This window comes from Homalodisca vitripennis, chromosome 1 (genome assembly GCF_021130785.1).
Source record: "Homalodisca vitripennis isolate AUS2020 chromosome 1, UT_GWSS_2.1, whole genome shotgun sequence".
Taxonomy (NCBI): domain Eukaryota; kingdom Metazoa; phylum Arthropoda; class Insecta; order Hemiptera; family Cicadellidae; genus Homalodisca; species Homalodisca vitripennis.
In genome coordinates this window covers 28,774,759-28,918,937 of record NC_060207.1, presented here as the reverse complement: position 1 = coordinate 28,918,937, position 144,179 = coordinate 28,774,759, and the positions used below count along the sequence as shown (strand labels likewise).

The 144,179-nt window shown below is 33.0% G+C and overlaps 5 protein-coding genes across 5 annotated transcripts in view; 3 read left to right on the top strand and 2 right to left on the bottom strand.

The window, feature by feature from the left end:
* Positions 1–33,053, top strand: part of LOC124358911 (kinetochore protein NDC80 homolog) — a 40,436-nt gene extending 7,383 nt beyond the window's left edge. Inside the window, exons 4-15 of the mRNA XM_046811166.1 lie at positions 1,289–1,409; positions 7,771–7,990; positions 9,168–9,337; positions 9,860–9,956; positions 11,557–11,675; positions 12,770–12,902; positions 15,971–16,176; positions 17,946–18,167; positions 23,864–23,968; positions 24,096–24,206; positions 28,111–28,213; positions 30,935–33,053. Of these exons, the coding sequence (XP_046667122.1) occupies positions 1,289–1,409; positions 7,771–7,990; positions 9,168–9,337; positions 9,860–9,956; positions 11,557–11,675; positions 12,770–12,902; positions 15,971–16,176; positions 17,946–18,167; positions 23,864–23,968; positions 24,096–24,176 (1,474 nt within the window). The 3' untranslated portion in view covers positions 24,177–24,206; positions 28,111–28,213; positions 30,935–33,053. The remainder of the gene's footprint in view (positions 1–1,288; positions 1,410–7,770; positions 7,991–9,167; positions 9,338–9,859; positions 9,957–11,556; positions 11,676–12,769; positions 12,903–15,970; positions 16,177–17,945; positions 18,168–23,863; positions 23,969–24,095; positions 24,207–28,110; positions 28,214–30,934) is intronic.
* Positions 33,054–71,902: 38,849 nt separating this feature from the next.
* LOC124358903 (GDP-mannose 4,6 dehydratase) lies at positions 71,903–96,188 on the bottom strand. Its single transcript, XM_046811157.1, has 7 exons — positions 95,875–96,188; positions 90,086–90,328; positions 83,185–83,377; positions 82,591–82,823; positions 81,352–81,567; positions 72,811–72,879; positions 71,903–72,130 (listed from the first exon to the last, which is right to left on the bottom strand). The coding sequence occupies exons 1-7, from the start codon at positions 95,926–95,928 to the stop codon at positions 72,068–72,070; spliced, it is 1,071 nt and encodes a 356-aa protein (XP_046667113.1). The 5' UTR covers positions 95,929–96,188; the 3' UTR covers positions 71,903–72,067.
* Positions 96,189–97,731: 1,543 nt separating this feature from the next.
* Positions 97,732–108,612, top strand: LOC124358895. Its single transcript, XM_046811147.1, has 3 exons — positions 97,732–98,539; positions 105,124–105,218; positions 108,357–108,612. The coding sequence occupies exons 1-3, from the start codon at positions 98,498–98,500 to the stop codon at positions 108,526–108,528; spliced, it is 309 nt and encodes a 102-aa protein (XP_046667103.1). The 5' UTR covers positions 97,732–98,497; the 3' UTR covers positions 108,529–108,612.
* Positions 108,613–112,660: 4,048 nt separating this feature from the next.
* Positions 112,661–122,150, bottom strand: LOC124358888 (BRCA1-associated protein). The gene is made up of 2 exons (XM_046811134.1): positions 120,025–122,150; positions 112,661–113,036 (listed from the first exon to the last, which is right to left on the bottom strand). The coding sequence occupies exon 1, from the start codon at positions 121,727–121,729 to the stop codon at positions 120,095–120,097; it is 1,635 nt and encodes a 544-aa protein (XP_046667090.1). The 5' UTR covers positions 121,730–122,150; the 3' UTR covers positions 112,661–113,036; positions 120,025–120,094.
* A 4,452-nt stretch (positions 122,151–126,602) lies between these two features.
* Positions 126,603–141,071, top strand: LOC124358882 (probable small nuclear ribonucleoprotein Sm D1). The gene is made up of 4 exons (XM_046811121.1): positions 126,603–126,764; positions 137,459–137,535; positions 138,692–138,889; positions 140,658–141,071. The coding sequence occupies exons 1-4, from the start codon at positions 126,751–126,753 to the stop codon at positions 140,738–140,740; spliced, it is 372 nt and encodes a 123-aa protein (XP_046667077.1). The 5' UTR covers positions 126,603–126,750; the 3' UTR covers positions 140,741–141,071.
* Positions 141,072–144,179: the final 3,108 nt, after the last annotated feature.

Below are 144,179 nucleotides of genomic sequence, written 5' to 3'. Positions count from 1 at the left end.
CATCGACCCAGTTAACATGTGACTCGTCCTTAATACTAAAAATCATCTTAGGAAAACAAATATCAAATATGTACAAGAAAGTTGAATAAAACTCATCAAACAATTTATCTACGTTTTGTTGTAGATCAATATGGTCTAGGTTTACCAGCCAATTCTGGGTCGTCAGTAAATATTCAAACAGTGCCAAGTTTGATTTATTTATTTTCCTTTTTTCAATTCTCCTCTTTATAATATTATTTGTACCTATGTTCATTTTGAAGGATAAAAAACTATGATCTGATAACAACGGTGGTAAAGTTACAGTACAGTATGAGTTTGATTGTAAATCAGTTATGAAATAATCTAGTTGACTGTTAGTCTTCTCCGTAACTCTTAAAAAAATTTTCAAATTTTTCTTTAACTCATTATATATGGCACAACATTACACAGTAATTTGAATTAAATATTTACATTGCAACAAGAACTATAAGAATTGTACTTAAGTTACATTGGTTAAATTCTATTAAGGACCACTTTTCAGAATTGTAGATTTTAACTGTGTTTGTGTATGAAACAGTGCATTTTGTAAATATATATATGATCAACCAACTACTTACTATTGGTTCAACTCATCACTATAACATCAGAAGCCAGGATAATAATGCATTTTTCCTGTCACATGTTGGAACTGTTCACAAAAAGCCATCATATGCAGGAATTAAGCTCTTTTGTCAATTCCCCAGAAGTATAAAAATGAGAACAATCTTATGAAATTTAAAACCAATGTAAAAGAGTACCTGTTGAATAGACCATTACATTTGTTTGAAGAGTTTTTTGTAACACAATCTGCAGGACTAGCAAAATAATAATTGTGCCATCATCTGTTTAAGTAGTAACTAGACAGAAAATGTGTTTCTTAGTAAGATTATTACTTTTCATTAAATTTGAAAAATACTGTCATCGCTCGTATTCTACCTATGTACTTTTGTTGAATAAAGGATTTTTGATTTATTGATTTATTTATAGTTGTAACAAACAACTGGTTGACTTTCCAAGTTTTAGAACTGTATGCTTAAACATAATGTTTTGTTACTACATTAATTAGCACATTTAATTAACTATAGGACTACCTTGGAATTCAATTATAACACATATTTTATTTTGTGGTGCCTAAGAACTATTCTATTTTAGATCCGATAAGTATTAATTTATGAGTGATAGTACTATTTATTTTACTATCGGTTAGATTTAAAATAAGTACAATTGGTTTATTTATGAAAATTGTGTAATTTGTATTATAAATTTTTAGGAATCAAACTATGAGTACGGATTCCAATCGGAGAATGAGTAGTTTCGGTGGAACAAAGAATGCTCGTAAGGATCCCAGGCCAATCAGTGAAAAGGCCTTCCAGCAAATGGCACAAGCTAGGGTTAGTTTTATTATTTTTACGTTTATATTTTTGTTTTACTTAATACAATAATCTAAGCATATCTTTGGAAAACAGTCGTTGTTGTATAACCCTATATCTGCTGGTCACTTATTCAAGTGCAAAACAAGTATAACACAGAGTTGCAATGCTTTATTAACAAAAATTATTGCTTCTATTCTGTATCTTGATTTACAGTGTTATTTGTCCTAACTAAAGAGCTTTTATAACATTTTTAGACACCTTTCTCTATTTATTTATTTATAATTTTATAATTTTATTTATAATTTATTTATAAATTTATACCTTTCTCTATACTTTAAAACAAAATAATAATAAATTTTAATCATAAAAATATAAGTTTAAAACAATTAATAGTAACACAGATTAAAACATTACTTTAAGAAACTGTTTATATATATTTTTGTAATAGTCCATACTATTATTTGCCAAGATTAAAAATTACGGTACAGGTCATATAAAAAAAAGTAATGTTTTAAAAATATGAGTCGTCTTTATATTTTATTTATTTATTCTAACTAAAATCAACAATATCATTCATTCATGTTTGTTTTTTACCTTGAATAAAAAATTACTACTAACAAACCTTTTATTGTGTGCATGTGAAATTTCTTTCTTTAAAATCTATCATTGAAAATGGATAGTTATAAAAAAATTAGAATTTTGGACATTTGCCGTAGATATCTAACCTTCTCCAGATGCTTCAGTGTCAAAAATTAGTTATTGCTCCTCCTATTTCTACTATTGCATGACTGTTAACCTGTTAACTATACTACTCCAGTCACTTATTTTTTAGATTCTAATGAGTGTTGGAATTAATATCCATTTCATATTATTGTAAAGATAATCTCTAGCCAATTGTCAAATATGAGTTAAGTGTAATACCTCAATCCTCCTCTTTTCTATAGAATATACGAGGGTCATCCCGAAATAAGATCCGTTTTGCTGTAACTATTTGAGTAGTGTCTAATCTCAAGCCAGTCCGCAGCCATCCAAATCTAAAATCTCATCAGGTCATTTGGTTGGGAATAGATTGAGACCCATGTACAGTTGGCACATAGTGATTCACTTTTTTCACTATATAAAGGAGTTTTTTATGGTAAGCACTTCAACACTGATGACGAGGTAAAAGAAGCAGTTTAAGATTGGTTATCCTCAAAGGCAGCAGACATTCAAAAGCTTGTAGAACATTACGAAGAATGTTTAAACAAAAATGGAAACTATGTTAAAAAATAAAGAAGATGTCAGGAATCATATAAAACAAGATTTTTAAAAATCTGTTGTTATTTATTTTTTATAACAAATCAAACTTTACTTTCGGGATGACCCTCGTAAATTTCTTTTCAAAACAAATATCTGCTTAGAAACCCTTTGTATCTTATTTGATACTTAATCTAAGAAAAGTAACAACTGAACTAGCAAATGAACTAAACGGAAAATATACTTTACCCAAACTCTGTTGTACCAATAAATACAAAACAAGATGTATTATTTTGCAGTATAGTGTGTTTTGAAAAATGCTAATAACAAAAATTTAGAGAACAAGGTTATAAGCAATTTCTATACAACATAAGTCTTTTTTACAACAAATAAATTTACTTAATATTTAAATTGACTATAGTACAGTGAACAGAACAAATAAGGCTTCCGAAAAAGTATGGTTTTTACCAAAACCTATCTGATAGTTTCATATGTTTTAATATTATTTGAAAACAGGCATTTTGTGCCCAGTATGTTGCAATTTCTATTCACTGGATGTAAATCTAGTATGAGTTGAGCTTTTTAAATTAATTGGATTTATTATTGGATCAGGAAGACACAGAAGGCTCGTCTTACTAAATTAAAGCCAGTTTCAGAACTAAAAAAGTAAAAACTACCCAATAAGACAAACTAGAAAATCAAATTACTTTAGTGTTTCATTACAAGTAAAAAAAGTGTAGAGACCACAAAACACCGGAATTTGATCTAATTACGCCTGACCAGACTATACAGAAGAGTGGGGGAGCTAGACAAAAACCCCGTCACAAAAACTGATCAGCTCTCTTGCGACACAGGGTTTTCGGCCCGATACCTGACCATCATGAACAGATGAGTGGGGGAGCCAGACAAACCCCGTCACAAAAAAACTGATCAGCTCTCTTGCGACACAGGGTTCCAGCCCGATACCTGACCAGCATGCACAAAAGAGTGGGGGAGCCAGACAAACCCCGTCACAAAAAAACTGATCAGCTCTCTTGCGACACAGGGTTCCAGCCCGATACCTGACCAGCATGCACAAAAGAGTGGGGGAGCCAGACAAACCCCGTCACAAAAACTGACGACACTGACCAGGACTCTTGTGACACAGGGTTCCGGCCCGATACCTGACCATCATGAACAGAAGAGAGTGGGGGAGCCAGACAAACCCCGTCACAAAAACTGAAACCACCAGACACTCCAGTACTAAATAGCAATAAGATAGTTGTTGAAGCGCAGGTACATTTTCCAAATGACTATTCACCACCTAGACAAAGTACTTTTTATAGAGTTCATCCAGAAAACATTTTTTAGGCAAACATCCAAAGGCAATTCACAAATTCAAACAAAATACAAAACCAGGAATCTTTGTAAATCCCCCATCACCCTGCAAACAATTAACCTAAAAAATCACTGTTTCTACATCAGAATATCCAAGGACTGAAGAATAAAACTAACAGATTAGTCCACCTTCTTGAAGAAGTACAGCCAAGGATCTTAATACACACAGAACATGGACTTAAAGAAGACATTTTAAAAAATATCAAAATTTCTGGCTACACACTTGCCACCTACTTTAGTAGAAGTAACCATACTAAAGGAGGAGCAGCAATATATGTTGACGAAAACATATTCCACCTGACAGAGACAATCCCTGTTTCAGCATACTGTCAAGAATTAGGAATTAATCTGCGAAACAGCAATGATTAAGCTAACATTGAACAAGAAACCATTATACATTACTGGAATTTATAGACCTCCTTCTGGTAAACCTTCATCAAGCACTGGAGTCTAATATCAGAAATGTTGGAAAAAACAAAGCAGAAAATCACCCCATTCTGTTATTAGGTGACATCAATGTTGACTGCTTAAAGACTGACAACGAAAACAAACAACTTAATAATGTTTTGGCCAGTCACAACATTTATAGATTGAATCTACCTCCTACTAGGATTACATCGAATACAAGGTCTTCAATTGACTGTGTTTGTACAAATCTACCACTTGAAGAGACGTAGAAAGTAAGGTATTTCACAGCGGCCTATCTGACCATCATACTGCACAACTTTGTACGTCACAAATAAGGACTTATCAGGAAAACACCTATTACAGTGGAATGAGCCGAAACTATTCCCAGAATAACCTTAGTATGTTAAAAATGCTTTACTGCTACAAGAAAATTGGGATGAAGTGCACAATGCTTACACTGCAGAAGAAGCATATACTAAAATTTATGTCAATAGTTTTACCAAGGCTCTCAATCAAGCATGTCCATTAAAGAAAATTAGAAGAAAAAGAAGGTGACAAATAAACATTTTGTAGACCATCAGGTAAACTTGCTAAAAGAAAACTTCCTTCAGAAACTTCTAGTATATGAGAAAACAAATAATGAAGAAGATAAACGTAATCTAGCAGGCAAGAAGAATAAGAAATATGGAGGCTGAGAAAATTAAGACAAGAGGCATCAGCCAGTTTCATAAATATAGCAGAAAAGAAAATAAATCTAAAGCCTTGTGGAAGATAATAAAACGATGAAAGACAGACAAAAAATGTAATACAACAAACACTCAAGCTTGAAATTGATGGACATGTAGAAGATAACCCCTATAAAATTGCAAAGCATATGAATCACTTCTTTACCAGCATCGCTGAGAGAACGCGCTGAAAAACAATCCTAAAACCATCCATAGACCCACACACAACCTCGGACACCGGCCATGACTTACATAACTACCAACACGCAAGCCAAATAGAAATACAAAATATTATAAAAAAAATCTCAAACAAAAAACTTCTGCAGCCACCGACAATATCTCCACAAAAATACTTAAACATTGTAAGGAATCACTAACAATCCCCCTCACAAGTATTATTAACAAATCATTGAGTCAAGGTCAATTTCCATCAGCCCTAAAACTTGCAAAAGTTTACCCAAAACATAAAAAAGGGGAGTAAAACCGAAGTTGGCAATTACAGGCCAATATCAATATTGCCAACTTTCTCTAAAATCTTAGAAAAAGTTGTCCTGAGAAGGCTTTTGGACCACTGTGAGAAGTTTAATTTATTAACTGAGGAGACAACATGGTTTCATCAAGGGAAAATCAACCATGACCCCGCCTGACCGATTTTGCTGACTACATAATATTGACAACCTTGAGGAAGGAAAACATGTTATTAGTTTCTTCCTAGACCTGAGTAAAGCATTTGACTGCTTGAGCCATGATCTCATATTACACAAATTAGACAAATTAGGAATTAAGAGCACAGCCAAGATGGTGGTTTAAAAGCTATCTTAAAGACCGAAAAAACAAATAGTAGAAATAAAACAAGCAACAAGTGGAATCACAGCAATAACTAGATCAAGACCTTTACCTATAAATCGAGGAGTGCCCCAGGGGTCTGTTTTGGGACCAGTATTATTTATACTGTTTTACCAATTGACATACCCGAACACCTGGACAAATTTTGTGTACAGTTTCAATGTACGCTGATGATACCACCTTGCTCTTGAGTGGACAAAAAGACAATCTAGATATCAGATCATTCACAACCTTGAACATGGCTTATCAGTACTGCCAACTCAAATGACTTGGTGGTAAATCCAGACAAAACTAGTCAAGTCGCATTTGGGAGAAGATGTGATGAAGTACCAACAATACCCGACGTGGAAAGAAACACCCAAGCTAAATATTTAGGAGTCATTGTTGATGAGGGATTTACCTGGTCACAGCATGTAGACAATCTTCTCTCCAAATTAAATTCCTCCCTTTATATGATCAAACGTACAAAATCTATAAGCGACATATCTACTGCGAAAATTGCCTACCATTCCTTGTTTGAAACTCACATCAGGTATGGCCTAATGATATGGGGAGGAACTTCTGCAAGTAATCTTCAGAAAGTTTTGATTCTACAAAAGAGGGCCGTAAGAACCTTAGCTGAGCTAGGCTACAGAGAAAGTTGTAGAGAAGCCTTCAAAACCCTGAAGATTATGCCAATAGTAAACCTCTACATAAAAGAAGTCATCTTGTATGCTGTTGGACAACCCCTGACGCAGAATAGACACCTACATGACTACAATACTAGAACACGGTACTCGTTACCCAACTACCAGTTCACCATCTCTCCCTATATGAAAAGAAACCCTCCTACATGGGCATGAAGCTGCACAACCTTTCTACCTGAAGAATTGAGATGCCTCACCGGCGAGAAGACTGAAGACTACTCTTACTGACTGGCTAATTAACAATCCTTTTTACTCACTTAACGAGTTTATTGAAAGAAGACAATGAACATTGCCATTTGAAAAGCTTATTTTTGAAATTGTAACAACTGTTTGTGATGATTTTATTTGACGCCATTTTCAATACTTAATGTATTTGAAAATAAAGAATATTTGTATTTGTATTTGTACCATCTCTCTCTTTCATGTTATTTTTCAAAATCTGTTTGTCCCCTTGTTTCTAATCCTATCTTAATTTAATAACATGAGTTTGAAAATTAAAACTTACATAACAATCGTTTTGAAAAATGTAATAGCAAATTGTCACTGTATAAATATGACTATTCAAATTGGTATTTAAAATGATATGCTTATTTAAAATCCCCAATATTTGACTTGTTTTGTTTGGATATTCAGGAACATAACATTGGGAGTGTATCTGATAAAATAATGAATACTCAAGTAATGAAAGGAATACAAACAGAAATCCTTGAATTGATTATTGATGAAACAAAAACAAATCCACTTCCAATAATCATTTGTAGTCGGAAGTAAAAGTCTCATGCTAACATTTGAGTCAGTTAAAGAGAGGAGAAGAATTGGAAATGTATTTGCAATGTCATGATGATAGGTTAGAGTTTCTTTTCAGTTGTCTGTTCAATATATCCTTTTACAAATTCGATATATTTCTCACTTTCTCTATATGTTCCAACTTAGAATTATTAATACTTTTTTTATTTATTGATCTGAGTTATTGCGATATTAGCCGAAAACTTGATTGATCCACTTCCGAATAATCAATAGTTGACTCATCATTATGACAGACAATCCGTACAGACACATTCAAATTGTTAAGCTCTTATTCTATATTAGAGTTATTTTTAGGTGCAGCAATATTTTGACACGTATGGGCTTGAGGTAATTGGCCCTGGAAACAGTATCCGTCGGATGAATACCAAGCTGTTTGTTGACATGATGGACCATATGTTGAAGAAGATTGATTCACGTATAGTTTTAACGAAAACAAACTTCTTGGAAGATCTCCCACTCTTGCTACGTAAATTAGGGTATCGCTCTAAAGTGGACAGGTCTTGGCTCATGACAGGTAAGTGTATGTTGTTAAGGTATTATTTTCAAAGCGCATTGTTTATAATATAGTAGATTTCTAAAGGTATAGCTTACACACATCATATTGCAAGGATTGAACATCACTTAATATAGTTAATTTTCATCTTCTGAAATATTTTAAAAATATTTGCTTTACTTCTATTATGCTTATAAGCATGTTATTTTTGTCTCTTGATGTAATAATAAACTGATAAAACGGAATATTGAAGAACCCAGTAGAACGTAATGAAAGAGTTGCACACACAAGCAGACAGAAATATTGTCATTTAACCCTTTGATCCCAAAATCTATAAAGACCAAGAGGAACCTTTATAGAAGTTTCAAGTCTCAGGGACCTTTCTATCAAGAGTTATTGCACAGAAAAACAGGCAACAACACGAGTTTAAGAAGGCCATGTCGGGTCCTTAATAATACAATTTGTAGGAGTGAAAGGCAAAGTGGAAAATAAATTGAGACATGATATCACCATTATTATACCTGGGCAATCTAAATTTTTCATAATTTCAAAGAGGTTCCTGGATATTGTGGGAATGAAACACAAATGCCATTTAAACTTATGTGTTCCAGATTTTTATAAATGGAGGCATGAAAAGATGAAGTTAAATGACAAAGTGTGATAAAAACTTTTAAATCTACCAAGGCAATATAAGAGGAACAAGCAAAGTTACTTTTACAAATGATATACAGTTATTATGTGCCACTACTAATGATTACACTGAACTCACAAGGAATAATATGATGCTTAGAAATTTGATAGAAATATGTACGAAACAGCCCAGCGTTGTTCCAGCAACTTTTTGGCACCTCGTATTAATATTTCACAAATATTCCAGTATACATAAACAATATTGATACAAATAATAATATTGTATACCATAGCCATTTAATTCTTGTTTAATCCTTCAATTGTTTTACATTGATAACAGTATATGAAATAGTCGCTACTCCGCAGACATTTGTCTGTAACTGTAAAACTTTCAGAATGAACCTCTATTACGTTGATTTTGCTTTGGGGTTAAAACTCATTGTACTTGTTAGTTTTTTATTTTTAATTGATCGTTTCTAAAAGAGATTAATTTAAAAGATTGCATATGAACATATCATACAGTGTGTTTGTAGTTTAATTACATTTTTTGTAAAAATGTTTGTTTCAGTAAACACGTCTCACTCTTGGCAGCATGTGATAGGTGTGCTCTCCTGGCTGGTAGACATCTTGGAGTGTGTAAGCTCTGTAGAACCTTTCGATATGATGATCGGTAATAACTTGAATGATGATGAGCCTAATGAAGAGGAGAATGCAGAAGATTTCCCCATTGATAAAGATGTAAGTTGTTGTTAATGTGTTGAAAATTTACAATACTAAGTTTAGGTTAGCATCACAGTATAGAAAAGAACTGGCAAGAATCATATAAATGGTTTTTAATCATTACATTTACATGTACAATAATTGTTCAATCTTTATACTGTAAATTTGTAAGAAACTTGTGTGTACAAGTTTTGTTTAGTGGTATTTAACGCCTTGTACTACTTATAGCCAACTGTACCACTTTTACGACTATAATAGTCTTCCAGTTTCTTTGTAAAAACTGTCAAATTCTCATCATTTGCTTGCATTGTTGGTTAAAATAAACGGGCATTGGGTTTTTAAATATCTTAAATTTATAATTTTAACTCAGTATTTGCATATATCACATATCTTTAATAATGAAACTAAGTTTTAACTGTATTGCTTTTTAATGTCTAACATAAAATAACGTATTTAACATTTAACTTCATATTTGATTGTTTTAAGCAAACTTGAGTTTATTCACATGAATTGTTTGAAATCCTAACTTTGATGTTTTAGGTTATTCATCATTTGAAAAAATCATATAGGTACAAAGATGATCCCATGGCTGAAGAAATTGTTGATAGAATGGATTCAGAATACATTGACAAGATGAGTGAGTATTATTTGTTTCCATTTTCTCTTGAAGAAATGTTCATTTTTTAAATGAATTGTGTGTAATGTCTGATTAAGTTAAGGGTGTAAAATTGTGCGGTACTCTTTTACAAACTTTTAGAAATAAACTACATTTATCTTTTGATAAAAAGTTGCTTGTATGAATAAAAAACTTATGGTTTATTTTAAAATAAAATCTTTCATCCGTTATAGTGTCCACATTTTTAAAGTTTTTGTAAGATAAAAAATAATGCATATTTTGTCCAAATATCAAAGTTTTACATAAATCTTAAGTCATAATTTAAGTTCGTAAGTCATGTAACTTTTCATGTAATAGTGATTATTTTTCATGTTGATTCGTGTAATTTCAAACCAATTGTATAGTCGAAAGTGTAACAAAATGGCAATATTTTATAACACTGTTACATAAATTTGCCATTTTTTTTGTTATAATAACAGAAAACTTATGTTTCAAGAACAAATATTCACTCCTGAAGATGAGTACAGTATTGTACTGTGTTTGCATGCATGTAATGGTGTTTTGTAATGCTTGATAATAAATAAATACGAGGTCTTAAAAACGTATTGTCTCAGGTCTTATTAATACATAAAATGGTAAATGTCCAGAATCCTAGTATTCTTTCTAATCACCTACTGTCAATATTGAGCTTTAATTGGAATGACCATTGTGTAAAGAATTTACATATATCAGAATAAAATTATAAAAAGTTAATTTTCATACTTAACAAATATTGCTTGATGGTGTACACAAAAAAGGTATATAAGATCTGGTAAATAAGACATGTCAAAGAATTAAATTCTGTACAGAGATATTACAAATTATGGATGAACACTTTCACCTACTTTTTTATAAATTTAAATTTCATCGAACTAATGTTATTTAGTATTTTCAGCATTCCTTTATGTTATAAGTTCCTTACAGTGCATTTTTTAATTTTTTATTTGTTCATTGTCTTTGGTGATTTTATGCTTTATCAATCAAAAACATACACCATAGTTTTTTTAATATGTTAACTGGTTAGGTCAACATACAAATAATGTCTTTTATCTATTTCATTATATGACATGTTGCACCATCTGAAATATTAAAATAAAAACTACAAAATTAAAGGTAATATTATTAAGTGTATGAATTAAAAGATCATAATTAGTATTGTGTTATGTGTAACAGATAAGATTTAAGGAGATCTAATATGTTTCCCTTCTTAATTGTCATTTAACAATTTGAAACTTCAAACCTTTCAAATTATGGGTGGTATAATTTTTCCCACTGTGTTAAGGTTCAGTAGTAACATTAAATGTGATGGACAAATCTTACTAGTTGAAAAAAGTAAGAAAAGAAACACGGTATTTCTCTTTTTTGTAATCCACACTGATTGCATGTAGCAGTTAAAGGATATGATAAAATTACTGTTTTCTCCCTGTAGCAGTCATTGACATAAAGCGTATGTAACAATTGAAGGCTATGATAGAATTACAGTTTTCTCCATGTAGCAGTCACTGACATCAAGTGTATGTAGCAATTGAATGCCATGGTACATTACAATACAATACTCAATTACTGTTTCTCCCTGTTACAGTCACAGACTTCAAGTGTACGGATGAAGACTTTGAAGTGCTAGAAAGAGAAATCGAATTAAAAAGAGAAGAAGTGGATGGAGAAGCTCAGAGAAAAGACGCTCAATTAGAAATGATAGAGGTAATATTTAGTTAGCTTTTTATGGATTACATATTGACATTGGATTGTTATACAGCTAAATATTAGAACCAAAATTTTCTGTGCAATTTCATGATAAGACAAATGCTGTTGCTTATCCATATCAACTTGTTTTCTTCTGTATCAAAAAAGTAAATAATTTTGGATTAAAGAGATTAAAAAAATTACATGTATTATCCAATTTTTAAAGGCATTTACTTACGTTTCTCATTGTGAATACATCAATGTTTAAGATATTTTAAAATTATTAGGGTTAAGTGGTAAAATACTTTTAGTGCAATTTGTTGTTTAAAAACTGTTAGATGTTGCCAACCCCTTTATGTATGAATCCTTTTAGACTCTTTTAATGTAATAAATGCTGCATAAATTACTGTATCATCAAGCCATGTTTCCTTCACAATCCTTCCATTGTCAAAAACCAACTTTATGCAAAGAATTTAAAATACACATGAATAAATCGCTGTAACACTTTTTTAAAGTGTTAAAATTCAATAATGACAACTGTTACTGGATAAATTGATTAAATGCTGTTACCAAAGAATAAAAGTTATTAACTTCTTAACATCATGATCCTAAATTTACAAAGTAGGTAATTTTGGTTTGTTTGTGTTTAAAAAAAAGGAGAGGCCAATCCCCTTTTTAGTCTTATTCTGCCTTTCCTCATGGGTCACTGGCCTGTGTAAGGATCTTATCAAACAGAATAAGGAGGATAGTCGGTACATTACAATGTTGACAGTCTGATAAAAAGTGTAATGGTCACAGACAGGATTTGAACCCACACTATTTCTAACTTAGACTCAAAGTCCGATGCCTTAGACCACTCAGCCACCAGCTCTCCCAATTATATTCAATACAATTTGTTTTTAATTTGTATTTAAATATGTGTAGTTACAGAGTAAGTCAATTTTCCTAATTCGTAGGTATTAGATATGATGAAATCATAAATTAGATTATTAAGGTCTGATCTGAAAAGTTATTTCCTAGAATTTGTAATTTCATATAAAAATATGAGAAAACAATATTTTAAGCTAATATACTTTCTTTGGTAATTAAAATTATAATATGTTCTGTTGCAGAAACTGAAAATAAAACGTGATGCACTGCAAAATGACTGCCAAAATAATGAAGTATTCATTGAGGAATCCAATGTCTTTATCAGAACCACTGAAGCAAAGCTGCTAGCTTTAGAACAAGAGATTACTCTTAAAAGTAAGAACTTATATTATTACATTCTTTTATAAAGATATGGAATATTATTAAAAATGTATTGTTACTATTTTAATTCTAACATTTAACTCACGCTTTGGTTTTATTGTTAATTTTAGATTACAAGAGATCAATTTTTATTTACCTGGCTTCACTTACTGTGGGTCACAAATACTTCCAATTATTTCTATAGACAACTGTATTTTTAAGAAAATGTATTTTTCCAACTCATTTCTTTCTATACTCCTTCATCTCCTTACTCCCGTTATAATTACATAAAGGCATTCCCCTTATCCTTCAATCCACTTTGATCAGCCATTGTTTGTTTAGGATATCAAATTAATTGTCCTCAACTAATTTTGATTATTTAGTTTTGATTTGATTGTTTTTTTTTTTTTTTTTTTTTTTTTTTTTTAGTTTAGTTCCTTTTTTGTGACTATTTAAACTTATTGAAGAGTTAAAATTCAAGGAAACAGTTTGATAATAATAAATGGAAAATTTATACAATACATTAAGCAAAGCATGAGCAAAGTGTGTGCGAACCTACCACCGAGTAAAATAAACTGTTAAAATAGGGTATTGAATGACCAGACAGACGGATCTATGTCTTTTACTTTTAGTCTCTAAAATCAATAGAGTTCTTCCTTTGGAGTAAGAAGAACCTATGTACCAAGTTTAACATCTTTAAGACCTTTCCAACAAGTATTATTGTCCAGGCAGACTGACATGAACAGTCCTTTGACCTTTTACCCAAAAAATCAATAGGGTTCTTCCTTGGACAAAACAGACGAACCCATGCACAAAGTTTCAAGTCTCTAGGATCTTTTATCAAATGTCGTTATACAGATGGGCAGGTGAACAGACATACAGAGTGTCCCAAAATCTGTAGTGATCTTTTTAGACATGTACAAGTTTGAAATCTCTAGAACCTTCCTATCGAGAGTTATCACACAGACAGATGGACAATGACACAATATCAAGAAGATCCTGTTGGATCCTTAACCCACCAAGTGTTAATTACATTCACTTGTAGTGATACATGTTTTTAGCGGTTTCGCAAGCATATGTTTAAAGTTAATAATCAGTAACAAAGTATAAAGTAACATTTTATATATATACTGTATATATATAGTGTAAAGCTACAGAATAATAGTTACAAATACTTATTGTTGCTTGTTGAAAAAAACGTTAACTGTTTTTAGAGACATATTTTTACTTTTTCATATTTATCATTGCATAACACATCACTAAACTTATTTAAATAAATATTTAAAATTATGCTAAATAAGGACAAATTTATTAAAAATAAAAAATAAATACAACTTACACATTTAATTTTAAGAAAGAAAAGGCACAGAAACAAACATTTTATTGTTTTTACACACTTACAAATCCTTAAAATATGGTATAAAGTCAAACATTTACTTCAACAGGTGAGTGTTATAGCACCCAAAATTATTCTTGTTGTTATTTTAGATATTTTTGACTTGTGTTATGGTTAAAAAAGCTTAAAATATTAAATAAAACACTAAAGGGGAATCTAAACTAGTTTAGTTAACAACAAAAATCTATTAAATAGTGAATCCCGTTAGAAACAACGATTCCCACTGACGATGAGCTTAGACAAAATAATCTATAATCTAGTGACACCATGTAGGAAAAAGTCAAGACGTCATGTGAAAAAATTAATAGTGCCATTTTTCTAGTTTATTAACGTATAAAATACATTGAAAAATATCATCATTAATGGAGGTTATGTTGTTTGCCGTAAATGTTCAAACAGCGAGATGTTGGCACTGCTAAGTGGCTTGCTAGCATTGTGTGGCACGATGCCAGCGCTTTGAATTTGCAAACACATTGCTGTTATCCATGTCTTCCAATTGTGTTATTTGTAGCCTTTTTCAAAGGGCATCTCAAACATTTTATAGTCTTTGGAAGATAACACCATTTTCTGTACCATTTCCAAATCATTGACTGTCTTAAGTTCCAAGAGCCAATGAATCATAGTTTTTTGAGCAGATCACAGGATTTTAGTTAGGATCTCACAAACTAAGTTTCGCGCAACCCCATTTTCCACCACCACTTTGTAGCCACCATCTTGGAACGGTAATAGATAGCTACATCTGTTTTGCACCAAGATGTTTTTTTTTTATTATTCCCTTTCCAACAATATGTCACATGTAGGGGGTTGCCATTTGAAATTTATGATTTGGGTGCTCCAGGGAGCCGCTGTCCAACATTTTTTGATATGCCAAAAGATAGGTCTCATTAACTTACAAAGATCCCAAAATGTTATTTCAATTATTGTCTATTGTCTATTGGTCAAACTATATAGAAATGACAGCGGTGTCCAGTGAATTAAGGATGATCCTCTATGTGCAAAATTACATGTTATTTATTTCAGCAGTTTTAATCTTTAATCAAGAGTGGTTTCCTGAAATCAGAGAGCACTGTTATTCAGTGATCACCGTAAGTCAACAAGAATTCTAAAATTGTATAGTATTTTTAGCTGTGTAAATCTTAGGAACCACTACTTTTCAGTTAGATGTTTCAGGAAATAACTAAGTATGATTGTATTTATTGTGTAATGGCTTACAATTGAACAATCCTAGAGTGTTAGGTTCCTAATCTAAAAGGCTAACAAATTGTAAACATTAATCAACATTGTGAGTAAACAATCTAAGAAAGTAAAAGAAAATTTGAAATATTTTAAGTACATATTCATACATTCACCTACTTACTACTTCTGCATAACAAATTTAATCTAAATAAAATTCTTTCTTTTTACTAAGGAGTCTCCATAAGAATAATTCCAGTTAAAAAAACTGTATATGTGCCCATCACAATACTCTCTGATATATTATAAAAAAATAGCTGAAGTGATAATCTAAGAATCAATTCAGTAATTTCTTTACAGAGCTAGCTAAAATCACTGTACTTTACACTCAACACTTCTCTCTTTCTCCTGCTTTCTGTAACAACAAATTGTATCTGCAGATTACTAATTAAAAACGTAATTGATCCCCACTAGCTTTAATGTTTTTTTTAATGAATTGCAATGTGTATTTTAGGAACATTTGTATCCAAAAAACAAGAAGAACTGTTTAAGCTCCAAGAAAAGGTCAGCAACCAGCAAATATCTGTCCATGAAAAAGACAAAATTGCCAAAGAAAAACATGATTTACAAAGAATGATAATATTCTATGAAAATGGTATTCGTGAATATGAAAACTCTGTATTTGCGGTGGATTTGAAATCTGCAGAGACACAGAGAAAGGTAGGTGTCTTTCTATATTTCAGCAAATGAATAACATTTGCACAGGTAAATATTTAAACCTTTACACCTTACACTCATCAACCTAATTACAAAATCAAAGTCTTTAGCATACAGTAAAAGTACTTATAATGTAATATTATGGAGCCTTTTGATATTTTACAAACGAAAATAGACATTACATCAGGCACATATTATTTCAGTGTTCATGTTTAGGAGGATCAGAGGTTAAGCAAAATTTTGACTGGATCTTATACCAGGTTTTGTGCTTGTAAGAGCATTTCTGGTTTGGATATTAATTACGTTTACTTCCAGCCCTTGTAATGGTGTGTACTTGTAAGGTATTTCTACTACCGTAGTTTAGTGTGTCTTGTTATCCAGATGAAGAAAATATGTATATGACTGAGAAGCTTACTTCGGTAAAAAAATGTCTACTTAGTTCAGGTTGCCATGTTACCTTAATCAAGGGGAAAAAATATAATATATATATATAGGTCTCGGAAACCTATTCCGGTCAAAAAGAGTCTACTTCCGGGCCTTTAAATATCACTTCCTCTACTGTACTTACAGTGTCACATTTTATTTTGGAATATTACATGAAAATATATACATATGCAGGTATCGAAACTTACTTTGGTAAACAACGTTTACTTTTAGCCTTTGATTATAGAGTTCTAGTCTAAAATATTTCCATTATCATAGTAGAGTTTACCTTGTTGTGAAGAAAAAATACATACATACGTAGGAAGGACTGAGAAGCCTACTTCGGTTAAAATGCTCCTAATTCCAACCACTTAAATTCACTAATGGTGTCACAGTTTAGTTTGCATTATTGCCCCGACTGTAGATGGGGGAAATCCTTATTAAGTTCATGCAACATTCCAAAATTATTATGTATAAGGTTTTATGCTATAGAAGTCTTGTTGCTTTTTGGACTGTAGTCTGTGAAAGAATGTATCATTGAGGCAAGTTACTGTTCATTTCTGTTTTTCCTTAAGCCACTGTTAAAATTCTGTATCACAATGTCAACGAAGCTACTAGTTTAGAGTACCTTATGTGAAAACATTCATAGCCTAGTTCACTTAAGGTTGGTTTTATATAACTGTTTAAATAGCATTTACAATGCATGAGATGTTTTGAATTTATTACTGGTAAAATCTGAGGTAAAATTTAGATATTAAGTTTTTATTTTCTATCTGCATTACATTACTGATCGGTCCTATATACTTAATATTTTATAAAATTTAATTGTTAACAAATATTCCAAAATATTCCAGGTAACTCTTATAATTTTTTTCTTCATACAAACCTTCCTTGGGTTTCAGTGAATATTTTACAAAAAGAAATAGCCGAATTGGTCCAGCCGTTCTCAAGATTAGCACTTAGCAACTCATTTGGTGATTCATTTTTATTTATAAGACGATGCAACATTTCATAATAATTGTTTATGGTAGGTTTTGCATTATAGAAGTTTTGTTGTTCTTCTGGCTTTAGTTAGGAAAGAATGGCTCATTGAGGTATGCTAGTGTTCATTCCTGTGCTTTTCTTAAGCCACTGTAAAAGTGTTTCATCATAATGTCATGGAATCCAACCAATTTTTAGTACTTTATGTGCAAACATTCACAGCACATTCCCATATCTGAAAAGACCTAAGGGGAGGAATTATATTTTATATAATGTTATATGTAAAAGAGTGGATACTGATAATTATTTTTCACCACTGCTGATTTCTAGCTTATAAATCAATTGTATGAATGTATTCTTTTTTGCAGTTGGAAAAGTCAATTGTAGAATACAACAAGATTGTTGCAGAAAAAATTATTGTAGAACCTCGGTTAAAGAATGTTGAAGTTAAATTTACTTTATTGAGTGAAAAAAATAGTCAAGAAATGGATATTATAGATGGAAATTTGAAGACTCTGAAGGAAGAATATAAGAACTCGATATTTGAATTGAAATCGAAGAAAGAAGAATTAGAAAATATACTTTGGCAGGTAAGCAAGCCATAGTCTGCCAACGTAAAGGGTTACAAATTTTACTAATTTGGAAAAATAAGGGAATTTAATAAATAAAATCCAGCACCATATAAGAGAGTTTAACTTATGTAGTAAGCTATTCTTGGCAAAATGTATAACACTTAGTTACAAAGTGTAACAACCTCTAAATAAATTCTGATTTACATTCTATGTTGTGTAATATAAAATAAGTATTGTGGGTCCCTACTTAAAGGATTTCAAACTAATTATATATCTCCAAAGTAATATTTACTTGTAAATTTTGTTACCTGCCATGAGATAAAGGCAGATTTTCGTCACAGTTCACATATAACACTGATCTCTGCTTTTGCAAAAAACTGACAAGGAATATCTGAAGTTGGTTCCAATTTGCTTTTTCTTTACGTATACAAATTTTCCTTTAGTCAAAGTGGAAAACATCTTTGTTTATATTGCACATTCCATACAATGAATAGTGTCACAATACATAAATATTACACAATTTTATAAGATATAATTTTAATCTATTAACAATTTTAAAATTAATACAAAAATAAAATAAAAAATAATAGAATATTAATGAGCTTAATTAATATTTTGCTAAATTTATCATTAACATATAATTTAGTTGTAATCTTCATGATTATAAAACTCCACCAAAAAATGAAAAGCTTTTTGTATCAAAAACTCTTTCAACATTGATCTAAATTTTTTAGTTCCTTGAACAGCCTGAATTTTTTTGGAATCAATTTTTAAAAACCACCAGTATGTGAAGCTTTTTATTAATGTTATGTTGAGTAAAAGATAGTTATTTTCATTTCGCTTATTATAAATATGTATGTCATGGTTAGTTTGAAAATGTCATTTGTTAGTTCTTATATAGATTACACACTTCAGTATGTACATACTATTTACTGTAAAAAACTGCAATGCAGTAAAATGGGTTGTTACAAATTCTTTGTTTTTTCAAATATAAAATTGCCCTTGAACCTTTCTTTTGACACATTACAATTTTGTTTTAATTTTGAATGGATCTATCGCAATGTACTGAAATTCCGTAAGATACAAACAATTTAATATGAGTATGGAAAACAGCTTTAAGTATTGACACATTACATAAAACAGATAATCTTTTTAAAGCATATATTCCAGAATTACATTTCCCTCCAATACATTCAATTTAAAAATCCCAACTCAAATTATTATCTATGTAAAGGCCTAAAAATGTTGTCTGTTCTTTTTTCTCTATGATTTCATCATTAATACAAATTTGAAAATTGGAATTCCTCCTACTTGTAGGACTCACAGCATCTAGAAGCTGTGCTCATAGCAATCATCCTCATGACAAAATCGTCAGAAGATTCTTTGCATTTTTGCTAAATGGCATAGGACCCCAAAAAACTACCTTAATTTTAAAATATGTATATTTTATGTGTGGGCTTATGCTATATTTGTGGACTTATAAACATGATAACTACCATAATATTTAGCTGTTTCAAACTAAACTTGGTAGAGAAATACTACTTCCCTTGGATGGGTTCTATCTGGTCTTAACCATTTAAAAATTGAAGATATCCGGCATTCACTTTGTGTTCAATATTTTTACTCAACTATTTTGTAAAAATAAATTGGAGTCATTTAAATTTATTGTTATTCTTACACTTTTTTTAATATCTTCTAAGTTTTCAAGATGGCAGTTGTTTCAAATTTTGTAAACGAATAGTTATATCTCAGTTATTAACCCTTTGAGTGCCAAGACCATATATTGAGTTATGGAACTTTTTGCAACATATGTTATATTCAGGGGTATGTCTAAAAATGCCAGACCGGAAATCCCAGTTGTGTAGCAACTTAGTAAAACATTTTTTTAACAGGATTATTTCCATTAGAAACTTATCATGCTGTAGATCAAAAATGCTTGGTTTTAATTGGGCTATACTTTTATTAGTAAATTTTCTTACAGTTTATTTCTTATATATATATATATTATTTTTAAACACAAAACAAAAAAATTTTCTTTTTTAAACATTTTTTTAAAGTTTTATTGCAGTTTTTACAAATAAAAAAAAAACATTTTTACTATGGAAAACACTTTCTTTTCTAAGGGAATATTACTAATAAAAAATGTGCAAAATTTCATAGTGTTATGTTCAAAACCGGGACAAAAAAAAAATTTTTTTTTTAGACCAAAAACAGTTTGGAAAAAAATACACACATAGCCTCATCATATACATTTGTGTGTGGGTCTAAAAGAAAACTTATAAAATTTACTCACCACATACAATATTTCTTATGCTCAAGAATGAAAGAATGAAATTTCAGTTCAAAATCTTCACTAAATGTTTATATACAATTATTTATATACACTATACACAACAGTTTGTCTTCACTTCACTTGCATTTGTGCTTTGGGAAGCAGGTGCCATGACAGCCTTCCCCACAGTTTGTGCAAACTGTTCTAGAACCTCTTCCTTCCTCTTTTGAAATCAGGCCCCCTCATTTGTACATACAAAACAAGTCTTTTCTTTTTTTCCGGGCAATTTTTCTAATCCAATTTTTCTTTTGTCACCCTCTACGTTTACAGTTTTACCTTGCTGTACTACCCATTCATCAGAAATACTTTCAATGATTTGCACAGTATACTGGTATCTAGAAAGAGGTTTCCTGTTGTTTTGGACACAATTTTCCCTATATATAATGTTAGGAATTTATTACCATTCTTGCAAAAAGATTAAAAACAACCTTTTTTCCAATACTTAACTGTTCGTCTTTCGTCAAAGGTAAGAATAGAGCATCATGTCGAATGTGTCTATCCCACCCATGTGCTTATTGTAATCTAGTATGATGGATGGTTTGTTTTCAACTGTTACCCTGCCATGCCTCCTTTTGGTATGTACAATATCTTTTATCTCAGCTTTTGAGGACAGCAAAACAACTGGTTTTTTTTGTGATGCTTGTTGTCTATAGGCCAGTGTCACTATGTTTCCTTGATGGTAGTACTTCTTCTGGCCAACTTGAAACTTTTCTTTGATTCCATCAGGCAAGCCTTTTTTATTCTTCCTTACTGTGCCAGTAAAAAAGGTTTTTTCCTCATACAATTTTTTGACCAGCGGAATACTAGAAAAAAAAATTGTCTGTAAAAACATGAAACCCTTTCTGTAAATAATTACAAGCACGAAGAAGAGAAGTGACAACCGAATAGCCAAGACCATATTTTTTTAACCTCATCAATGGAGATGTGTTTCTTCTTACCCTGATAGCAAAATAAGCTCATGCAGTAATTAGATACAGAGTCACACAACACCCATAACTTTATTCCCCACCTATGGTGGTGCTTATTGGGGAGGTATTGTGTGATTCCGGTTTGACTTTTCGTCCCAATTAGAGATTCGTCGACTGACAACTGTTCATGGGCTGTATAAAAGAATTTAAATAGCCTATTACAGTGCTCAATTAAGGGTTTGAACTTTTGAGTGGGGTCGTAACCTGGTTGGTTGGCTTTAGCTTAGGTAGTTTTTCATTGTCAACAATGTGAAAGAAACTAAGCAAAATTTGAAATCTATTTCGTGTGAACATCTTACTAAACCATGGAGTTGCTTGTGAGTCACTAGTTGACCAATAAGAGGGGATAGTTGGTTTCCTAATCAGGCCCATATTTAAAACAGCAGCAATAAAAGCCTTTATTTCCAAAATGTTCACGGGGATCCAGCTGTGCCTACGACTACCAGGTGAGTCATTGTCTGCAAAAGACGAAATTGTCTGGTTAGCATACCTGTTGGTTTCAACAACAAACATAGTCAAAAGTGTTTTCTGTAAAAAATAGTGTAAAATAGTCAATGGGCTTAGAGTCAACAGGTGGGCAATGTCTAGGTCCTGGAGATTCAACATAAGAAAAAATCATGAGTGAAGTTACTGCGGCTCTCTTCGTTTATACTAAGCCAAATATCATTGTCTGTAGGCCCGTCGGCATCATCACCCGATTCAGAGGAACTGGATAACACACTCCTATCAATGATTCTACTTACGTTAGGTCTAGGCCTAACCTCTGTGTTTCCTGACGTACTAGGCCTAGGTCTAGAAACATCAAAGTCACTCTCTGAGGATTGACCTCTATGTACATTTTTTGTGGCTCATACAATGGATCAGCATCACTATCATCACTAAATAAATCACTAAGATCGTCTTCTGAGGTTAGTAAATTACCATCAGATACATCACCATCAAGTTCTCTGTCAACCTCACTTGATCTAAGGTTCTCAGGATCCATTATTCAGCCATTTGAAAACTACTTAAGTGTTTTATACACACTAATAATAAACACTACACGCACAATTCAAACGATTGTAGCACAAAACGTAATAATTACGCTATTAGAATTCAAGCAACAATGTTTCAAAAGAAAACAACACACTAGCACGCGGTTCTGCATTCGTCGTCTGCCACGCTACTCAGCTATCAGCTGTCGGCAGCGCTGTGATGGCCATTGTTTTTTTTTTTTTAGATTCTCTTCTGGATTGGATTTTTTTTTCCAAACACCACAGAAAATTAAAGGCATATTATTGGAAATACAATTTATTACGTCGAAACATAAAAATACCGAAAAATATAAACAAAGGATCTTAAAATAATTGGTGGCGAAGATTCGTCACCATGGCATTTCTCGCATATACAACTGGTGGCGAAAAGTCGTCACCGTGGCATTTCTCTGCATTTATCATTGGTGACGAAATTTCGTCACCGTGGCACTCAAAGGGTTAAGCACCATATAGCAAGGTAAGGTAAGGGCATACAAAGTTTTGAAAAGTATACAATAACACAGTAGAAATACATTATTTGTCTGAATGTATAACTTTCAAATTCTTGGTATGCAGAAAGGCTGTACATACAAACACTTTAGATAAGGTCATTAGTTAGTATAAACCAAAATAAAATTTAAAAATGGCAACCATTCACAATTTTGCAATTATTTTATAATATTTACAATGTATATTGTATTTATTGTTAAATATTAACAACAAATACAATTTTGAATCTTGACTCTCTGCCTTTATTGAATAAAAATGGAACACAATCAATTAAAGGGTATGAGTACTTTTGATTTTATTTCACTATTATTGAATTAATTGTGGTTAAAAACTTATTTATTTGTACGTAGAAAATTTGTTTACTTGGAACTAAGAAAGAACTGTATACTGAATAATATTGGGTTGAATTATTATATAACAATATTTTCTTTCCTTATGTCAAAAAAATTATATTATAATATGACTATAATTTAATAGATCAAAAGGGTAAAAATGACGGTATATTTTTATTTTCCTCACAGTCTAGTGTTTTATAGTGATGATTTTATTTTTAATTTAGTAACACCGTAGACTTGGTTTTAAAGAGCTAAGTAAAACTTTAAATGAATTAGTACAAATTTCTATTTAAACCAATGTTAATTGTTAATGCACTCAAATCTTCAGCCAGTTATCTTCAATGGTTTGTAAGTTTTTTAATTAGACTAGGAACATCATGAAAAGTGCTACCCACAATAAAAATTCACAATTTCTTAATTTCGAATGTTTTTCACTTATAGATAGGACTGTAGGCATGTATTATTTTAGTCAATAAGTAATAATGTTGATGATTAATCTTATATCAGTTAGACTCATTTGTTGACATTATAAATAAAATTTGGTTATTTATTGTAGGTCAAGCAGGATCAGAAAGAAACAAAAGAGGAAATAGCTAAGGAATGTGCATTCATAGAAGGAATAGAGTGTGATATAGAGAAACAAGAGGAGTCGATTAATAAGGTATGTGCAACTAAATGTTAAAGGTTTTGTTTTTTAAAATTGGAGTTTCAAATTAAATAATGTAGTAATGAAATAAAATTAGGTGCAGCTATTTTATCTTTGTAATAAATCATAATTTTGTTCACAGGAGTCTCAAAAATTAAAAGAAGAGCTGAGCCGTTATCAGAAAATGATCAAAGAGATATTGGAGGAAATTTTTACACTTTGATCAAGCTAAACTTGAGGCAAAGAAACAAGAGTAAGTTTATTGTTTTATTGGCAACACCAAGTATTTTAGGTTTATATTTATTAATTCCATCATTCTAACTGATTCTTTTGGGCATATAATCCACAGTACTTGAATCAATTCTCATTGTTTATTATTAGAGAGAAGGAAGTTCTTTCTTTAGAAGGTCTCCTTTCACAAATACATATCACTGTCCCAAGTTTGTATCCGTATCTCCTTTATATTTTCGTTATAGCATTCCTTTCTGATGTCATGCTTCTGCATCCTTTTTAACATCTCTTTAATTTGTACATACATTACCGAATAACTTTAGTGTAAGATACTTAATAAAGTATCCTTTAACATTCCTTTCTGACGTCATGCTTCTACATCCTTTTTAACTTCTTTTTGATTGGTATATAGTATTGTAGAGATCCACAAGTTTCACAAAATCACTTTACATATTTTTTTAATTAGGTTAACTGTTCTTAATTATCTAGTTTAAACACTAATTAATTATATTTTTAGGGTAGAGACACAGAAGAATACTTTCTCAAAGCACTTTAAACATGGTTTATTATTAACAGTTAAATAAAGTGGATTTCAAAGGCATAATCCTTGTACTTGTTAGATATTTAGATTTAATTTCACAAAAGCTTACACAACCACTTTTGTTTTAAAAGTTTTCTCAAGAAATGGTTTCTACTTTCAAATAAAATAAATTAAATTCAAGATTACTTCTTTTTTTTACAAATAAAATCAAACTAAAAATTTAACTTTCTTATTACATACAATTTTAAATTTAATTAAAAATTAAATTTACTTTTCTCTATTAATAAACAAAGCTAAATAAATTCTTTGTACCACTTGTGTCAAACAACCCGTTACTGTTGGTACAGACTCAAAGTTAAAACTGTAATTATTTTACTATGTTTTTCCCAAAAATATTTATTAAAATCTTTATATCTTTATGTATAAAAATTATTCTGACTGTTGTATACTAAATGGTTATTACCAGTAACTTTTATTAAAATTGAAGACTTTACTCTGAACTATACTTGCAATAACATTTTCTCTTGAAAAATTGTGTTAATTATTAACATGTATGATGAGATAGTGTAAAATTATAAAAATTACAAAAATTCTTATCAAGAATATTTAAATACCGAAATGTTTTTGAAAGTATGAAATTTTTTTGAAGAAAATGTTAATGAAGATAATTTATTATTATTATTATTTGGAATATTCTTAAAGCAATGCTATATAATAAGATATATATAGATTGAATTGCCAGTGTTGTAAAGCCATTGTACAAATGGCTAAAAATACATTCATAGTAATTTTGCGCTAAAGTTCAAAAATTACTAAAAAAGTCAACATTTTTTAAGTAAAGCCCCTAAAACTATATATATTTTGGGCAAGGATAAAATTGTGCTTCTTTTGTACATTTTGGATTTTTTATAAATCTTTCAAACATTATGATAAGATAATAGAAAGTTATAAGATATTAAAAAAAAGTCATATCAAGCGCATTCAAACATAAAAATCTTATTCGAAAATAAGAAAATATTAATGAATATAATTTATTATTACTATTTGGAATATTCTGAGAACAATGGAATATAATAAGTTGTATATTTGAAGAATTTTGAGAAGCATATAACAGTTTAATGTAATTTTTACAAACGGCTAAAAAAGGGTGCCAGTACAGGAGCATACACCACCAGTTCGAGGGTTATCTAATGATTAATCTAACAAAGAAATATTTTCCAATATTTTGCTACCAAATAATGCACTAGTTAATCAAACTGTATCTTTTCTGCAAAATATATCTAATATTTTATAATGACATGGATTGGCCATATTACGCTAGAATAATTTGATAGCAAAAGAACAACATGGTAGCATGAAATATATTAATCAACTGTCTACGCAATATACTATGTCAACCATTGAGTAGTACAGTCGATATATTATTCTATGTGTTCAGTTAATAGTCTATAGACAATGAGTTTAAGTAGAGATTCCCTAACATTAATGCCTTGCAGCTAGCTCCCTTAATTTATACATTAATTTCACCAGTACCTTTTACAAAGTCCTGAAAGAGATCTTTAGGTAAACCTTTACATAATAGAATATGATCTATAAATTTAATTTAAGTCGTATATGAGGTATGGCTATTAAATAACGGGACTGATATTGCAAAAAAATTTATTTTCATTTTAAACATAATTACTTATTATCACCTTCAATATACACCCCTTCTCTATCCCTGCAACGCTCCATGCGAATTTTCCATTGTTGGAAACAATGCTGAAAGTCATCTTCTGTCAACTCTTTCAGGAGTCTTGCCGCTTTTTCTTGAACAGCTTCTACGGATTCAAATCTCGTACCTTTTAATGCAGATTTCACCTTAGGGAAAAGATAAAAGTCGCATGGTGCTAGGTCTGGCGAGTAAGGTGGATGTTCTAACACTGGGATGCTGTACTTGGTCAGGAACCGCTTGACAGATAACGCGGAATGAGCTGGCGCATTGTCTTGGTGCAAAATCCATGATTTGTCCTTCCACATTTCGGGTCGTTTTTTTCTTACTCTTTCACGTAGTTTATTAAGTACCTCAAGATAGTAATGTTGATTAATTGTTTGACCTTCAGGAACCCAGTGAAGGTACACAATCCCACGAATGTCGAAAAAAAAATCATCATTGCTTTAAATTTTGACTTGCTCATTCTTGCTTTTTTGGCTCTCGGTGAAGTTGAGGTCTTCCAATGCATGGATTGGCGCTTTGTTTCCAGATCATAAGTAAAAAATCACGATTCATCACATGTTATTATTCTTTCCAATAAATTTGGGTCATTTTCAATGGCATTCAAAGTGTCAGTACAAACATTTTTACGAGCTGCTTGTTGATCAATCGTAAAAATTTTTGGTACCATTCTTGCACACACTTTTCGCATGTTCAAATTATCATGTAAAATTTGCCGTACACATTCTTTATCAATGCCTACAGATTCAGCAACTGCACGAATGCTTAATCGTCGGTCAGACCGAATCAAATTAGCAACTTTTTCGACATTGTCTTCCGTTTTTGATGTTGAAGGACGACCTGGCTGCGAATCACCTTCCACGTCTTGTCGACCATCTTGAAAACGCTTAAAACCATTCAAAAACACGAGTCCGCGATAAACATTCACTGACATACACTTCTTTTAGTAAATTATAGGTTTCGGTAGCGGTTTTTCCAAGTTTAACGTGAAATTAATTAACAATTCGTTGCTCTATTATTACGCTAACCATTTTTCTGGCAAAACAAAATAACAACACTTACATAAATGAAGGTTATGACACAACGATGTTGTTTACAGAAACGAGACTAACTGCATTCTGAAGAGGAAGTCTCAAACTACACAGTTGTTGGTCATTGTTGGTTGGCGCATGCGCACTCGTTCCACTGCAGCGTCAGTCCCGTTATTTAATAGCCATACCTCATATAGTCACATTTGAAAGGCTTTAATGTTACTAATAAAACATGTGATTTAATCATAAGATTAATAAATTATTCTTATTTCTTCTGTATAAGTGAGACAGTCATGGCATCTTTTGTGAAGCTTGGTGGTACTTCTAGGTGCATTGGCACTCTCAGATATTAGTCATTCTATATTTGCTACTGATATATAAGATACACAATACAAATGCATTGTCGAAGAAATACAATTGTGAGGATCTTGAGACTTTAAACTTCTATTTGCACATATATAATCAAAATACGTTAGTGTTTGCTGACTTTATTCGTGAGCCAAAGTCATAAAAATGAAAAATGTTTAACGATAACCAGTTGATACAGAAATTTCATCATTGTGTGTTGGAAGGTGTAATTAATTTGGCTTTTAACTATGATTATCACAAATTTATTGAGTGCTATCTTTTGGTGTTTTAGACTGAAGAAGATTGAACATGACTGGGAATTGGTTCAAAAAAGAACGAAATATCTCCTCGAAAAGCATATGGAAATAACAATGGAAGCATTCAATAAAGTCCAGGTAGGACATTACAGATTAATATACCCTACATAGATCTTTATTTAAATACAATCACCAAAGCATAGGATTTGAATGACTCTTTTCACCTAAAAGTCCAAATTACTGTGGTTTTTGCTAATTTATGTACAATTCTTTTAAATAATACATAGTAACTACTGCTAGTGTGTTTTTACATAATTACGTTGTTTCAGTATCAATGAATATTCAATATACAATGTTGTCATACGTAAACATAATAAAAACTTGTGACATTTAATAGAGTATAAACATTATCACAACATGAATAAACATTTTGTTCTCAGCAACTTTTTGAGTAAAGCAGTTTATTCTAAAATAATTTACCTGGCATATAATAATATGTAATAAAAATAAATTTCCAGATAAAGCCAAAAGTTTTTGAGTGTTATCTATCATAATTATATAGTGTTTTGTTGTTTTTTTTTTTTAGAAAAACAAGTCATATTTTTAAAAAACGCATTAATTGTGTGAACAGTTTTAATTTGATTACAATACATCTGAACTTTTTATCAAGTTTAAAATAAATTATGTAAAGAGTAACATTTTCTAAGTTATATTTTAATTTAAAATATCTCTATCTTTATATATCGAGAATGGTTTAGATTCACAATTTGGTCCACTGGAAAATGTTTTTTTAATTAATTTTTCATTTGTAAGTAACAGTTTTTGATTTTGGAGTGTTTTACATTGGATCCGGCAGACTGCACTATGACACATAATACAAAGTGAACTGATACTTAACAGCTGTTAACACTTTCAGCTGAAGTTCATCAAAGAGGCAGAAACAGTTGTTTTCAGTAGTGTAATGCAGATTGCATAGAAGAAGTTATTGCCTAATATCAAATTTAGATTGCACCAATAATCAAAAAACTATCTAATGCAATGAAAATACTATTAAACGCTGTTATGAAAACCACCTCACTGTACAAAGCCGTGAATGTTTGCTTATAAGGTAATCGAATTTGGTTAGATAGAAGGTAAATGAAAACAGCTGAAAGAAGACGCTTTTATGATCGAAATTGGTTTTCGTTGATACATTTTCTTGATCTGAGCACAAGGCGAACTCCACAATAATACTGGCATTATCTTAAGACACAAAATTAATTTTAACAGAACGAATTGATGATTCTTTATAACCTAATTAGTTTATTGAGATTCATCCATATAAATTAATTTTACTGAATAACTTATCAACATCTAGCAAAAAGAAATATGGTACATACAGTACCTTCATAATGCGCCCAAGAGGCTCACGAAGGAACGACTATCAATTATCTCAGGAATGTGTAGAATGTGATAGAAAAGAATACGTGAATATAGTGTATTGTTTTTCAACAGGAAATTGCGTGTGAAGCCGCGGGCAACTGCTAGTTATTAATAACTATACTACATAGTTATTATAAAGTATGTTACTAAAATAGATATATGTGAGAGAGCATAGTAGCTTAGGGTTTCTTTGTATTGGCCTAGGTATATTATTAATATTTATTATAAAATGCCAAGATCACTGATAAAACTCTTTTTATAATGTTGAGTTCTTGCTTTATAATGACAGTTATAGCACTAAATCACTTATTTATCATCTATGGGCATCTCTGGAACCAGCAACGCTTTGTGAATCCTGTGGTATATAAATCGTGTTGATTGTGTTGACATGCATATTATAATAACTCTAAAACTGGTTGTGTTCCACATTAACTCACTTTCAGGCGATGCCACTACTGAAATAGTAACATAGCCTGATTATCAGGTGATCGCCAGTATGAGAGGTACTAATATAAGGTAGATTTTGTGTACAAAACAATATCTCATCTAAGTTCTTTGGCCAGTTTAGTAAATCATTTTATTCCATTATGGGGGCTATTTAATCTTTTGGTAAATTCATAACTCCGTCATTTAAGAACCTAGAGAATTATGTGTCATTATTTTGTATAAAAAATCAATCGGTTTTTGAGGTATTGATTACATGTAATCCCATCGACAAAAACTATAATATTTCAGTTGTCACAAAATCTACCTACTTCTTCCGACTGAATCAGATGGACTATTTTTTATCCCATTTGGCAAGTCATTGCAGATGTTGGATTATATATTGTAGACTGGTCAAAATAATTTATTTTGTGAGCCAAGGTTTTATTAAATATTTCAAAATTTTTTCTTATTATTATTGACACTGGGTAAATGAATAAGTTTCTTTTAATGTACTATACTCTATAAAATAGGATTTACGCGAGTTTTTTAATATTTTCCAATAAATATACTGCATTTTCTTTGCTATTAAAAAAAAGTTTTGTGCAGTTTTGTGGTTAGACTTTCCACTGTTAATTAGTCCATAACTCAACGCAGGTTCAAAATAGCCGAGCCATATTTAATGTAACAAATTATAATAATAATAAATGTTAGGTTAGTTATCCATCTCTAAGGAAGAGATCAGCATGCAAATCTCAAATTGTAGTATTACTGATTTATTTTATCACTAAACAATGAATGGTAAGTATCAAAATATTCCTGTTAACTTCACATTTTTTATTTTAATGAACTCATAAAATTTCCTGTCATTTTTATTAAATGTAATAATAAATGGCAATTTAGTAATAGTTTTAAATTATTTCATACATTTTAAACTATAAAAATAGTTTGTTGTTCTAATTTTGAATAAATATTTTCCACTATGTTACTAACATAAGGTTATCTTTGTTTCAGGTAGTTGTAAAGAAATTTGCCAAGGTTGCAAATGAGTTTTCGAAGGAACACTTGGAGCAATAAACATTTTCTTTCATTCTTTAATATGTAAATATTGTGCTTTTAATGGTACTATTGTGGCTATATATCAATTTAATATGTGTTACTAACTTATTGTATTGAATTTTATCGCTTTTGTTGTTGCTTTAATTTTACTCCTTATGTTTGGTATAAAAATGTTTATATGTTAAGTTTTGCACTAATAATAATTTAGTACGAATCAACTTCTTTCCACAGTATAGAACTAAGACCATGACACTGTATCTAAGAGGTTGTTTTCATTTCTGGAGAGATCAGTTCCAATTTGCTCAGTATGTTTTAACTTTTTGTCTCAAACTCAAAGTTTATAACATTTTCCACTTAAATAACACTAACTGAAATGCTTTGGTATTAAAATAACCTGACCAAATGTAACTTACTGCCAAAATGTAAACTCACAATAAACTTACTTTTTCAGTAATAAAAGCTAGAGATATCAGATAATTAGATTGTTTTTTTTTATATATATATATTTATTCAACAAAGAGAAGTAATTATGTGACAAGACTTAATTTTTCCACTTTTACTACAATTAACTAAACTGTAACTTACACGGCTTAGCATCAACATCAACTTAAAAGTCTACATATAAAAATGTGTAAGATTTAAAACAACTAAGTAAGAAAGTAACAGAAGAATCAAACAAAATTAAGTTTATCAATATGGTTTCTATTGTAATGATACATTTTCAAACATATGAAATATGTTCCATTTATTTTGTAACCATTTCTCTTACTAAATGACGCTGAAAACCATTATGAAAATAAAAATTGATGAGATTATATTGAAGTGACAAGGTAAGCTGAGGTGATTTTATAAATCAGGCTGAGAGCCAAGATTTCTAGGGGTCCAGGTGGCCTCTTAAGCTTCATTTCACATTCCGCCTAATGCAACATTCCCATTCATAAAACAGCTGCACTGACACATGGGTGGGGACAGTCCCGCTCTCTTAAAACGCCACCTGGATGCCTAGCAATCCATTAACTTTGTGGTTCTTGTTTTCCTTACTGTGACTCGCGTTAGTCGGAAATCTGTCATGCTTCCTTTCAGCTGAGTATTTAATCTCAAGTTGTTTTTGTTGCCACAACAACTGGTACAACAAATGAAAAGCGACAGCCGAGCTTTAGTAGATCAGCTGGTCGGGGAGCAGTCCACCATTTGGTAATGTCTTATTCCTCTACCGCATTGAATTAACCATACCTATGTTTTGTTTATAGCAGGGCCGTGCGCAGAATTTTATTTAGGGGGGGTTCTATACTTATTTTATGAAATAAAAAAGAAGAAACTTAAATAAGTAATAGATTAAAAATTAATACGTATGGAAAATGAGTTTATTATAAAATTGTAAAACTACATACTTTTAATACATTTGTAACTCATTCTTTAAACAAAGTAAAAACTTTTTCAAATAAAAACATATGTGGTCTACTCTTTCAATAAGTTGATGCGTCGAGGTACAGAAAAAAATTCATCTAATACTGAGTTCACATCTACTTCAATGTCTCGATGAATGTTCAGTGATGCCAATCCGTTCAATCGATTTTCACTCATGGTAGAACGCAAATAATTTTTCAACCTGCGTAATGTTGAGAAAGAGCGTTCGTTTGTCGGATATATGGAAACAATATGATATATCCCAATCTTCAAGGGGGGGGGTTTGAACCCCCAAAACCCCCCCCCCATGCGCACGGGCCTGGTTTATAGTGTTTTCATTATTTAATGGGCTAAAAAGTTGAAAAATTGTAAAAATCAAGTGAGACTTTTTATGTAAGTATTTATTCTGTATATTCATGAAATCATATTATATTTATGAAATATTACTGATAATAATTATTTTTTTGTGTGATCTACACAAAACAGATCTTCCACAAGGACTTTCTTCTAATCTCTGTTATCTATGGGCAGTTTTGTACTGTGTTACTCTCATTTAAATGATTTTAATCCCAAAATGTACATAACACTAGGATTTAAGATCATTTGTAATTTTTTATTGTACATTTGAAATATATTTATAATAAAAAGATGGTACTCAATTTTAAAATCTGTTTATTTATTCTTTGTGTTATTTTATATACAAGGTTTTGAAGTAGTTTTATATTACCAACATGTTGGTGAGTTGAGAATAAAATACATCTAAAAGTTATATGTATTCAAGAGTTGGGTATCCAATATATATCTCTCTTGCTTATTCTTATTGATCAAGGTACCACTGAAATTGTTATATTTTACACTATCAAAATTTACATTAATTTTCTTAGTCAATGGTACAGTAATATAAGCATCTTGTAACACCTTAACTGCGGTTCTATATCGACTGGAGACCGACCACTCGTACTATGCTTTTGTGCTGTAAGGGGGATGCTGCAGACAACGTGTTAAAAAGATTTTTTATGACATTTCAGTACATGTTTTGCAGTTTTTGCCCTGATATGCATTTTAACATGTCAATATAATTTATTTTTATGTTTGTCATCATTGTGTATCTCAATATTTTATTTTCTTATGAAAAATTGGAAAGTATAAAATAATATAATATATTAAACTTACAAACTTTGAATTGTGAAAAATAATTATTTTTAAAAATCTAATAAAACTGTTGATGTTTGATTGATTGGATAAATTTATAACAATATTAAACATTTTAAAGGATTTTTTTTTCTTTAAATGATTCTCATAATAAGGAAACAATTAGATGTGTATGTGTGTTAGTTTTAAATGACATGTCTAAAAAAAGAAAATTATAAAACAATAATGAACAAAATTAACTGGTATTTGAAGATATCTCACATCCCCACAAATTTTATTTTCATGTGGTGCTTATGCTAAGTAATAAATTCAAGATATAAAACAAATGGAAACCCATGGAGGACCAAACATTTTAGTTGAAGCATACTCCCATGTAAACCCATGATGTTCCAAATATTGCTCACATTTTGTTAGCCCAAAAATATTGTCAAGGCTTCGAGTTCAAATGCAGATTTGTTCCCTTCAAGCTTGCCATGTGCATAAGGCTACCAATGTACTCTTCGCCAAGAGTGGCTGCAAGTTCTGTGCTTGGTGAATCTTTTTGAAGACCATAAAGCCCTTAGAAATACAATAATTTAAGAATGTATTGGAACAGAAGAAACTACTTTAAAGTTTGAAAGATGCATTGCTGATTAGGATCCATATAAAACTTGATATCTTTCCTTTTCAAAATTTTGAACAGTTAACGTCTCCAAGAACGGTTTAATAAATTTTGATTAACATGCTAAAAATTGTCATTTTCCAAAAACTCCAGGGATGTATCTTACATTCTGGGCATTGGAAGTTTTTAATTGACCCGATGCAATAACTAGAGAGAGAAATTAGGTGATGATAAAAACGTCTCCAACAAATCAAATGGTGTCTAAAGCAATTGTAATTTTTTCCGGGGGTGCAAAGTGTCAGTGTTTCCATATCCCCACACATCTGCCAAGTCAGTATATCCTCAGGGGCGGACTAGGAGGATGCGACCGCCTTCCCTCCATAACATCACAAGTGGCTACTCTACCAGGACTCGTAGAACTCGGAAATTATAAAATGATTTTTTTCTGTCTCAAGCAGCTTTTGAAGTTAATTAATCTAATATATGAAAATCAACAATGTATGGGTGATGATATCACTAAATTGTAAAGAGTTTGTCGACAGAACATGTTGCTGCAGAGTGTGGTGCGATTGGTGATGTGTTCATGAGTGTCACCTGAGACCAGTTAATCCAAGGTTGTCTCCTGTATTGTAGTTGAGTTTATGTTAGTTAGTCCTATCCCCTATGTTACATCACATATTCAGAGCATATTACTACAATCTAGCAAACTAGCTGTGACCTTTATCACAGCCTTTCTTGAATTTATTTTATAGCTGCAGCATGAGAATGGCACAGCTTATAAAATGGTCGATTTAGAAGCCATTAGCTGTCTTCAGTTCCTTTCCTCTTTTGGACAGCAGGTAGGGTGGTAACAGGTTGTAGAGCTTCATTGCCATGTATGAAGGTTTCCGCTCGTATAGCTTTAGGCGATGTGCTGGGAGGTTGTAGAGTGCAGCATTTCTGGTATTGTAGGGGTATACATCAGTGTTTCTTTGAAGACTCTCCCCATCAGCATTATACACATCTTAACTACATAACTTCTTGAATGTAAAGTGAAATAATAGTGAGAATCTTCAGAGATTTGAAAGCATCTTTACAGCTTTCAAGAGGTTGGAGGCCAGCCAATGTCCGAATACATTTATTTTGTATGATAAGTATTCATTGAAGATTTGTAGCTGAAGTTCCACTCTAAGCAGGTAGACCATATCGGAGGTGGGATTCGAAAAGAGAGAATTGTGTTATTTTTGCTGTTTCTAGGCTACTGAGGGAAATTATCTGTATTATAGCAAAGTGACCAGTGTTGAGTTTTTTGCTGAGGTTGTCAACATGATTAATCCAATTTAGGTCTGAATCTATTGTTATTCCAAGGAATATGAACTGAGCAACAAGAGTGACACCAGGGATAGCTGGAACTTTTGGACTTTAGCTCTCCCTTCTAAGGTGATCAGGTTATCTTTGATGGGTTTACTACAACATTGTTTCCTTAGCAGTATTAGATAGCCATGTTAAGTGCAATGTAGGTTGTTGACATTTAGTTTACATTCTGTCTTGTTTCAAGATGTTCACATTGTTTGTTTCTGAGGGTTCTAGTTTAGTAGCAGTGATGGGTGACCTTCTCGTCAAGGTGGGTGCCGATGCTTCTGTAATGGGATTTGGTAGTACGCAATTTGTGTCTGAACTTTGTTCTTCATGATTATTTCTTGAGTTGGAAATTCATAGGAGATTTTCTACCCTGTGCAGTTCTGTCTGGGAGAAACAATTTGTTTCAGTTATCCAGGTGCTGAGTGTGTCATTTCGGTCTAGTGTTTTGTAAAGCAGAGATTTAGTGTGTCTTGATATAGCCACTAGGCAGTGAGGTTTTGAACTGTAAATTTCTTTTGCCTTATCTGACAAAAGTACAACAGCTATGTGATCTGCTTGACTCCCTTGGAATTCATGTATTATAACAGATGAGATTCCAGTTTTCTGTAGTTCTACTTTTTCCGTTTGCTTAAAAACTAGCACCTTGTATTTCACTTTGTCAATGTGCAGATTTTTTAGTTCCTCAATACTTTGTATTTGAAGATTATGTCCGACATTGATGTTGATTGAAGTTGAGTGAGTGAGTGAGTGTAGCTATTTTGGTGGTCATGTTAGTTTACTTCAAAAGGTTTCTTCCTGTTTATATATGGGATCTGGTTGACATCTCCAACCAGGATGTGTTGTTAATATTCTACTCCTATAAGATATAATTTTAAAACTAGTCTAAAATTTAATATTTAAGAATCGATAATTGATAATTAACTGTGCTCTCATTTTGTGGAAGGCATTAGTCGTTACTGGACCCAATTTATTTCACAGATCATTAATACTTTGTTGGCTGGCCGCAAAAATATCTTTACATTTTTACTCGCTGCGCAGCTTTTCACCATGTTACAGATGATGTGTGAACAATGAAGGTCTGTGGAGTAATTCACACTGGTCGAAACTTGGCTTGAGTCACTTCACAGCATTTGAAACAAGGTACACGGCGATATGTGTCAATCATCTGAATTACATTTCAACACAATTGTTAGGAGCTTTTCTAATGTATTCACCTATTGGTGCCAACAAATGGTAATGTGTTGTTGTGCTCATTTAATTTTGCTGTAGTTATAAAATTTGATTTCTCAATATGGTACAGTCCCAGACATCCAGATTGAAGGCGTATTCATTCAAAAGAAATGTAGCACTGCTTCTGCTGTTTATAAACCTTTTTCCTCCACTCAAAAATATGTGCACTGATAAAAATTAAACATTACGTTCAAGCTATGGTGCCATTCAACCATCTTATTGTATCACACTGTTGAAGTCATTCAAGCAAATTTTAAAAAACAAGGTACACGGCGATATGTTCAAATTAATTTTGAAAAACATTTTTTAACACAATTGTTAGGAGCTTTTCCCAATGAAATTTACCTATTGGTGCCAAAAAAATGGGAATGGGGTTTTTTTGTGCCCCATTTAATTTTGCTGTTGTTATAAAATTTGATTTTCAATTGGGACAGTCCTGGGGGGGGGGTGGGGGGGGGGGGGGGTGGGGGGGGGGGGGGGTGGGGGGGGGGGGGGGTGGGGGGGGGGGGGGGTGGGGGGGGGGGGGGGTGGGGGGGGGCGATTTCAATTCGATATTATAAAAGGAGGATGCAGAATTTAAATATTAAGAGTATAGAGATTGCGGATGAAAACGTATACCAAAATTCAAAACTAGATGTTCAGAAATTAACTTTTATTTTACGATTTCATGTTAAAATTTTAATGGTAATATAAAGAAATTTAATGGTAGTTTACTTTTAAGAATGTTCATGAATTCCATACTTTATGAACACACTGTATAAATAGTTGCAAAGTAATAAATTATGCAGATACGGTGTTCTTAAACCCAGTTAAATAATATATTTAATATTATACAAATATAAACAATTTATTGGACGTCTGAAAATCTAAGTTTATGTAATGACAAAAATACAATACATAAACACCTTAAAAATAGTGTCGACAATAAATGTATATAAAAATATTATGAAAATGACTTATTAAAAATAAAAAGCATTAAATTAAAACTTAAATTCTTTGGAGAAGCTAATTTGAGCTGTAGATAAAAATATTTACGAGTAGTTTCTGAATATATTGTGTTTTAGTGGTAGTATAACCAAATGCTTATCCTTTTATTTCCTTACAAGTATCAATCACTTCTTGAGACATAAATGTACATAACTACTTCTTTTAATCAATATTATTATTGTGTTCATTCTAGGTTTTAGTCATTTGTAGGTCAAAGTGCAATAAATGTTTTTAAACATTAAAATTAAATAAACATTTTCAAAGGTGCGTAGTTATTGAGAGTATTCTGTATTTACTACGTATGTAAAGTTTCAAAATCAGAGTATGGTATTGTATAAGCATTTAAAATTGAAACATTGTTCCAAGTGTGTACACCAGTATAGTATGATAAGGGAGACACCTATTCGTATTTTGCAGTTATTTTAACGCTAATAACCCCCGCTAATTATCCCATTATTATATACTAGAACTAGTGGAATATTTCACAACTTATAAAAATAATATTCTGGGACTAGTATTCGAACCCGCGTCTCCGGAGCGGTAAATTGAGTCATATTAATCCAACAACAAGCAGGAGCAAACCTAATTTAGTTTACAAATATGAACTTGCCAAACAGATTAAATTTTGTTTCGGCATGGAATTACTTAAGTAAAGTTTCTAAAATGTGGTATAATGATCATCAAGCTATTTGTAGAGAACGGGTTTACCTTCAGCTAGAGGTGTTAGTGTGGACACGAGATGAGTCTGGTTGCTCTCCTACGCACGAGTACCACTGGAGTCATGAATGGACTACAGAATACAGAGGTGTGGGGGAGGGTCTATCTGGTAGACAGGATGTGCTGAGCCAGGGAGGCGCTGCGCCCAGCGCCGTGCTGATAGCTGGGTAGCTGGCTTCTGTCTGCCACAACAGATGTAGGCAGGCTGACGCCATTGATAACAATGAAATAAGAGCAGTTCGTGTCTACCTCTCTCACTCTGGTATTCAGCTGATTGGAAGTGGATTGTAGCCGGTCATGTTTGATTCTTCAGGGGAGTGCTCACTGAGGAGTATGAAACATTTTTAGTAAAAAGGGGAGATTTGGGGATCCTTTTTCAGGAAAACCAACTTATACCGCCTTTTCACATCATCTGTAATTTTTTTAACAAATAATTAAGCTACAAACCTAAGGCATAAGGACCAAATGTAAAAATATTATCCTGTTACAAGGTCAATCGCACGCCAAACTTTGGGTCAGCATGAAAGGCTACGCGTTCACCCAACAGTAGACAACACTCTGACACGGTGTGTAGATCGACTTCCAATGATACAATGTTTACTATTTTAAAATTCAACATTCACATCAAATGTCAACCCTGAAAGTTTTCTCTCGAAGGTTATCGTGTATACAGACAGAAACAAACAAAGACAGAAATATGCTATCGTTATGAACTCGTAGGAGGAGTCTCCGCTAAATGTTCAGAGAATTCATCTTCGTAGTGACAAATTTTCAGTATATGAAGACGTTTTAAGGGCACACGCCTATATTTTACAATTAGTAAAATCTGTTTTAGCACGTCCTTGTACGTTTTCTATGTACAAGCAGACACAAACGTGTTGACCTGCGCCTGCAAGACTATGCAAATAAATAAAAACAGCTTCCGTAGGAATATATATAAATAAACATATATATATATATATATATATACATATATATATATATATATATATATATACATTCTATTATATGGTATATAGAACTCAATATACATAGTAAATACATCAGTGTTTACTATGTCGAATATTGCATACTATACCACTGTTATCTAGTTTTTGAGCATTTTCGAAATCTCAAGACTACGTCTTAGCGAAGTTTGTTTAAAATTGATAATGTATTTCTATTTAACAGACAGACAAGAAAGTGAATCAATAGACACTTTTGTCTTTTGAACTACAATACATGAGATCTAAGATCCGTCCATCCCATTTCTTATCAGTAATCTCAATCAACATAACACAACAAAAACAGTATTTACCATTTAGCTCGGTTAAAAGTGACTTTGCAGATTAAGCATATGTTCATACGTTTTATAAAAACAACAACCAATTCAATAAAATAACTCCATAAAATCGTAATTCTTAAGGCCTGCCTCTTCTACCTATTAATACACCGGCGACGCTGCACGGCTGCACTTACATCGCGAGCTACGTAACAGACTTAGTCCTTCCCCCTCTACATAGTTTGCAACAATTGCTTACTTTCATTTAGTTAGGGATGTATACACCGGCGACGCTGCACGGCTGCACTTACATCGCGAGCTACGTAACAGACGTAGTCCTTCCCCCTCTACATAGTTTGCAACAATTGCTTACTTTCATTTAGTTAGGGATGTATACACCGGCGACGCTGCACGGCTGCACTTACATCGCGAGCTACGTAACAGACGTAGTCCTTCCCCCTCTACATAGTTTGCAACAATTGCTTACTTTCATTTAGTTAGGGATGTATACACCGGCGACGCTGCACGGCTGCACTTACATCGCGAGCTACGTAACAGACGTAGTCCTTCCCCCTCTACATAGTTTGCAACAGTTGCTTACTTTCATTTGGTTAGGGATTTATACACCGGCGACGCTGCACGGCTGCACTTACATCGCGAGCTACGTAACAGACGTAGTCCTTCCCCCTCTACATAGTTTTGCAACAATTGCTTACTTTCATTTAGTTAGGGATGTATACACCGGCGACGCTGCACGGCTGCACTTACATCGCGAGCTACGTAACAGACGTAGTCCTTCCCCCTCTACATAGTTTGCAACAGTTGCTTACTTTCATTTAGTTAGGGATGTATACACCGGCGACGCTGCACGGCTGCACTTACATCGCGAGCTACGTAACAGACGTAGTCCTTCCCCCTCTACATAGTTTGCAACAATTGCTTACTTTCATTTAGTTAGGGATGTATACACCGGCGACGCTGCACGGCTGCACTTACATCGCGAGCTACGTAACAGACGTAGTCCTTCCCCCTCTACATAGTTTGCAACAATTGCTTACTTTCATTTAGTTAGGGATGTATACACCGGCGACGCTGCACGGCTGCACTTACATCGCGAGCTACGTAACAGACGTAGTCCTTCCCCCTCTACATAGTTTGCAACAATTGCTTACTTTCATTTAGTTAGGGATGTATACACCGGCGACGCTGCACGGCTGCACTTACATCGCGAGCTACGTAACAGACGTAGTCCTTCCCCCTCTACATAGTTTGCAACAATTGCTTACTTTCATTTGGTTAGGGATTTATACACCGGCGACGCTGCACGGCTGCACTTACATCGCGAGCTACGTAACAGACGTAGTCCTTCCCCCTCTACATAGTTTGCAACAATTGCTTACTTTCATTTAGTTAGGGATGTATACACCGGCGACGCTGCACGGCTGCACTTACATCGCGAGCTACGTAACAGACGTAGTCCTTCCCCCTCTACATAGTTTGCAACAGTTGCTTACTTTCATTTAGTTAGGGATGTATACACCGGCGACGCTGCACGGCTGCACTTACATCGCGAGCTACGTAACAGACGTAGTCCTTCCCCCTCTACATAGTTTGCAACAGTTGCTTACTTTCATTTGGTTAGGGATGTATACATTGGGGCGGTGGACTGTAAACATGTAAAATTCAGTGCCCACCATTTTCAGGTGAGGAAGTCTCAAAATTAGTGTTGGATTAATAGTTCAGACCACTTCATTATGCTATACATGCGATCCGAAATTCATGACCTATGTATTAAAGATAATAATAAAACAGTAAATTAAAACGTAATTTGTGGTTCTATCTAATAAAAACCGGGCACGGAATTATTCTGATAACCTTAACAGTTCTGGAAAGACCTTCTCTAAGATATTAAGTTGAAATACTCACATTAATAATGTGTAATATGGTCGTTCGCCAGATCAACCATAGCGCAATTACACTCTTAGTAAATCTCATCGATACTCACAAATACCCTTATCTTTTCCTATTTTTTTACTACGGTGAATAACCCCGATGTGACAATATAGGCTCAAGCGTGGCGCATATACATTCTCAGTCCATTGCATCGATACTTACAAACTCCCTTATTCTTCCCATTTTGACTATGATGAATAAGCCTGATGTGGCAATATAGTTTCTAGCGTGGCGCATATACATTCTCAGTACATTGCATCGATACTTACAAACTCCCTTATTCTTCCCATTTTGACTATGATGAATAAGCCTGATGTGGCAATATAGTTTCTAGCGTGGCGCATATAAATTCTCAGTACATTGCATCGATACTTACAAACTCCCTTATTCTTCCCATTTTGACTATGATGAATAAGCCTGATGTGGCAATACAGTTCCTAGCGTGGCGCATATACATTCTCAGTACATTGCATCGATACTTACAAACTCCCTTATTCTTCCCATTTTGACTATGATGAATAAGCCTGATGTGGCAATACAGTTTCTAGCGTGGCGCATATAAATTCTCAGTACATTGCATCGATACTTACAAACTCCCTTATTCTTCCCATTTTGACTATGATGAATAAGCCTGATGTGGCAATATAGTTTCTAGCGTGGCGCATATACATTCTCAGTACATTGCATCGATACTTACAAACTCCCTTATTCTTCCCATTTTGACTATGATGAATAAGCCTGATGTGGCAATATAGTTTCTAGCGTGGCGCATATACATTCTCAGTGCGTTGCATCGATACTTACAAACTCCCTTATTCTTCCCATTTTGACTATGATGAATAAGCCTGATGTGGCAATATAGTTTCTAGCGTGGCGCATATACATTCTCAGTACATTGCATCGATACTTACAAACTCCCTTATTCTTCCCATTTTGACTATGATGAATAAGCCTGATGTGGCAATATAGTTTCTAGCGTGGCGCATATACATTCTCAGTACATTGCATCGATACTTACAAACTCCCTTATTCTTCCCATTTTGACTATGATGAATAAGCCTGAAGTGGCAATATAGTTTCTAGCGTGGCGCATATACATTCTCAGTACATTGCATCGATACTTACAAACTCCCTTATTCTTCCCATTTTGACTATGATGAATAAGCCTGATGTGGCAATATAGTTTCTAGCGTGGCGCATATACATTCTCAGTACGTTGCATCGATACTTACAAACTCCCTTATTCTTCCCATTTTGACTATGATGAATAAGCCTGATGTGGCAATATAGTTTCTAGCGTGGCGCATATACATTCTCAGTACATTGCATCGATACTTACAAACTCCCTTATTCTTCCCATTTTGACTATGATGAATAAGCCTGATGTGGCAATATAGTTTCTAGCGTGGCGCATATACATTCTCAGTACATTGCATCGATACTTACAAACTCCCTTATTCTTCCCATTTTGACTATGATGAATAAGCCTGATGTGGCAATATAGTTTCTAGCGTGGCGCATATACATTCTCAGTACATTGCATCGATACTTACAAACTCCCTTATTCTTCCCATTTTGACTATGATGAATAAGCCTGATGTGGCAATATAGTTTCTAGCGTGGCGCATATACATTCTCAGTACATTGCATCGATACTTACAAACTCCCTTATTCTTCCCATTTTGACTATGATGAATAAGCCTGATGTGGCAATATAGTTTCTAGCGTGGCGCATATACATTCTCAGTACATTGCATCGATACTTACAAACTCCCTTATTCTTCCCATTTTGACTATGATGAATAAGCCTGATGTGGCAATATAGTTTCTAGCGTGGCGCATATACATTCTCAGTGCGTTGCATCGATACTTACAAACTCCCTTATTCTTCCCATTTTGACTATGATGAATAAGCCTGATGTGGCAATATAGTTTCTAGCGTGGCGCATATACATTCTCAGTACATTGCATCGATACTTACAAACTCCCTTATTCTTCCCATTTTGACTATGATGAATAAGCCTGATGTGGCAATATAGTTTCTAGCGTGGCGCATATACATTCTCAGTGCGTTGCATCGATACTTACAAACTCCCTTATTCTTCCCATTTTGACTATGATGAATAAGCCTGATGTGGCAATATAGTTTCTAGCGTGGCGCATATACATTCTCAGTACATTGCATCGATACTTACAAACTCCCTTATTCTTCCCATTTTGACTATGATGAATAAGCCTGATGTGGCAATACAGTTTCTAGCGTGGCGCATATAAATTCTCAGTACATTGCATCGATACTTACAAACTCCCTTATTCTTCCCATTTTGACTATGATGAATAAGCCTGATGTGGCAATATAGTTTCTAGCGTGGCGCATATACATTCTCAGTACATTGCATCGATACTTACAAACTCCCTTATTCTTCCCATTTTGACTATGATGAATAAGCCTGATGTGGCAATATAGTTTCTAGCGTGGCGCATATACATTCTCAGTGCGTTGCATCGATACTTACAAACTCCCTTATTCTTCCCATTTTGACTATGATGAATAAGCCTGATGTGGCAATATAGTTTCTAGCGTGGCGCATATACATTCTCAGTGCGTTGCATCGATACTTACAAACTCCCTTATTCTTCCCATTTTGACTACGATGAATAAGCCTGATGTGGCAATATAGTTTCTAGCGTGGCGCATATACATTCTCAGTGCGTTGCATCGATACTTACAAACTCCCTTATTCTTCCCATTTTGACTATGATGAATAAGCCTGATGTGGCAATATAGTTTCTAGCGTGGCGCATATACATTCTCAGTACATTGCATCGATACTTACAAACTCCCTTATTCTTCCCATTTTGACTATGATGAATAAGCCTGATGTGGCAATACAGTTTCTAGCGTGGCGCATATAAATTCTCAGTACATTGCATCGATACTTACAAACTCCCTTATTCTTCCCATTTTGACTATGATGAATAAGCCTGATGTGGCAATATAGTTTCTAGCGTGGCGCATATACATTCTCAGTACATTGCATCGATACTTACAAACTCACTTATTCTTCCCACTTTGACTATGATGAATAAGCCTGATGTGGCAATATAGTTTCTAGCGTGGCGCATATACATTCTCAGTACATTGCATCGATACTTACAAACTCCCTTATATTTCCCATTTTTGACTATGATGAATAAGCCCGATATGACAATATAGACTAAAGCATGGAGCATATAGCCTACATTCTTAGTGCATCTTAATCATTGTAAGTTATGGTCCTTTATTTTATAGAGTCGGAGTTGATTCAGTATTTGCATCGATACTTACAATCTTCCTTATTCTTCCCATTTTGACTATAATAAATAAGCCTGATTTTACATTTAAGTAACAAAATAACTTACAAAAAATAAAATATGCCAAGCATACAATTTATATGATAATTACGATAACCGCTATCACACTATAAATATTTTACAAATAATCAGAAATTGTATCTTTCTGTTATATTTAACGTATTTTTGTGGTGAATGTTGTAACTGTAAAAGGAGTTAGCCAAATAAATTACATAATCTCACTCCTTATACTGAAATAAAAGCATAAACTCATCTCAAAAAGCTACAAATTAAATTATAATTATAATATAATTAATTAATTATAAAAATTTACATCATTATATTTAATGATATAAATTATTATTTTATTATTGATTATAAAAATATCTGAAAACCGTAGATAACAAGTTTAAGTAAAATAACATTTAACATAGATGCTATGTATGCTTTATATTCATTTCCATAATACATGCATTTAAATTTGTATTGGTTTAAAGCAATACAATAGTTTAAAGAATGTTTTTTTTAATAAACCATTTTTAATGTTACTAATGTTAAAATTTTTAAATGTTGTTAAAATGTAATGTTAAAAACTACGAAAGTCTTTGTTACTGTATAGTATTGATTCTCATTTACTGAAAACAACTCAAAGCATAGTATAACTATGTTCTATTTCTTGTTTGCTTGATTTTTATCTCAATTTTCTTTTTTTACGGAATTTATGTAATTGATGGTACCAAAGGGATTTACGAGTAGAAGAAGCCTTAAGTGCGTTTCGTTAATCAGTATTATACTGTACCGAGAACAGTACTGTAGTATTACAGTACTTGGCACAAACGTTAGAATTAAATTCAGCCTCGCTAATGTTAGCATTAGAATAGGAGAATGTTGGTTTCAATACTAGTTTCAGTCCATCGACTCATTATTTGAATAAATATTTAACAGTAAAAGTCGTTTGATTAAACCATGATAATTTTTGTTTTTTAGTTACAAGTAAGTGCAATTACAATGTTTTAGTCATTTACCCACACATTGTTAACTTTCTCTAATGATTTTTGCAATGTACGTGTAAAAACAAAGAATTTCTCTACAGAATTGAAACACAACTTTACGGACGGTTCGGAAGATAACTTACCGAAATTCCTGGTAGAAATGACGGTATTAAGGAGCGAATAGTAGAAACTTTGGTTTGGTGTTATTTATTCACAATATGTATCTTTGGCGTGTTTATAACGGCCGATAGTGAAATAATCATTAGTGGACTGTTGGGGGGGGGGGGGGTTCGTGACTGAGGGGGGAGGTCCTGCGAGAACTTGGGCGCGTTGTTTGACTAGACAACAAACACTTCTCTTGGGAGAGTTTGCGATGAGTAGTGCGAGTCAACAAGTGCTTTGCGTGTCCAAGTAGTTGGGGGTTGAGACTCATCAATTATAAGTACTGTTACAAGAAACGTTGTATACATTATTGCTAACGAAAGACAACGTTTGACTTAATAAAACAAAGTATTCTTACATATTAGCAATAAGCAGATATGTAGTTTCAAGCAAAACTTAATCAAGGCGAATGCCTAAAAATTGGATGAACGATAAAACAATGAACAATATTTATCGGTTTCAATGTCGATAGGGATAGTAGAGGTAGCGTCTCACACCAGACTTTAACTCACTAAGTTAACTAATTCGAAAGCAACTGTGTGGACACAAGCATGGAAAGAAATATGCTCTTGTAAACTGGAGAGCGAATCTCAACGAACAATGTTTACCTGTTTCAATGTTGATATAGGTAGTGGAGGTAGCGTTTCACACCAGACTTTAACCCACTAAGTTAACTAATTCGAAAGCGACTGTGTGGACAAAAGCATAGAAAGAAATCTGCTCTTGTCGTAAACTGGAGAGCGAATCTCAACGAACAATGTTTACCTGTTTCAATGTCGATAGGGATAGTAGTGGTTCATTCTAAAGTGATTGTATTGACAAAAGCAAAGAAATGATTATGCTTTAACAATAATCTGGTGATTATTTAAATATTCTTCTACTGTCTGGAACCCTTACCTTGTTGGTCACATTGATAGACTTGAGAGCATACAGAACCGCTTCATTCGTTTAAATTGGGCTGCAGCTGGGCTTTGAGTACCGTAATGTGCCGATGACCTTCGAGTTCAGTTTAACTTGGAACCTCTCCATTCAAGACGTATAGTTCATGATCTGCTTTTTTTGAAGAAGTTGATCTGCTGTCATTGATGCACCTGATCTGCTCGAATTGCTGAACTTCCGGGCATCACTCATCTTCGTCACCCCCAGCTGTTTGCAAGGCGGCAGTACACCACACAGTACATGTTTCACAGTGCTTTTCCACGTCTTCAACGCCTGGCAAACAATCTCCTCAGACATCTGGACTTCTTTAATATGAGCTGTGATGCCTTCAAGAGAGAGTTACGACTAGCCTCACATGACTTACATATCGTCTGATAACTTTTTTCCCCATTATTCTTGTTCTGTTGTTAACTGTTGTTGTTGCTCTGTTATTGTTTCTGCTTGTCTTTTGTTACACATTTATAATTACGACTGTGTCTCTTGGTTATATATTTACATTTATTGCTTGCATTTGTTGTTTTTATAGTTTTTTTTCTCTGTTGGTACCTATATATATATATATATATATATATATATATATATATATATTACTTTTGTTATTCATTTACAGTATTTTTCCCATTGTTGTTTACTTTATATAGTTTATTTGCACTGTTATTATTTATCTCTTTATGTATTCATATGTCACGTCTTAGACAGTAACGTGCATGCATTTAAGTTAATTTATTATATACTATCACTAATTTTTATTATAATTTATACATTGTTATTGCATTAATTATACGTTAATTATGCCTAGATTTGATTTAGAGTCCAGTTGCATGTTTAGTTTGCCCCTTTTCTTTAAGTATTATTTAATCATCTATCATAAGTTTATAAATGTAAATTGGTTTTTGACCATTGAAAGGAAATAAATAAATAAATAGATATACTCCGTCAAAAGCTCAGTAAAAGAATATTACATGAGATCTATGCTCCTTCTATCCAACTTTTATTGGTAATACATGTCAACAAATACCTATGGAGCTGACGTTGTAGGTTAAGCTAAGATGCTCTGAATAAAACGAACCAATCCAATAAAATAAGATCGTTACAAGTGTTGATACGTAACTGACAAATATCAGATGTACTGCTTTACTGGCAACTTTTACATTATTCTGCTTTTACTTATTTGTTAATTTTGGAGTTTTCACTTTGCAAACTCGCTACCCATAAGGCTAATGTGACCAGAATAATTTCCTTAAAAGACAAATCGTATATGGGGACTCACAATTGGCCGATGTTTTGGCTTCCATTTAATATGAAAATAGAGGTAGTAGAGATAGAGGTCGCAATCGTGTAGGTCAATTCGTTCGACAGATTTTGTGTGTACAGACAGACAAAAATATGATTTTCGTCCTCGTGGTGGGAGAGGCAAACTTTACTCGTATACGAATACAGTATTTATTTATAGAACAATAATGATTCATCTGTATTACATTTTGTTAATCCTGTTAGCAGAAAGTAACATATAAATAAATTAATTTGTGTTGTTAACTGAAGATTATGTCAGTTTCTTAAGTAACGTCTACTTAACGTAGTATGTGATGTCAAGAATACCCTCAACATTGCCTCTAAAAGGATTACAGTGATACAATGTTCACGTAATCAAATGGATAACCGCTCACTGCGGTCCAGCCCGGCCCACGCGGCACCGCCACAGTTGCCCCAATAGCCAACCGAAGCCGGATAGGCCGAGCCGGGCCGGGCGGGTCGCGGTGGGCGGAGAGTGTGGAGTGGTCCGGGCCGGGCTGGTTGCAGTGGGCGGAGAAGTCCGGAGTGGTCCGGGCCGGGCCGGTCGCAGTGGGCGGAGAGTGTGGAGTGGTCCGGGCCGGGCCGGTTGCAGTGTATGCCGTGCTTTAGACTGCTCGGCCATCGGCACTCTCAAATATCCCAGTATCTTTCTAGTGGCTAGAAAACAGTACAATATATTTAGTAGCGCCACTGATGAATTGTTAAGTCAGCAAAACATTCGTGACTGGCTGACTGATGTCGCATCGTCAACCTGTTGATTGCAGTCTGCAATGATCTCAGTTGAGAAAAACACGTCTTTGATCGCATTTTGTAATAAATAGATTTATGTCCTTGTTTATTTATTTATTTATCAACGGACAACCATTTTTATAAGAATAATACAAATTAATTACGAGACAGGCAGCATAATCGAACAAATTTACAATAAGACATGGTGTGTTAGTTATGACTATGCAATAAATAAAAAAAACAAATCATAAATAACACTAACCAAACTCGAAAACTAATATAACTTGAGTATAATAACAATAACAACAAGATAAAAGAAAACAACGATAAACATTTAAGAATTAACAAGATAAATTTAGAGCAAATAACAGACAACAAGAAATAAAGTAGCAGATCTACTTGAAAAAGTCTATACAGTTACAAGAAATCAGGCAATTAACAATGTACAACCACATTCAGCAGTACAATTTTAGAAACAATTATTAATTCATTAAAAAAGTACAAGACAAATAAGTTCAATTTACAACCAAGCTATTAGAAGAAAAAAATAAATTAAGCATCATTAAGCATGGTGAAGAGAATATTTCTAAAAAAGCTATAGCTACATGCGAAATAGTCCAGATGCTGGCACACCAAATTACCCAAATTATGGACTCTGTTGCTGAAAAAGTTGGCCCGATAATGGGTGTCCACGTGCTTACGGACGAAAAGCTCCCTGGACCTAGTTTGAGCAGTGGGGCATCTGAAGGAGATCAAGGCAAGTACTTCTGGAGCATCCACCAAGTTGTTCAGCAGCTTAAACAGGAATAGGACATCATGGACGCTTCTCCTGGTAGAGAGTGTGTGAAGAGACAGAGACTGGCCAATCGCCAAGATAGGAGCATCCAAGTAAGCAAAACCCAGTCTCACACCAACCATTCTCAAAAAGCCGTCCTGAATTCTCCGGAGCTCTGCCTGGAAAGTAGCTTGACGCGGAGACCACACAGAAGAAGGCCACAGAATAATAAAAAATAATAAAAGGATTATTAAAGCAGCGATCATTTTTGCGCATAGAGTGTCAGATCAATGTATATTAATATCAATGTATTTATTTTTTTATTGTAAATTGTAGCCTGGTAAGTTTGTATATTTATTATTTGTATGTTTAAGTTATTAAGATTAAGATATTGAAATTGTATTATGGATTTGCCGTTGGAAGTGAAAAATAAATAATAAGAGCAGTATTCAAGAGTGGATCTTACGAGAGAGGTATACATTTTGAGTGGCGTAGTGCTAGTCATGCCTCTGGTAGATCGAAAAAGGAAACCAATGCCAATGTTGCCTTAATAATACATGTTACATTTTAAGGCAATTCTAAAGCTATTGTTGAATGTTAATGCAGATAGCCTAGGTATTAAAATGAAAAATGTGTTAGAATATTGAATATTTTATGTCTAACGTGTGTTTTTGATAGTTCATAACATACAAATAACATCGTGTTTTTAAAATGGTTGCTTTAATATTATGTAATTAACAAATAACAGGAGCAGGTATATTGTTAAAACTGCATTTAGCTTTAAACCTTATGCATTCAATATTTATTCAACTGTCATATAATGTTTAATTGGATAGGATATAACGATTTATTTATTTTGAACTACCAGTTACCCACGGCTTCATACCCAATTCTCAAAATCGAAGGACTTCTTAGTGAAAGCATTTATGGTGTAATATGATGGACCCTAAGATATTTTTCAAACAAACGTAGACGTATATAAGGTAGGCCTATGTATTATTTACATATTGCAGGATTTAGGGGGCTGGCATAGCTAAAAATTTAAAAAATACGATTTTTATTTTTTGTTTTACTTTTATTCGATATTATTTTCTGAACAAATTGGTGAAAAAATTATTAAGATATCTTTAATATTAATCGATATAGAGAAAAAAAAACTAAAGTCATGCATACACTTTTTTGTGACCTGCCGCGCGACTAGGTGACGTGGTTTTGCAGATTTCTGGTCTTAACACATAAACTAAACTAAATGTATTAACTTTCTTATAGTACTACTGTTGTATATTTTTGACAGTTCATACTCTTTGGAGTTCTTCTTTTTATGATTTTGAACAACCAGCTGTTCCATTACTGTAACATTGTACTGTTTGTCTGCAGACTACACTGTGTTGTTTACATTTGTGAATTAGGCGATTTGTTGTGAATAGTGTAAAATGGATAGGAAAGGGGTGTACAGAACCAAGAAAAGAAAGTTAACAGGTAATAGATAAACAACTAATACTAGTGATAAAGCAAATGTGCCTAATGTAAGCACCTCAAGTAAAAAACTGAAGCTGAGTAGGCCTAGCACTTTACCCAAATCTAACCTGGACAGTCCAGTTGAATTTTCTAAGGATCCTACTGGCAATAAGATAATTAATTTACAGCTTTTAAGTTTGGGTTTGAAAAACTCAGTAGCTTGTAAAGTGTGTGGAGGTGATTTGTTTTTAACAGAAACTAATATACGTGGGTTAGGATCTAAAATAATTATCCAATGCGAGGAGTGCGAACCCGGTAACATTGGCGAGTTCCATACAAGTAATATACTTGATAAAACTAATCAATCCTATGAGGTAAATAGAAGAATTGTTTACTCTATGAGGTCCATTGGCCAAGGCCTAAATAGTTTGAAAAAAGTTTGTGCAATAATGGATTTACCCGCACCTGTCACGCTGCAACATATAACCTAATCAACAAACAAATCCTTCAAGCTACGAAAACTGCATCTTCTGCAAGTATGCAAGAAGCTGTGATAGAGGAAAAACAGGCAACAGAGACTGAACCAAACACAGATGTTACAGTGTCAGGAGATGGGACTTGGTTAACGCGCGGTCATAAATCTCTAATGGGAGTATGTAGTGTGATCGGAGCAAATTGTAGTAAAGTATTAAATGTTGAAGTGCTATCGTCGTTTTGCCATGGGTGTAATATATGGAAAGGGCCTAAACAAGGAACAGAGTATGAGGATTTTGTAAAAACACACAAGGAAAGTGGGAAATGTAGCAAAAACCATTTTGGTCCTGCTGGTAACATGGAAGTTGAGGGCATGAAGAACATTTTTCACCGTTCACAAAACCGTTACGGTGTTCGGTACACAAATTACATTGGTGATGGTGATACCTCCACTTACCGTAGTTTAGTACTATCCTAAACCCTATTGACCAGATGTTACTATTGTTAAAGAAGAGTGTGTTGGACACATCCAGAAGAGGATGCCAACCAGACTTAGAAAATTAAAAAAAGAAAACTAAGGTAAATTGTTGAGTGACGGTAAGCCAATAGGTGGTAAGAACCGATTAACGGATAGTGCTATCGACCAATTGTCTGTATAATATGGAAATGCCATCAGGGCTAATACAGATGACCTGACTAGAATGAGAATGGCAGTTTGGGCAACTTGGAATCATAAAGCCAGTTCTGACGAACACCCATGGCATCATCTTTGCCCGGTTGGTCCGAATTCTTGGTGCAAATACCAGAAGGCTAAGTCAACCAACACTATTGAGACTTTTAAACATAAAAATACCATCCCATTACCAATAATGGAGTATATAAAACCAATTTTTCTTGATTTGTCTAAACCTGAACTTTTGAAGAGATTCCTCAAGGGTAAGACCCAAAACGCTAACAAATCGTATAACAGCGTTCTTTGGAATATTTGCCCAAAAAGAGGATTTGCTGGCAAGACTGTGGTGGAGATTGCAGCATATGAAGCTGCCTTAGTGTATAATGAAGGCTCATTGGCTAAGTTAAAAGTTCTCCAAAATTTAAATATTGTTCCTGGAAAGCATTGCGAAGTAGCGCTAAGAAAACTTGATGACAGAAGAGTGGTCGATGCAGAAATTAAAGCCAAAAAGGGCACTTTGGAAGCAAGAAGAGATAGAAGGAAACTTAGATTAGAAAACCAAAGTAATTTTGAAGAAAAAGAAGGGCCAACATATGAAGCAGGAGCATTTTAAACTGTAAGTCTAAATTATTTTTTATAACAATATACTTTAACGTTAAATTCCCTCAACTAGCTTTTTAGCTTAAATTTTACAACATATCTCAAAAACTACTTAACCTATCACAATAAACTTTTTAGGGGTTGTTTAGGACAGTATCACCTATGGTATGAACTAAGATTAAAATTGCTGTTGGTGCATTAAAAATATATTTATTGTGGAAATACTAAATTTTATTTTGTAACTTATTTTCCAACAGATTCTTTAAATTATACCGGAGTAATAGTTTTAGTTCATACTGTAGCCCACGCTATAAGGAAGAGAAATGTATGAAACTTACCACCCAAAAGTAATATGTAAAAAGAAGATTTTGTCAACAATATTACCTATTTTTCAAAATTCAAAAATTAATTTTGTATCATATCCATAAAAATAATTGAAATGTTGTCTTGTCTTATATTTCAAAATAGACCTTGTAATGTACTTAATAAACACTACAAATATCATTACTGTAGTTAAATAAATGTGGCCATGGTAAAATTTCTTTTAAATGCTTACGTTTGAGCTATACCAGCCCCCTTTAGGTTTGTTTTGATTTAAACATAAGAAGATTAAAATGTTTATAATCTACATAAATAATACGTTTATTTATACGCGACTTCTAACGAATTTACAAAACTGATAACAGAGTAAAAATAATTATTAATTATGAGGCAAATATCTGTTGCTGGATGAAAACAGTTTCAGTCCAATATCTAACATTCGGAGTTCAATATTCGTACAGCGAGTCAGATTGCAAATCTTAACCGTATTAGTAGAGTTTGCCCCAAATGTCTAAATTTGATTTTGTACATTGCTTCGTAAAAACTTATTTAAATAATGTTATTATTTATGTAGATTATAAACATTTTTATTTTCTTATGTTTTAATCAAAAGAAAGCTAAATTCTTAGCTTAGGTATTTAAAAGGACTTGGAGAAAATATAATACAAATCTTTTTAATGTATAAAAATAGTTTAAAAAACATATGTGATCTTCATACAAATCAAGAAAATGGGTCTAAACATTCCATAAATTAGGCATTTTAAATTAATTGAATGATGATTTTAATCATCCTACACATTTAAATGTAAGCTTGGCTAATTCACGTCTACATCCTATATGGACTTATTTTTATTATGTTTTATTACAGGTTACGTAATGCAATAAAACTGACTCAATCAAATAAGAACGGACAAAACTAATCATTTTGCAGCAAATTGTTCGTTGGTCCGGCAATTAATTATTTGTGGGCGCGTCATCAAGGAGCCTTACAGTGGAAATTTGCATCACCCTCGGTCTGGATTTCAAGGACTCATACGCTCATTCAGGAGCACATGTGTAACATGTTTCGTAAATAGAGCTAGACGGCATCGGATTCCACTGCTGACACAAATAAACACATATCAATGTAGATTACTCGATATGGAGTCGATCTTGGCGCGATATAGAAGCTAATAGGGACATCAATTGCCCGAACTGCGGTTTCTACTTCAAGTATATTATTGTTATTGCACTATATCGTCTATTCTTGTTATTTTCTTCTTGTATCATTTAAAAGTTGATACCGTATTTTTCAGAGTTTACTTCAGTTTGATTGTTTTTTTTTCTAAAATCTGCTTCAAAAACTGTGGTACTTACATGAGATCTTTTTGTTCGTTTTACCTTTTTTGGGCCTGTACATTAAACATACACATATTATAGTTGTACTTTTCATTCTATAATTTTGATAAAATTATGGAGTTTCTGTTTTCTAGTTTAGAAGACATATACACACCGTTTATGTGAAGAATGCATGAACTTTGAAACTAGTGGTAGCAATCTTGAAAGTTTTTTTCTTTATTTTTTTCTCACATTGTAAAATGGTATACCGTTGGAAATAAAATAAATAAATAAATATGGAGATTAGGCTAAACTATGTATCTTCAAAATGCGTAATATCAGCCGTATTTGGAGCCATACATGAATTTTTGATAATTTGTCCTTCTCTTCCCCTTAAACTTGTAAAAAAGTAACCTGCTATACATTGTCCTTTTATGACCCAGTTTATCATTCTATAATTTTTTATCGTACACAGGTTTTTGTAAAATTTTTCAAGCAACCAGTTTAAAACTAGTGGTTTATTTATTTTAAAAATTATATGGGAGAAAACAAATTGTATTAACGTAGAAAAAAGAACATAACCTCCGAATTCCTTTTGAGTCAGCTGAATTCGAAGAATGGTTTACTTTTATCTTTAATTGATTTCCCGAATTTCGCATCTCTAGATTGTCGAGATAATTAATTGTATTTTTCTTCCCCTTAAACATGTAAAAAAAGTAACCTACTATACATTGTTCTTTTATGGCCCAGTTTATAATTATTGTGAAATTTTTGTTCGTACAGTTTTTGTAAAATTTTTCAAACAACCTAGTGATTTATTTATTTTTAGAAATATATTTAATGGAGAAAAAAAAATTATAGTTACGTGGAAAAAAGAACATAACCTTCGAATCCCTTTTGAGTCAGATGAATTCGAAGAATGGTCTACTTTTTCTTTAATTGATTTCCTAAATTTCACATCTCTAGATTGTCAAGATAATGAATGATATCAAAAAGTCGAGCTATATTATTGTGCATACAAAGTATGGCCAAACATGTTTAGTCCATACTTTGACTGTACATTTTGTACGAAGACTGCAAATTCCTGACTGTGCTATGCCGTATTACAATTTACGAGCAGGGTTAGTTGTAAACCATCACTGGCCTGCTGGCAATGAGAGAAAACAAACTCAAACACCAAACACGAATAAATAAATCTTCTCGTGTCTGTCCGAGTCCGCGGTGTGTAAACACTCATTCAGAATTAGTATCATTTGGATAATCCGAAGTTGCAGAAAGGTAAGCAGCCTTTGATGGTGATTTGTTTTGAAACAATAGGTTTACAGTTGTAGTTGGACGAGCAGACGCGTTTCAAATATTGAGGCTGAAGCTGAAGCACTAGAGAACGACTGACTGCAGTAAATCAACTGAACCTGTTTAGGTTACGTTTTATGGCCAGTTCACGGCACAGAGGGTGTCTTTGAGCGGTTGTTTGTTTAGGTTTCGGGTCAGATGCGCGCGCATACTCGGTCGCCTCCAGGCCCAATTGTTTGTTTTACAAACACGCTTTTTATGGTTAACAAATAATTGTTTCTCGGAAAGACGCGGACTACGACTTCCTGTGGTAGATAAAGTGGGCTCGGTTTGTTACCTACTTTCGGAGTCGTGAAGGTAGAATTGGGGAAATGTTTGTCCTTTGTTTTTAACAAAAAATTATATTTTATAAGCGTTTTGTAACCATCAGTAACTAATGCCGTAGGATTCTATCAATAATAAAGACCTCAATGACAAATTAATTTAGTGAAATAAACAACAGAAGCTGAGTTGCACAGCGATGCCGAGTTTATAGGAAGGTGAAGCAGACGCCAAACTCTGACAAGCAATAAATAACTGGATACTTTTCAGGAGTACAAGAAGAAAATCCTTGCTCGTTGTGTGTGTGTGTGTGTGTGTGTGTGTGTGTGTGTGTGTGTGTGTGTGTGTGTGTGTGTGTGTGTGGGCGGGCGCGTGCGTGCGCGCGCGCTAGCAAGTAACTGTCACTTATAACTTGTTACTATTTTACATCAACATTGTCCATGACGACATTCGTACAAGCGTATTTTGATTAAACCGGATGTAGTAAAATAATCTCGAGTTTTCCACCAAAAAATCAATGTAAAGCCTGATACAGTTTTACGCCCTTGGTTTTTAGTAGTAGAGTTATGGAAGATGTCTCATTTTAATGATATAATTAACACGCATCCAAACACTTTTGAGTTTTTTGTAATTTGTATGGACTGTTCAGAAAAAAATCTCAAACTTTGTTGTACTTCATTGTTCAAATATTCAAAAAGTATACTCTTTGGAAACAGGTACAAATCGTTTGGATGCATATTAATTAGATATTGAAAATGAGACATCTTCCTTAACTCTACGTCTAAAGGTAAGGGCGTAAAACTGCAAAAGGGTAACATTGTTCTTACGAGGAAAAACTCAAGATCATTTTAATAAGGCCGGCTCTTAACAACCTTAGGTTTTCTTAAACTCCTCTTAGAATAACAAATAGTGTGTCCCATAAATAGTGTTAATAGTTCGAAGTTAATTTGTAAATTCGTATAAAATAAAATTCCATCAAATTTATAGAAGCCCCTTTAATCTGGTGACTGCGGAGGCGTTATAAGTGTGTCCAACGTATGTGAGGCTCGAGGCAACCAGTCAACAACACTTAACATAACAACTGTGTTCTCGATTTTCCTTCAATGAGACTTTTGATAAGTTTTTAAGTGCGCGAATCCCAAAAAGGTGTGTATTCCTTCAAACTAATAAAACACAGGCTACTTCGTCCACACATTCCAGAATTCCGCACTTTTATGAAAGAACAGAAATGCTCATACAAGACAAATTTTGTATGAACAAAATAATATTATATTAATTATATTATTAAAAATAATATAATATTATACGTAATTGGAGGTAAAGATTAAAAATCAACAATAACTGAATTCGCGATATTTATCGATAAAAAATTTAAAATTTTCAGATTATTGAATTATTATTGTTTGCAATTATGTGGATTAATTATTCAATTTATTTTTATCCTATTAATAAAAACTTTAGGTCGTATTAATTTTATTTCTTTATTTTCCTTCTTCATTAGGAAGTAAACAACCATTTTTATTACAAACAAACGATACAAAACGTATTCAAAGCCGACAGAACAAAATAATTTAAGTCAGCTTGGTACGCAATTTCATTACAACATGGCGGCCTTTTCAGTTTTTCTAATTCACCACTCTCATCACTATTGCTGCTGTGTCAGATAACAACACCCTGTTATCAATAATGCACTGGTTGATAACAAGATGGTTAATTAGTTAACTTAAGAACTATTTGAATTTGGAACTCCCATAATTTAGAACATGACTACCAAATCGCTACCGAGATCCTGCAGCACAGAGTACTTCCTAACAGTAAGATAACACGAATTTAACTAATAAATAACTTATAAATATAAGTAAAAAAAATACAACTTCTTCACTTTCAAAATACAACAATAAACAAAACAAACTTTAAATGAATCGAGCATTACCACAAAAAAAGAAGAATAATTGAGAAATTCGGAAAAAAATTATTGGCCACGTGCATGTTCTGCCACTATGACGGATTAACCGAATTAACGTTTCATGCCGGCGGAGTCACTAGTGCCTTCAAGAACCCAACGATAAACCCGCAGCAACGAGTTTATACACATGCCACATATGACGGATTAGCCGAATTAACGTTTCATGCCGGCGGAGTCACTAGTGCCTTCAAGAACCCAACGATAAATCCGCAGCAACGAGTTTATACACGTACCACTTAAACACATGAACCGGAGACATCCGGAGGGTGCTGCAAGAACCTACAACAGATTGCGGTTGGATCTTTCAGCACGTGAAGGCTGTGGGTAGTAAGGGGAGGTAGTCAATTGGCGGATGCCGTGCCTAATCACATTCTCTTGAAAATATGCGACAGAAATTGAGATCCATTGTCAGAAACCATGATAGCGGGAACTCCAAAGTGTTAGGACAATTGAGTGCGGAGAACTTAGCCATAAGTTGGGCTATAGCGCTCAGCAATGGAATCAGCCAAACAAACTTGGAGAAGGCGTCAACACGTGCAAGCAGGTACACCCAGACTTGCTACGAGGGAAAGTTCCAAGGTAGCTAATGAAGATTTTCTATATAGGTCTTTCTGACACCTCAGATGACAACAATCTTAACTTGGTATTTTTGAGTCGGTTTCCTCAGTGAGCATAGTTGGCAAGACCGCACACATTTCGTTATATCTAGATCCATAGCTTTCCTAATAAACTGGTCCCTAACCTTAGCGATGGTCTTGTGTATACATTAAGTGTCCGTCCATAGTAGAAGTATGAAAATATTGAAGGACCATCGGTATTAGAAGACTGGACAGCACAAATTTGAGTCCATCCCGTTATCTTTACCTCGACATTGAAGAATACCCCTGAACAGAAAGAAGGTAAGGAGAGGGACACCGTTCGGAAGCTCACCCATGACGTTGTCCAACTCGTGATCTTTTAATTTAATTGGTGGGACACTCATCTCAGAAAAGGCCAGTGGAAAATACACGCGCAAGGCACCACATATTGGTTCCATATTGAAAAGATGGTCGTCAGGAACATGGTACATTCCAGAAAGAGTATAAGCAGTAACATTTTGGGTGCCAAGCACTTGTTGCACGGTGAGATTAGGGGAAAATGGTACAACCTAACAACCGATTTTTTTTCGAGCTGACGGGGATACGCGAAGATTCAAGAGAGTGACTGCTTGGTTGTCGGTTTCTCATAAAAATGCTCTGTGTTCTAAAAATCACCTAAATGTTTTATGCCGAACACAGCAATCTTAGTCACAATTATAGTCTATAGTATTATAATTATTGCTGTCTACAGAATTCCTGGATATAACTGTGAAGAATTCTTCCGTTTGATTGGTGGCTGTCTTGATAGAGTTGTTCGGCGGAGTTATAAACTTGTTGTTATTGGAGACTTCAACATAGATCTATTGAGTGATCAGGCATCCAGTAGACATTTCATTCATATCATGAAAATATTTTATCCAAGACATACCATAACTTCTTACACCAACGAGTTCAAGGGTTCAAAGACTGCAGTTGACAATATCTTTACTAACATAGATCACAGCTTGATAAATATCAATGTGGTGATAACTGCGTTATCGGATCATCATGACCAGGAAGCTGTGATCGTCCTCCCAAATTAGACCATACTTTGCCAAAGTTTAGAATAACGCGAAGGATAACGTCCTGCAATATCCAAACGTTCAGGCATTTTCTAAAAAAATTAAACATGGAGTAGTGTGTTTAAACCAGGAGACTTCAATGGTAAATTTAATGAATTTACAAGTCTAATTTCTTAATACTTGGAAGTAACTTTTCCTCTGACAAAGACAAAAATACGCTCTCTTAATTCTTTTGGCAAGATCGTCACGAAGAGTCCCGAGACTCTAGAGACTTAGAATCCTTACAACCCTCCAAATAGGCGTACAGAAAATTAAGACATTCCTATAAAAGTGCAATAAGGAAATCTAAGTCGGGTCAACTCCTGAGTAGGATCTCTGAATCAGCAAATAAGTCAAAAACCATTTGGACTCTCATAAATGACAGCAGCCTTGATTCTGATGGTAATTAAGTTAGGGATCCTATCAGAGTTGCCAATATGTTTAACGATTTCTGCTCGACTATTGGTCAATACCATGACACCGGTGGCGATGTTGCTCTTGGCCTAAGCGAGTCAACACAATCTACTACACTACAATCTGTTACCAAGTCGTTGTTCTTGTCCCCCACCACAGAGCAAGAAGTATTGTGTGTGACCGACCATCTTGTGGAAGAGATGGATTATCGTCTAAGCTTTTCAGGCCGATTCATGATTTCATTTCTTCCCCACTTGCTTATTTGATTAATTTATCTTTTTCTGTCGGTGAATTGCCTAATTCACTAAAACACGCTTTAGTCCACAAGAAAGGAGCGAGGAACGTTTGTAGTAATTCCAGGCCGATTGCGCTGGTTACAACCTTTTCTAAAATATTTGAGAGAATATTTATAGATATACTGTTATCTTTTCTGACGAGGAATGGTGTTCTTTCTCCAAGCCAGTTTGATTTCATAAAAGGAAAATCAACCTCTGACGCAGTTGACTCTGTTACTTCATTTCTGACACAGGCTCTAGACTCGGGCAATTCAGCTATGGGATTGTTTTTCGACTTGACCAAAGCCTTTGATATGGTTAATCACAACATTTTGCTAAAAAGAACTCCACCTACTTGGCATTACACAATCACATTAGACACAATAAGTCCAGCTTCCTTTTTTGGACAGCTATAGCCTCGTCAAAATCAAGTGAGGTAATAAGAGGAGTCCCTCAGGGTTCAGTACTAGGGCCAATCCTGTTCCTCTTGTTTGTGAATGACCTCTCAAACTGCATTACTGGTGCCAATGCCAGAATTTGTCTTTTTGCAGACACACATCCCTTACAGTGAAAGCCACAAATCGCTTAGACCTCATGACTCTGGCTTCTGAAGAAACGCACAAAATATCTCAGTGGTTTCAGCATAACCAGCTCGTAGTAAATAACGATAAAACTTTTTCTGTCAGAAGTTCTCAGGATTTCGAGCATATTACATTCCGTTTGGAGGATGAAGAGATTTCGTCTGGTAACCCGCTAAAGTTTCTAGGCGTTCAAATTGACAATAAATTAAGCTTCCACGATCATATTGAGCTCGTCTGTAAGAAACTAAACTCGGGGATTTTTGTTATAAGAAAGCTATCAAAGTTTGTTGATACCAGAATGACCTTGGCTGCTTACTATGGGCTTATCTACACCTTTCTCACATATGCGGTAGTTATTTGGGATGTGAAAGTGTACGCACAAAATTCGTTTTCAAACTCCAGAAAAAGTCGTTGAGAGCGGTTTTTAGGAAACAGTGTAGAACTTCATGTAAGTCGCTTTTTAGGGAGGCCAAAGTTATAACATTCCCATCGATTTTTATCTTGAACTGCGTGACATTTTTTCACAAAAACCGCTACCTTTTCAAATCTCACAATCCCCGACATGGTCACAATCTACGTCACTCCAATATAATTACCATTACTGCCCATAGAACAAGTTTTTTTTAACATTTATTAGTCAGCGACATTAAACTATATAATGCTCTCCCAGACTCCATGAAAACAAAAACAAGTCCTTTTTGAGAGGGAGGTCAAAGGGCATTTGGTACAGCGGGCTTATTACAGTGTCGGGGACTTTGTCGAGTGCTCCGGTCATACTAGCTTGTATTGAGCTTTATATTAAGACTAGCCAACTGTATAAGCTTTAGTTTATTTTAACATTAATAAAAACGTTAATGCTATTTTAATGAATCTGACTTTGTTTTTATATTTAACATAGTTAGGTTATTCTGAATCACCTAATGTAATTAACTATTACATATTATTGTTGACACTATTTTGCAGTGTTATTCTTGTCTGTCAATAAAGAATTTCTGAGTTCTGAGTACTGTAGGCTAATAATATAAATAGTTTCTCTTCCTCCACAGATTAGATCTACCGCTATATATTTGTGGCAGACGTCTTTCCTGGCATACTCACAGTGCTATTAGTTTGTCTCACTCAGCTTAGACTAGCAGTGACGGTGTTACAAATAATTGGCATTTCTCAGTCAAAATTTAAGTACATTCAACTAAAAAATTAATTATAACGAAATGGCAAACTGAAAACTAAATTAAACTATATGTCAACGTCTCGAAATATTTAGCAGACCGAACCTATAACCAGACTGCCCTTTGTGTAAACAATGAAACTTATAGTACAAAGAGTCCGCCTAGATTAATTGAAATTTATTTACAAAATAATTTTTATTTGTAATTTTGCAATTTGTACAAATTAAATTACAATTTTATTAAATACTCAGAAGGCATTAAAAATTAATGGACTGCTATAGAACTCGAACTAACGGTTATAGTAGCAATGCAAAAAGTCAGCATTGAACTGTTATTACTTGCTATTTGAAAACTAATCATACGGTATTGGTTTATTCCTGAGGAGATGATTAATTATAATACTATCAATATTGTGACATTTAAGTATGAAACAAGTAGAGCTTTGATAAACTGTATTGTATAACAATGTATATACATTAATATAGCGATTAATGATTTAATATAGCGCAGGCTAGATTAACAAGTAAAATATTTAATTTTAATAAGCCACTGTAGCTATTGATGTGGGAATGGGGATTTGGCGTAGGCCATATGATGTAGGGACATTTCTTTATCAAAGCTATATATAATAAAAAGGAACATAAAAATATATAGCAGAAATAATTGTATGATACAATAATCGATATGAAAATATTGCACTTTAATTTAATTTCGACTATATGTCGAATTAAGTTTGACCTTCACTCAACTTATCTATTGCCTGAATAGTTAGAAGTTTTTATACGATCAGTAAAGTACAGCTTAACGCATGTTGAAATCAGTGGCGTAAATTAGGGAGGGCGAGGGAGATATAACCCTGAAAAATTATGCTGTTCGAAAATTAGCATTTAAATGGTTTTCTTAGAATTGGGTCTATCTAATATATTTATATTTGGACTTATTCCAGAACCACCAGTGTGGTGTGGTAGTCAATTCTTCTTAACACCTTCCCCCACAAACTAGTCCTAGGTACGCCACTGGTTCAAATAAAACTGACGTGATAAAAATAAAAAAAGCAAATAAAAATTAAACGTATCTTAGTTTGTACTTAGACGTACTTAGATTGTAGTCTATTTTAACATGATTTGAATACCACACTGAAATAAATTGAAAGTTGAACTGAGACTTTGATTTTCATAACGTCTATACAATTACGTGTAGGCCTACTACGTGGAAATGGCTTATAGTTGCAATATCGGTCCCTACGATTCCTGCAAGAGTTCGAACCACATGTTTATAGCTTAGAATATTGTTTCTGCATTATGTGCATGATCTAGTATAGGTCTCCTTGTCCGCAAATGCCAATGCTCAGGTGATCGCACTTGCAGCAATTCGACGTTAGGTGTTTGAAGTCGCCGCTATTGACATCCGCTTCCTGCCTTGCCCAATATTTGTCTTTCGATTCGCACCAACCTACATGGAATTGTTGGAATTCCAATCCGACAATATCAAACGTTAGCACTTTTGGCGCAATGCTCCATCGTATATATACATTGCTAGAGTATGTTTTGTTTTGTAACTTTATGTTTTATCCCAGAGAACCACTGAGGGACTTGGCTTTCCGAATACAGCTTTACGATCTAAAAATTGACACCAATTACATCATGTCTAAATAGAGACAAGTGTTCATAGTAACTGTAACCGTGTATGAATACAATACAAGTATTTTGCAGTTTTTGGATTCTTTATTTGTTTTGTTTTTTTTTGTGAGGATTGTAACACTTATTCAAAATCTAAAAAAGGACAGTTCTTTGTAGAAGGAATCTCGGGAAACTGAACATAAACTGCGGTGCCACCAATATGTCTCTCTCAGTGGCGTAACTAGGACTTGGCTTGGGGGGACGAATGTGACTGAAGAGCTGGTGGTTTTGGAAAAAGTCTAAATTTGAATACATCAGAGGTTTATTTAAAGGTAAAAATGTAACCGCTATATTTAAAACAATTTGAATTGCTGCTATCCGAATAGTACTTAATTTTTTGAGCTCTTGAGGGTGAGGTTCTATCCCCGACCCTAGTTACACCACTGGCCCCTGGTAGGTGACGGTGAGAGATGATACGCCCAAGAAAACCATTTTAGATGATTTTGCAAGTTTTGTCTTGTTGGGGGTTATTTCCCATGACAGGTTATTCTACAGGTGACAACACAGAGAAAATATTCAATGTCAAATGTTGAATAGGCAAAGTGTTTCTTGTCACACCGTATATCGAATTTTTAAAAATTTTGGTGTTTTTAACGTCATGTTTAAAACACTGCAGGACAGGTGGTTGGTTTATTAAAGGGTAATTATTATAATCTAGATTGTGTCAATTAAGATACCTAACCTGTGGCTTAACAATGTTTTAACAAAATGTTTAAGTAGACAAAAAGTTGAGGAATAAAGTTCTGATTATGTAACTACTGAAAATGTATTAAGCAACCTGAAAATGATACTAAATGAAAACTAATAATCATTTTTGGGCAATGCGTGCACTGACAGATCAGTTCAGATTGGGTCGTTGCAATAGAGTAAAATTAGGTGATAAGCAAACTCTAACTGTCATACCATCAATAATATACCTAACATGGAATTTTGATAATAATTGTTCCAAAACATTTTTAAAAGAAGTAATACAAATCTTGCTCTTCGTTTTGAGCATCATGTGTGCTCATTACCTTTCGCAACTGGACAGCAATAGTAAAATATTTATATTGGTGGTAAGATCTGCCTGCACCTTTGTGTATTGTAGCAATAAAAAGAGAGGACAAGGCAAAATCAGTATATTGAAATTCAAAAGTTATGCGACTGCAAAATGAATTTGTCATTGGCATTCTTTGTTGCTATGTTTATCTGGCTCCGATAAAACTTCTTAACTTTTCTACGATTGTCTATTTTATATGCTCAAGATTAAGTTTACGTTTTTTATAAGTTAAGTCAAGTAATAGCTTAATTTGGTGTAGTAAAGGCGCATACAACATTTAAGCCCTAAGACCGTATTGCTGAGATTTTTCCCTAGTTTATTTTTTAAGAGAAACCTTGTGAAAAGCTAGTTCAAGATAATCCCCAGCAATTGCTTTAGTCCAGTCAGTATTACTTAGCCTACATTTTAGTATTTTAATTGTAACTTATTTGCAGATGAGAAAGAGGTACCAGTTTTGTACAAACTAGTTTGAATTTTAAAAACAAACTACAAAAAACAAACAACTAAAACTACTAAAAAAAAAACTTTAATGTATTGAGAAATTTAGCTGTTAGAGAACTACACCACCTAAGATAAAAAATTAGATCTCCCGCTATAAGAATCTTAAAATTACGATACTTAGGATTGTTGTCAACAAACTCAAGAAGTTGAGATAACATAAATAAAACAATCAACAGAGAAGTCAGGGGTACGATGTACAGATACGGTTAACAAATATAATATAGCTTCAAATAGTTTTGGTTAACAAATACAGTTAATATTTTCAATTTTGAAATGGGGTGTAGAAAAGTCTCCTTTATAATTTCAGCCCCACCATATGAAGATGTCCTGAGTGTACCAGTGTTCCATTCACATAGTAGTACTGTTGTAGATTGGATTTTAATATAGGCTAAATTAATATAGAAAAGTTTCACAAGGCCCATTAAATTCTGAAGCATTCATTATAGTCTTTGGGCTACTTACTTACTTATGTATACTTGTGCAAAATATCATAGCCCAAATAAAGCCTTCAAAGCTGCCAAGAGAGAGGCCAATAAAAACCTGATTCAATTGTAGTAAGAATTTCCACCATAAAAAGAATAGTAGAGATATTCCGTGGTATTACAAGCATAGGAAAAAGATTTTGCCAGTGATGAGGATTTTACATATTAATGATAATCACCTAACATTGGCAGTAGAAGGACACTTTACATTAATCCACATTTCTGCAAGTCTTCAGAAATAGCTAACTTCCCAGCACTACGTTTCTCTTGACTGTTTGGTTATACTCATACAGAGACAACATGTACATGTTAGAAAACGTTTCCTTAAATTTTTGGCTATTATATGGACTTATGAATATGCTATAACTGTGAAGTGTTATATTTTACCAATTTCCAAATTTGTAATAAAAGAGATATTTTCTTCAATAATTTATCACAATTTATATTAACAAGGTGTTAGGCCAGATAACTCTTGAATTATGAAGAAATATTGTACAAATATCATGTATTGTGCAAGCTCTATCATGTATTGTACAAGCTCTATCATGTATTTTACAAGCTTGTAGAATGGATGCCTCAAAGATTAGCCTACCTATTGTTTTCTTCATTTTACAGTTAATCACTACTTTAGTAAATAACACAACATACAAAATGAACTTGGTATAAAGTATGTTTCTGCCTGCATACAAATATATTCAATACAAGGTTACAAAATATTGTTATATTGTGGCTGTGGGTAAAATTAAGTATTTTGGACACAGCATGAATAAATCACTTTTATTTCAAAATGTCAGATATGAACAATGTTGTCTTGAAATATTGTATATTACATAATTAAATCTACTTAAATCTCAATTTTACATAAAACTATTAATGTATAGATATAAAGTAATGTGTAGAAAATAACACACAATAATAAAAATATCCTGAATTAAATAAACACAAACTAATATACATAATAGTAATAATGATACAAACAATATAATATCACAATTCAATTCATTGTTACCAAGTTAAAAAATTATAGACATTAAACTGGAATGCACAAAAGACTATCAAAGTACTGTACACAAACTGTTGATTAGTGCAGCTGGCACAGAAACAGTCCGATGGTGACTGGGGTGACCCCTCCACACCTCGCGCCCAACTCTGTTCCACATCAGTTCTTACCGTAAACAAATATATTTACATTTGATTTCATTATTGGTTTTGCAGACATGTAAATCAAGCAGGCAGTATGTAACCATTGCTAAGTAAAAGGGGGAACAGCTGGTGGTCCGGTTAACACTACCTCCAAAATACCACTGGACTATTTTTGTGTGTGTACAATACACCAAATTAAAGCAATTTGTATTTATGTATATTTTAGAGTAAAAAATTCTATATTTATAAGTTTACATTACTTTTAACCAGAGAATGTACACAGAAGTCTTACTGGACCAACCGTTCACAGCATGATCTGATGGCCAGTACTATTACTAAATTCGATGAGACCTATTGTATTACTAGTGAACTCTGTTGATTGGCCCTAGTTACTAACCTCACTATATCTCTATCTTGGTCTTAATAGTAAAATTTAGAACACCCTGCTTCTATAAACAAGACAAAAATACCTGTTCAATGTGATTTTTATTAAGAATAATAAAATGTTTCCATACTGATAAACTAATATGTAATATAATGTGCTAAAAGAGAAATGTATTACATTTTCAAATTAAAAAATATTAACAATGTTTGTTTGTTTTTGTTTTATCACTCTTATAAATATTTTAAGCAGTATATACCCGTGCAATACAAATTCACAAGAACACTTGTGCTACTGAATTCGCCCTTTGCTACCCCTTAAATAGCTTTACTTGCAAAAACCAAAAACCTACATGGATTATCTTCCTTAAACATAATCACACAGAGTAAAAACTATTTCTTATGTGATAAGAAAAAAATTAAAATACACCATTTAAAAACAAAAATATTAAAATCCTTTCGCTGCCAGGCAGTATACACACTGCCAGCCCAGTTTTAGACGTTTTACACTTACATCAATTCATTATTAATGATCATACAAAGAAATAATATGCTTTGTTGGTTTTCTAAAGATCCTTAGAACTAAAAACAGTAATTTATTAAAATTCTTCTTTGATGTTCGTAAACACGGATTTTCATTGTAAATGCATATATTTCTGAGGTTTGAAAAACCGGACTTTAACACTTTAAGTGAAAGGGATAAGATATACAGAATAATTCACTTAATGGTATAAGCATTAACTCTACACCCTTCACTCATTATTTAAAAACTATCATAAAGTTTATATAATAGTGTGGGTCTCATAACTTCAGGTAAAGCTCTTCAATTTATAAAATCATACTTGCTTAACCATCAACAAAGTGTCTGTATTAATAAAAAATTACATAAAGAGTACATAAACGTTGGCAACAGTGAAATGTGGTGTTCTCCAAGGCTCCAATTTACGACCTTTTCTTTTCTTTTAGATCTATGTTAATAATGTAATGTGAAGCTCATATTATTTTAGACAAGTAACTGTTTTAAACAATGATACTTTTTAAAATTAGACTCACACAATTTATTTGAACTATATAATAATTGATTTAGAATAAATGGGTGTGTTGTGAATGGTTCTCAGACAAATATTGTAACAATAAGGATATATTTGTTCCATGAAAGCAAAAACTTAGTACCAAAATTTACTATAAATTTTTTACAATTCAAATCTTTTTTGTTAAAAATGTAAATTGATACCATCATTATGAGAAATTAATTTAAAAAATAAGTTATTGTTATTTTTAAATGTTCCTCATCAAAGATACAATTGATTAAAAAAACTATAACTATGGTTTTTATCATATTATTTTGCACAGTTGTACAGTATAAAATTTAATTTTGAGAAAAATCTGTTAATATATTAAATTTTTTTTAATAAAAAAAGAACATTATAACTTTGTTACAAAAGAAGGTTGACTTTGTGTCAACATTTACTTATAGAATTGTGACAAATGATTGTTTTAGTTTACATATATTTGTGCGTTATCCTGATATAGGGAATTTTATAAAACAGTTTATTAAGCAATCAACATCAAAATTGTTACAGTAAAACACATAAAAAAACCTCTCAGCCTCAGCACCGACTCACAATTTTAGAAGATACGCTACTTTACTTAAGAAAAGGTTTTATAATAAGCTACGATAAAACATTTTATTTAGTTCAAATGACTTCTAATAGATTAAGTTTATCAATCTGTTAATAAATATTTATATGATAATTTTATTATGTTAGAACTTTAAAGTAAACCTAACCTAACATGAACCTTTTTTTTATTCAACAAGCCTTATTGATTTTTTTGAAATCATGTCTTTGTAGATATTTTGATATTAATTTTGTTCAGCTCTTTCTGTAACTGTTGGCATGCAATTTCAGCAAAGCCTGTTACATGCCATGTGGTATGCCGTACTCCTACCTTGTAATATTAATGATTTTAAATATTACAAATTAAAAGAAATTTTCCATTATTTTGTCAAAGTAAAGTAAGTTTTTATGACAAATAAATTTTGTATTCAACTTTATAGCTAGGTATAAAACATGATATTAAACAAATCAATGTGTAAAATATAAATAAAAACCAAAGCGCCAGCAACTTTACAGTTTAATTTTGAAACATTTTGAAGTAGTGTTTTCAATAAATAGTACAATAATTCAAAAATTTGTTGAATGTAACAATTTTTTCATTTATTTTTTAGATAATAATATATTAATTAGTGACTGAGTACTGTTTGTCAAACAGCTCCAGTGAAGGAGCTGTAAGGGTCAAACTTTCTAAATATCATGTTTCCTTTTCAAAGGCATACAAAAAATCAAGTATGATGAAGAACTATTATACATTTTTAAATATTTTTAGTTAAAAAAAATAGCAGCACTGATCTCAGCAATAAGAAATCATGTCATTTGATAATGATAGCAGATAAACATACATTAAATAAAATTTTATGTCTTGTAATGAAAGATCAAAATCTCTTAATTCCATATAATATATAAGAAAACAAGGTAAATAAGGGTAGGTCTGGTATGTATATCAGTTCACTGCATTTTTTGGGGTTTTAATAATAAATGTGTTCCGTGTTTTAAAACAGCACATAACAAAGTAGTCTTTCTCATAATAGTTAGCTTTGTATTTGACAGCCAGTAATGGTCCCAGCATTTGTATTTCTGGATACCTAATTTGTATTTAATCTAAAAATAATTGAGAAAATAAAAGAGAGCTTCCCACTGTTTACTTTTTATATAACAGCGCGTCTTTTGTTTCGTCATGGTGTAGTCAAATTTTATAAAGTACTATTCCTTCCAAACTGCAACAAAAATATTTTCCCAAAGAACCTTATCATCCAGACTCCAGTATTTAATTCTAGATTCTAAAACTATGACTATTATGCAACATGACAATAGAACATTCTTAGAAATAATGAATTATAGAATTAATAAAAAAGTCAAAAGCTTTACAGGAAACATAAAGCTTGATAGTTTTTACATTATGAGAAACCAATTTTTGTTAAGTAATGTAATTGTTGCTAAGTGAGCCTACCCAAGTGTCCAAAAGCAGTAGCATGATGGTGGCCAGGCTACGCATGCAGGACTGGATAAGAAGACTATACCTGATCTGATTTGCAGTACCTGATATTTCAAAAGGAGAATTAAGTCTATTTTAGAATTGAAAACATTTATTGTAATTCCACAAGGTTTTATTAAAAAGGCCCTTGCTGGTTAAGGCATCATCAGGAAGTAAAAACAGGTTTTCACTTGTAAAATCTTACCACTTCCATGAAGAATATAGTGTAAAAGATTTATCTACTCCAACCTAACTAATTTTTGAATGGTTGCATATATAATAACTAAACGTAATTGGGAATAATCCTACCTTCAAGAGCTACCTCAAAAATGTTTGGTGTACCAAAAACAAGTTTTTTAAAACATTTTATGTTTATTTGAGTTTTTTATATATCTGAATTTTGAATAGGTATATCTCACCTTTTAACCAATAAGCCAGTTTCACTGCATGAATCAGTTGGTAGCAGTATGTAGCATTAACATTAATTGTATGCCATTCATGGAGAAAGATCTGATAATAATGCATTGCTCCACAGACATGTGCATCTCTTGGACATGATGGTACAAACAATCTGTCTCGTCTGGTGTGCCTACCACCCTCCTCCCCGCCACCCGCCATCTTCACATCCCCACCCAACGCACAAGAACATACATTGCGCCACTCAATTCACCTGTGAGTCTAAAAAGGAAAAGCGTGGTAAATATTTTTTTAACCCTAATATTAAAAGTATAAGTTTAAATTGGACCAACTAATAATTATAATCCTAATAAATAAAACACTCAGGAAAAAGTAAACTGTTAAGAGGCAAACATAACCAGCAGCTTGCAACTCAACCTTTGGAAAGATTTTCTTGCCACTTCATAAAACTGAATGTGTTGAGACCAGTACACGATCTTAAAGATTATACTTCTATTGGAACTTGAAAACTCCACCATGGAATTGTTTCAGACTTTGTTCCATGTTTTTATCTTTACAATTCTTGGACATTACACATTCATAGTTTTACAAACATTTAAATATACATTATATATCTAAATTATGTCCAATTCAATTCCGTGCCAATACTCATGTAACCAGTTTGTTTGGGCAATTTCCTAAAGTAACATGAAGAAGTTGCTGTTTTAAAATGTTGACTTGGTGAGGTGGTTCACTTTGAAAAGTTATCACCCAACGTTTTGAATACCCAAAAAAATTACATTAACAAATCTTAGAATTCAATTTAACAAAATTTAAACCTAGAAACACATGCAAATCTGTAATTAAACTTCCTTTTAAAAATAGTTAAATACTTTAAGTTACTTAAAATCCCCTCGTTGAAAAACTGTGCTGCTGGACACATAAAACAAACTATGCTCGTTTTACGCAGTCGGATTCTTCTTCATCAGATCAATATCTGCTTGCATCATATCTCTCACCAGTTCCTAAAAACAAGACAACAATTCTTAATAAGAAATCTATGAGAAAGAGTGTGCTTAAGTGTACATTATTAAACTGTTTACATTACAAGATATCTCATTGTAATATTTTCTTGAAAGAGTATATGTTTTTCAAACTTTTGTATGACATGATTATATGTATAACCCAATTTATTCTTGATAAAGACCACTCATGCCAGTCTAAGATCAAATGATCCTTAGAAAGGATTAGTAATAACGGGAAAGGATAGTGCAGAAATTATGCAACTTGAAGTTGAATTTTTTCCCTTAATCATAATGGGAGAAACAACTATATATGAGAGAAACTGTTTTAGTCTGCCATTTAACACCACTATTCATTCCGAATAGTTTTAAAAACAATACCTTTTTATTAACCAGATATATTCTTTCAAAGATTATAACAACTTATTTTCTGCCTTTAAAGATTTGATATAAAGATAAATACTTTGTAATGAAGAATGATTGAAACTTTATTAGGTAACATCAAGGTCTATAAAACAAAATTTATTATAAGATCGAAAACTTTTAGAGGCATGATAATTGTAAAAATGTGAAGATGAATATACGCAAGGTTTTGCATTGACACCCAGGACTCATCTGATTATGCTGATGATATTGTTAATATCTACATAAAAATCTATAAAATTATAAATTTTATAATTTACCTTAAATGTGACTCGAGGTGCCCATCCAAAAGTTTTTCTTGCTTTACTAGCATCACCAAGCAATAAATCCTGTTGAAATAAATACAAGATTTGTTAAATCACAAAAATACACTATTGTGGCCAGACGGGGACATCTCCCTATCAGTGATTATTAAGTAAACACTTTAAATCTATCTTACATTTTCAAGAAAGGCCCATTTTGAATGTGTGGCTAAATTGTTTATATTATTAATGAATAGACTTAGTATTCCAAAACTTTAAATAAACAAAATGTAAACCTATTAATTTAATACTAAACAGTCAATTACTTGAAAACAAAGTTTGAACACTGATGGTAAAAACAATTTTCACTGTTCTAATTAATTTCATTATAAATATAGCCAAGTCAGTTATAAATCTTAGATTATCTATATATTATGTTACACAAACATAAACTACAATACTCAAATACAGCCAGTGGCATTGGGGAATTTAAAATAAAATGTTTTTTAATCGGAAGAACTCGTCCAGTGCATAAAATGGGTAATCTAACAGCCATAAGTAATATTTATTCAAAAATATTTTTTATTGTACTTTAGGACTAAGGTTAACAAATGGTTGTACACCCTCAGTGCAATAACAGAATGGCTTTCACGAGTTTTGCTTAATCTATTAAAATCAATAGATGCAGCGTTTTTCTTCCTGGTATTGTAGGAGTGTTATATACTGCTAGGCTTTACTAATTACGGTTGTATGCCAATTTTTAAGAATTTATAAATTTGTTAGACTTGAATCTAATAAATAATTAAGGTGAGATCAAAATGTGTATTATTTATGTAAACAATGATCAAGAGTTATTTCATTGTTATATAAACTAAAAAACATAACGCAGTACTTCAGGCAAAAAAAGAAAAACATCCGTTGAGATAGTACCTAATTTAAGCTCAGATCAATCACGTGAGCATATTCTTCATAATCATAAGGTCTGGTCAAAACGATTATTTTAGACTACTATTCTACACCCAATCGTTTTCGCTATTATGTATAATGACTGCTGAAAGTCATTAATTTATCATTTTTACTACAGAATTTGGTCATTATGCATAATAACCAGACATGCACTATGACTAATTAATCACTATAACTGTAACATATATATTTTATTAATATTTTTCATTGTATTCACTGCTTGATGTGAGACAACTTGAGCATTGGTGATTTGGCACTGCTCTTATTTATTTAGTTTGGGTAGAAAACTTTCCTCTGCACTTTAAAAATACATATAAACACTGTTTTTGACCTTATTTTTCAAAATTTTCCACACTTTTTTCATATGGTTTTATTCTACAAAAATTGACCAAATTTATTTGCTTGTGTAATATTATGCATATCAACATTAAATGCTTTGCTAAATGTAATTGAACTGATTATTAATTAATTGGGTTTTAAGTAGGATATTATAAATGTGCATGCAACAATAAGAATGTAAATTATGTTTTCTTATGTAATTTTAAAATCTAATTTTTTGTACGGCTTGATGATTAGTTGACGAGAAACAAGCTACAGCTCTAGTTTTTCAACAGAAAGCAAATACATTATCTGGCACACATTGTTGAGAACATGGTGGATTGGTTGGCATGTTTTGACACAACATTGCCATATTTGTACAGACTGTTACAGACAACTCTGCTTGATTGTAAAACATCTGTTTGTGCATGAACACAACACTTGCTTCGGTCTGACCTTATTTTATTACGGCATATATGTATGAAAATATACTTGCCTTAGTTATGATACAGTGTAACTACACATCATATAAAGTTTTCTTCAAATAAAATCTTCATTTATGTTTTATTGGAGAATATTTAATTGAATATACCTAATAATGTTGAATTTTGGTTAGAAGATTTGGCTGCTCTGACTGTTCTGTCTGCACAGTTTAAGTTCTGTATACTATGTTTGTAATTAATTTATAATTTTTCCTTCAAGATATGAAATAATTTATTCATGAACTTAGTGCAGAACAAGTGTCACAACAAATAAAATATCTGAGCTATATAAAATACAAAAAAGGAATAGTTTTTTCGAATAAAACATTCTTTTACCAAATAGAATATTTGTTTGTGATCTTTTAGATGCATTTTTAAGTTCTTTTCTCAGCTAATTTTATTCAACTGATCTGGAACCAAAAATAAATCAATAACCAGTACTATTCTTTTATAGTTGTTTTATCTGACGTTAACATTACATGATGTGCGGGTATATCCATATAGTGCACCTATGGTATACTGTGCTTCTACGAGTATAGCGCTATTACCAATACTAGTAAAACTTTTAAAAAATATTTGCCTGCTTTTATTTTTTCTGCAGAGAAGCAAAAATAAATTTTAACTTTCGCAAAAACCTAAGTATTATCATGCTAGTTGAATCCAGGCCAAATTTTCTTCAGAGTTTTAAGGACTAAGATTTTAAAACTAATTTGCAGGCCTTTAAGAAGGAGAAAGTCAAGCCCATCTAGATACCAACCTATTTCATTAGTCCCTGTATTCAGGAAAGTATTTGAATCGTGTGTAAAAAAAACAACTTAATAGTTATTTTATTAAGAATATATATTTTGTAATGACAATTTGGTTTCATAGCTTGCAAAATTACAGTTAAAGCGATAGAGGATATTGTGAATCAAGTATTTAAATTTCGGAGGTAAATTATTGTCATCAGCTGTATTAATTGATTTAACCAAAGCATTTGATTGTATTATTCATTACCTCTTAATAGAAACACTTTAGATATGGTACTCAAGACAATGAGCTTAAAATATTGGTATTATATGTAAGGGATAGAAAACAAATGGTTATCCAGTGCAGTGACGAATTTGATCTTAAACAGGTAGAAATTGGTGTACCCCAAGGATCTGTACTTGGTCCTTTACTATATATAATTGCTATTAATGACTGCATTTAATATGCCTTGCTCATCAGTCCCATATGCAGATGATACCACGCTCCTTAACTGTAATAGAAACTTAAATGAATTACTGAAAGAAGAAAAACAAGCTTTAAAAATAGCCTTAGAGTGGTTTGAAGCAAATTTTCTTATACTTAATGACCAAAAGACTGGTTTCAAGTTGTTGGGAATCCATCTTGATAGTAGGTTAAGAACTACCAAGAACACTGTGTTGCTGTCGTTGTTGACTGTCATGAAGAGCATATTTGTAAAAAATTATCATATTTATCTCCTGTGAATTAAGAAATTGTGCGAGGGTTGCAATGTTAATATCAGCATATTACGCTTTCTTCCACTCTCCTATGAGGTATGGAATTACTTTATGGAGTAGCAGTTGCAAAATAATAACTGCTTTTAAATGGCAAAAATGGCTTTAAGAATAATAATATCTCTGATAGGGATTCATGTTTACCTACTTTTAACAAATATAAAATAATGACTATTTTTTAACTTGTATACATTTTTAAGTTTAATTAATGTTAAAGTCACTAAATGAGTTTGCTATCAGTCAACACACTCATAATTAATTATCCTACAAGGAATATATATATATATATATATATATATATATATATATATATATATATATATATATATATACTGGAATAATTGTCAATAAGGTTAGAAAAAAACAAATATAGTCATATTGTAACACAAATGTGATTCTTAATAAGTTGTCAAAATAAGCATAACATGACCCCCTGGAAAAAAATAACAGAAACATGGCTTAAGAATAATGTTTTTATTCTGCGAAATAATTTTTGGCTGGTGCTTATCTAGTACTTTAAGTTACTAGATAAATGATGTAAAATTTTATTTGTTAGTTCTATGTTTGTTATTTTATTATTGTGTTCTATACTTTATAATGTACTTATTTTGTATTGTACAATAATACTTTATATTGTGTTATTTTAATATAAGTTAAATTTTATTGGTTGCTTATTGTTGTTTTAAATTTTAACTAAATTATAACTGTAAGCTTGTTGAATAAAACTGAAAATTATTGTTTTATTAACACTTAGTTTCACCTGTAAGCTTGTTGAATAAACTGAAAATTATTGTTTTATTAACACTTTCCCATAGTTTCACTGAACGATGGCAAATGTCCAGAAAAATCCTGTTTCCTTCACAATCCTTCCACCATCAAAAATAACCTTCAAACAAAAAAACTTTCCCATAGTTTTATAGTAGTTGAGGTAAAAACACAAGAAACATTATTTAGATTCTTTTGGTAAACATTATTTGTAAATATTTATGGACCAAAATAATGAATAAAATATTTGATATAAAGTTTATAACATGTCATCTCCCATTTAAAATTGATAAGTATTTAACGGAAAATTCAACATAATATTTTTATGACATCTACTTGGTGGTACAATTGGTTTCAATAGAATACCGACTTTTTTTTAAGAATAGAATTTTTCTGAAGTTGTTAAACAAAATTCTGGTATCAGCCCTTTAAAACATCTTTTATTAAGACAGGAAAAATATAAATAATTTTATTTGAGGCATGATAGGAATTTGACACATAATTTAGGCCAATCTTACAATCAGGTCCAAAGAAAAATAATTGAAGATATCAATACGAAATTTTTATAAAGTATCTATATAATAGATGACGGAGGAAATAACAAGTTTTAAATTTGTAAAAAAATTTATTCACTTACAAAATGATTTATTAAAACACACACAATTTTCTAAAGTTATATATTATCAAGCATATTTTGAGAGCCCTCTCACAAGTGCCTTCTTGGCTTCATTCAACTCATCCACAATTTGGTAACATGGATTTCTCCTACATGATGGAAAATTATTTTATTACACAAATGATTTTGTTTGTTCCCCACCAATTCAAAGTGTACTGCTTTAGGTTATATTATTTATGAATGTACAAAATTAATTCAAATTAGACAAAATGGATGATAAGGTTCATCTGTATGCAGTCAAGAAAGTGTTGTGCCGATGGTGTGGATTGCCGAGACCAGTCAGCTGGGTCTCCTGTTTAGACCTGAATGCTTCCTTCCACCTTGGATCATGTGAGCACACTCGCATTTTGTAATTTTACATAAGTTTGCAATTGCTTTCTAAGTCAAAACTTTAATCAACCAAAATTGAGACTTGACTCAAATTTGCAAGTAACCTTTCAGATCATTTGGATAGCCCACAACTCGGCTTTATTTAACTCACCCACTGTCTCATCAGGTGCACACCAGTGCACTACAATGTTTTAGACGCAATATTAAAGCACTGTGGAGCAACTTTGTTTTCTACACATAACATAACTATAGCGGAAGGGTTAATTTAATGTAAATGTTGAGTTTAGTTACCTGTCACAAGTCTGTGACGACGTCAGATTTCAGATGTTGCACTAAGCAGAAGGTGAAATGGAGCTTATTATACCTCATTTAAAAGTTTAAATAAAACATATTACAAACTTTAAGTGTTTAGTTTATTGATACATTTGGCAGTGAAACATTTGATTTAGATGTCTATGCCAGATGATCATCCATTCTGATTTTGAATATAAGATTTCCTTCTTTTCCTATAACCTTTCCAACTTTTCATTTTTATTTTGCATTGCTGTAATCTCTAGCTTGTACTGTCACCAATTTTAAAATAACTGCCAGCAAATGTTATGTTATTCTCTTCCTGTTTTTCTCTTGGGTGTAACAGTGCAAGATGGGTTCTGACAGGTCTGCCAAACATTAGCTAGTATGATGTTGAACCAGTCGAGTTTACAGCCTACCTTATTTGTGTAAGTAAATAGTACAGTTTTAGTTCATTTTAGTTTTCCTTCCTTCATTCTGTATAGCACTCAATGAGTTCTTAACCGTTTGCACGAATCTTTCCGCTTGGTCATTTGATGATGGATGATGAGGAACAGTAGTATTGTGAACTATACACCATTTTCCTTCAGAAATTGTTAAAAAATATGTGATGTAAATTGGGCACCATTATCTGAAATAAATATAGCTGGGAGTCCAAATGTGGTAAATAGTTTCCACTATTCTCTAATATACCAATCTGTCAATGTAACCCTTGATGGTATGACTTCGACCCACTTGGAAAAAGCGTCCACTACAAAATAATAATATTGACCATTATTAGGAATCACAAAATCAATGTGAATCCTGTCCCATGGACCTTTTGGAGTCTGCCAAGGATGACTGATTTCCATGGCTGAGAATTTTGTTTTTTCAATTGCCATTTAACAGATATCTATTGTTTATTTTCGTTCCTTAAACGCCAATCAACAGATATCCGTTGATATATATATATATATATATATATATATATATATATATATATATATTGTTCGTTCATCAATAGTTTCTAAACTACTCAACAGATTTTGATACGGTTTTCACTGTTGGTTTCGTTATGAACTAGGGCAAGTTCCTAGGTATAATAACCATATAATGAAACCATATTTTAATCATAGAAAGTAGAGAAAAGTTTATATAATGTAAGAATTGATATTTTTTAGTGCTTTTATTGTTAATACTGATTAAACCTTAGAACTTATAACAAAATAATTTACTACAGAATTGTACAGTTCAAAAAGGCCTGTAGAAAAGTATGTGGTGGCATATATTTACCTCCAAAGAATAACCCACAGTAATCATTTTCCCTTTTAAAGTTTACATTTCTAGTAATATTTCCAAAGGTATTTTCGTGATCGGGGTAAAAATAAATATTGCTTATAGCAACAGAAACATCGCAGACTGCAAATAAACCCTTTTAAATCTAAGTTGGATTTTAAAACCAATGCATGTGTTTATTTTCTTGAACAGTGCAACAACATAAACTAAACTGTGAAACCATAAATAAATTGGAGCGGAAGTGAATTTAATCAGTCTTATCTGACTCTTTTGGACTTCAGTAACTTTTCAGTCATAAATAAGTTATATATTTTCTTTATCGGGACACAAAAGCAAACATAGCTGAACGCTGAGCCTTAAAAGAGAATTTAAAAAATTAATGAATTCAAAGAGCCAAAAGTATACACCTTTTAATTGAAGTTAGTGTATATTTTCTTGATCGGAACACAAGTCAAACTCAACTATAGCACTCTAAATACCTTAGATGGAAAATTAATCTAAACAGACTGAATTTAATACTTTTAGACCAAATTAGGTTTTTGACTTATATGTATATATTTATTCATACAGGAAAACCTAAAACAGAATCAGTCAAAATTGTATTTATGTTTTGAATCTCTCTACCATGGATATTGAAATAATATGTACCTGATATGTCTAATTAAAAAAAAATTATAGGCCTTCATCATATTACATTATAAATGCTTTCATTAAGAAAGCCGCCGCTGGTAACTAGTCAAGTATAAAAAACTAGAACAATGAGTTAGTAATTCTATCTGTTAAATGTAACAATCAGTTGATTATTACTGAACAATTTTACAAAATTAATAACCTGATTAATGTATGTTAAGGGAGAGGCAACTGGAACTGGTTATTACAACTTGCTTATTACGACCTAGCAAAATTGCCTTGATACCAAAATGTTCACCTAAAATTAACCCATATTTCATTATTCTCAGAGACATTTTATAAAAGCTCCCTTTTTGAGTTATAGCTTGAAAATGTTGTATGCCTGCCATTTTGAAAATGTAAATATGTATAGTTTTGCAATTTTTTCAAAATAGGCCTGAACACGTTCACGACAACGGCTTTTTCCGGACTTTTTCATTTGCCGTAGAATTTGTCAATAATAATGGCAAAAATCGGTAATCTTTTTTTTACGTTAAACATCTAAGTATAATGAGAAATGTATGTAGGCTTTGCAATTTTCCATAACAACATTTTTTTCAATATTGTTTTTCAATGTTTCTCCATGTACCCCAAGGGTACCTGAAAAACTAATTTACTTTAAAAATTATGCAATCATGCACCCGACAGGGTACACGATAGTCTAATATACTTATTTAAAGCGGGATCACATTTATCAAACCACTAAGACAGGCAAGCAATAAGGAAATGCATAGCAATGTGTACCTCATTGGGCACACAACGTGCTTTGCAAAAGCCTGGTTTTAACCCAATTGGGTAAATGACGGCAGTTATGAAAGATCGTGTGAACTCGATGGGATACACGTCTTCATGAATGTGTTGAAAAGACTAAACAATTTGAAAATATTTAAATTTATACTTTTATCCAATTCAAAGATATCATTTATTTCATAATAAATACAAACAGACAGACAGACAGTAAACTAAGCAACACACAAGAATACGTCATATGATATTTCTTATTTTAACCTAATAAACAAATTAAGTTTGATAGAGTAATTAATAGTTTGACAGATGACATATTTTAATATTTATTAATTCAGAAAACAAAATTACTTCTTGAATGTTGTGTTAATTTATACTAGATAATAACTCAAAATACAGGCATACTGCCAAATTGATGTATCAAAAATAGGTGTTATTTACTTGTAGTGAAACAATAACAAAGTTTGAGGTTAGATCACTTCATGGATTAACTTAACTATCATAAACAGCTGTTATTTGAACAGAAGATTCATTTACTTACGACTTCTGTTGGTCGGAAGTACTTGGGATTAATTCTGACTCTCACAATGCCAGTATCTGCTTCTTTGCCAACCTCCTCCACTCCAGAGCCCTCCCAGATGATCTTACGGTCCACAAACGCAAAAGCTGTTTCAACGAATTCTCGTACACTGTGGGTGTCTCCAGTGGCAATCACAAAGTCATCTGGTTGATCCAATTGGAGCATCATCCACATCGCCTGCACTACCAGAGCAAGCATTAACCACACAGTAGCATACCAACTAATTCTCGTACACTGTGAGTGTCTCCAGCAGCAAACTAAAAATATATACATTATATTCTGATCCCCAAACAATAAGCTGAATTTTGAAGAGTTTTTTCAATGAATGTGTGGATTTGTCTATAATACTATAATAAATTAACTCAATAAACTAATCAGTTAATTACTTATTTGGAGGAAACTTCCTTGCATGACCCTGATCAACATGGTTTCAGAAAAGGTAGATCAGTTGTCGCAGCAGTTGCTTTTATAGAATCTATAATTAATTCTGTTGATCTATCCTCTAATATAGAAGAAGGTTTTTGGGTCTTTTTAGATCTTAGCAGAGCTTTTGATAGTGTATGCCATAGTTCACTATTAGATAAACAAAATTCTATTGTTATTGCAAAAAATTGTCTAGCCTGGTTTTAGAATTATTTGATAAACAGGAGACAATATGTGGAAATTACACATGAGGTTAACAATACAATAATATAACACTCATCTCCAGTATTAGAAATTAAACATGGTGTACCTTAAGGATCTATTTTAGGATCTCTTTTATTTTAGATTTATTTAAGGATTTGCTACAGTTGGTCAATGATTACCCATTAAATAAAATTTGTTTGTTTGCTGATGATGCTTGTGTTAAGTTCAGAAATTTTAATCTATTTGACTGGAATTAAAATCTTTTACAGTTCTTGATGATGTAAATACTGCTCTAAATGAACATCTACTATTGATTAATGAAAGTAAACTAATTTTATTGCATTCTTCTCTAAACTCCCTTTTTGGTGGACCCCCGTAATCAATGGGTGATACACTGTCTAAAGGTTGCTGTTATTTGACCATATCATTTTTCAGATAGAAACTAGAAAAGAAAGTTCTATTAGATTAACTTATTCATCTGATTATTGTATTGTATAGTTTTGCATGTACTGTACAAATACAATTACCTAAATTTTAAACTGAATGAAAGAATAACAGACAGATCCAACTTACTTCAACATAGTCTTTGGCATGGCCCCAGTCACGCTTGGAATCTAAGTTGCCGAGTTCCATGAAATCCATCAAACCTAGATGTATCTTAGCCACTGATCTTGTGATCTTACGAGTTACAAAGTTCTCCCCTCTGCGTGGACTCTCGTGGTTGAACAGTATACCGTTACAACAAAACATGTTGTACGCTTCTCTGTAGTTTATCACCATCCAGTAGGCATATAGTTTGGCAACAGCTGTAACACCATTTCTCACTAAATTAAAGCCAGAATATAAATTTGTTTAAAGTTATTACTTATTATATTTCAAGTTTATTACATGAAGTGTAACTTTTTATTAAAAAAGTGTGATAATCTTACTATCATGGCTTATTAAGCTTTAAGTTCTTAAAGAAAGCATATGCCTCGACCCCAGAAACCCTTTTATTTTGAACAATGGTGGTTATTTATTTAATATCTATTGTAAATTATAAATTATTACTATTCTTTTAAGATAAGTAAAAAATTTACACAATGAAAATCAAAAAAGATAACCTGGATTTACTGACATTCAACCAATCAATTTTTAAAAAGCAAACAGAAATAGAATATTTATTACCATAGGGAGATCTTGGGTAAAAAGGTGTTGTTTCTTTCTGTGGTATTTCTTGAACTTTTCCATAAAGTTCTGATGTAGAGGCTTGGTAAAATTTCACATTCTTTTCTAACTGACATGTTTTAATAGCATCCAACAACCGAAGTGTCCCCACGGCGTCAACTTCTGCAGTATACTCACTCAAATCAAATGATACCTGCAATAAATGAAATATAGACATTAACAAGAATCATTTACATCTGCTATATCATGTTATACTCAAACTAGAATCAGAGCATCTCTTGTGAGAGTACTATATATATTTTGACAAGCATGAACTTTTTAAAAGCATGAATTAGTTAAAACATTCATGATTTTTATATTCAAATAACTGTGAGATGTAAAATTAACATATTATAGGTCTTTATTTAAAGTTCATTATTGAAACTGGTTGATTTAAGAGAATAACAGAATTACAGATGGTACTTTGGTATTATCCGGAGGCCACTATTTTTGGAATGTATTTTTTAACAGGGATCTAAAAAAAACTTCATTATTAGAGAGAACACAGCTTATTTGACTAACTGTGAACATTACATGTCATTGTGACAATCGATTCTTGTAGTTGAGTTTAGTCTCCTACACTGGCTGAGAATTTACTCCAAGAGGGAGCAAGCTCTCGATCTATATCTGAGTACACTGTAACGAACGTATTTCATGATCGGTTACTGATCGGTTCTTGTTTTTTGCCTCCCAAAAGAAAATGATGTCAGCGAAAAGGAGGCCTCTCTGTCCCATCTACTATTTTTCATAGGCTGTATAAGTAAGTAAATACATACATACATATTATAATTATAAAGCGTTTAAAGAGTGCTCACATGATCTGAGCTTGAATTTAGGTACTATATCGAGGGGTGTTTTTTGTTTTTTCCACCAGAAGTGCTGAGCCACAGAAACCCGCAGTGGCCAGGGGTATTTCCGAACGGTACTTTTCCGCTCTCAGATCACGTGCCAGATCGTCCAATGTGATCTGAAATTGAAAATTTTGGACGATCTGGGACGTGATCTGAGATCAGGAAAGTACCAATCAGAAAAGCCCCTGGCCAACAGTACAGGCTTCGGTGTTAGGCGCCACTCTGCACTTCTGGAAAAAAACACACACCTATAAATAGTAGATCATATGAGCACTTCTAAAGTTTATCTTTAACTTTGATGCTATTAACATGTTTTTGATAACCTAATCTTAACCAACTAATAGTAGATAGGGACAGAGTGGGTGTATCTGAACATTTGTTCAGTTTCTTTGATTGTTGTATTTATTGTTCTTTGATTGTTTTCTCCAGTATATTAGGATGTATGCTGATATTTAATACTTTAATTTCACTATGTTATTAAGCATACCAATAACAACAACTGAAGCTTGATTTAGTAATACAGACAGTTATTGTCTTGTCTTAGCTTTATTTAGAACTTTGTTATTTTGGAATATTTTCAGTACTGAAGTATTTTACTGAACAATTAGTTCATATAATTACATTAAAGGTGCTTAGACTTTTTTTGTATTAAAGTATGAATCAAAATACAACACTCACATTAAAAAGATTTATATTTTAACTGTTTTGTATTTCAAAACATAATGCAATATGAGGTTCCCCATTTGGGGTTAAGCTAGGACTACGCCAATAGTTTATTTCCAAATAGTTTGCATTATTTAAGAAATTGCAAATAATTTTATAAACTTTTTTGTTTTATATTTGCCTGTTTTGTATTTGAACATTACATTGATAATGCAATATCTGTGTCTATAACAGCAATTTCTTTTCTTTTGGATCCTGAAGTGTCTGTACATTTAGAGTTTTTTTTATAATGGTGAATCTAGTAGTAACAAAAAAATTATACTATTTGGTGATAGTAAAACTATTCAAAGTTCGATAACCAAATTGACAAGTTCAAGTAATAAATTGGGTACTATAACTGTTGTCAAATATCCAATGCAGAATGATGTCGCCAGAGCAGAACGTTCGAGTGAAAGTCAAAACAAGCAATGTTGAGAGACAACATTCCAGTAGAAACGGTTAACACAAAAATTACAATTTAGGATGTAATATTTAGATATATATATATATACAGGGTGTATATTATGTCTGGAAACACCCAAATATATCCTTTAATAATTTAAATATAAATTTGAAACCTCTTACAATCGTGATAGAGATTGGGCATCTACTTTTTGGAACAATGTTTTGTTATGTCACACCAACGGGGGACGTCCTGCCGAGGGTATCGTGAATATTCTTAATGGAAGCCTATACCTTGTGATACATAATTTTAAAGGTAATAGCTTACTGAATTGAATGCCACAAACCGCATCTCAAAGGAATTATTCTATCAGAAAATAGAGCATTTTTAGTATTGAAAATTTACTGATGTTCAACAATGTAATTTTAACATGGTTCTTGCCACAAAATGTGTTACACTAATTTTTTAGCATTTTTTTTAATGTTCAATTAAATAAAACAAAAATTTCATTTTAAGCTGGTTCTATTAGCACAAATTTGCCAGTTTTTATTACAGTACAATTATGGAAATACTTATGTTATTGATTTCTTATTACAAATAAAAAATAATATATGCTGTTAGAAAAGTCTTACAACAAACGTTTTACCTGCATTTGGTGTTAAAGCAATGCATTTGCCGTTACTGGGCTAGTGAAAACCCACATTGGATTACTGAGTCCCATTCACAGCAACCACAAAAACTGAACGTATGGTGTGGAATTTTAGGTAATAAAATTGTTGGACCCTTTTTCATCAATGGAAATTTAAATGCCGAACTTTACTACAATATGCTCCAAAATGAAATAATCCCAGCTATTCAAATTGCATCAGGAGAATACTTTGATAATGTATGGTTTCAGCAGGATGGTGCTCCACCCCATTATGGGAGACAGGTAAGAGAGTATTTGGATTTAAGGTTTCCTCATAAATGGATTGGCCGAAGAGGAGAAATCGAATGGCCTCCAAGATCTCCGGATTTGTCACCAATCGATTATTTCCTATGGGGTCATTTAAAATCCAATGTTTATGAAGAAAGCCTCATAATTTGGAAGACCTAAGAAACAGGATTATAGAGGAGATTGCTTTGATAACTAAAGAAATGTTAGGCAACTCTGTCGAATCATTTTACACAAGATTGGCTCATTGTCAAACCGTAGAAGGAACACAGTTCGAACAATTGCTTTGAAACCAAATGCAGGTAAAACGTTTGTTGTAAGACTTTTCTAACAGCATACATTATTTTTTATTTGTAATAAGAAATCAATAACATAAGTATTTCCATAATTGTACTGTAATAAAAACTGGCAAATTTGTGCTAATAGAACCAGCTTAAAATGAAATTTTTGTTTTATTTAATTGAACATTTAAAAAAATGCTAAAAAATTAGTGTAACACATTTTGTGGCAAGAACCATGTTAAAATTACATTGTTGAACATCAGTAAATTTTCAATACTAAAAATGCTCTATTTTCTGATAGAATAATTCCTTTGATATGCGGTTTGTGGCATTCAATTCAGTAAGCTATTACCTTTAAAATTATGTATCACAAGGTATAGGCTTCCATTAAGAATATTCACGATACCCTCGGCAGGACGTCCCCCGTTGGTGTGACATAACAAAACATTGTTCCAAAAAGTAGATGCCCAATCTCTATCACGATTGTAAGAGGTTTCAAATTTATATTTAAATTATTAAAGGATATATTTGGGTGTTTCCAGACATAATATACACCCTGTATATATATATATAGTAAATTTTATTCAAATAAAGATTGAATCACAAAAAGTACTACCAGCGGAGCAAATACTTTTTGTTATTCAACTGAAACCAAATTAGGTTATTGCCAGTTATACAATTTAATGAGTGTTAAAAGTAGTTTGACATGTATTTGGTCTTCCGATCATATTTTAGTTTGGTTATTTAAACACACTTGTGACAGAAACAGTCAATTACAAAATAACTTAATCATAAAATGTCAGGGCTTTGTGATGTAGTGATAGCGTGAGAGGTGAGTTGTCTACTATTATCATTATAGGATAGAGATGTGATCATCTCTTCACATATCTTGTTTTACATTTAATTAACACACTTTTATGTAGTGCTGAGTTTTTTATGACCTAAGTTTTACAATGAGTACTTTTATTTTTAAGATCTAAACAATTTTTATTTTTAATTATAATAGTCAAGTGAGAATACATGATCATATAACCTAAACTTTAAATGGTCTAAAAATAACACTATTCTTAGCTTCAATGTTTTCAAGACAATTATTTAAAACATCCTGACCAACATCAATGGTGCTTCGATTTTTTTCTAAAACCAAAATGCCTCTCTTGGAATACATGATTTTCTTCCATAGAATGTACAATTTTCTTGTGAAGTAAAATTTCAAAAACCTTAGCTATTACAGAAATTATGGAGATAGGCATATAACTAACATACCTTATTCAATTTAAATAGTCTCGGAAAGTAATTGTAAACAATACAAAGATTAAATGAGTATGCTAGCAAAACAGTAATGCAGTTAGAGGCTAACTTAATTATAGGAGCATTGAGACCATAAATGTCTAAACTTGTACTATTATTTTAACTACTGATAGCATTGTACACATCATCAGATAATTCCTTAAAACTAAAATAATTTTGCATGTGAATTACGTGGTTCGTTAAATAAAATCACTATTGTTATTGCTATTAACAATATTAAAACTCAATTCATATATATAATTGATAAAATATTTATTAGCCCTTTGAACTCCTCAGTCCCTAAGAGGTGGACATGGTGCTTTACCTGTTGCACTCTGTGAATTCTCGGCGCAGCTGTGTCCGTACACTCCTCAGTCCACTTCTTATGGCCCAAGGTCATGTTCTCTACTACACTGAATATAGATGGTGCCAGATGTCTGTTCCACTCTGACATGTTATTCACAATCACAACAACAGGTGATTTTAAAGGGGCATTTTAAAAGGACAATTTTAAATGATCGTTTTATGCTAAAGCGTTGCTTTCATTTTTCTCTTATTGATTATTTAATATATTTTGCATGGATTTAAAAATCAAAGTCTTAGATATATTTCTTTAAAGGTAAAAAGCAAAATTACTACAAGCAAATCCACAGATATAAGTAGTTAATTTTAAGGCAAATTTTAATGTTATTTATAAAAAGTACTAAATAATTAAAGAATTACCAAAATTTTCAAACAATTTTTAAGTCAGTATTGGTTTGTAATGTGTTGTTTCGACTTTTACCAACTTAGAACATTTCAAACATTCAGTGACAGTAATTCAGTTTGTTTATTATCATTTTAATAAAATAACTATCAATTTTGCTTTATAAAATTTCTGGTCTACTTTCCAACATAGCTATGTAGAAATGAATTTTAAAAATAAAAATAATCAATCTGAAAATGTATATCATATGGAGATATTGATTTAATGTAGAGATAGTTCACAAAACTAAAATTATTTCTGAATTTCTCACGATTTACTAATGTATAATTTACTAATATTTATTATGTATAGTGTATATATAGGTGTTTGAAAAGTCTGGGTACGGCTTAATATTTTACAAACCATAGCAGATAACATCTATAAACTTTGCACAGTGTCATATGGCTATGTAAACTATTTTTCCTTGCTATTACCATGACATGCCAACCATGGGGGAACGACCCATAGAAGAAAACATGGAAACTTTAAATTATTTAGAACTACGTCATCAAACTGTGACAAAATATCTGAACTAAAATAACATACAAGCAAAAACAAGAATCTCATTGGTTGTCACAACAACGATAGCTCACTGGAAGATAATTGTTTGGGTTTGTTTAAATAGTCATGAGTCACCCAGCTAAGTTTCAGCGGGCAATCATCTTACAAAACAGACTTCAAAAATATTATTTCATATTTATTACTGCCGTTTTACATTAAATAAGTGGCATAAAAATTAATAAAACTAATTAAAAAATATTTTATTCATCTATAGTCTAGTCATTAATAGAAAGGGTAATTTTATTTTGTATTTTAAGAAACAGATAAATAACATTTCCCCCCAAAAATTGTATAATCTTGTTGATTATATAGTTTAGAATCAGCCAAGATATGGCAGAACATTATATATATAACAGAATTATTTACAAAAAATGTAATATAGTTAAATGTCACTGTCCATAAGAGGTGGCCAGAGGAGTTTAGGAGCATTTTAGCATCGGCCACTACATATGGACAGAGGAGTGCAACGACATGGCTCACAACAAAATATTCAGTGTTGTAGAGGATATGACCTTGGGCCATAAGAGGTGGCCAGAGGAGTGCAAATCACAAGTACTGTCATGCGGACGGGGAGTGCAAAGGGTTAAACTCTTCTGCACTTAAATTTTGGGAACATTTGCTCAGTATAGGTTTTATGCTTTTATTTATAATACTACAGGTTGCCCTAGTTTTGTTATACAACTTAGGCTATTGATAACGTCATTATTATATCTTATCTTAGCTAAGCGAATCTCATTTTTATACTCCTAGAGTAATTTATACTTATTACTGAGTTCAGGCAGGTCATCACTAGAATTTTGAAGTATGTAGCACAATTTGTCCAGTTTTAGTTTAAGTTTGGTTAACCCATTATAGTACCACTGATTTTCAAATTTATATACAAATTTATTCAGTAACTTTGTTTTTTCTATATAATACTTAAAATTTGCTAAAACTGTACAGTTGATGTACATTAACAATGACACTATTTACGTGTTTGTTTCTTTACAAACTGAAACATATTTTTAATATTTAAAATATTTAACATACCAGATCGTATTGGAATGTTTAATTTTTCAGTAAAATTACTTGTGACAAAAACTGTGGACATTTTACCTTTACATGGCTCTGCGCTGCTAAATTATAGATTTCACTTGGACGTACTGTACTGATTATCTTAACAAGACAGCTGCTATCTGTCATATCTCCATAATGTAGCTTCATCCTTCCTTCTTTGTGAGATGTAGGGTTAGAATACAAATGCTGGATTCGTGAAGTGTTGAAGGAACTTGATCGTCGTATGATTCCATGAACATGATATCCCTTTTCCAAGAGAAACTCTGCCAAATAGGAACCATCCTAAAAATAGAGTGTATATAAATCATAAGTCAAGATACTTATTTGTTAAAGACATGATTAATTTTAAATTTTGCATACTAACATTTTAAACCCTAAAATACAATTTAAAAACATTTAGTATCACTATGTATTACATATTATAAAGGTCTAGTCTATTGCAGAGGACTGTTGGAAGTGAGTAGGCCCTCTTGGAGTTGAAGGCTGTCCCGCCTAACATGAGTGAGTCCCTTTCCCCACCCGCTCTGACTGGGAGAGGCTGAATTGAGTTATCCTACCCTTCTTCCAAAGTTACGTAACTGAGATGTAGAGCATGTAATAGGATATCGATAGAATAGTTCCTCTCCCTCCCCCCACCACCAAAATAGATTAGATAAATTTAACGAAAATATATAAAAAACTAAATAGAACAATCTTTCGTCGATTTATATTTGTGTACATTCATTAATTAAAACGATAGTTACTAACCAATCGCCATAATGTGTTTTTGTCACACTTTGTGCATGAAAACCCAAAATTACACAACCAAAGTAACGAAGTATTGTGCTTTGTAAATTATATTTAACTTGAAGTTCATATTTTTTATGTCTTTATTTTATCATCGCCGAGTGTTCTGTGTAAGCACAATGCATGTAGTGGGCGTCAACCACTCAACCACAGTAAATAACACACAATTAATAATTTCATGTCTCGAAATGTGTGTAGTTGTATACACAGTAAATATATCATCTTTAACAATACATGTCAATTTATATGCCAATATTTTTTATTAGGGATGACATGGTTTGAAATTTAAAAAACATTTAAATGTCAAATACATATTATTTAAGTAATGGAAATACACACCCATATTTTCAAGTAAATATATGAATGTGATTAGGCCGTTGTAAATTCACACTAGATTCCAGTCTCATAACTGAATCCTTTAATCATTACAAGGCCCTCTCCCATTTGCTGTGTTAAAAAGTGCCACTAGGGTTTTGAAATCTTGATATCAGAGAATTTTTTAAAAAAGAAAAAGAGACTTGTGTTTTGCCCCAAAAAGGTGCTGTCTCCAACAAGTCTGATAGTTAATTAGACTCAATATGTTTAAGAACTGAAAACATTATGTAAACCAGCAAGATCATTCTCCTACCCTAAATATCCTATGGTGGTAGTAGGTTTAGGATATTAAAGTTAATTAGTAGTTCCTTTGTTTAAAAAAGCTGCAAAAACTGATTATTGTAACTATCGACCAGTGACCATAATACCTGTTATTGGAAAGGTGCTTGAATTGTTGTTGAATAGAAAAATAGGTGGCTATTTTGAAAAACATAAGCTATTTTCTGATGATCAGTTTGGATTTAGGCCTAATAGAGGCACATGTAATGCTATTTTTAAATTTATGAAAAATTGTATGAATGGCCTAGATGTAAAAAATAAGGTTTTAGGTAATTTATATGACATGTCGAAGGCCTTCGATACTATATCACATAGTATATTATTAGATAAGTTAAAATATTATGGTTTCGATAAATCTGCTTTGAACTTAATTAGATCTTACCTATCAGAAAGGCATCAGTCAGTCTACTATAATAATAATTTTTCTTCTTATTCACCTGTACAGCTAGGGGTCCCGCAGGGCTCAATTTTGGGGCCTACCATGTTTATAATTTACATCAATGATCTATCATCAGCCTTTACAAATGATTATGTAAGTGCCTACATGTATGCTGATGATTTAGCTGTTCAAATTAATTGTAAATATTCTAGTGTAGCTAATCACCTCCTTCTGACTTCTAACTCCATAATCGAAGATTGGACAGCAGCTGCCAACTCACTATGTTTGAATAATGACAAAACTCAGAGTATTGAATTCAGCTTTAAAACACGAAATGAGGACAGTGTTAAGTTCTTAGGCCTGTTCGTGCAATCTAATGTTAAGTAGAACATTCATGTTGAAACTCTGTGTAAAAAGATTTCTAAAGGTATTTGTAAGCGTAGATGTGTTGAAAGCTGTTTACTTTGCCCATATTCAAAGTCATTTATCTTACGGAATTATTGTGTGGGGGCATTTTGGTAATGTAAGAAGACTATTTTTATTGCAGAAGAGAGCAGTTAGAGTAATGTTTAATGTCAGTAGTAGGACGCACTGAAGCCATTGTTTAAGCAACTTGGTATTTTAACTATTATTTCTCTATACATTTTAGACTGTTTATTATATATCAAAACTAATTTAGATACAATTCCTACAAATAATTCTATTCATAGTCATTTTACCAGACAAAACAATTTCCTTAGAGTAAATCAGTGCAATTTTCAAAAAACTATAAACAGTTTTTGTGAATTTGGTCTGAGGCTTTATAATATGCTACCATACAATGTTAAATCGCTCAATGTAAAACATTTTAAAAATGAAATTAGATCTATTTTATGTGATATTTGTGTATACAATTTCAAAAAATTTGTTAATTTCTTAAAAACAAAAAATGTTTAGGTAGATGTTTGTGTATGTGAACATATTTTATATTTGTATTTTATAGTATGATGTACGCAAATGATGTTCATGACACTATTCTTTGTATTATTTGTACAGTTTATGAATAAAGAATCTTTTGACTTTTGAATTATTACAAAAGTAAATATGGCTACTCTGACTTGGAGAGTAACGTGAAGACTACTTGACATACACTCTTGCTTTTATGGTATTTTTATGACAAATCTACTTTCAGCTTGATAATTAATTCTTTCTCAGAATGTTTATAATTATAATTGATATAATACAGCTCTTTTTATATTCATTGCCTATTATTTTCTTTCTTATTGTATATATACAGAGTGTGATAGTTCAGTTAAAGTGATTTTTACTGCCCTGTTGGCTTTTAGGAAATAAAAAGTGTGAGATATAAACTTCAAACACGTTTTCCCGAAAGTTGTACTTTTACAACTTCTTTTTCAAAAACTTTGGCAGCTACAAACTTGAACTTTTTACACAGCATCACCATGTCAGTGCTAAATAACCCTAGTGGCATTTTGTAAGGTATGTGGGTTTTCTCATTGCAAACAAATGTATTATTCAATAAAAAACAGCTATTTCAAATTTATATATTTTTTATTTTAAAAAGTCTATATGTAGGCCTAATGGGTTTTTTTTAATGTAGTGAAACCACCATAAATATCTTGTTTATGTCTAGTGAGATTAAACTACTACAATCATAGTGAACAGCCATACAAAATCAATACCCTAGGCCTATTACTTTCTGAGATAATGATATCTAAATTGCCTATTATAGATAAAGCAACATCAGGTATAAGTGCATTTATTTATTGGCCACATGTACCCCAATTTTTAGTATCTTGTGTACATTAAGTTGTTAATAGAACCATTAGGCTGGTTGGTTTTTAAGAATAATTTAACAAAACAAGTTACAATGATAATTAAATTAAATAAACTCGGATAACAGGTTATTTAATCCATTAGCCAATCTTTAAGTGTCCTGCAATGTTAGCTGTTATTAAAAGCATTTCACCATGCTTCCATGTCACCGCACAGCATTGTACACGAAGAAACCACCATATGCCGGCACCATTTTACAACCTTCTCTCAGATGAGCTGAAGAGTCTAAACAACCATAATCTCAGACTCCATTTGAAAATGGCTTGCTCAACAACCATTATACATAGTGGATGAGTTCCTGTCCTGGAGAAACTTTGGCAGATATATTTAATCTAACTTAAAGCAAACAGTTAGGAAACATAATGAGTAAGACACTATTAAAAAACAAAGATATGATAACAAACATCTTGGAACATCTTGAAACTATGAAAAAAACTGTTTTCATCTTCCCTTGTTGTTTAGCTTTCTACATTTAATCACGGTTTTCATTTAGATGTCAGTTTTAAAGTAGCCTAGATAATATTAACACTCTGCCCAAACCACCAGTCTCTGAGACCGGGGGTAAATTTTGATTTGCTATATTGGAAATGTTATGAAGTATTGATCGCTCCCCACTATGGTACCTTCCCCCACCTCTCCCTCCACATAGCGAACCGATTTCCATTCAGTTGAAGCATGATGCACGTGTGACCTTCGTCTATTTATAAAAATGTGCCGGTCTCTCATACCCGATGGTTCGATTAGCGCCCAAGTTTGTGACAGTCTTACTGACCGGTGGTTCGTTATACACCACAACAGACGTTTATATTTTTATTATACTGTACCTAATTTGTTTTTTGTAATTAGTTTAGAGTGTAAAAACATGGATCCAGGACAACCAGGCACGAGTAGTGGTGTATAAACAAATAACCCTGATTTTAGTTGACCCTGATTTCCTCAGCTATTCTGGTAGTTCAGTGATTGCCGTTAGAAGATTCAAGTTTACCAAGGCATTGGGAGAGAATCTTATCAAGCCTCATCTTGAATGAAGACTGCAGATCCCTAATTTGAGACGTGACATAAAGACACCATTCAGAAGATTCTGGGGAACAACGAGACAGCAGTAAGACCACAAGTTTCTGATAACAAAATGGAGATGAGAAAGACTTGTGCATCCTGTCCATCAGTAAAAGAGAGGGAACTGCCTACAAGTGCATAAGGTGCTCAAAACCAGTGTGTCTTGAATGCATTCGGAAGGTGTGTAAGGACTGTGCTATTAAATGTGTCCTGTAGAGAATGCTGCAGACTACAGACTGAAACTACTGACAATTATATTTGTGTCCATATACTGTTTTCTATATATATATTGTTAATAAATAATAATGTTATAGAGTGGATTGGAATATTAATTCATTATTTTCCAGGCTGGAATTACATAACTCACTTTTAGGTACTTATAAAATATAAATTACGATCAACCGGTCTCAGAGACCGGTGGTTCAGATAATGTACATTAAAGAGATGGTTCTGGAAGAGTGTTAAGTTTACAGTTTGAAAATGTTTTTACACTGACTATACATGATGTTAATTTCTATTTTTATATATCTAATTTTATTTTTCAAATCAATTAATAAGTATCAGTAGACTGTATCAATGTATGTGCATAGCCTATACTTCATTCATACTCTACCCATAAGAATAAAGTTTTTAAATAAGTTTATAGCTAAAAATATACGGAAATATTCTCACATGATCAAACTTGCCTGTGTGTGATATTAAGTCCATTGATTTTAGAGTCCGATAAGATATCCTGCATATTTTAAAAGTTAAGATAAGTAATTTAAATTGTTTACACCTCAGGCTAGTATTATAATTTTAATTAAGCTATATGGCAAGATACAATATATACATACTTCAATGAATAGAATAAGCTTGTGTCCAGCAGCATGCTCATGAGTGTAGTACAGATGGACAGCACTAGAAGGGTTAACTCTAGCCTCTTCCGACTCATAGGGCAGTAATTATACTTTATAACAGTTTTAATATATATTATTACCATAATAATTGTGTAGCCTAACCCTATTTTTATTCATGGCTTAAAATTATGAAAGCATATAGTAAGTTAGCCTATTCTAGTAACTAGGCTATATATATGTAGTTAAGAAATCAACATATTTAGCTGAATTATACATACTTGACCAGTAATTCCTGTGATTAAAGCTACTTTCCTCTCATTAGTGTGATTCATAATTTACTGTTCTTGACGTGTATTTTTTAACCTAAATTTACAACCAAAATAATAATATATTCATAAAAAATATATAAAATTGAAACAAATAAGGTTAACACTTTTAAATACAATAAAACTATTTATTTTGCATAAAACCGGCCTGATCCTTATGTTCAAACTCTCTTTTCCTTTGAAATTAATGACCAGAATTTAGCCAACGTCAACAAAATAACCTAATTAATTACCAAAGCCAAACGCTGACAGGCGACAGTAAACAGCATCAGCTGATCAGCACCAATAGGAAGAAACCAGCAGACGAATTCGTTTTGCAGCTGTTTCAGTTTCAGTAAAGTTTATAAATTTACGAAAAAAAGGTGATATTTTAAAATCTGTTAGGCCCGGTCTTAATATGTATAATTTAAAGACCGGTATACACACAGCGCCTTGGGTCATATTGTCATGTCACGACTTCAACAAGTCGTATTGCTAAAGGGCATAAGGGAGCGTTTATAACATTTAGTATTTAGGCGCATGCTATTTATTCTGTGCTAACGCATAAGGCGGTAAGATTTTGGGGGCAAATCTATTTTTTTATTATTTTTTTTTTTATTTTATTTTTCATATCAAATTAATTATAAAACTTAATATTATATTACTTATAAGTCATGCCATTAGCCTACAAGTTTTCTAAATGAGGGTTACGTACCGTAACGTTTATAGGTTTCACTATAGATTTGTGTATATCAACAGATAATGCTCTTTAGGGAATTCGCTGCTCCGCATCTCCTATCACCTTACTACTCTTAGATTAAAAAGTATAGCTACCCGAGTTTGAACACTAACCACAAACTAAAAGTAGCCAAGTCACAATAACGAGAGTTACATTAAGATTTAGCTTGTTTTTCTGCATACAATTAGACATAGTTTACAAACAATAAATACTACTTTTTATGTAAAAAAAAAAAAAAAACAACATAGAAGGTTCAGGATTTGACGCTGTTCAACCAAACTGTAATTTTGAAAGTTTGCAACTTGGAAACTTGTGATCCTATTAAAACCAAGTTTTATATGAAATACCATTTAAAGAAGTTGTTCTCGAATTACCCTCTTTACTTTTATTCTTGACCGGGGCTTATAAAAAAAGTAGCTATGATAGGAGAGATTAATTCCTATTCCTTCTCTTACATGTACTTAGAGATCGTGTCAGAACACCATGGTGTACTCAATTGTGCACCTGATGAGATTGCCACTTTACCTATTCATAGGTGTCTCTGATGTCGATGTAAAGATTTGTTTTAAGTTGGCGACTTTCTTTGTCTCTTCAGACGAACATGACACCAGATTCCAGGAGTTAAGTGTGAACGTTATTGCAGATAACAGACGCTGCAATAAAAAAAGAAGATGAACTGGAACTTTGAATTAATTCAAATAGAATTAACCCTCCTTACCATAGCTACGTTATGTGTCGAAAACTCGCTTGCCCCACCGTGCTTAGTACACAGACGAAGATTTATTTATTTACAAACAGCAGATAAAGTAAATTATATAATTTGGTCTACAATATTGATGGTATGAGTGTTAATTTTGAGATTAAAAAATTGAGCGTTCACGTTTATAGCGAGTTATCTGAAAATGTTCAGTGTAATAATAGCCAAACATCGAACTAGCGATTAAACTTTTGGTCTCCTATTTTTGTACTGTAACGTGAAACGTAAGTGATGACATAGAAAATACATGACAGCATTTCAATTCGGCGGTGAAACAAAAACATTATAGTTGGAGAAGGAGAAAACAGAACTAGAACTAGAACTGGCTGTTAGGATAGCTGGATAATTAATTTAGTCAAATGTGTTAATACGAGTGGTGGAAGAAAGGATGAGATTCTAAATATGTTTGTTTTTATGTTTACACCCTTGATTTAGTCTTTTGGCCTAAGTTTTAACAAGAACACTATATTGTGTCATTGTTTATGAAATACGTTTTATTTTAAGTAATATTTTCAATTTGTAGTATAGAAATTTGGGCTGTGATAAAACGGCGAGGCTTATTTCATTCTGACATCCTATGGGAAATTTTAAGATTAATTGTGGGTGTATTTAAATACTTACAATTGCCTTTGGCATCACTGTTTGTTACACTAATTTCTTCTTATCCAAGTCAACGACAATAGTCAATGATTGGTTGTCTTGTCTCACTTCTCACTTCTCATTGAATGAGTTGATTACGTTGGATCAGAACACTTGTTGCTTGTTCTATGTTGATCTCTATTTACTTTACTTTAACTTGAGTAAAGTCGAGGTGTCTTTTAACCAGTTAACAACGCCACCTCAAAAACATTAGCTATCTGTGTTAAATCTTGATAGGAGGTTGTAATTTTTTATTGTTACAAGGTATTTGTAGCAACTGAAAAGTAAATGAAGTTTCGTCTTTTACTGATAAATTCTTCATGTTTACATTGTATGACTACCAGCTCTTCAGCTGTTTTTCTACAACCTATATTCGAATTTTATCCTATTATGATAGGAGCCTGAACAATTGAGCAAGAATTTGATTGAAATTAAACCTATATTTAACATTCAATTTGAAAATGGTTGGCTCTTGTACATCAAAATCAACTGTTATAAAAGAGGTAAGAGGATTTATTATTTGTCTAAGCTCACATATTTTTACTAGGCTACCCCAAATAATATCCCATTTGCCAGAGCTGATTACTGCTTTCAGGTCCATAAAATTTGAATCAGTGGCATTGTTTTTATCATTTTGTGAAAATTATAATTTTTTAATTTTTGTTGTGATGTTTTTTGGGTACTTTGGGATTATACCGACCACACCAGTATGAAGAACACAAAAATAGAAATTTATAGAAACAAACATGATAGAACGAAAAAACAACTCTTCAATTACAAAATTACAAACTTACAAGCATTTCCAGGTATTGTGATCGGTATTGTTGTCGCTGTTATCTTATCTTTCTCGAGAATCCTGATTACGGCAGGCCGCGCGGCATCACGTGATTTGCACGGTACATCATTGCCTTTCCATTACAATTCAATTTATATTTCTGATTAGCCCCTCTAGAATTTGATATTTTACTGATAGGTACTATCTCGAGGGATGTTTTTCTTTCGTCGACATCAGCGCGGGGCAGCACCGAAGGTGCTGTCGAAGCCCGCGCTGATGGCCGGAGGCACTCGCATTTTGGGTGGCGGAATGTGATCAAGAATAAAAACAAGTTTTGAGTGTTTTTTTAATAAAAAGTTTAGTTTGGTAAATGTTTGTTTTTGTTGAATTTTTGTGTTTGGAGAAATGTAGAGGTAAAACACGGAAGTACAACAAAGCGATGCACCAGTTGAACGGGCGGCGAGACTCTGCAATCACGTTATCTACTAGACGCTCGACTTTGACCTCTGTCTGAGGATGGGGAGGTGTTTGCGATAAGACAATTCCTGTTTTATATTGACGAAATATTGTTCTACTACGCTAATCTAGTAATCAGTAGAAACGAAATGTGAAATAACGATTCATGTCTGGGTGTGGTCGGTATAATCCCAAAGTACCGTTTTTTGTAATTTTTTTTTTGTATTATGTGGTTAATATATAATATCAGATTTGGATGGTATATTGAAAAGTTCAATAATAACAAGTGTAGAGCGCTTGGCGAGACTTTAATAAGCGGCCTACACTCGTTATTCGCTCATCATTATTGTACAAACTATATTGAATGTATATTACCCAACTTAGCTATTATATAATAATCGTACAACAAGAATGATTATACATTAATAACATGAATAAACTATTGTTTTCGGTGAAATTACGTTAACCTGTGTTAGTATGCAAAAACTTACGGCGATTGGAGCGGTAGTCGCTGATCTTAAGATTTACCAATATTACAATAAAAAATAACAACAACAGCATTAAAAGTAACACAACCCACTAGGCTATAACTGGGATCACATGTTACTAGACACTTCACAATGTGTGAAGCTTACCTGGATAGCTGTGAGCAACCACTTTTGTGAAATGGAGGTAAGGATTCTTACCAGACAGGCGCACTTCTCTGCGGGGGAAGACATTAATAAGTGGCCTACATTTGTTATTCGGTTGTTTTTTCGAACAGTTCGATATAGTATCAAACTTCAATGTGTAAAAATCGTACACAATAAGAGGTATAATAAATAACCATAGCAAGAAGAATTTTGTGCATTACAATTTTAAAAACATAAATTTATCTCTGATATTACAAAACAACAAAACCGAGTATGGCCTAGACTTAGATATCACAGAAACCTTACAATATTTATAACATGCTCATCTTGATATCAATGAGTAACTCCTTTTGTGAATTGGAGGAAAGAATTCTGTCCAGGACCCCCACGTATTGAAGCCACTTAAATAAATCTTGTCACTTGTGAGAAATATCTCACATACATTCCTCATATTCATAGCCATTTTTTAAGTCAAAATATTAGTTACTTCTTGCTGTTTATTGTTTACATTAAAATTACTATAACTATTAAGTTGAAATCATACGCTAAGTTAAATAACTTTTAATGGGTATCGAATTATTCCTTCAGATAAAATTATCAAACTATTCGATAAAAACAACAGAATAACGAGTGTAGGCTGCTTATTAAAGTCTACCCCTCTGCGGTACAAACAATTACAATGATGTCTGCTAGACAGTCTGCTGGTATTCCACTCCTCAACTTTTATGACCGCTCGCCAAGAACTTTTAATCTCATTTTCGAAATCTCCAAAAAATATATATTACCCGCTTATTGTTTACGTTTACGTTATTATAATTTATCAATACATTGAAGTCATATGTTAATTTAAATAAATTGTTATATCAAATTATTAATTTGCTAGATACAATCGATAAAAGAACTGCATTTAACAAATGTAGGCCGCTTATTAAAGTCTACCTGGGCGCATATTAGTGAAGTTAACAGCCAACCAGAAAAAATCAGAGTTTCACATTATTAACCTGTTGTTACCATCCACCTGGACAAAAGAATATAAGGTTTTAAGGGGGCTGGCCCAGTAAAAAAAAAAATTTTTTTTCAATTTTTTAAATTTTTCTTGTTTATTTACAATTAATTTGATGTAAATATCATGGGCATACGATTTTTTTTTTGCTGAGTTACAGGTAAAATTGTAAAGTGTAAAATAATATTTTCAATCGGTCCGAGGAATTACACGGTGTACGGTATACAAAATATATTGGTGATGGGGACACATCCACTTTTAATAAAATAAGTGAAATGGAACCATATGGATCTGGTGTGAGTATTGTGAAAGAAGAGTGTGTTAGCTATGTCAAAAACGTATGTACAGTAGACTAATGAAATTCAAAACCAAGAACAAAGGTAAAGTACTTAGCAATGGAAAAAAATAAGTGGTAAAAATAGGCTATCAGAACCTATTATCAATTAACTTTGTATTTATTATGGAAATGCAATTAGAAATAATAAAAATGATCTCATAAACATGCAAAAGGCAGTATGGGCCATCTGGAACCATAAAGCAAGTGCCGATGAGCAGCCGCTCCATCATTTTTGTCCAGAAGGTAAAGAATCTTGGTGCCGTTACCAACAAGCACTTGCTTCAAACAGTCTTAGAACTTTTAAACATAAAAACACTATCCCCAAAGCCATCATGCTGGAGATAAAACCAATATCTGTAGACCTAACAATGCCAAACCTCCTCCAAAGATGTCTTATGGGAAAAACACAGAACTCCAACGAAAGTTTCAACAGTATTTTGTGGTCACTGTGTCCTAAAAAAGGATTTGCAGGAAGGGATATTGTGGAAATAGCTGCTCATGAAGCTTCCCTGATATTTAATGAAGGGAATAATGCAAAGTCAAAAGTGCTAGACCACTTGAAAATCAAACCCGGAAAACACTTCAACAGCTGCATGGAAACTTTTGACGTTCGACGAGTGCGGGACGCAAATAAAAGAACTATGTTGGCAAGTCTGGAAGAAAGGAGAGCAAGGAGAAGGGTTAGAATAGAAAAGGAAAGTCAAGACAAGGAAAAGGAAGGTGTTTCTTATGCTGCTGGAGGATTTTAGAGTACCATTTTAGTAAATTTATCAATAAAATATGTTTGTTTGCGATTTCCCGAAACATTGTTTTTTTTCCTATTATTTACATCATAACTCCAAAAGTATTGGAGCAATCTTCACCAAATTTTCACCAGATCTTCATTTTAGCTGTGTAAATGGCTTGAACTAAAATTAAAATGGTGAGTAAAGTATTTCTTATATTCCAAGCCTATTACCTTCTAAAAACTCAATTTTTTTTTGTAAAACTACTTTAAAATTCAGTAATTTGTTTTATTTGTACATTTTTTATATATTTTTAGTTCAGGCCAAGAAACTATTGCCTAGGAACAAGATACATTTTATTTTGTGAAATTATCTCATAAGGTAGATTATTTATCATGTTAAAACCATTAGACTAAAAATTTTTTTTTGCAAAAAAAACAAAAATTAAAAAAAATAATAAATTTTATATTTACAATTTTGTTTTTTCTTAAGTGTGTACAAGAAGTCTATTTTGACTTAACCTGAAAGTTTCAAACAAATTGGGCAATATTTGACTGAGTACAAAATTGTTTTCCAAAACCATGCAAAAATGATTGCGATACTGGGCCAGCCCCCTTAATGGGTGGAAATGGTAACAGTATAATAAGCGGCCACCAACACAATTGAATGATGATTATTGATACTATTGAATACAACATTTGACCTATACTCATAATTAGGCTAATCACTGCCAGCTTTCTTTATTTAGACTAGTGACGTCATTACCAGCTGTTGTTTTTGTTTATGTAGAAGGTTAGTGACAACAGTTTGTTGACGGCACACCTAAAATTGTGCAAAAGGCAAAAAACTGAGAAACCAAAACGGCACAACCAATCTACAGCTACTTTATCAAAATGTAAATAGTTTTAGAACCATTACAACACTCAATAGCCTCCATGTATACATGACATAATCATTCTTACAGAAACTAACTTAACCCCTACCATCTTAACGAGTGAACTTGGCTTCCTCAGTTATAATGTGCAGAGGAAGGACAGAGACGCCTCTACTTGTCACAAGCGGAATAGAGGAGGAGTCTCTATGATTGTCTCAATGATTGCAGTCTCTAAACTCCATTCTTGTGAGCTACAAACATGTTCTGAGTCTGACAATGTATTTGTCTCTATGACTTTGAACGGCAACACAAAGGCATTGCTTGGAGGGGTATATATACCTCCTAACCTTCCTTCCACAGCCTACTCTAATTTCGTCCTCGCTTTAGAAGAAATGCTATCTGCTAATGTCTTCAACCAAATACTTATTCTTGGTGACTTCAATCTGCCTTCTGTAGACTGGACCTTACCTGCTTCTTCATTAAACTCCACATCCGCCCAAAAAGTTATCAATATGTCTGAAATGTTTTTTCTTCAACAGATCAACAATGTTAGAAACTCAAGAGGAGCCATTCTGGATCTTGTATTATCTTCCATGCCCTGTTCTGTATCTTACGAACTCGATAGATTACTAACTGAAGACGTCCACCACCCTTCTCTTAGTGTAACTCTACCTTATTCTGCCAAGTATTCTTCTTCCTCATATAGTCAGCGGAACTTAAAACGATGTAATCTTCAGAATGTTCGCAAAGATTTAGCAGAGATGAACCTGGATTTGCTAACTTCCAAAACGGACTTAAATGATTCTTTTGAATCTCTTTGCGTAAGTGTTGGCAGCTGCATTATTAGGTACTTGCCACTTAAGCGTTTTCACAATTATTCTTCTTTTCCCAAATGGTACACCTTTGAACTGATGTCTCTTACCATACTGAAGAAAACGTTACATAGGGAATACAAAGAAACACTAAACCCTATTACTTACCATAACTTCTCTAAAGTCTGGAGGGACTGCAAACAACTGTCAAGATTTTGTTTCTCCCAGTACATTACACACGTGCAGGATACACTGCGCTAAAACCCTAAGGCTTTCTGGAGATATGTGAAGAATATGACCAACAGTGCAGAAGCTTCTCCGTCTGATATGTCTTATGATGGTAAATCCTCAATGGATGGCAATGCTATAGCTGATATGTTCACAGACAATTTCTCTTCTGTTTTTGTTCAAGATGACGTCCCCCCACCTTCATTTGACTTTTATTTCGTTGATGTCTTCTCTTCATGCTCAGTTGCTCTTGGCGAAGTTCATAGTGCTCTTCTCAGCCTTGATGTTAACAAAGGACCTGGACCTGATTCCATCACTCCAGCTGCTGCTAAATATTGTGCTGATCTGCTATCACCACCACTAACTACAATGTTTAATCGATCTCTTAGTACTGGCATTTTTCCCAGAGTCCTAAAGAGGAGCCATATTGTACCAATCTACAAGAAGGGGCCACCAAAAGAATCAGTCACAAACTATCGTCCTGTTGCAATATTATCCGTCTTTGCAAAGGTATTTGAGAAACTTGTCCTAAACCTCTGACATTGTTAATGATTTGTAAAAATTCACATGACTTACCTGAGCACTCTCAGTGGCTGACTTAGATGTGACGGAGATTGATATGGTGTAAACCACAAAGGATTTGGTGGATTTCGGTACTAAACCTGATTTTACAGTAGAATTTGGCGGGTTTAGAAACAAAATTATTTTATTTTTTATTTTCACATTTTAAAATTATAAGAAATGATAGATGCTTAATATAAGTGAATGGACACTTTCCATAATAATTAACATACATTATAATTGTTGGTAGTTAGGTACACAGAGTAATATCAAATTTAATTATATCAATTACTTTACTTAAGCTATGTGAAAAGTTTGTATAATGCATAGCACATATCTATTTCCCATTTCTAAATAAACTACAGGTATACTATTAAAATATAATAACTTTGTGAAATATGGCAACACATACTTATATAAGAGTTTTACCTGTTAACTAGCTTTTATAGTGTGATAAATTACCCAAACTATCTACACGATTGTTGGTTCCCCTCAGTTGATATTCATGCCTTTGTTTGAGGCTTACTATTAGACCTATTGAATTTCATCACATTCACATTAGAAACAACGACATTGCAGTGCACCTCAGGGCTTAAGGTTCATTATTGATGATTTGGAAGGATAACAAGAACAATCTATGTACTTTCTGATAATAAAGAATTTTGACAGTTAAATTTGTTTCAGATGCAAGAAATTCAAGATACATTAGCAGCATTTTACCATAGGATAGATGTAATTGAGAGGAGTCTTAAATCGACATTACTTGCAAATGAAGACAGGTATACTTTTAATAGTTAAAATTAAATATTATAAATGAAGGTTTTTGGGCTTGTTTCCTTGAAAAAATTGTTATGCAGGGTATATGAATAGCTGCAAAAACTGTATCAGATTATTGGGGAAATTTCTATTCATTTAATTTAACTTCATGGGTCTGCTACAGATGATTGAGTTTAGAAAAAAACTGTACTTAGCAGAAAAATGTTCTGTATTTAAATTTAACATCACGACTTGAAATATAGTTTTAGAGAAAATAAAAAGCACTTAAAATATTCCTCACTCACAAATTTGTCTTGAGTTACAAAAGGTATTATAAGGTAAAACAGTGTTTTGGAAATACTTTGTTGAAACTAATACTTGGACAATAATTGTAATGTTAGTACACTGGGAACAATAATCTTGATGTACAACTGTTATTTATCAAACAAGTGGACTTTTATAAAAATAAAGCACTTGCAAATGTGCTATCAATATTAATTTCCTATTCCATACCCAAATGTTATAAGATAAGTTGGCTGTAAATAAAACGATTAATTTATTTCAGTACTTTTTAAATTAACATCAAACTTAACTAAAATATTAAGAAGTTTGATTTTTAGCAGTTAACATGGATGGAATACACATACAGGTCCTTCCTCTTAAAATCAGAATTTTTAAATCAGTGTTATAGATAAATATTAAAAGAAACAACCTTTTGTGCTTGAAAGGCTAGCAACACTGGCCACAACAAGGTTGCAGACAGCTTGTGTTAGTTTTACTGTAGTTTGTCCTCGCAACTCGTATGGCCAGTACAGATGGCCATGTTACTTTCATTGACAGCTCGGTGGCTATATTTGTGTTTGCCTCCATAGATCAGAATTTTTTTCAATTCCTCCATGTTATTTGCACAGTAATTTAAAATGTTTAAAGAAGAAATGAAAACTTTCTAACACAAAGATAAACATACATTTGAGAAATTTAACTTTTATAGTACATTGTTAACAAAGGTATGTAAATAAAATATTACAAAGTATGCCTTTACAGTTATGTTATACTCATATATGAACTATGTTACATCTTTATCAGTCTTTACAATTTTTATTGAATAAAACTTTCACCTTAAAAATACATACCTATGTGTAGTCAAGAATAGTTTTTAGTAAAAGGTCTCAACACAAACACGTCTTTTAGTAAAATGTTTCTATCCCTTCTATCACTCCGGTGTATAGGCCCACTACACGTCATTCGTCTTATTTGCATAGTCGATGTTTAGAGAAGTATTATAGGCTAATTAAAAATGTACTTCTTTACTTAATAGTTATTTTTAAATAAAGCTGCTCGATAAGTTTCAGCACTCAAAATTCATTATAAAACAAGGAGAATATTAGAAAATAACTGCTATGTTTAGTGGCTAGTGGTGTTGGTCTTATGAGCTATGGACACATTATATCTTGGCCAGTACAGCTGAGACAACATTATGGCAAAAATTAATCCGCGCTTCCAACAAAATGGCGGCGGCCAGTAGAGCTGGTCTTACGAGCCTTAAGGACAAATTTTATAAATACTGCCTTTGAGTGCATAGGGAGGTACAATCAATATCAACAATAATCAGAAACATTCCCAAACTTGACATGAATATCAGAGGTGCCAAGAAGCTGTTACTATATTCTAATATATAAAGATTGAATCACAAAAAGTATTTGCTCCTCCGGATTTTAACCTGAATCTCACTTGCCAGGCGAGCATGCTACCACTGCAAAAGGGAGCCCTTACTTTTTACAATTCAGTTATTTCCTATTTTACTGTTTCTATCACATGTTTAAATAACTAAACTAACATATGATTGAGAGACCAAATACCTGTCAGACAACTTCTTGCATTCATGAAATTTGTAAAAATGGCAATAGACTGATTCAATTTCAATAAAGTATGAGTCACAAAGAGTACTTGCACCATCAGGATTCAAACCTGGATCCAACACTACTCTGTTAGATGGAGTTGCTGTACAAGTCTTAATATCTCTCAAGCAGTCAATGTTTCTTTAAATGTGTATGGAACTGTCAATTGGTGACCTAGTACACATGCCCAGACATTATCTCGAAACCGCCTTTGAAACACTCATTCCTTTGTAGCCATGGGGTTAGTTCAGACTTTTGATGTATATTGTGACTGTTAACACACTCCTTTCATAAACATTCGCCGGTCTACAAAATCTTGTTTTATTCTGTCATGATTGAGTAATTACCGATAGAATTGAACTCTGGGACAAAAGTCAGCTTCTTTTGTCCTGTGCAGTATTTAAATGGAACACTTTGATTTTATTTCTCATGAAACATTCCAGACCTTCCAATTTAAACACTAATTTCTATGGAGTCTTCTCTAGTACATTTTGAACCATATCAAGGGCTACTTCTTCCTTACTTACATCATGTACAACTTTGCTATGTCGTTTGTGTGCCGTACCACTTTCAACAACCCAATGATGTAATATTGAAACAAAACTGCTTGATGAGGGATCTGTCTGTCCGGGGGACGGGCTTCATACTCTCTAGCAGCAAGCACACTAACATTGAAAAACCATTTAAATTAATTTGTGAAAAAGAACATATGTTACAGAGTTTTCAGGATGTTTCTTATTCTAATTTACGGACATTAAAATAATCATTGTTATTATTTTAATAAAGTATGCAAAAGTGGACAATTATGTAAAATACCAAAACGTATTTCCTGCATTCAAAAGTCACCATCCTTAACAGATAATTTTTCCATTTGAGAAATATATCAACATATTTGTATCACACTCAATGTACTTATTATCTATTTGCAATCACCAACTTTAGATGTTGACATACAAGTTTCAAAAAACATAATAAATGTTGAAGGTTGAGTTTATATTGGTTTCTTGTAATCACTATATTAAAAATTCATAACAACCAATATTTTTATTTCTTTATAGCACCTAAGAGTTTTTGATAGCAAGGCTATCTTTGTCAGATTGTAGAGTCCAATATATGGACTAGCAGGGTTACTAGCCCATTACAGTGAATGTTAAATCGTTGTTAGTTATGTCACGAGAGTCACTATTAAAAAACTGTATCATAACATTGCTAAGTTTAATTATTGCTTCCTAATGTTGCTAGAGTATGTTTTCTTTATTTTAGGGAAAACATGGAGAAAGAGCTTCAAGATATTACAACAAAACTATCAAGTTTGGAAGGCAGTTTGCAGGGCTTAAGAAGAGAGAACAGTAAAACATTTGCATTTGCTGTGTTACTTATGTTTTTTAGTTTTTTAAGTTATGGATTGTATGTAATGATATGTGGTCCACCTTGATTGTAATGGCTAATAAATTATCATTTATTTTTAACATGTGCAAATTATATTTTTTAAATAATAAATATTTAGATGATTTTTTAATGGCTGTTTTCATTAGTCACAATCCATGGCACACTTATAATGGGCTAAGCTATTCAAGCCAGTTTAAGGCTAATTGTATATGTACCTGTAATATTTTGTTTTATAATCCACAAAGGTTATGATGTCAGGTGAGAGAAGAGAATTGTAGCGGTTTAAAATGATTTGTTAATGTACCAGAAATCATAGATGGAGTGGAAAAGATACTAAGCTACAATGCTAAGTATATGTGAAGGGTGTTTATATACTTATTTTTTATACGTAAAAGTACTGAATTGTGTAACAATAATTTCAGACATTAATACAGTGCACTTTAGTAAAGAAGTTAACGTAAAAGTATTCAGTAGATCAGGGCTGCCCAACCTACGGCCCGCGAGTCAGTTTTATGTGGCCCGCCTTGTTGCCAAAACAACCAAATTTGTTTACAAGCATTTGAAATATTAAATAAATACAAATTTTGAGAACCAAGCAGTCCAGCCGATTTCACGTAGAACGAGCCGTATTCATTTGGTGGAGTATGAGTGTTGAAAGAAGTAAAGTAGTTGCAGACAGATTTCACTGACTACGGTGGTGGCTGCCGGCTTGCGAATAGAGCGCGCGTAAAGCACGGCACAGCGCGCGGTGCGGCGACGTAACCCCTACCCAACTCAAGGTCACCACTCACCACGTAATTTGTATGTCCTAGTATCCTAGTAGAATTAATTAAAATCAATGTATTCAATTTATTGGTGACTTTTTTATTGTTCCCTCAGAATTAGAGCAAACATCCAAAAGTCTGGGTTTATATTTATTTCTACTAAAAGAACCTAAAAACATAATATATTATAAACCTTTACCTAACAACTAATAAATAATAAGAAATTACAATAATCAGGAAACAAGGACCAAATAACCTTAAAAATCATATTTTGCACAAGATTTCTGGAACAAACCCCGGGCAATACGTTTTGTTTGGGGTTCCAAATCCCCTGGGATGTTGGCCCACCTGGCCATAAAGGCTTTACAATGTGGCCCTTGGGTAGAAAAGGTTGGGCACCCCTGCAGTAGATTAATGAGCAAACACGACAGACAATATTTCACTTCCCTCAGCTATTATTTATTTCTGGTACTATTTCAATCTGTTGATTGTTCTATAAATAATATGGTTGGAATTGCTGCAATCAGAATACATAAACTAATGGTCAAAGTTTTACTGAAAGTAATATATTCATATTTGTAATAGTGACGGGTAGGTTGTGGAGCATTTCTTTTCAGCTTTATAATTTCAAAAGCTATGAGCTTTCTGACAATAATATCGAGTGGGGAGAAGAACATCCTTCTACTACCACCCTTCTTTCTATTTCCATTTTATTTATTTAACTTAGTCTTTTAATTTTACTGTATTGCAATGTAACATTTTTTGCAACTTTAAAAACATAATATAACACTTGTATCTACTCAGATAGACATATGAAAATCATTTTTAAATATATCATGAATTATTTTGCTGGACTTGCCAAATGTTTGCTTATTCAAAGTAATTCCCCTCCTGTGTAAATGCGCTCTTGAAGTCATATTATCAACTCGTTGAAAGCACAGTTACCAAATTTTTGGAATGGAGTCAAAGTACTTATGAATCTCATCATTAATTTCGGCTTCAGAAAAGAAATTATCATGTAACAAGAAGTCACATATAGAAAGGTCAGTTGAATTAAGCGGGTACACTTTCAACCAAAAAAGTATTTGCAGCAGTGTGAAATGAGGCACTGATGTGTTGCAAAATTAAACTTTAATGTCCAGTCCTGAAGAACTTCTGGCAAACATTGTCAGTGTACCAACTTGTTGTGACAGTCCTATGTCCCTCCAGTTTAATAGTCTACACTAATCTTATACTCTCGAAGAAAACCGTGTACATTATTTTCTTCACCAATTGTTGTTTCTTGACCATTGTGGAGCAAATTGGAACACTGAAAAATGGTATGAACATCTCATTGCCAATGTAATTTTGGAAATAATCCGATAACCACCATTATTAAGCAGTTTGAGATCTGCTGGCTGATTTTCACATGCTCAGTTTGTTTTTTAAGCAGTTTTTACGACTTTTGAAATGTCTTGTAAAATTATTCACATTGCTACAGATCCAATCCTTACGGAGGCATCAATATTTAAATAAATACAGTGTTTCATCTTGAAATGAAATTAAGGCTTCAAAATTCTGAATACCATCTAAAATCAGTAGCATGGGATGGTGCTTCAGAATCAAAGGCAATTTGGAAATGTATGAGCACTCCTCTTGAGAATTGGCTTTAAAATCTTAGAAAATCGTAGTCCGGAAATACTCTTTAATCGATCGATTAATGTGGAGAAGTTAGTGGTTATAGTGTGGTTCATTATCAGTTACATCTGGGCAACCCTGTGGATGTCAAGGAGTTGTACATCACTAATTGCATATGTCGAAACATTGGAGTAAAGAGGTAATGCTTGATCGATATGCCTATTTTAATGTGGAAAAGTGGGTGGGGCTCCATTAACCACTTTAAGCTGGAATGGCTGAGAGAGAAGACTGGGGCATGGAGTATAATTGCCTTGTGCTCATTCATACAAAAAGCATTGAGGGCTAATTTGTAACATAATCTCATGTAACAATAGGTAACTTTGGTTTGTAATGATATAAGTTTAAATTATTTTATGCATTCAATTTGAAACTAAATAAACAATGCATTTAAATATATCCTAATTGAAAAGACACCACACATTGATGTTTTGAAAGAAAATTAGATTCCACACACAATATTTATTGATAAATGACTCTGTATTTAAAATACCTTTGTAATATTAAAATGGATGTATACCACAATTACAAAGGCAGTTCTTTAAGAAAGGCCTGTCAGTAGAAGATTTTAAACCTGAATTCAAACTAAAGTATTAAACTATACAATTGTATGCTTTAACTACATATATAAAATTAATAGTTGAATAGTTTTCAGTTGATGGGATTAATACATTCATGACGATGTTTATCAGGTACATATGTGTGATCTTTCACAACTGCCGTTGTGTACCTGATTGGGGTACACACAGGAATTTCATGAAGTATGTTGTGTGTCAGATAGAGTACACATTGTTATGCATTTCCTTATTGCGTTTTTATTTGCTTGTCTTGGTGGTTTGTTAAATATGAGCCCGCACTTAAAGAAGTACCTCAGACAGAATTGTACCTCATCGGGTGCAGGATTACTTAATTTTTTAGATACCCCTTTGAGTATATGGAGAAACAGTGAAAAAAATATACTGAAATAATTTTTTGTGTGAAAAATTGCTAAGTCAACATACTTTTCTCTTATATTTAAGTATTCAAAACTATTTTTTTGCTATATTATTAAAATTTTATGGCATATAAAAGTCACAAAAATAGCTGTTGTCAACGTGTTAATGATTAAATATTAGAAATATTAGTTTCTATTGATGAAAGTTATTGTTTTATAACAAAAGGTAGGTGTCTGCCTGAGAAAGCCAGCATTTTGAGAGATAGAATTATATCATCACTGTGTGAGTGTGTCACTCAGTTGATGAGGAAGGGCCATACTTTACTAAAAATTGTTATTTTCATATTTAGATAAGCAATTTGGTGGTGACTAGCAACCAGCCACTAGGCTTCCCAAATTTATTAGATTGCAAAAGTGAAAACAAAAGAAAATAACCACGAGTGATAAATTTTTTCAGTTTGCCTTATGACTAATTTTGAAATAATGTCTATGTCCATTCATCGGCAACCAAATACTAAAATAATATTTGCAATGTTTGCATGAAAGTGGTAGGGAGGCAGTAGTTACAAATTCTGTATGCAAACACCATTTATTAACCAAATTCGGTTGTAGCATTATACTTTGATATATTTTTTTCTACAAGATTCAGAGGGTACCAATAAAATGGCTATCCCCAGGTGATTTCACTTACAAAATTAACAATTCAATCTATGGTAAAAATTGTAATGTCATGTACTATCCTGTTCTGTTCTACAACACAAACATTTTAAGAAGAAGGCATATTTTTAAACATGACTCAATGACCATTGATTTTTTTGTATCAATGTATTTATTACTTACAATTCACAGCCTAAAATATAATATGACAATATTTTACACACTTAAAGTAAATAATTGATTTTAATACAACAATTTACAAGTCTTATTAATATAACTTTCTGGATAGATGGACTATGGACTTCTCTGGAATGTCTGAGGCCAAATTAAAAGTAGCACACATTATTTGTAGGTTACAGAAAATAATTAGTTCAATAGGATAGTATTAAATAAATTACAAGCAAAATTAATAAAAATGTTTAAAGATACAAAATATAATATTACATAAAATTCATTATACAAAATATTCATTATATCTTACTGAATTCTAAAACTCCTTATTGAGGATCAAATCCAGCACGTTTTCTGGAACAAACAATACACATTTAAGAATTAATAAATTTAAAAATATTAAATCTTAACAACATTTTCCCCGTAACCTTCATCTTTTAATTACGAGGGGTATTAGAAAAATAAGGTTCCCTTTGCCGCCGAGACAGAATGTGATATGATGGGAGAAATCTAGCGACACAGTCTTACTCATCAGCTGTCCCTCTCTCTATCCATACCACTCGCGCCTCGCTACGTCCAAAAGTGCCGGCCTAGCTGCCTTCGAAGGTGGAGCTCTTTATCGTTGTTACCGCCAGATGCGAAATTCGTGCTGTGATACGTTTTTTAAATGCAAGGCAGATTTCACCTATTGAAATTCATCGTCAGTTAATCGAAGATTATGGGAAAAAACTGCATATCTGTTCAACACGTTCGGAAATGGTGTAGAGAATTCAGTGAAGGCCGCATGAAAATTCACGATGAAAACCGAAGTGGACGGCCTTCAGTTTTGTCTTTTGGGACAGGAAGGGCCTGCTTTTGATCGACTTTTGCCTCATGGAACAACATTAAACTCTGACAGATATTGCGACACATTAAGAAAACTGAGACGCGCGATCCAGAACCGCCGGAGAGGAAGATTGTCCAGTGGCGTGAGGACGTTCTCCGTGACAACGCTCGACCTCATGTCTCACGTCAAACTCAAGAACTGCTGACAAAGTTTGGCTGGACTATTGTGCCCCCATCTCCCCTACAGCCCAGACCTAGCCCCAAGTGATTATCGCTTATTCCCAAAATTAAAGGAACACTTGGGTGGCCAACGCTTCATTACCGATGATGAAGTCAAGGAAGAGATTACTCGATTCCTCAAATGATTGGCGGCAGAATTCTACAACATGGGGATAGAAAAGTTGCAGCATCGTCTACGAAAGTGTTTGGACAGAAACGGTGATTATGTAGAAAAATAGCTTAACTTTTAAATTGATGTATAACACTATGTAGAAATATAGAGCTGTCTATTTAAAAACATCATGGGAACCTTATTTTTCTAATACCCCTCGTATGATTTCAACTATTGACACCACATTATAATTTAAAGCATCAAATTTAATGGGAAGATATAAAAAAAATATCACATTGGCTAAATAAATAAAGTACTGTAAAGATGATTATTTGTCTACAGAGTTTATTTCAATTTGTTGATAAATTTTTATGGATGTGAAGCTGATGATGCTTGTTAAAGCAGTTGAGTACTAGCGTAGAACATAGAGTATTGTCGTCACGTTTGTCATGTTAATGTTATAAAACTAAAAACAAATGTTCAACTATTCAGTTGATCTCTACTCTATTAGGATGAGTCATTCTTAGTAATCACCAAACACTAGAGAAGAAATATTGTTTTAGTCATCAATATAACTTGTTGGTAATAATACATTATATTGTACTTCTTATATGTCTTCAGCCAAAATAACAGTGGAAAAACCATAACTGTTCCATGTATGTATTGTATTAAACCTTTGAGTGCCAAGCGCTTATTTAGGGAAAGGCACGGTTAGTGCCGAGCACTCATTTGGTGTTCCACCAAATATTCAACTTTTATATTTAATTGAGTGGCAAGATCTGTTAAAATTTTGAAATACAAGAAGTAATCTTAATTTATTTGCTTGCATCTTATACCAATAGGAAAAAACATACAAAGTTTCAGAAAACTAAGTATCTGTATAACTGAGTTTTAGTTTTGTTTATATTGGTGCAAAATGTTAACAATCAAGAGCTGTATATAAGTCGAATCTCATATTTGGCTTTATACGCTTTTACTAGCTCTAACAAATCAATTCTAAAAATAATTATTTTATTTTATCTATTTATATGAGACTAAGTACAATGCTGTACGTAAACTTTTAATAATAGATATTCAAAAGCTGATCTAGTCGGCCCTCTGCATTTCTCAGAATAACTTGGGAGTCAACTAAATCAGCTCTTGGCACTTGACAAGTGTTAACCTACCCAACTCATATTTTAAATTAAAAGCAGATTGTATTTGCAACCTTAGCTCGTCAACGCTAGGTCGTTATTGCATACGAGATGTTTCATCAGTGATCTGAACCTCATTTTTAGCTCATTACGTCTTAAGAAACATTATCAAATGCCCTACAGTACAGAACAAGTGTTTTCATGATTTTTTAATAGTCACCTTACTTATTGTTAGTCAAATATTGTCCAAGTAGTCTTAATCCATTTAGGATAAAAATATTTTTCAGAAATTAAAGGATGTAAACTCTTTAGTGATAAGCATTTTATAACACAATTTATTTAAGTAGGTATTAAGATATTTAAATGATTTTTCAGCATAATATTAAGGAATAAATACTCCTTTATGTAACTGGTATTTAACTAAATGTGTACTTAAAAGTACATACATAAATTTTTCCATCTCCTATTTAACACGTATCTTCTAATTTGCTATGTTAATCATTTTAATCATCTTTCTATGCGAGACTTTCTCCACAAGCATCAATTTAACTCTGCATGATGATCTATCTCATCACCAGCCTACCTAAACTTGATAACTCAAGACTCTTTTTTAACATAGTTTTGTAATTGTTTTACAAGTTAGTACCTACATGAAACCACTTTACATAGCACAAATGTAATTTGCTATCCTAACCACTTATTAGGCGCTTTTCTTTTCTCAAAATCAACTAAAAAAGCAAAGTGGGTCTTATAAACTAATACCAATGGGGTTTTGAAACTAGAATTTATACAATAATGTTGACTAAACTATAGCAAGTGTCTCTTTTAAAAAGGTAGTTTCATATGCCTATTTTTTGTTATTTGTTGCTGTAATCTACTTTCTTGGCAAGTGATAAAAAAGCAAGCTATCATATCCTATATGCTACAAATTTGGTGACCCACAGGCTCTAGGGGTAGCCCATTTCCATGAACAAATTGATTTAAAATTTTGAAGGTGTTTTCTCAATAATGCCCAATAGTAAATATACAATGTAAAATTTATATATTTAATCAGTTCAAAATAAATCTTATTCACATTTTTACAGCATTATTTAAAATGCTTGCTCACTTCTACATCAACTTAGTAATTTAAGGGGAGTGGGAAAGGTCACATAAATGATTTTTTGGTGATTTTCTATTTTCAATTTAGTTTTATAGAACGAAACTTCCTCTTTCAGGATCTGGTCTTAGAATTTACGTACAATGACTCTAAGTATACTTTTTTTTAAATATAACAACATTGTATGTATCAAGTTTTTTGCTTTATAATAGTGCCAGAGTAGGCCTCACTTTGTATGGTATACTAACACAAAACTGTTGATGTATTTTGATTATGTTACGTCGGTAGTATCAACCAGTACTGACTACTGCTAAACGGTAATTTTTCTGATTTGTTATTTTTCTTTTACTCAGCATAAACAAAATTATTGTTTTTAAATTAGTTCCGTTGTGAGTTCTATTATTAAGATTGTAGGTAAAATAGGCTCACTGATCTAATTATTCACAAGTTACAAAAACATATTATGGATAAGCCATAAGACGAGCTGTGTCAAATAACACTAAAGTACAAGGCATGAGAAAAATATATGGGCCATTTATTTTCATATGCTGTCAACCGACGAAAGTCCCAACACGCCTGATGCCCAAAGGGAGCTGATTCTTGGTGTGACTATAATAAAGCAAACAAACTGAAGCAGCCTCCCATAAATCCATAAACACAGCCTCCCTGAAACTATATATTACCAAGCTACAGTACTAGAATTATTTTATTTAAATTTATAGTTGCAGAGAAATAAAAGATTGTATGCAAAAAATTGGTAAATTAGATTACATTTTTTCAGCATTAAGAACAATACAATAACTCTAGTACTGTAGCTTTAAATTACATATGTGTATACATACATATAATTTCAACTTCATATCTTGTATAGTTCCTGAGGAAAGTGTACCTATCGTTCAAAAATTTAAAATGGTGGGGACAGTGCCTTTCCACTCCCCTTAAAGAAAAAAGAAGCATTGTTTTTACTCTCAAACAAGAGATTGCAACAGATTATTACAGAGGTATGTTACAAGAGGTTCTTAATCCTTCAGAACAATACATTAGCTTGTCATTGTGTAGCATATTTTTCAGATATACTTTTCAAAATTATATAATGAGGAGCAATAAGTTTTGTATACAATTTTGCTGTAATAAACCAGAGAATAATGTAAAACAATTGAAATATGAACTTATTTGGGGTATTGCTTCTTTATAATTTTGTAAAATTAAAAAACATATATTGGTGATTTCTCTTTTTCTAAGGTTTGTTCCTTGTAGCTTTTAAATAACTTGAGATTATAAAATACTCTAAATGTATACAATGTTCACAGTTTTGTAGTACATAAAAATATTATTACAACATAGGTTGTACGCACATCTACACATATCTATTGACAAAAAAACAGGGTTTTGGTAAAAATTGACAGTAGCCTATGTAAATTAGTACTCTTTTTTTATTCATCATCGCCGCATTCAGTTCTTTCGTGAATGTGTAGGCCTTTGGTAGTGCTCCAAATTATGGTAACATGCAGTGCCGCATTTCCCTATAGGCCCACTAGGCCCAGGCCTAGGACGCAAAATTTTAGGGGGCGCATAAATTTTAAAGTACACAAAAGAAAAAAGTTGCGGCGGCGGGTGGTGTTGGCGCTCGGCGGGGCGGGTGGCCAAGGTCAACTAGGTCCGGGGTGCGACGTTGACTCATTCATTGGTTCATTGCTTTTATTTATTCAAAACACTCCTATATATATATATATATATATATATATATATATATATATATATATATATACTATTGTAATTATCTTTCACCAAAATTACGTAATTAAGAAATTTACTGGATTTCTACGTCAGTGTAATCAGAGTCCTCTGGGGGGGGGGGGGGGGCGCTCTTTGGTCTGTAGGCCTAGGGGCGCCGAATTTGTAAATGCGGCCCTGGTAACATGTAGGGTTAGGGTGGCTCCCACAGTTTTGCAACTGGGACACCAGAAACATTTTTCTTTCTTTTCACAATAGGGTTATCAGCGCAAACAACATGAATTGAAAAAGTAATTGGGTTAAGGAAATTTGCCATCATTGTATGTTATAAAATTTAGAATTAGAACACAAGATTTCGAGGATTTAAATCTATCCTCTTTGTCAGGTGAGGGTATAATTAGTTCATGAAAAATAAAGAAGAGAAAGAAAAGAGATGAACATGCCTGAAAACTATTTTGAATTCAGACCGAAGAAAATAAACCAGCATTTTCACTACACGGGATGCAAGTTACAAGCACGAGAATTCAAGAACACTAACACACATCACACCAGCACAGGGGAAAATGTGATACTAACAATAAAATCAATGTTGGAACTTCCTATGCCCAACTATATATTACCAAACACGTGCTCAAAACAATGAGAACAATGTGTTATTTGAAACAATGAGACCGGAAAGCAATGATAGGGAAGGGGGAAAGGCTCCCCGCACCACCATAAACATAGGCACTGACCTAGATGTTAGTATCATGGTGTGAGTAAAAATTTTTGTTAAGTCTGTCTCATTGTTTCAGGTAGCGTGCACACAATTATCACTTGCAAATTCTACCCACCCCTCCAGTCATTTTGTCCTGACAGTCGATTTGATATAAACTATATATATTTTGTTGTTTTAATAAATTCTGTGTTTAATTTAATTTTTATACATAACTTAAGAGCCCATTAATTTAATTTTGTTGCATAGTAGGCTACTTTTATTTACATTGAAAAAGGCTTCAACTATTCAATAGCAATACTAAATTATTAAGGAAACATAATTTTCTTTTTATGTATCACAACACTGGTAGATTGTCAGGATATACAGTATTATTATTAAATACGTTGGTATTATTTATTTAAAACTTTTAAATTGCTTATATTTCTTATTTTTCAAGCACTGTTTAATAAAGGAAACACAATAATACAGGGAAAGTTTTATAGAATAACAAATACGCCTATTTAGATACCTAGGTAAATACTAGTTAAAAAAATTGTGATTACATATTTTTTTAAATCCTTTAGTGGTATCAAAATAAAAGTTTTTTAGTTAGATTAAATTTTGTTTAGTGTTCTAGAAAATAGACATCGAAGAATTCAGAAATAAATTTAGCAAATTCACAGGGTGTCTAGCCAACTTGTTATGAAATTCCAGTACAATTTCCGCATTTTTCACATACATATCTTTCAAATTCCAGGATGATCAAACCAAAATTTGTAGTCCTTGCAATTCTTTGCCAAGGCTAGATAGTTTAGTTATTGCCCTAAAAATAAAAAATACATCTGGTACATTAAAATGTATTCTTTTTAAAATTATGTTCGACCTAAAGATTATTTTCTTTCTAATAACATCTAGAAAATTGTGTTACAATGACATTATTTGTGAAAATTTTAATGTATTTTGACTAAGTGAGGGATTTGAAGAAATAAATTAATTGTTCTGTAAAACTCTTTTATCAGCACAAATACAAAATAACAAATTTATCGCATGCAAAAAATTAAAATAGAAGGTCTATTTATAAGTAGTAAAAGAAACATGTAGGTAAAATATTTCTTTCAAAGCCAATAACAAATTATGGCAACCACAGACTACCATACACCACCACAACATTTTCACTGGTTGTGAGTTGCCTTGAACTGTCAACTCACCTCACAACCCTCTCTTTCACGAAGACAGCACCGTCCAATATCCTTGAACTGATCACCATAAAATAGCATTGGACGTATTTAGTTTATTCTTAACTTACGCATTTTGATCAACATTCCTGTACATAACCCACATTTCCCCCATACATAGTAAATATAAGTACAATTCTTGCACACTGGACACCCTGATTCAGACAAATTTTCAAAATTAAAGTTGTGTTACTCTCCAGAGGGGAGGAGTTGGGGATAAATGCAATTTGTATACAGCCATGATTATCACCATGATTTTTTAAACATAGCCTACCATACACAACTTACCAATCTTTAGATGTTTCAATTATCTCATTTATTTATTTTTTTTTTTAGAGAGATATTTGCAATGTTGGAATTATTGACGATTGCTCCTTCTTCTGCGTTGCTTATTCTTAGGAACTGTAGTTGATGTTTCACCAACAACAATATGACCTTCTGCAATTTCATCTTTATGGTCACTAGCTTTAATCTGCTTTTCGGCTTCGAAATAAAACATAATGTCCCGCAGCTGCTCTTTTAGTTCAGAAATTTCTTTGTCCTTTTCAATTTTATAATTAGAAAATTTTTCCTCAAGTTCAGTATATTTTTTCTGCCAAGCAGATTGATTATCTTGCAAGGCTTTACTCATTTGACGTTCTTCTGTCAGTTCATTTTGAGTCTGAGTTAAACGAGCTGTGAGCTGTTGTACTTTTTTGTCCATACTTTGCTTTTCCTTCTTAATTGTGACTAATTTCTCTTGGAGCCTATTATTTTCTTCAAAACTTCTAACAAGATCTTCTTTGACTTTAGCAATATTTTCCATGTTTTGCTGCTCAAATCTGGCCATAACATCTTCAAAATACATTCTTTGTGAATCTAACTGTGAAGTTAATGTGTATGTGAATTCTAACTGCAAGGAGTCCATTTTTTCACTTGCTTCTTCCTTTCCTGGAACATGTCCTTCAACCAGTTTTCCATCAGCTTTATTTTGTAATAGTCTATGAACAAAATTGTCACCAACATAATCCCAAACTCGGTTGTTTTCAAGCTGCATTGAGTAACAATGCTGTGTATCCATGTAATGCTTAAAAGCATGACCATGAACATATCTTCCACAACCTACATGCCCACAGATAAGGCATATCCATAATGAATCAGCTGAATTACACTCGAAGCAACGGTTGTCAGCAACAAGTTCAGGTGTCTGAACATAACGACAAACTGGACATGTGGTATCACCCCATTTAGAAAGGCAACTACCATGAAATGAATGATTACAAAGTATTGTTAAGACACCATCTACAGATTCATCCATTCTTTCTAAACAAACTGGACATGTCGGCAATTCTGTGTGAAGTGCAGGTGGAATTTGAGCTTCTCCTTCTGTCACAGATTCAATATGTGATACAAAGACAAGGTTACAAGTTGTTGGTTCAAGGGAAGTAAAAGGGACTCCATTGAAGGACATATAAAAACCTACTGCCGATTGCTGTGACCTGAATGTCAAAAGAACCATATACTGATTTGGTGATCCATCTCTTATGATTCTAATGTGCTTGATATCTCCTTGACAGGCAGCTAGAAATGTTAACAAATCATGACAAGTCATTGAGGCAGGGACTGCTAAAATACAGACAGTCTGAGTACACCGCGCTGCTGTATCTACTGATGTCAGTTCATTTTCTTTATATAAATGTAAAATACCTTTGGTTATTTCAACAAAAGGATTACCAGAGATAAAGTTTACAAAATCCAAAGGTATCTCTTTCTTTGAAAAATCTTTCTCTCCTTCTTCAAGTGTTTTATCAACTTTATAGGAATTGCATAAAAGAGGTTTTGGCCCTGAACTATCATCATGGGAGTAAGTCTCAACTGTGTATTCCCTTACTTCCCTTCTAGTTCTTTGTTTAGAGTTTTGTTTAGCTGCCATTGTTTCGTCTTCGGAACTAATTTGTGAAGTTTCATTACATACCTCAAATCTTATCATACAAAGTGACACAGCTACTGACATTAGTTGTCAAAATTTAGTCAGATAGATGCACAATTTATTGGTTCACCAGTTAAGTAACTGTACTTTATGAAATTTTTGACATTTTAAAATTTAATTATATTAGCTTATAATAACAACAAAGTAACTGAACGTTCCAGTCAAAGTACTTTAACAAGCCAAGGACAACCGAAAATTAAAGGAATAAATGTTAAAGTTAAAACAAGTTCTCCAATCTTCACATCAAACCGAGTTGAATCACACAACCCAATTATAATGAAATAGCACAAGAACACATTTATTATTTCTAACTAAACAGAGTAATAACAGTATCACCAGAACAAACAATTTACACAATATGGGAAAAGTTTAGCAAGAACACAATAATTAACCTGACAGTTTTAAAGACAAAAGTCATTAATCAGTCTTGTTCGTTTAGAAGTTACAGAACAAAGAGGTAATATACAAAGAGTAATGAATAAGTAGCTAACAGTATAAAGAATGAGAATCGTAAAAACAAGGTTTAATCTCCAGATACTTATTTTACTTTTTGTACTCTACGCAATATAACCATTCTCATTTCTATTTTATAAGATCTAAATATACATTTTAATAATAATTGAAGTTTTTAATACAGAACATGTTAAACAATTTTCACACTAAAAAACAGAAAACACCCACAACACCGAGAACACCAAGAACAACCTTGTCTCCAAGCATACAACCCTCGTGAATACTGAGTGCAATAGTGAACTTACTGTGTGTAAAAAGTGTAAACTGGTCATACATACAAGAATGTTTATCGAGGTTCCATGCTCAAAGTAAGCAGAACCTGCTGAAATTCAGCAAACAAGAGGAAGAAAGAAAGAAAGAAAACGTTTAAGACAATCAACCTTAAATTTAAAAAATGAACACTTAACTAATAAATATTTCCGATATTATTTAACGATGTGTAATATACATAGGGCTCCTGCCTTCTTTTCAGATTCTTCTATATATTTAGAGTTTGCTTGTTGATGCAGTGTTCTTAGTTTTACATCATATTTGTGTGTGTATTTATTTCTTTGTATTGAATATCTCCTGTTATTTCATAGATGTTAAGTGATCTTAGTAATGAAACTTTCATTTCAGCAGTTCCCGAGTCATAGACGTGGGCTTGTTTGCTAGGACTTCTGTCTTGTGTTTACTTTGCGGACAGGAGATGTTCATCGCAGTACAAAGGGCGTCATATAATTTATTTATTACATGCTGGTTCTGCATCTCCAGCGATCTCTATAACATTCCAATTCTTCTTGAAGAGAATAGAATTGAGATTTTCAAGTTTTTGTCTTTATTTGTCGCTTAAGGTTTAATGTTGTATCGGTTCTTGGTTAAGGTCAAGACTACAAATTTGTTCTGTATGATCAAAGAGGTCAGTTTGTAAGGTAATAATAATAATTCTTTATTGAAGTAAAACAATCGACAAATTTGTATTGCAAACGTCATTTCATAATATTGATTAAAAATATACCAACCATACCTATTTTAATTTACTGTAGGCAGAGTCAATTCCACAAATTAACGGGTAAACCTAACAATAGATTTGTATTTTGCATGTTACGCATATCAGAAAAGGAGAAAAATAATAATAAAACACCAAATTTCACCCTAGTGGCCCTCTTAAACCCAACAGAGGTATATACCTTTGAGAACAAAAAGTACTTAATCGACGTTTTAATTGTTAGTTTCATTTATTTGTCCACCTCTGGTCTCATACTGGTGGACGTCTCTACCCTAAACCAGTCCACATTTTAATCGGAAGTACAGGGTGACATCGAGAATTAGAGGCTGGGTAAGGTCTACAATCCACGCTCCCTGAAGGCAATTTTACACGACTCTCTGGGTTTTAATTTTGAAATTATTCTAATAGATTTATTTTGCATTCCAAATACTCTACAATATGTAGATGAAATATGCTAAAGTGGGCTGTTTCAGTATACTAGTGAGCAGAATTTTGTTAGATTGTGTAAGACATAAATGCTTGAGGACATTTTTGAGGAATCGCTGCCTATGTGATCGATCCAGTCAATCCCCGGTCTAGGTGCATCTTGAGAAACTTGGTGGATTCATCTAGGATAGCTTTACCGCCATCACTAATGGTCGGTATTGGCCTTCTTGTTGACGGAGGAAAAAATAGAATATGTTAGTTTTGGCACAGTTATTTTTTAGATTTGTCTTTGAAAAGTGCTTGATGCATGCTTTTAGTTCATTAAAGCTTTTGATTTCAAGATCTTGTTTCGTTTTTGATTTGATGCAAGGTATGAAAAATATGAATCATTCATTGAGACATTTTTGTATCACTATAACATATCATGCCCAGTAAAAGAAGTCTATGAAAGAGAAACTCAACAAATTAAGTGGCAATGCAATGATGTTTTAAGATTGAAGAATGAGATGACAGCTTGCTACAGCCTGTGGAGAAATGTTAAGTCTGAAGAAAATAAATTAAGATACAATGCTGCTCTTAAAAGATACAGGGACAATCTTAAAACTGAAAAAGCTAAGTGGTACAACAAAAGGATTGAGGAATCTGATAATAAACCAAAAGAGTCATGGAATATAGTAAATGGAATAAGAGGAAAAAGCAAAACAAATTTTGAAAACATGTGCATCATAAATCAAAATAAACAAATATACAATCCAATTCAAATATGTGAGCACTTTAATAAATTTTTTATCAAAATTGCAAATGAAATTAAAGGTGATCTACAAGTCAATCATGATGTACATGTTTATGCCCAAGTAGAAAACAACCTCACACTTGACAGTTTTAAAACAATTGATGAAAAAACTATAAAACAACTCTTTGTCAACTTCAGTCCTAAGACTTCCTCTGGAGTTGATGGCCTCTGTATGAAGGCACTCAAATTCTGTCAGGAAGAAATTACTCGACCACTGGTGGATCTTGTAAACACATCAATTAGTAGCTGCACCTTCCCAAACGCCTGCAAGATTGCCAAGGTCAAGCCTCTTTTTAAGAAGGGGGATGTTATGGATGTGTGTAATTATCGTCCAATATCGCTCCTACCAGTGGTCTCAAAATTCATTGAAAAACCATCTGTAACCAGCTGATTGACTACCTTGAGACAAATAAGCTTCTGGTGGAGAGACAGTATGGTTTCCGAAAATCAAAATCAACCAAATTGGCTCTTATTGACTTTGTGAATTGTGTCATTGAGGCAATGGAGGCTGGTGAGACTGTAATGGCTTGTTTTGCAGATCTCTCAAAGGCCTTTGATTGTGTCAATGCTGAAATTCTTATTGACAAACTTTCGGCCCTGGGCGTTCAAAATTATGCCAGAGATTGGCTTGCCTCATACCTGTCAAACAGGTATCAGGTAGTTGAAATTATGCACAAAACAAAATCCAAAATCAAAACCTTTCAGTCTAAGCCAGAATTGATCCTAAATGGAGTTCCACAGGGGTCAATTCTAGGTCCCCTTCTTTTTTTGATCTACATAAATGACATCACAAATCAAATTCCAAAAGAAAACCTTTACATTTTTGCAGATGATACCACTCTTGTGACCAAAAGTAGGGATTGTGAAATTCTTGAATTAGAATTATTTCACAAAACAAATGTACTAGCCCAATTTTTTTCAAAAAACAGTCTTAAAATGAACCCCGAAAAAACAAAATGCATTTGCATCCAAACCAAACAAATGAAAATTTCAAAAAAACTTTTGGACTCCATCCTTGTTCATTGGTGACACTGAAGTGGATATCTCAGAGTCATCTGAGCTGCTAGGAGTGGTGTTGGACGATGTTATGGACTGGGGCAGGCAGTTGGGAAAAGTCGCTGGAAAAGTATCCAAGGGCACCTTTGTTCTTAGGTGTCTCTCTGGACTCAATAACTTAGACCTAGTCAAAAGCGTATACCACTGCCTGCTTGAGTCACACATATCCTATTTAATCATCCTCTGGGGTGGCAAAACAACAAATATCAAACAGATTTTTACCTTGCAAAAAAGAGCAGTCAGAGCTATGCTGGGTTTACCGCCTCTGACTCACTGTAGAAATCTTTTTATTGATTTAAATATCCTAACAGTACCATGTTTGTATGTCTATGAGTGTGCAGTGTATATTAAAACACAAAATCTTGAATACCAAAATGATGTTCACTCGTATAACACCAGGCATAGAAACAATTTTGCTGTATACCATAGGCTTACTATTTTTGAAAATAACCCTAATTATTCTGGAAACAAAATTTTTCAAGTTCTGCCTTCTAGTGTAAAAGATTTAAATTCTATAAAAAAATTCAAGTGTGAGCTAAAGAACTTTTTAGTCTTAAATTGTTTCTACAGTGTAGAAGAATTTTTTGAATTTTGTGAGGGCATTGTACCTTACCCACCCTGACCCTTTCCTGGGGCAGTTTGACCTGCAGAAGCCCAGTTTGGGCCAACTCCTGCGGAATTGGAAGTACGAAGTAAGTATGTACGAAGGTCTCGTATTGTCCGCTTGTTGAATCACCTCACTATTTGGAATTGATGAATTCAACCTTTTGACGTAAATGAAAAAGATTATGGGCTCCAGAATTGGAAGAAAGATCGCTTTAGATCAATTGACGCTAGCTCAGATGATAACGACGCTAGTGATGACAGATGATAACAAACTAGAAATACTTTATAATAATGCTTTAAAACCTGCATATCGTCCATTTCATGTTAAATTTAACAAAACATTGTATTAAAATAACGAAAATATTCAAGAAAGTATTATACACATTGCTACCAATAAACTCTCACTGCAACAATTTGTGCTCTGAATGGTGGTTAATCTACTTACTCTTCAATATTCTTTTAGAGAACACACTCATTTATAATCTGTGTTATAGAGGGAACACGAACAGAATCGTAGTTTTAACGACAAAGAAAAAAAATTGACAAATTCATTGCCGGTAGCCATTCTGTGCTAACAGTTCTGTTTGGTTAAATTATATGTGGAGATTTTGTTATAATTAATATCAGAATTTCTAGAATAAGATATTCAGCAGTACAGCAAGTATGAAGCTAGTCAAGTAAGTTACATGTATTCTTAATAAAACATTATATTACCCTATCCTATTATCATCAAGACCTAAAATGTGATACACCAATTTTAGTTTCAGGTATGAGTGATCACATTTATATGTAATTGTCTATCACCCAATTTATTTTGTATCACTAATGAAACTTTAAATTACCACAAATTTGTTCAGTTTTACTAATTTTGAATTGATTCCTATTACCAGTAGCCTATCTTAGTTTCAGAGATATTTGTTGTTAACTTTTCATGATTTAAATTAAATGTAAGGGCAGAGACTGATGTTACAGAACATTAATCCTGACTAGTTAATAACCCTCAACCCAGACTACCATTTTGAGAGACTCTGTGAAATTTTATTCTTTCATTGTGACCACAGTAAGCTGCTGCCATTCCCCCTGTATTTAGTACCTCTCCCCCACCATGTTGACTCACAGAAAATAATCTTTTCAGCTGCAGTATAATAAGTGGCGGGTAGGGTAAGATAAGGGGACCCGGTTTTTTTATATCCAAGAATGTAATCATCGATACCTAATATTCGCATCTCAAATCCTAGACTATTGATCGATATAAGAGTATCTGTAGTCCTCAATAACAATCATGTTTTAAATTAAAATATGAATTTAATATTTACAGTGATCAAACAAATTATTATAACCAAAATTATGAAAACTGAAGACAAAGATATTTTCAATAACTTAATAAGTTACTTATGTAAAATTGAAATATTACCTTATGTGTATTATTTGAAAGTGTTTACAGCTGTTAATATAGATTATTTAAGTTAATAGTTCAAAATAATTAATCGGTATCGATTTGTTATATCGATGGTTATGATTAAGTAATATCGTTTGCCAATTTTGATATAAAAACCGGATCCGCTTATCGTACCCTACCCTAAGTGGCCACCACAAAAATTGAATCAAGTATAGATATTAGAAATATCTAAACTGTTGAATATAATAACATTAGACCTACCTATAGATATTAACAAGTGGCAGCTATTTTTATTTTACGGAATACCAGTATTATTTAAGTTAGTATGAACATAAAAGCTTATAACCAGGGTGGCTACCCAACTGGGAATAAGCCGGGAATTTCTCTGAGGACCGGGAAAATTTAAAAAGTAATTTTTCCGTCTCCAAGAACTTATAAAATCAAGACATAATTTGACAGCTTCTTGAATCAAGAACTGAATAATCTCAAAACATCGTATTTAACGCGACGTGGTTTGTGAAATTGTGAATGAAGATCGACATATGTTCGTGAGCTACATCTGACACCAGTTGATGTAAGGTTACCACCACAAGTGTGGTGAGTTTTGGTTAGTTCTACTCCTGTACCGCAGCAAGCTTTTCCCCCCCCCAAATTACATAAAATGCATTGGACAATTAGAATCGGCCGACCGATCGTTTGGGACTTCGTCACAAAACGAGTGGTACGATTTTAGCCGCAGAGCGGTAGTAACCGCAATACAAATGGGTTTTGTGTATTTAAGTATTATTCAGTTGTCAAAGTGTGGTCTCCGGAAGAAGTTATCCAACTCTTATTCTCGAGTGAAAATAGTGTTTTGAAAAGACACGCGTTACATAGATAGCACAGGCCTCAAATGTACAGTGTTATAAACAGGCTTAAAGTTGGGTTTGTTGAATAGTACAATGTTTGACGGTTTGATAAAAGGTCTGGGATTTTTACTAAGCTTGATAAGATGTCTTTTGGAGAAGAAAGTAGTGGGTTAGTTATAACAAGTAACGTCAAGAAGGGGGCTTTTGCGGCCTGTTGCACAGCAATGACGGAATGCTTAGTGGTGGAGAAATGTGGCCGACAGGAGAAACATTTAATGTCTAGAATTGGCGACGGATAAGCACCATAGTGCGGTACTGCCCTGCCGCTCATGTCTGCCCATGGCTTTGTTGAGTGTTCCCTATATGTAATTAAACTTTAAGTCCCAGCTAGATCCATTGCTCACAGCTTACCGCTCATATCGCAGCTAAGGCCTCTGTAGGTCTATGAACAATTGCTCCTCACATAGCTATTAAAATTTCAATTATGAACATTGCCGAGACATCACTGCCGTGTGTGAACAGACTTCGTCTTGACTTCCGGAACAGCCAGCATTATAACTGTGACAGTTCTCATGAGTAAAATTGCTTATCTCACATTATGTTACAGGTTGGTGGTTGCAATTTGTATTTGTTGTCTTGTTGTTTCATAGTCCTTGACTATAATCTAATGATAAGTTACTGATGGATTCTACATGTATTGGCCGTTGTTAGTGGGATATATTTGGAGCCACGATACTTTCATGGGACTCTAACCAGAGCCAACGATGAGCATATAGAAAAATTATGCATGCATTTCAGACTCTGGGAAACATATGTGAATATGCGTAAATTGAAGGACACAGGATTTTTCCCGACATTTGCCATTGTTTGTTGAAAAAAAAAGTCAGTAACACTACGTTTCGAGATCTGCAATCTGATCTCTTCTTCAAATAACTAACCTAATACATAATTACAAACTAAAAATAAACAAATTATACCAAAGCGTTGTGACACGCTTAAGTCAGGAATCAGAACCACCATGTTATGTAGCAACTTCACTAACTCTAAAACATGCACTTAATAAAAAAACTATACACAACACTAATCATTAATACTGAACTACAGAATACAGGTTATAATTTAATGTCAATGGTGGTTGGTTGAGCAGAATATGTTGACGTCAAGTTTGTGATTTGCCAGGTCGGCTTTTAACCTCATAGATACCATAATTTTATATAAAAACCTGTTTACTGTACATGTAGTTAAATTACTTGTTGTGCAGTTGGTACCATTGAATTGGCCAAGATTTTTTCTCTCAGCCAAAACGCGTGTTATGCAATTCAATATATTAAATCTCCAAATTAATAGTTTTTTCCCCTCTTTTGTGGTATTGTTAGTACCTGTGTATGTTGTTTACTCTTAGCAAAATCTTGGTGCGGCTTCCGTGGCTGTTGGACTTATGAAATAATGAATTCATCGTGTTTAGTCTATGGTTCTGCCAGGCTTTCTACAAATGATTGCAGTGCCAGACAGATTTGATTTACTGTGGACTCTTTCCCGTCCTTGTTGGGATGATTGTGACACAATGTATTAATTTTAATTTTGAATTAAGTAATAAACATTCGTCCTTTCTCACTGTGTAATCAAATTTCAATCGTACTGAGCGGTGAACAACAATTTAGTGAAAAGCTTAAATCTCACTGCTGTAAACAATTTAATTTTGTACGATTTCTTACGAGATAGAATTCACAACACACACAGACTGGAGTCACTTCACCTTAACCAAATTTTGGATTTACCAATGATCAGCGCTTCTTCTTTAAAAGGCTTGAGACAATTGTAAATTTGTTATGGAACATTCACAAGCTTTACGAGCTATAGACAGTTACATCTCTATTCACAACCCCTGGGGAGACTTTAATGAGCGGCCTGCACTTGTTATTTAATTGTTATTATCGAACTATTCTATATTATACATTAATCATACGAAACAAGAATTGTAAAACATTAAAACTAAGAGAAATACGTTCCAATGTTTAATAACACAAATTTAACAATAACATTTCAAAATAACAGATCCAAGTGTGGCCTAGACTTGCAAATTAAAAATACGATACAGTATTTATAATTGCACGGATTGCAGTGAGCTAATGCTTTTGTGAAGGCAGTAGCCAAACCCACATGTATAAGTGCATTTTCCTTTTAGTGATGTTGCTATGGTCACAACTGCTCAAAGTTCATAATTACATGTCCAGCTGTTGCATTCCACGCAAGTTAAACCTCAACAAGTTGCTCCTTAATGTTTCACTTGTAACTCAACTGCACATAAAATTTATGCTTGCAATGTTTTTAAAAATAAAACTAGGGACTCGGATGGACGCAACATTGTTCAGTTTCCCTTCAAAGAAGATCATTCCTTTCTTGGATCATCTTTACCTTCTGTGGAACAAAGACTTCACTCCCTTGAGCGCAAGTTCTCAACTCAACCTCAATTTTCAATGCTATATCATGATTTTATCTCAGAATACCGCACTCAATGTCATATGACACTATGTCACAATGTCGATTTAGTGGCTCCTCTCTATTTCATACCTCACCATGGGGTTCTGAAGGGACAAATAGAACACAAATTTAACAATAACATTTCAAAATAACAGATCCAAGTGTGGCCTAGACTTGCAAATTAAAAATACGATACAGTATTTATAATTGCACGGATTGCAGTGAGCTAATGCTTTTGTGAAGGCAGTAGCCAAACCCACATGTATATCTAGAAATTTATCACATAATTTTCTCATATTCATCGTCATTTTCAAATTCTCAACAAATTAGTTACTTCTTGCTTTATTGTTTGCATGACAAATGACTGTAACTAATAAGTAGGAATCGTATGTTTTGTTAAATAAATTGTAATATCGAACTATTCATTTAGATAAAAAATATCAAACAATTTTGATAAAAACAAACAAATTAAGAATGTAGGCCACTTAAAGTCCCCCTTCTGTCAGCACTACTTTGATATAAAATGGACGCAGACCTACATTAGAAATTAGAAGTATTCCGCGCCAGTAGCTCAACAGAAACACTAGTTCACTTTTTACTGGATGCCACTGAAGCTATTAATATCTTAAACACAGAATGTTAACAAACTGAAGATGCCTACATTCACAACTCTGCTCGTGTTACTAAATCTATACACACACCCTTTCACTCACAACACGAGCCTTTGGAGCCAAAAAGAGTGCATTTTCCTTTTAGTGATGTTGCTATGGTCACAACTGCTCAAAGTTCATAATTACATGTCCAGCTGTTGCATTCCACGCAAGTTAAACCTCAACAAGTTGCTCCTTAATGTTTCACTTGTAACTCAACTGCACATAAAATTTATGCTTGCAATGTTTTTAAAAATAAAACTAGGGACTCGGATGGACGCAACATTGTTCAGTTTCCCTTCAAAGAAGATCATTCCTTTCTTGGATCATCTTTACCTTCTGTGGAACAAAGACTTCACTCCCTTGAGCGCAAGTTCTCAACTCAACCTCAATTTTCAATGCTATATCATGATTTTATCTCAGAATACCGCACTCAATGTCATATGACACTATGTCACAATGTCGATTTAGTGGCTCCTCTCTATTTCATACCTCACCATGGGGTTCTGAAGGGACAAATAGTAGCGAAACTAATCTATGCAGTGTGTTTGATGCCAGTTGTAAGTCAAGCTCAGATGTGTCTCTTAAAGACATACTACTTACAGGTCGCAAATTACAAATAAATATTTGTAAAATAATGCTGTACTTCAGACAACATAGTATTGTTTTCTCGTGCGAAATTCGTTAAATGTATCAGCAAATACACGTAGCTGCCGATGACCAAAAGTTTCAACTTATTCTGTGGAGTGAAAGCTCTTCAGACCCCTCTCTAAACCTTCCATTAAGTAACACCATGACATATGGAATAAATGTTTCTCCTTACCTAGCGACCAAGATGCTTCATCACCTTGCAGATGGCGAAGGTGATTCTTTTCTGCTGTTTGTTGCTTTGTGCAGCTCATCTACTCGCCCAACTAATGTCTTACTGTCAAACATTGTTTAAGAATGTAATGAGATCACAACATGTTCACTTATGGTGTGACTCCTCCATAGTTGTAACATGGCTACGCACTCCACCCTTCTTCTTCTTCTATGGGACGGCCTACTGCCATACACTTAAGTCTCAAGGGCCTTTTGCGCACCCCGGAAGCACACCATGAGGCTCCCAGTCTATGATTTCAGCAGCTCCACAAACCGCCGAAAACAACCTATCAGGTCCTCCTGAGAAAATTCACCACCCTTGTCCAAACCACCACCGACTTGTGTAGGTAATAGGATAGCTCAAGAACTTGTTTGGTCAACATTTGGCATCATATCTCCGGGCTGACAACCCTGCTGACTGCTTTAAGTGACATTCCTGTCGTTCATCTTGTGTACCAACCTCTCCGGTGGACTGGTCCTCATTGGCTTACGTTCCCATATCACGACTGGCCTATCTCAAATTTCGTTCCAGTTGATCTCTCCTCATTGGAAGAAATGAAGATGACTCCTCTAGTCATCCTTATTACTGCTCAACAGAACTACCGATTGGGAACTTCTCTACGCCTTTTCGTGGGACAAACTCCTCTGTGTAGTGGCTCTCATACTCCACTTCATTCACAATTGTTAGCATTCTGAACAACCTTCTTCTTCTATGGGGCGGCCTACTGCCATGCACGCCTCAAGGGCCTTTTCCGCACCCCGGAAGCACACCATGAGGCCTACCAGTCTATGATTTCAGAAGTTCCGCAAACTGCCGAAAACAACCATCAGGTCCTCCTGGGGAAATTCACCACCCTTGTCCAAACTACTAAAGATGGCATACCACTCCCTTGCTATTGAAGGACAATTAAAGAGCAAGTGTTTGGCAGTTTCATCCTACTCATCACACATTCTACTCATGGTCTTCACTCTCCTGCGGAACTCTCTCTCGAGCTTGTCTCAAGATTTTCAGTCTCATCCAGCACTTTGATTTCGCTGACGAAATCTCCGCTCTCAAGAATCAGCATGACTGCTCGACTTTGAGGGTATTCTTCTCATTGGAGAGTGCCTCAACCACTCACTTTTATCCCAGGATTCAACATCTGGTGCTTCTACTGAAGAAGCACTACATTGTGGATCTTCTAGTGCATCATTGCCACAGTACCAATCTCTTATGCTGGACCACAACTCACTCAAGCACTCTTAGCTCAATTAGTGTGGGTCATCAGTGCACATACTGCAATCCGTTCAAGTATTTTCAAATGTATAACATGCTTTAAAAATAAACCACACAACATTTCTCTTTTTATGGGTGATCTTCTCCCCTTATGAGTAACTCCAGTCCGTCCTTTTCGTTCTACCAGAATTGAATATTACGGCTCATTTACAGTAGTCTTTAATTTATTAATCCTTAGGCCCGTAAAACATACTAAGGTTTATTTATGTGTTTTTTTTTGTATGGTTTCAAAGGCAGTGCACCTTGAGGTTGTCACAGATCTTATAGACCGTAGCACCGTGCTTGGCGCGTAGGGAGGGAAGCGAGCGAGAGACTCACACTTCTCCCCCTACATTTCCCCTCCCGTGCCGTCTCGGTAAGACGTATGTACAGTCCACTCTGTTCTTTGCCGGTTCCAAACGCCTTATAGTCAAGCTTACGCATGAATTCTGACAACTGCGATAATTTAATATAATTTGACGTATACTGTTATTTACTCCACATACTATTAGATACGGGGTTTTACAGCCATAATTCTAGAAATAGTTTCAATTACATAAAAGGGTTTTTTTAGCCTACCGGTTTTCATTAGCAAACCCTTGTAATGATTTAAAGTTTTAACCATGTATTTTACAGCACATTCTTACTAATTAAATGTGATATTTAAAAACAATAAAACATCAAACAAAAACTTATAAAAGTGTAAATTAGGCGTTTTACTTAATCGCTTACATTTACAGTTATTTATGTGATACAATAATAAAATCATACCATGTAATTTAATCGCCCAGCTCTTCGATTCCGGACATATTTCCATCTGCGGCATTGCTGTCCTCAGATTCCAGGAAGTCGTCTTCTTCACTTGAATCCTCACCAAGATTGATAACGAAAGATTCGATAACATTTTCAATTGGTTCTTGATTCCCTATAAATTCTAATTCCTTTTGCCTTACATGTTCACATATTTTTTTCCATGTATCAACCGTTATAGACTCAAATTTATCATTTACCAATTTGTTTACTTCATCCATTTTAAAACGTACATTGTGAGCACCAACCTAATTTTTTACTTCAGCCCAGATAAATTCGATGGCATTTAGTTCTGGATGATAAGGAGGTAGTCTAAGGACTACATGTCCTTTTTCACCTAAAAGCTCATCAATAACATATCTTTTGTAGGCTGGTTTGTTAGCTTTTATAATCTCATAAAGTTCTACCTTTAACATAGTGTGTGAATATGGAATATTTTTTTCAAGTAACCATGCTTGCATATCACATTTCCTTGAATTTGAAGTAGGACTTTTGTCAATTTCCACGTTATGATAGGAAGCGTTGTCAATAATTAGAACGCTCCTAGGCGGTAAGTTTGGAATCAGTTTTTCTGTCAACCATTTTTTATAATTTTCATGATTCATATTATCATGGTAGTCTCCTTTTTTGTGATTTGCCTGCCACATAACTAAGCAGTCTTTTATAAAACCCATCTCACCCCCGGCATGTAAAAATATCAGGCGGTTTCCTTTGCTTAACGGGACAGCTAAACCCGCTGTGGAATCATCCGACCAGCCTTTTTTGGAGACGTGTGTTGAATCAATATATGATTCATCTGTATAAATAATTGCACGTTGCTCAGCTCTGTATTGAGAAATCTTTTTCAAAAACACAAATCTTTTGTAGGAAATATCTTGAGTCTCCATTAATATCTTTTTGTTTGTTTTGGTTTTCCTCCACTTGTAGCCCATTCGTCGCAAGTTGCGGCTTACACTGCTTTTAGAGCCTGTAAAATTAATGTCTGATCGCATTTTTTCTTGTATACCTTTTAAAGTAGGAAGTTGTTTTTCAATGAGGTAAAAATTATCCACAATACGCCTGACAACACCCAAATTAAAGTCGTCTAACCCCGTCACTCTTTTAGGCAAGATTCTTTTTTTATTTGGCGTTTCGAAAGATGTGCCAGATTCTTCTACTTTTTTCCTCTCGCTTTTAATCCTTGTCACTGTCCTTTCTGAAACTCCAGTGGCAGCACTTACTCTCGCATTAACTTTCTTAACGTCAATCAAAAACCGGTCAGCATCGGCTTCGGCTTTCATAAATTTTGCTACATTAGATACTATTTCTCGAGTTTGGCTCTTTTTAACCTTATTCACTAATTTTGAACTAAATAGTTCGTTGCCTTGATCAACCATCACTAATTGGTAAAATAATACAACGTACTGTCGCACATAAACAAAACAATCACAATTGTCAGACACTACTAAACAGAACGACCAGCAGAAGACAGACTGGACGAAACGAATGCGACCTGTGACTGTACTGCACCACGTGGCCGGGCGAAGAGGGGGATAGGCTTCTCTACGCATGCGTCAGCCGCACGCCATTCACTAAGCGGCTGTCTATACTCCCGGATTCACAGTCGCTCTCACCTGCTATGTCTCATGCCATGGCCTTTGTATTGACATTTATAGCGATTGTGGAATACACTTTGTGGGAGCTGATGCTACTCTTAAACGCTTAGTTGAGTCGTCTATCACCCCTCCACACTCTAAAAACGCTGTTCAACGGTTTTCTGCTCTTCGTGGGATAAATTTTTCTATAATCCCCTACTGCTCTCTATCAAGGAGGATTGTGGGAGAGCGCAGTGAAAAGTGCAAAATATCATCTCAGGCAAGTTATGGGAGATATACTGTGTTGACACTCACAGAATTTGTTACACTGTCAACTCAAGTAGAAGCCATACTCTCGTTCTCTTACTCCCCTCTTGAGTGATCCTTCTGACCTTACTGTCTGGACCCCAGGCTATTTTTGTATTTGTGCTCCTCTGGATCTGGAATCCATTCTGAAATTTCAGGTCCTGGATCTTGCTTCAAACGGTCGTAAACACTGGTAACTCATCCAGGCTTTTCACCAAAGGATTTGGAAGCAATAAAGCCTCGAATACCTCCAACTGCTTCAGCAATGGACCAACTTCTCAGAAAATAGGAGATCTCGTGCTTGTGCACACTACTTCTGCACCACTCAACTGGCCACTTGCTCGCATCACTCGACTCCACCCAGGAGAAAATGGAATTGTCCTTGTCGTTGAGCTCAAGACCCCAACGGGACACATCACGCACCTTGTGGTGAAGATTTTTACCTTACCTCTGAACTAATTAACTTCCTGAATCCCTCTTTATTTTTACTATGTGTATTTTTTTTAATAAACTTTCTTTATATTTTGTTGAAAACAGTAATGCCGAAAGAGTCAAGGAAGCTGAGATGTTTAGTATTTAAGTTATAATTTAATATAAAAAGCTATTTACTGTACAAGTAGCTAAATCTCAGTTTCATGTATATAAGTAAGACAGAGAGAGCATTACTTGCTGTGCAGTTGGTACCATTGAATTGGCCAACTTATTTCCGCCCAGCACACAATGCAGTGATTCGACTTTCTCTCAGCCAAAACACAGTGTATGCAATTATTGAAATGCCTATAATATGATTTGGTTTTAATAGTTACATCAAGGATTCATTACTCATGAATATCGATGATTAGATTGTTGTGGCCGCTTATTATACTGCAGCCACCCTTTCTCCAGTCTGCACCGTATAGCTCTGGAGAAAACATTGGTTAAAATAAGACTTATTGTCTTGCATTGAATTTTGGATCTGCTAAAACTAATACCCCACTCTCATGTGACAATTTTTTACGGCACAAAAAGTTTTGAAATGTATATTTTTTAAATTTAGGTTTTGATATTCTTTTTCACTTATGTTGTGCTCAGTTAATACTAATAAGCCAGCTGTACTTTCATACTGTAATAGTGTTAAATTTAGTAGATGTGTAAACCATATACAAGCTATGTTGATCCATTATTTTTAAGATTCTTATGTGTTTTAGGTTTTTGATGAAATTAAGTCATGAGACGGTAACTATAGAACTAAAAAATGGAACTCAAGTTCATGGCACAATAACAGGTAAGATTAAATAAGTATATAACATTAATTTTCATTAGTATGTTTATAGGATTAATGTGTTGTAGTCGTTAATTGTATAGGCATTAATTCTCTAACATTCATCTGTTAACGATTGTGAGTGCAATTTAAATTCATGAGAAATTAACATCTTAATATTTATGAAATATAATGTTTCGATCCATGGTGAGAGGGGGTGAGGAAATATTTCATTTCTCATTTGTAAATGGGACAAGAAGTTGCCCTAGCAGACATGCCTTTAACAAAATGAATTCTGTATTCTATATTGCACAGACATTAATTGACATCTATGATCAGTTAATTTTTTAAAATGAAATAGGTTTAATGAATTTTGCTTTGATTTCTTTTTACCTAGGCAGAAGATATTGCTTTTCAGGTGTAATCACACAGGTATTGGGGCTTCCAAAAATTAAAATGACAGACTGTTCTAAAGAAATTACTGTATTTTTTTAATGGAGCTTCTTTTACTTTTTTGATATTGTGTTCACCAACATTGATGCACACGTCTAAACACCATAAACGTTTTGTCATCCTTATTAGTTGTTTTAAAAGTCCTTACATAACAGATTGAATTTTAAATCATCACCATTAAACATAACTCGAGCTGTTCCAAAGGGCTCGGTTTTTGGACCTGTGTTGTTCATTCTTTTCACTTCGGACCTTCTATTGTACCTCAAAGCCTACTGTCATATATGCTGACACAGCACTTCTTGTCATAGGAAAAGCAGCCGAAAGCTTAGATTTCACATCCTTTATTTCAGTCAGCACGGCTAAGGAATAATGTAACAATACTGATTATCGTCTTAATGAGTGCAAAAAAGAATGGGGTACCAGGACTCCCTGGTCTTACATTGACTGAACCAGCGAAACACACTGGTGATTGCTTATCATGAAATGCTCATGTAACATTCTAAATGCAAAATTTATATTCTCCGGTTGACACTGTTGTGTTCAGTACAGTAAGCACAAAATATTATACTTATTAGTTATTTAGTGTTTGTATGCCTAGACCACGAGGTCTGTCTCACCCAGTTAAATTAAACCTGCTCGTCCTACACTATCCAGTTTCTGTTATATGTATAAACTTGCAGTGATATTCAATCAGAATGATTATATAGTTATGATTTATTTTCTTCAGGTGTTGACGTAGCAATGAACACCCACTTAAAGGCTGTTAAATTAACAGTCAAGAATCGACCAACAGTACAATGTGATTCTCTCAGTATCCGTGGTAACAACATCCGTTACTATATACTACCAGATGCTCTGCCCTTGGAAACACTACTTATTGATGACACACCTAAGGCAAGGGCCAAGAAGAAGGATCAAGCCAGAGGTAAATAACATCAGAGTACTTTACTTAACCCTTTGCACTCCTACATCTAAAATTTCAGATGTTTACGAATTGTACTAAAAACTCTGACGTCTGATGTTTTGATATGTAGTGTTTACTGGTTCTATAAATTATTCAAATGCACCTAATTTTTGATAGTTGTAACATATAACAATGTAGTAAAAATTGATAAGAATATCAACAAAAATAAATGGTTTTTTGTTATTCGTATCAGCTTGTTTTCTTTTTTTAATTTAATTTTATGTTGCTTTTTAAAGATTTTTTCACATTCTATTTTTTGGTGTGTAATTTAGACAGTTTGTGTTGAGTAAACATTTTGTGATTTCAAAACTTGTAGTACTAAATAGTAAAAATGTTATTTTTTCATTATGAGTGTTTGCTTACATAGATACTTTAAGGTTTATTTGTTCTGTAAACTCACTAGAACTCTGATTATTATGGAAAGTAACTACTTTTAGACATATTACAGTATATCACTGATATTTCATTTTATGAGGATTTTGTTGCCAATTGAAAAAGTTTCTTTAAATATCGGGATTTTGAAGAAAAAGATATTGTGTGTGAGTACATAGGAATTCAAAAGTAATAACAGTTTATAAGGGACAATGTAATTCTATTGTTATAAGAGCTAAAAGCTCAATTTTTTAAAACGGTGAATTCATAACAAAATAAGATTTTTAGATCAGTATCTATTTTTATATATGAAATGTTATAACAAGCAAAACAAATCATGGGTTTATATACTAAAATAAGAAAGTTATTATTTTAATAGAAAACCCTTAGGAAATATTAAGAAGTCTGTGGGGATTTTCCTAGTACTTTACAATATATATAATATATATATTATATATATACATATATATATATATATATATATATATATATATATATATATATATATATATATAATCATTCTGTTACAAAGGGTTAATTTGAACTGTGCAAATAATTTTATAGACTAAATAAAATTAATGATCAAAATCAATCAGTCAAATTCTTTATAGCCAGTAAACATTTTACTAAATTGCATGGTCACCATCAATTTAAATAAAAATTTGGCCATTCTTTTTATATAAAATTAAGGCATATACAGAAACAACCATTCATCTATAATTTACAATTCAATTGATTCCCACTCAGGTCATCTTGCTATTTCCAATTCAGTGGTATCCCAGTTGAATGCCAAAAACTCACCAGCACTCAAATTCTAGTTGTAGAGCTGTAATGGTTGTTACTTGGAACTGCGAAACTACAGAACTGCTAGTTCTAGAGAACGGTTCTGGAACAGAGCCGTTATCGACATACAACGGTTCCAATTAGAACGGTTCCGTTCTTTCTTACACATCCCTAAATCATGCATTTAATTTTAAATGTCTCTTATTATTTATTTTTTTAAATTTTATAACTGAAAATATTAATTTTACCACGGCTGGTAGATAAAATTGCTAACTTCAAAATTCCTCAACTCTTTGTTAAGTGCACTAAAAAGTAGTCAGATGAGTGGGCACATTGAGTCATTTACAACAATTGTAATCAGCTACTACTGAAAAATGTCAAACTTTTAACGATAATTACATACATGTAATGCCATATTGTTATTTCAGTAGAGTCATTAGTACAAATCTTAGTTCTTTTTGGTGGAAGTATCTAGTGACAATGTGTAAGTTTATTGTACGTGTAAACGTTTGGTGTAATACACTCCTAAATAATAATGTGGTTACAACGATTTACTACTATTTCTTTCTTCCAGGAGCAGTTAGAGGGCGTGGAGGGCGAGGCAGGGGTGGACGAGGTGGCAGGGGAGGCAGAGGTAGAGGAAGAGGACGACGCTAAAGGCATTATTTTATGTGTTTTCAATGTTCTTTGTATGTATTGTATTTTTTTTTAATAAGATGACATTTTATAAGGTCTTATCTAAAGTCTGAAAATACAATTGCTATACCATGTACTCAAAAAAAGAACATTTTTCAAATTTTTATGACTTTGATGGAGTTTTATAATCAATCATACATTTAACCACGTAAAAGATTTGTATTTTAATACATCCAGAGATGATTCAAAAATATATTTACCATAATTAAAACATTTTCTACTTTAGAATAGTGTTTGAATAAGTAAGTGTAAAATGTAAATAATCCTACAATAAATTAGTTTGATTTTGTAACTGTTGTGCATTTTGTCCAAACCTTGTTGTAGATCAAATTATCTTAATTTCTTTTTTGTGTTTTTGTCTGCTTACACTATAAGGTCTGAAAAAGGAATTGAATAGAATTACTTGTCAATGGCAAGTTTAATTATGAGGTTTATCCGTCAACCCACTTTTACTATCTCCTTTGCTTCGTATGGGAGAAATTAACACTCCCAGCGCTAAACCTTATGAACAAGCTCTACATCTTACCACAAGTGCTGATAGTAGAACTGGTAGAATAACAGCATGACACACAGGAGGCCGACAGATCAATTCACTTTCACGGCAATTACTTTTTGCCACAGGTTAAAATTGTAATAGATTTTTTATAATATTTTCTTCTTATTTTATTTATTGTAGAAATTTTCCAGCATTGTTGTTATTGAAATTTTATCCTCCGAAGTTATTTTACACTATTTATGTATTAATTATGTTCGGTATAGAGAAAACCAAAATTGGCAAACCGTGTATAATTTGCAATAATGAAATATAAGCAGCACAGGGATTTAAAGAATGGTGGGCTTTCTGAAATAATGACTGTGACAGTGTGCATCAATAGTAGTGTAGAATACCCAGTTACTATGCACTCGCTCTTGTTACCAGTGGTTCAGTCTGCAACAGCCACCCCACTTGCGTTGCATACGTCTCATACAGCACCTGCAAAACCTTCATCACTTCAACCCGACACATCCTCCACCAGCTTCACGCTCAGCATGTACCCTCCACTGGCATAGCTCATTCCTAAGCCATAGAAAACAAATTTTCCAAATCTCATATATATTCTTTGATCTGATTTACGTAAGATTTAGAGACCCTTAGGAATCAATACTCAGTCCTAATCTTTTTCCAATCTATGCCAATGACATAGGGTCATCATTACTGCAGGGAAGACTTGTAAAGTACACTGATTACACAACACTGTTTCAGCAACAAATCAAATAAAATCCTTGAATAACAATCGTTAATAGTAGCGCCTAACACTTTAATAGCCTCAATCTCCCAGTAAACTATTCAAAATCAAATTTTCTGACTTTTGAGTTACAAACATATTTCAATGACGAGCCAGCCATTTTATTGGATAATAGATAAAGTTGGATGATAGATCAAATTCCTTGGAATGTTCCTAGATCGGGGACTGACTTGGAATGCATGTTAAACCATGTTTGCTCCAAACTGTCCTTGGGCATTTATGTTTTGAGGTCTTCAGCCAAATAATGCCCTGTTCAGGTTCTGATGATGGCATATTAGCAGAAAAGGTCAATTTTTAAAATGCAAAAGCAAGTGATTTAGAAAATAATAACTGAAGTTCAGTGAAACTTGTAAGGAAGTCTGAAAAAAGTTACAACTGTTGACTGCCTAGTCTGTACATTTTAGAGACAACCTTATTTTATATGTCTAAATGTGGGCTGACAAAGGGGCTGAGACATACATGGATATGAGACAAGAAGCGGAGACACCTACTGAACTGGGAGACAGGACAGGTGTTTACGAACGCAGGCAGGGGTTTGTTTTATTAACAAATTGCCAAATTCAATTCAACCCCACTGCCCAAGGCGTTAAAAACTCATTTGAAATGTCTTTTAGCATCCCAAGCATTTTATAGTGCTGACAAGTTTATCACATATGAGCTATTGGGTAACCGTAACTGTAACTGTAAAAGGGAATATTGGCAAAAATGAATAGGGTGTGAGTGTAATTTGTATGTTTTGACTGTTACTATTAAAAGATTATTGATCAAGTAAATGAAGGTAACAAGAGATTTTTATCATTGATCATAGATTAATCTAGAGATATGAGCACTTGAGTGCAATTGTAAATATGTGTATCGTATAAAGAAAATACTACGGAAATTTTAAATATTGGCAAATATACAGTTTTAAATAAAGATCCAACGGGTTCCTTTGTACGTAAAGTAGCGAACATCTTAAGAAAACACAAAGCATATTTTTCAGATAAATTATGATCTAAATTAGCTCCTCATCATTCCAAAATCCCCACTATGTATGGCCTTCCCAAAATCCACAAACCTAGTATTCCTCTCTCCGGCATATCATTAATTCTTGTGATTTACCTTGCAGGGAATTGTCTAAAGTCCTTTTGGACATTTTAACGTCATTGGTAGGAATATCTGACTTCTTTTATACAAAAATTCGTGATTTTGTAGAGAAGTCAAAATTTGTAAAGTTAACTGAAACTGACAAGATAGTAAGTTTTGATGTTGAAAGTATGTTCACAAATGTACTAGTTCCAGAAACTCTCAAAATCATTGAATCACACGTCTCAAAGAAGACTAAACATTAAATGAAAAGATTAAAATGTTTGTGCCTGTAATTAGGGTACTGTTAGAACTATGTACTCAATGCGATTATTTTGAGTTGGAGAATCAAATTTATCATCAAGATGAGGAGATAGCAATAGGTTCTCTGCAGTCTCCTACTCCACCAACATATTTATGGAGGAATTTGAGCAAAAAGTTGTGGTTTTAGCTCAGTTCAAACTGAAGATTTGGTTAAGGTATATGTATGATGCCTTTGTGTTTTTCCTCAGGGATACACAAAATTGAATGATTTTTTGAATCATATTAATAGTATTTCTCCTTCCACCTGCCTCACAATAGAAGTGGAAGTCCAAAACAATGTTCCTTTTTTACATGTGTAATGTGTAAAGAAATAAGGATGTCCTTAAGACTACGGTTTTCTGGAATTATCCAGAGATAATTAAAAAAAGATTCATATATAGCAGTAGTATGTATAGTGTTTAAAATTAATTGTTTTAACGCTTTATTATTCTGTTAAGTCATTTTATATAAAATTTTACTTGAATAGAGTTGGATAGGTCACTTGTTTACCTTAGACTTTTAAATTTAAACACGTAAAAGCCATTAGATCAAATTTTAGTTTGTGAAATAAAACTTTGTGTAATGGTTGGATAAAGATTACAAGTAAAAGATTATTATTCAATTTAAATGTAAATTATTGTTCCTGTTTTGTATTTGAATATAGATGAATTATGATATTGTCAATAATTGTAAAGATCGGTATGACAATAAAACATTTGTTTATTTATTTGAAGCTAACCTTTATA

Excerpts from the sequence above, each read along its gene's own strand:
- LOC124358903 (XM_046811157.1), bottom strand. The coding sequence starts at position 95,928 with ATGAATCACACTAATGAGAGGAAAGTAGCTTTAATCACAGGAATTACT. Across the intron at positions 82,824-83,184 it reads TTACCCAAGATCTCCCTATG|CTGTTGCCAAACTATATGCC; the intron begins GTAATAAATATT and ends ATGGTGTTACAG. Across the intron at positions 72,131-72,810 it reads CACCTCGAGTCACATTTAAG|GAACTGGTGAGAGATATGAT; the intron begins GTAAATTATAAA and ends TCTTGTTTTTAG.
- LOC124358895 (XM_046811147.1), top strand. The coding sequence starts at position 98,498 with ATGGTTGGCTCTTGTACATCAAAATCAACTGTTATAAAAGAG. Across the intron at positions 98,540-105,123 it reads AATCAACTGTTATAAAAGAG|ATGCAAGAAATTCAAGATAC; the intron begins GTAAGAGGATTT and ends AATTTGTTTCAG. Across the intron at positions 105,219-108,356 it reads TTACTTGCAAATGAAGACAG|GGAAAACATGGAGAAAGAGC; the intron begins GTATACTTTTAA and ends TCTTTATTTTAG.
- LOC124358888 (XM_046811134.1), bottom strand. The coding sequence starts at position 121,729 with ATGTCAGTAGCTGTGTCACTTTGTATGATAAGATTTGAGGTATGTAAT.
- LOC124358882 (XM_046811121.1), top strand. Across the intron at positions 137,536-138,691 it reads AGTTCATGGCACAATAACAG|GTGTTGACGTAGCAATGAAC; the intron begins GTAAGATTAAAT and ends TATTTTCTTCAG. Across the intron at positions 138,890-140,657 it reads GAAGAAGGATCAAGCCAGAG|GAGCAGTTAGAGGGCGTGGA; the intron begins GTAAATAACATC and ends TCTTTCTTCCAG.